The 107,500-nt window shown below is 39.1% G+C and overlaps 11 protein-coding genes across 12 annotated transcripts in view; 5 read left to right on the top strand and 6 right to left on the bottom strand.

Annotated features, from left to right (window-relative positions):
- Positions 1-17,608, top strand: part of LOC140938393 (uncharacterized) — a 23,920-nt gene extending 6,312 nt beyond the window's left edge. Inside the window, exons 3-5 of the mRNA XM_073387879.1 lie at positions 6,584-7,207; positions 8,480-8,569; positions 9,417-17,608. Coding sequence (XP_073243980.1) covers positions 6,584-7,207; positions 8,480-8,569; positions 9,417-15,511 — 6,809 coding nt within the window. The 3' untranslated portion in view covers positions 15,512-17,608. The remainder of the gene's footprint in view (positions 1-6,583; positions 7,208-8,479; positions 8,570-9,416) is intronic.
- Positions 17,609-27,790: 10,182 nt separating this feature from the next.
- On the top strand, positions 27,791-32,836 carry LOC140938952 (ubiquitin-related modifier 1-like). Of its 2 annotated transcripts, none has more exons than XM_073388487.1 (5): positions 27,791-28,198; positions 28,747-28,817; positions 30,924-31,005; positions 32,119-32,167; positions 32,269-32,836. In XM_073388487.1, the coding sequence occupies exons 1-5, from the start codon at positions 28,137-28,139 to the stop codon at positions 32,335-32,337; spliced, it is 333 nt and encodes a 110-aa protein (XP_073244588.1). In that variant the 5' UTR covers positions 27,791-28,136; the 3' UTR covers positions 32,338-32,836. The 2 variants fall into 2 exon arrangements, with proteins under 2 accessions (XP_073244588.1, XP_073244589.1); XM_073388488.1 differs by lacking the exon at positions 27,791-28,198 and adding an exon at positions 28,543-28,664 and having other exon boundaries at positions 32,269-32,827.
- Positions 32,837-35,421: 2,585 nt separating this feature from the next.
- On the bottom strand, positions 35,422-39,553 carry LOC140936951 (large ribosomal subunit protein uL29-like). Its single transcript, XM_073386460.1, has 3 exons — positions 39,494-39,553; positions 38,598-38,734; positions 35,422-35,688 (listed from the first exon to the last, which is right to left on the bottom strand). The coding sequence occupies exons 1-3, from the start codon at positions 39,494-39,496 to the stop codon at positions 35,457-35,459; spliced, it is 372 nt and encodes a 123-aa protein (XP_073242561.1). The 5' UTR covers positions 39,497-39,553; the 3' UTR covers positions 35,422-35,456.
- A 6,246-nt stretch (positions 39,554-45,799) lies between these two features.
- LOC140938392 (myosin heavy chain kinase C-like) lies at positions 45,800-46,480 on the top strand. Its single transcript, XM_073387878.1, has one exon. It carries the CDS (start codon positions 45,800-45,802, stop codon positions 46,478-46,480), a length of 681 nt encoding a protein of 226 aa, XP_073243979.1.
- Positions 46,036-50,221, bottom strand: LOC140937518 (uncharacterized). Its single transcript, XM_073387078.1, has 4 exons — positions 49,700-50,221; positions 49,322-49,431; positions 48,640-48,809; positions 46,036-48,012 (listed from the first exon to the last, which is right to left on the bottom strand). The coding sequence occupies exons 1-4, from the start codon at positions 50,111-50,113 to the stop codon at positions 47,813-47,815; spliced, it is 894 nt and encodes a 297-aa protein (XP_073243179.1). The 5' UTR covers positions 50,114-50,221; the 3' UTR covers positions 46,036-47,812.
- Positions 50,222-54,307: 4,086 nt separating this feature from the next.
- On the bottom strand, positions 54,308-60,874 carry LOC140937121 (uncharacterized). Its single transcript, XM_073386652.1, has 2 exons — positions 60,802-60,874; positions 54,308-57,448 (listed from the first exon to the last, which is right to left on the bottom strand). The coding sequence occupies exon 2, from the start codon at positions 57,417-57,419 to the stop codon at positions 54,339-54,341; it is 3,081 nt and encodes a 1,026-aa protein (XP_073242753.1). The 5' UTR covers positions 57,420-57,448; positions 60,802-60,874; the 3' UTR covers positions 54,308-54,338.
- Positions 60,875-62,606: 1,732 nt separating this feature from the next.
- LOC140938538 (uncharacterized) lies at positions 62,607-70,265 on the bottom strand. Its single transcript, XM_073388021.1, has 3 exons — positions 70,004-70,265; positions 65,313-66,433; positions 62,607-64,509 (listed from the first exon to the last, which is right to left on the bottom strand). The coding sequence occupies exons 2-3, from the start codon at positions 66,403-66,405 to the stop codon at positions 63,488-63,490; spliced, it is 2,115 nt and encodes a 704-aa protein (XP_073244122.1). The 5' UTR covers positions 66,406-66,433; positions 70,004-70,265; the 3' UTR covers positions 62,607-63,487.
- Positions 70,266-74,101: 3,836 nt separating this feature from the next.
- On the bottom strand, positions 74,102-83,608 carry LOC140937280 (transcriptional adapter 1-like). The gene is made up of 9 exons (XM_073386820.1): positions 83,528-83,608; positions 83,414-83,450; positions 80,477-80,531; positions 79,589-79,654; positions 78,697-78,797; positions 78,395-78,604; positions 76,584-76,732; positions 75,226-75,361; positions 74,102-74,791 (listed from the first exon to the last, which is right to left on the bottom strand). Exons 1-9 carry the CDS (start codon positions 83,602-83,604, stop codon positions 74,621-74,623), a joined length of 1,002 nt encoding a protein of 333 aa, XP_073242921.1. The 5' UTR covers positions 83,605-83,608; the 3' UTR covers positions 74,102-74,620.
- A 2,470-nt stretch (positions 83,609-86,078) lies between these two features.
- Positions 86,079-94,104, top strand: LOC140938391 (uncharacterized). Its single transcript, XM_073387877.1, has 7 exons — positions 86,079-86,215; positions 88,999-89,151; positions 89,668-89,753; positions 90,036-90,125; positions 90,564-90,658; positions 91,668-92,003; positions 92,691-94,104. The coding sequence occupies exons 1-7, from the start codon at positions 86,116-86,118 to the stop codon at positions 92,803-92,805; spliced, it is 975 nt and encodes a 324-aa protein (XP_073243978.1). The 5' UTR covers positions 86,079-86,115; the 3' UTR covers positions 92,806-94,104.
- Positions 94,105-95,977: 1,873 nt separating this feature from the next.
- On the bottom strand, positions 95,978-99,028 carry LOC140938663 (protein usf-like). The gene is made up of 2 exons (XM_073388159.1): positions 98,599-99,028; positions 95,978-97,356 (listed from the first exon to the last, which is right to left on the bottom strand). Exons 1-2 carry the CDS (start codon positions 98,933-98,935, stop codon positions 96,890-96,892), a joined length of 804 nt encoding a protein of 267 aa, XP_073244260.1. The 5' UTR covers positions 98,936-99,028; the 3' UTR covers positions 95,978-96,889.
- Positions 99,029-102,056: 3,028 nt separating this feature from the next.
- The window catches only part of LOC140938390 (MFS-type transporter SLC18B1-like), a 21,184-nt gene continuing 15,740 nt past the window's right edge, over positions 102,057-107,500 (top strand). The window contains exons 1-3 of the mRNA XM_073387876.1: positions 102,057-102,240; positions 104,820-104,915; positions 106,621-106,694. Of these exons, the coding sequence (XP_073243977.1) occupies positions 102,112-102,240; positions 104,820-104,915; positions 106,621-106,694 (299 nt within the window). The 5' untranslated portion in view covers positions 102,057-102,111. The remainder of the gene's footprint in view (positions 102,241-104,819; positions 104,916-106,620; positions 106,695-107,500) is intronic.

The raw sequence follows: 107,500 nt of genomic DNA, 5'->3' as shown, positions 1-107,500 counted from the left end.
GTTCCTATCACTTCCTTCAGCTCGGCTAGGTTATCTTTCGTGACTTTCAGTTGATTAAGAAGTAGATTATTCTCTTCCTGTAATTTGAAATTCAGATTTTCAGTTTCAGCAGCACCAGCGGAAGATATGTTAATTTTCCCGCCATCATTCAAAATATACGAGATATCATTTTTCATCCTCTTTATCTCCTCTTTCATTAGTTGTAAATCAGATTTTACCTCATCCTGACTTGTAGTAGTCAAAGTATCCGTAGGATCTAATTGTTCTATTGCATACATCTCAATATGTTCATCTGCTGCCGAAGCTTCGCTTTGCTGGCCGCCATTATTACTATTCATTGCTTCATCTCCGTTGTCTTTATCGTTTAAAAAGTCCGAGAATGCCTTTGTCAAACTTGCACTGCCAGAACCTTGAATAATGATCTTCTTTGTAGAAGTGTACAATTTAATTGTGCAGTCTGCGGCCTTGAACGAGAGCATTTTGTCTTCGTTCACCTCGGCTGAAGCAATCGCCGTGTTCTTCAAAATTTTCGACACCAAAATCTTGAGTGAGTAGATAGATAGATACACTTTATTTCAATAGGGTGCATAATTACAGTCGCACTGTAGTCTCCCTTATGGCACTGTGAAACTACTAAAATCCTAAAATCGGCCTTAAAAATTAAAATATCAAGGTAATAAATAATTTAAATCTTAAGTTTAAGAAAGCTAAAAAAATTTCGGTCAAATGTAAAAACTCTCAGGCGAGAATTTACTCGAAGATACATATGAGTAAAAACGTAAACAAGTACTTTAAGATAATAAATTATTAAAATATTAAGTGATTTAAAAAGCGAAAAAAATTATGTCAATTTTAAAACTGTGAGGCGTGAATTTACACATGACTGAATCAAAGTAATTTCTTTTGAACTTCTTTACATCAGAAGATCGGACTAAATTATTGTCGCTGATATAATTCCACATTTCAACTGCTTTGTAAAAGAACATTCGCTTCATGCTATTGGTACGTGGTAGGAAGGAAGCGATAATCCAGTGCGCGTCCATCCAGTATTTTTTGGAGCAGAAATAGTCTTCTTTCAATACCGATTGGATTGATGGGTAGCCACTCAAGTTCCATAAAGAGCGGCAGGGTTCTAGCCTGAAACGGAGCATCTAGTATAATACGCGCACATCTCCTTTGAACTTTATAAATCTCATCCAATGATTCTTCATTACAACTTACCCAAACGGAGACACAGTACTCAAGAATAGGTTTAATACTGGCATTAAATAAAATGATGCGATATCTAACTGGTAAGAATTTTTTTAATGCGAGCCACAGCAGCAACGCGCTTTCAGAGTTTTTTTCCCGAGATTAGCTACGTGGTATGACCAAGATAGGGAGGGGTCGATATCCAGTCCCAAGAGACGTTCCTCTTGAGTTTGCTCAAGCTGTCTATCATCCAAACACAGCGAGAGGGCACATTCTTCGCAGCGGGAAAGCATTTGACGAGTACCAGTTATCATGTCTTTTGTCTTTTGAGGATGGGTAGCCATGCCATGATCATTAGTCCATGTCGCCGTATTAGAAAGATCCCGCTGAAGTTGTACCTGAACATCAGTCAGAGTTGAGGCGCTAGCATAGAAAGTAGCATCATCAGCAAATAAGCCATTTCTATTCTTCCAGGTTAAGGGCAGGTCGATGATAAATAGGAGGAAGAGGATAGGGCCTAAAATCGAGCGCTGAGGAACTCCAGAACTCAAAACTTCAGTATCAGATAAGGTTCCTGGAATGTTAATACACTGTCGATGGTCTGACAGGTAGCTTTTGAACCACAGTACTGCTAACGAGGAGCAACCATACAATTGTAGTTTGTCTACTAACAGGTCATGATTTACACCATCAAAGGCCTTGCGTAAATTTGAAAATATCGCACCAGTGTGTAAACCTTGATCCATTGCCTCAGCCAGTCATCAGTCATTTTAATCAATATAGACTCAGTTGAGTGGTGAGGACAAAATCCAGATTGTGTTGAAACAATAAGATTAAACGAGCGAAGGTACAGCATTAAATGAGTACATATGTGTCTTTCAAGCAGCTTAGAAATAATTGGAAGAACAGAAATCGGACGAAAATTGTTCGGATCAGAAGCTCGTCCAGATTTATGAGCGAGCGTAACACGTGCTAGTTTGAGGGCGGAAGGGCAGATACCTGACTGAATGCTACAATTAAAAACCCTGGTGAGACTTTAGAGAATAACGTACGTACAGTGCTTTCTTTGCCTTGCTTTCAAGAATAGCCGGGGAGATGCAAGCCTTAGTAAAGGAGTACTTATTCCATCGAGTCCCGTAGCAACATTTGTAGGAAGTGATTTGATTAATTTATCCAAAGAATTGACATCGAGAGGTGGGATTTCAAAATTTGCAGTAGATGGTTTTCTGTCGTTTACAAAGCTCTCAATGTGTGATATGTCAGGATCGGAATAGCAGGTTGGTTATTGCCGACAAGAGATGACGCGATGGAGACGAAATGCTTGTTAAATTGATTTGCTTGATCCCGAGAAGCCATCAAGTCGTTTGGCATTGATTTTACGTTACTACTGGGACTAAGTTTTTTCAACGCTTTCCACAATTACAAGAAGCGAGAATTCTTCTTGTTTCCTTCGAGATCATTTTCGATCGCTACAGACTTGGCCTTACTCACCTGAACGGTCCTTTTCCCTTCTTACAATTTGTGTCCGTTATTGATAATCAATTATATTCATGTATATATTGTTCTGCAAAATCAATTGACTCCCAACATTTTTGCAAAACGTTGCGTAGAATAAACGGTCGCATCCAAGACAAGACAAGATATTTATTATCATAATATTGCAAGTAGAATTTTTTGGCACGCAGTTAGCAAGAAAACGCTAGTCGAGGCGTGCCAAATTAATTCTATTACAAATCAGATATTACAGATAATAAGTAAAAAGCAAAGAAAAAGAAAGGAAGAAATATATGTAATAAATTCAAAAGTAAGAAAGACAGATCTGTTTAATGCAACCTGTGAAAGAAGTTAAGGTTTAGGATTTCGCGATATTATTTCTCGTGTTATCATGGTTGTATCAAGGTAATCATCTTTGTCTTTTAATATTTCGAAGAGTACACTGATTAATTTTCGTTTGAACACTTTTTTTGACATATCTCTCATTCTACCTGGTATCTCATTCCATAATTTCGCGCCAAAAATTGGGATGGCTTGTCTTAGTTGTTCAAGATTAAATTTTTTGATGTATATATTATTTTTAGAGGATGATCTTGTGTTATATGCATGAATAGACGATGTCTACGAGAACAAATTAATGATTGTTGAGGGTGCAGAATTAGTATGGATATCATGCATTAGGTACGATACGGACTTAAAATAGAGAAAACTAATTGGCAGGATATTTGCATGAATAAAAAGAGGAATGGCATGAACATTCCTGTTGGCCAAAAATATGAAACGGAGAACTTTTTTCTGAAGCAAGAAGATTTTTGTTTAATGTGTTTTTGACTCCTGTCGCCAAACTATAAAACCATAGGATAAATAAGGCAAGATTAACGCACGGTAAATATTTAGCAAGGTATGTTGAGGAACAAAGTGCCTCAATTTAGCGATTAAACCAACCGTTTTACTTAATTTAGTAGCTACATTGTCAATGTGTATTTTCCACGAGAGATGTTTGTCAAACAAAATGCCCAAATATTTAACATAATGTTTCATTTCTAAACTAACGTATCGATTGGTATCAGCATCGAAGATCTTAAGTTGGGGAAGGTAGTCAACAGACTTCTGGTTAGGATGAAAAATAAAAAATTGTTTTTTTTTAGTATTAAGGGTTAAATTTTTTGAGACCAGCCAATGATACAACTTTTTAAGCTCAGAATTTACTGTTGTCTCAAGTGACCTTAGATTCTTGTTAGTATGCAGTATAGCTGTATGTTGGTATCATCAGCAAAGACGTAGAGATGAAAAGTACCAGAGTAAGTATGAATATGGTTAATATATAAGAGGAAAAGTAACGGACCTAGTACAGACCCCTGTGGAACACCATTAGATATCAGAGCTGTATCAGATATTTGGTTGTTAATTTCTAGTGTTTGCGACCTGTTGCACAAAAAGGATTCAAACCAGTTATTAATTATTCCACGAAAACCATAATGATATAACTTATTTGGAAGAATTTGGTGGTTAACTGTATCGAAGGCTTTCTTTAAGTCAATAAAAATTCCACAGGTAAATAAAAGTTTATCCATATTAGACCGAATTGCAGTAATAATGGATCAATAAATATTGAAATGAAAGCTAGAGGCGTTGGGACAGATTCAAATTCAAAACCAGGCAAGGAGAATTCGGCGCTTTCCGAGTTAGAATCTTTAATTTTAGTTTCTGTTATTCCTATGATATTGAAGTTAAAACTCAGTTCGTCTAAAATAGAACTTTGAAGGTTTTCAAAGTTCTTACTGAGACTAATCAGATTATTATGAAATATTGAAAAGGAGTCGTCATCGTTCTCAATCACATATTCTTTTTGCTCCTTGAAGCTATGTGGCGAAAAATAGCGGCTATGAATGTGCTGATTATATAAATTATCAGTTGTATTAACATCTCTGTCACATACGGTATTTAACTTAAATAAATCTAATTCATATAAGCTAGTTAGCTTATCAAGATATCTTTTTGAAAGTACATTGCTTTGGAGTAAGTTATTAAAACGTCCATGAAAGTCCGTTAAGTTTCCTTTACAATTAAAGTAAGGCAGTTCTTTCGAAAGGCTTCTCGGGGTCTTTTCATGTTGCTTATTTCTTTTTGTTTTTGTCATACGCAAATCAAGGCATAAATATAATTAACCATAGGAACAAACAACTATTGTAAGAGCTAAGATACTTAGCTGTTTAGATTGTTCTAGTCTACTCCTCACCGGTTTGCAAAGACTGAAGATCCTGAAAAGTGTTCAGTTTATGAATGCGCGAGGTATCTGTCATCCTGAGGAATTTTTGACCTTGCTTTGCCCACGAGAATTTAAAGCCCTTGGCTTGTTGAACCTTTTTTGTAAGTGATCGTAAATACCAAGCCGTGACAATGACACTTCAACGCCGTAACCCAACTGACTCGGGGCGACTTTGAAAACCTCTGCCGCCATCACTCTTTCTTTGACTTATCTCCTAACAAATTTGGAAATTATGGGGTTCGGTCGACTTGAAGCTTTACGAGCAGGAACGCGGTGGGCTATGTCCATATCTTGCATACAAACATCCTTCACTCCCATTGAGTGGAACAACTGTATACATAATTTAGCCGTCGACTCTGAGTTCTCTCGCTCCGCGAAAGTAGGTAAGGCAAAGATTTTGATGTTATACTGATAGCTGTAAGCCTGCATTTCATCAATAGCAAGACGTAATTAATTGCATCTGTGGTCTAAACCATTCAATTTGGCCTTGATTGACTGTAGCTGTTCCATGATTCCATCGTACTGACTCCTTATAAAGTCAACAGATATACTTTGCCCAGGTGAAAGAGGACACGATGAGGGGTCATCTTGCGATTTACCAGTTACAAGCTTCGAAAGCTTCTCAACCTCCTCTTTGGTCGCTTGTAAATCGGTTCTCAACTTTTCGTTTTCTTTTCCAAGTTTATCCATCGTTTTCTTCCGCTTTGCTTTAGGTTTTAGTAATAGAAATTTAACAGAGATTTACACCGAACTAGAGCTCAAAAATAGCGCGACCTACTCGCTCAAAGGCCATGCGCATTTCATTTTCATCCGGGAATTTAACAGACCAGAGCCGCGTTCGAGCCACGATTTGGTCTTTACAATATGGCGGAATAATAGGACTGAAGCGACATTGAGAGTTTTTGTCTCTGATTGTGAGTTACTCGTAACCAATTGATGAGGGCACCACCGGATTTAAATATCAAGAAACATTAAAACAACATTCTTACTTTCGATTAAAGCAACTTTAACGGATTTCGCTGGGTTTTTCGCGCTAAAAACCAACCAAAAACTCGCCATTTTTTATATTCACTTGTTGTTATTGCTGCAACCTTCAGTACTGTGGCTTTCTATTGTTACCTTTAACAATGATTCATAGCCACCGTCAAAGTGAATTTTGCGAGAATTTGATATATCACGAGTCCGACCCCGGCTAGAAGGGTTACCCCACCCGGAAACGTTTACATGGCAAAATTTGACTCCGCCTGAGAGGGTAACCCGGTCTGGCAGACCGGGCTACCCGCCTTGGCGAGTCACCCCACCTATCATGTAAACGTGATCAAATTAAAATGAGAGATTATATGGGCAGGCGGGTTACTCCACCTAAGCAGCGGTTTGCCCTATGAATTTATTCATACTTTAGATTGGTGGCTCCTGCGGCCTTAAGCCATTCATTTTATGGATGAACTATTCACTAAAATTGTGAGCAATACTAGCCAAACATTTGTTTACAATTGAAGAACGAAGTTTGGAAAAAAGAAAATTTCCAAAACAGTTTCCTACTTAGTCTGATCTGATTAAAAACGACACTGTAACTTTTCTCAAACAGGATTTTTTTCCTCATCAATTTTTGTTTTCATTGTTTTCAAGGAACTCACCTCTGCATGAACTCACCAGTAGATCAACATTTGCTTCAGCTGGTTCAACAAGACCTGAAATTACTGGAGGATGGTGTGGAAAAGTGCTGGAAGACTTTGGAGGACAAATTTAAGCAGATGGAAAACATTGGTGATGTTGAAAAAAGAGTCGATGATGTCGAAGACAGAGTTGAGGATGTTGTAAAACAAGTTGATGATGTTGAAAACAGAGTTGGTAGTGTTGAAAACAAAGTTGGTGGTGTTGAAAACAGAGTTGATGATGTTGAAAACAGAATTGATGATGCTGAAAATAAAGTTGATGAAGTTGAAAACAGAGTTTGTGGTGTTGAAAACAAAGTTCATGATGTTGAAAACAGAGTTGGTGGTGTTGAAAACACAGTTGGTGGTGTTGAAAACAGAGTTTGTGGTGTTGAAAACAAAGTTGATGATGTTGAAAACAGAGTTGATGGTGTTGAAAACAGACTTGATGATGTTGAAATCAGAGTTGGTGGTGTTGAAAACAAAGTTGATGGTGTTGAAAACAACGTTGCCGAAGTAACAAACAGGCTTGAGTTTGTTGACAATAAAGTCGATGATGTCCAAAATAGAATTGCTGGTTTGGAAAGCAAATATGAAGGTAGGTAGTTGGGCAGAAAGTCTTTAACGCTAGTTATTATTCATTCAAAATATTTCCCCGCTTCTGATTAGCTAAAAGCACACGCAGAATTCACCATAATCAGCTACTGATGACCAAATTTGGAAGAATTTTGCGATTAATCAACCGATGACGTCAAAAGTGCAGCTTCCTTGCAGGTCAATGCACCGTTAACCGAGACGACCTGGGGACGGGGTTGAGTTGTTTTGGTTGTGAAAACAAAAGTGGCGGACATTTCACTCGTTTCAAGAGTAAGAAGTAGGCGAAATAATAGCTAAAAGCATGGCAAGAACAGCAAGAAGACAACTCGAATGGTGACATCTGTTATTTGGAGAATATTTGCGGAGCTGAACAACTCTAAACGTGCACTATCGAAGATGAACTTAACATCGATGGAGGTAAGCATGTTTTAGCTATGTTTTTAACCTAGGAATTATTTTGAATGAGTAATAAAACAATTAATTGAATTCGGCTTTCGTATTATATGAAGAATTATGGAGATCTCGGAAGGTGTTATCCGCCTCGGCCGACGGCCTTGACGGATAACACCCTCCTCGATCAACATAATTCTTCATAACATACTCAGCCTCACTAATTAATATTTAAATAAAGCAATAATTTAATTTTCCCGTAGGTCTTGTGATATGATCCTGGTCTTAACGGTTCTATTCCCAAAAAGGACCTATAAGATTTTCCCTTGTCCCTCGCTTGTGACATGAAGATATGACATCTTTGACATCTGTTAAGCTTGGTTGATGGCTACGATCGCTAAAACAAGGACAGCGACCATAACGAGTGTTACAAACTTAAATAAGGAAAACCCGTCTCAAAAATCACCTGAAGTCTAAATCTGCAGTAGTTGTTGCAACAATCGCTGCTATCGAGCAAATCGACATTCGTGAAAGAGTTGTTTCCATAAAATCGCTTCGGTATCGTTTAACTTTTTCCCTCGATTGTAGCGATTACAACAAAACGTTTAACCAGGCTTAACTATAACTCCTTCCTTGAAGAGAGAGCCCTTCCCCTCGTGTACATGCGGTTAGGGGTTTTTTTTTTGGGGGGGGGGAGGGGGGCAGAACTTCCTCTCAGAACGCCCCCTCCCGGTCAAAACATATACTCAGGGCTAAGTATACCGCTTGAAATGAATTTGTTTCCCGCAGTGAATGCTTCAGATTGTGCCTAAATACCTCTGTGGGTTTCTCTATATAATCTTAATTTTCTTTCCTCGGGTTAACTTTTTTACCCTATCAACAGAATCACTTCAAGCAGCAAATGAGGAAAAAAGGAACCGCGAGGACGAGTTAGAGAGAAAGAGTGCGGACTTATTAAAGCGTACAAATCTAGGTAAGTCTCCCCTTGTCTTTATTTTTTTTTTACGTATCATACCACTTTGTGAAAAGTAATGTTTTACTACAAGAGAGTAAAAAGGGTACTAGGTGTTTCATGATGAAACTGACTTGTGGCGTCATTGGTCTGGGTAGGTGAGAAGAGATACAGCAGCGGAAAATTAAAGTTCCCCTTTACATGCGGACGTGTTATATCATCAGGGGCACCCAACGTCAATTTTTGGAGAATATCTGTGCAGAAGACGATTTGAGATCCCGTAGGATCCTTGGCTCTCCAGTTGTCCCCCGCAGAGGGTGGCCGTTTAATGAAGGTTCAACTGTATTAACAGTGAATACAGCCTTTGACTTTTTGTGAGACTTTTAGCTGTGTACAATTTCCACAGACTATCCTAAAAGAAAAGAAAGTCTATCCTAAAAGAAAGGAAAATAAAATATCCTAAAAAATTCCTAGCTAGGCCTCGCGAATAGGTTTACGATGACCGGGCACAAACCTCTATCCAACTTTAACTACCTTTAGCCGGCTTGATTTGTTCCGTTTCACAGAGCGTTGCATCCGATCGTGGGTTCAAATCTCTTTCCCCTGAAGGCCTTAATTTCTTCCGCGTTTCATTTTCTTCAACAGCGTCTGATAGTAGGATTCAATGGGGAATGAAAAATAACCTCATATTGAAAATATTTTTAGTTCCCAGGTCATATATGAATGTATGAATGTTTATTTCACTGGATTAACCTTGATCACTAATATCAAGGTCTCTAAAAAAAGTCATAAAAAGTACTAAAACACGGTTCTTATTTTTTAAACTTGTACCGGCTCCGCGCTAAATCAATATTTTGTTTTTCATAAGGTAAGCCTAAGCTACCTTCAACTGGTGAAAACTTTATTGGCCGACACCAAGAGATCGAGGAGATTGTAAGCCACTTGAAGTCTGGGTCAACTCGTATTGTCTCCGTGTATGGCCCACCAGGATCTGGCAAATCTGAAGTTTCAAAAGCAGTGGGGCAAACTCTCAAATCCCAAGAAAATGCGGCTTATTACATCGACCTTACCGACATTGACACAGAGGAAAACTTAATATCAGCGATTCGCCGCTTTTTTGTCGATCCGTTACCTAAACAATTAAACTGGACGTGGGATTTCCTTTTAAACCAGCTTAGTAAAATTGAAGAATCTGTGGCACCGTATTTTATTCTTGATAACGCCGATTGTTTATTACAGTCAGAGTTACGAGATCGTTTTATTTGCTTAATTGAACAAATTTTGAAAAGCTGTGAAACTCTTACAGTTCTTGTTACTACAAGGGAATGTTTGGAGTTTTCAAAGTTGAAATCGCTGGGCATAAAGGTGGTAAGTGTAGCATCATTAGATCACGAATCTTCTGAGACACTAGTGCGGAGATGGCTTTCTGTTGAAAACTGTTGTCCTTCTGATGAAGACTGTAGGAATATCGCACATTTTTGTGGACATATGCCTTTTGCCATTCGGTTATTTTGCAACAATATGCCCCAAAAGAAAAGGTTGCCCTTGAAACAAGCCATAGACAACTTTATCCGTTTGATTGAACTTGATGTTTCTAGAATGGATGATCGAGATGAGTTAAAACATGACAGACTGAATTTCATCTTGGAATCATCATACCAGACATTGTCACCGCAAAACCAAGAACACTACGTATCCTTGTCCGTTATTCCTGGCAATTTTCCTGTGGAAGTTGCTGCGGCTGTATGGGAAATATCAGTGGATGATGCTGAACCGATCCTGAAAAGTTTAATGAGAAAATCATACATAGATTCCTACTCGGAAACAGGATCCTTCAAGCTTCACAAAATTCTTTGCCTGTTTGCAAAGCAAAAGGGAGAACAGCAAATGAAGGATGTTCTTCATAGGTCAAAAACCCGCTTACTGGAATTCTACATTTCACTTTTTGGAAAGCTTAGCGAACGCTTTGTTTCAGGGCAGTCCATGTCAGCTTTCACGGATTTTCATCAAGACAAACAGAATATCATCTTAAGTCTAATTGACGGCTGCTCTGACAATTCAACGTGCGACAGTGTTTTTGAGGTCTTGATTCAGGGAATGTTGCTTATGGACACAGTTTTGTGGAGCGATCGAGTTCTCTTTGACAAAATCTATGATACAGCGTTAACTGAGGCAGCAAAGCATGATGATATGACCACCTACAATCACTTGTTGCTTGCGAAGGGATTCAGTGAAGTAACTTGGCGATCAGATGAAGGTGAAACATTGTGGCTGCTTTCTTCTAAAGCAAACGAAGTTCTGGCCTGCAGTTCAGGTGAACAGAAAGGAAAATTGTTTTGCTGTCTTGGGATCCACAAGCTCTCAAATGGACAGATGAATGATGGTGTGCAATATCTGAAAGAGTCTCTCGCGCATTTAATGGACGCAACTGACCCTACTCTGAAGATCTTAAAGATCATTATGTGTCAGATTGTTGCCACATATTTTGAATCAACAATCAATGAAATTGAGGCTACCAAATATTTCGAAAAGGCAATAGACGAATGTAGAGCTTGGAAGAACTGTGACCTTATTCTTAGCCCAGAAGAGAAAAGAATCACCGATCAACAAGATCTGCCGCTGGTGTTGGAGGTACATTTCCTTATTACTAAGGCAACCAAGCTTTTCTCGTCAGCTGAACGAATGAAATCCTTTAAAGAGGATGTTCTCCAGATGAAAGAAAATAGTGACGCAAACCTCCTTTCAAATACCAAAGATGGTTCATTTTATCTCCAGCGGTTTATCGCTGGTGTACTTGCGGAGATGACCAGTTACGAAGAAGCAATCAAATTAATCCAGAATTTAATCGGTGTTCGGGAAAGGGTGCTAAGCCGGCTTTTAGTCCGTGAAGTAAATTCCGTGGACCAAGAGAGTAGTAAGGATGACCACAAGAGAGCATTGGCGAGAAGCTACTCGTACCTCGCTGTTCTTCATCTACGAATGAAAGATTACAAAGCAAGCGTTAAGTCAGGGAGGCGCGCTCTGGACTATACAATAGACCTATGTGGCGAGGAACATTCAGACACAGCCGACAGTTATCATGAACTTGCGAACATCATGAGGTCCCTAGGAGATTGTAATTCAGCTTTGCTCTTTCACCAGCGTGCACTTGACATTCGGTTAATTCTTGTTGAAGAAAACCCCTTAAAAGTGGCTGCTAGCTATCATGAGTTAGGGTTTACACAATGGGAAATGAAAGACTATTCCTCAGCGTTGCAGTCTCATGAAAAGGCACTTCAAATCAGATTGGAGAAGTTGGGTGATAAGCACAGAGACACTGCAAAAAGTTTTCATGAGTTAGGAATTACGCAGTGGTTTTTGGAGAAATACGAGTGCGCACTTGACTCACACGGGAAAGCACTAACGATTATACAAGATGAGATAGGAGAAAATCCCAGTGCAACGGCAGACAGCCTCCATGAGATAGGAAAGACATACTTCTGTCTGGGAGACTACCAAACGGCTCTACAGTCACATCTGGATGCATTTAGTATCAGATTAGATGTCCTAGGTGAGCGTAACACTGACACTGCCAACAGTTGCTATGAAATTGGTGTCACGCAATTTGAAATGGGGTGGTATCCCTCTGCACTTGAGTATCTCACGCGAGCGCTGAAAATGAGGCAAGTACTGTATACAGACACACCGCATGCGGAGATCGCTCAAAGCTTCTACCAGTTAGGACGCACGCAATATCAGATGGGATACTTTGACCAAGCTGTTGAATCACTTAACTTTGCACTCTCCGTTAGAAGAGACCTACAGCAAGAACAACAAATTGAAAAAGCGGACATCTTTTATGAGCTGGGAAGAACCTTTTATCGCAAAGAAGACTACACGTCAGCTTTTGTAATGCACCGGTTTGCTACTGGAATCCGAACGCTTAAAATGGGTGAAGAGGACGCAACAGTTGGCGACAGTCTGTTTCAGCTCTGTCTGGTGCAGAGCAAACGTCGAAGATTTAAATTGTCTCTTCAGTTGCTTAAAAGAGCTGAAGACATCTGGATGAAATGCGTTAACACGGAGCACAATGAAAGTGACAGTTACCTCACTACAGACAGCGCCCTGATGAAATTTGACGAATTTTCGTCTGCTTTCAATTCAATTATGAATGCCTTTCAAATGAGAAAGGAGATGATGGCAAAAAAGGACCAAGAGTTGCTGGACGTTCCCTACGAAAGGCAATTAAAGTATTTACTATCGCAAAATTACAAATCGCCTCTTAAGCTTTACGATCATGTATCAGCCATTATTCATAAGTATTCTCCCAGTGTTGAGATACACACAAATTTAGTAAGTGAACCTCTAGGCAGCTTAAAAAAGCAACTTTTACAGAAAGCGACTTGGTATTATGACTTTGGGAACAAAGAGATCAATGCAGACCACTTTGTTACCGCTCTGCATTTGCATCAGCAAGCACTTAATTTAAGAAAGAAGCTGCTCAGTGAAGAGCACGAAGATCGTCAAGATCTAGCGTCCAGCTACTTTTCAGTGGGAAATGCACAGTATAAAATGATGGACTATACGTCAGCCCTTCAGTCACACCAGCGAGCACTTGAAATACGCTGTAAAACACTCGGGGAAAACCATCCAGACACAGCTGCCAGCTATAATAACATTGGGTGCACACAACAAGAATTAGGAGACTATACTTCAGCTCTTCAGTCACACCAACGAGCACTTGAAATACGCCGTAATTCACTTGGGGAAAACCATCCAGACCCAGCTGCCAGCTATAATAACATTGGGTGCACACAAAAAGCATTAGGAGACTATACTTCAGCTCTTCAGTCATTCCAGCGAGCACTTGAAATACGCCGTAAAACACTTGGGGAAAACCATCCGGACACAGCTGACAGCTATAATACCAGTGGGCGTACACTACAAAAATTAGGAGACTATACTTCAGCTCTTCAGTCACACCAGCGAGCACTTGAAATATGCCGTAAAACACGTGGGGAAAACCATCAAGGCACAGCTGTCAGCTATAATAACATTGGGTGTAGACAACAAGAATTGGGCGATTATACGTCAGCCTTTCAGTCACACCAGCGAGCACTTGAAATATGCCGTAAAACACTTGGGGAAAACCATCCAGACACAGCTGCCAGCTATTATAACGTTGGGTGTACACAACAAGCATTACGAGACTATACTTCAGCCCTTCAGTCATACCAGCGAGCAATTGAAATACGCCGTAAAACCCTTGGGGAAAACCATCCAGACGCAGCTGCCAGCTATAATAACATTGGGTGTATACAACAAGTATTAGGATACTATACTACAGCCCTTCAGTCATACCAGCGAGCACTTGAAATACGCCGTAAAACACTTGGGGAAAACGATACTGACACAGCTACCAATTACAATAACATCGGGTGTGCACAACAAGAATTAGGAGACTATACTTCAGCTCTTCAGTCTCACAAGCGAGCACTTGAAATATGCCGCAAAACACTTGGGGAAAACCACCCAGACACAGCTGTCAGCTATAATAACATTGGGTGTACCCAAACAGCATTAGGAGACTATACTTCAGCCCTTCAGTCAAACCAGCGAGCACTTGAAATATGCCGTAAAACACGTGGGGAAAACCATCCAGGCACAGCTGCCAGCTATAATACCATTGGGTGTACACACAAAGCATTAGGAGACTATATTTCAGCTCTTCAGTCACACCAGCGAGCACTTGAAATACACCGTAAAACACGTGGGGAAAACCATCCAGACACAGCTGCCACTTACAATAACATTGGATGTACACAACAAGAATTAGGAGACTATACTTCAGCTCTTCAGTCTCACAAGCGAGCAATTGAAATACGCCGTAAAACACTTGGGGAAAACCATCCAGACACAGCCGCCAGCTATAATAACATTGGGTGTACACAAAAAGCATTACGAGACTATACTTCAGCCCTTCAGTCACATCAGCGAGCACTTGAAATATGCCGTAAAACACGTGGGGAAAACCATCCAGGCACAGCTGCCACTTATTATAACATTGGGTGTATACAACTAGAATTTGGAGACCATGCGTCAGCTCTTCAGTTACACCATCGAGCACTTGAAATATGCCGTAAAACACTTGGGGAAAACCATCCAAACACAGCTGGCAGCTATAACAACATTGGGTGTACACAAAAAGCATTAGGAGACTTTACTTCAGCTCTTCATTTATTCCAGCGAGCTCTTGAAATACACCGTAGAACACGAGGGGAAACCCATCCAGACACAGCTAACGTGTGTCATAACATTGGGTGTACACAGCAAGAATTAGGAGACTATACTTCAGCTCTTCAGTCTCACAAGCGAGCATTAGAAATACGCCGTACAACACTTGGGGAAAACCATCCAGACACAGCTGCCAGCTATAATAACATTGGGTCTACACAAAAAGCATTACGAGACTATGCTTCAGCCCTTCAGTCACACCAGCGAGCACTTGAAATACGCCGTAAAACACGTGGGGAAAACCATCCAGGCACAGCTGCCACTTATCATAACATTGGGTGTACACAACGAGAATGTGGAGACTATACTTCAGCTCTTCAGTCACACCACCGAGCACTTGAAATATGCCGTAAAACACTTGGGGAAAACCATCCAGACACAGCTGCCAGTTATAATAACATTGGGTGTGCACAGAAAGCATTACGAGACTATCCTTCAGCCCTTCAGTCACATCAGCGAGCACTTGAAATACGCCGTAAAACACTTGGGGAAAACCATCCAGACACAGCTGCCAGCTATAATAACATTGGGTGTGCACAGAAAGCATTACGAGACTATCCTTCAGCCCTTCAGTCACATCAGCGAGCACTTGAAATACGCCGTAAAACACTTGGGGAAAACCATCCAGACACAGCTGCCAGCTATAAGAACATTGAGTGTACACAAAAAGCATTGGAAGACTATACTTAAGCCCTTCAGTCACACCAGCGAGCACTTGAAATATGCCGTAAAACACTTGGGGAAAACCATCAGGCAGAGCTGCCACTTTTAATAACATTCGGCGTATACAACAAGAATGAGGAGACTATACTTCAGCTCTTCAGTCACACTAGCGAGCGATTGAAATATGCCGTAAAACACTTGGGGAAAACCATCCAGACACAGCTGCCAGCTATAGTAACATTGGGTGTACACAAAAAGAATTAGGAGACTATACCTCAGCTCTTCAGTCACACCAGCGAGCACTTGAAATACGCCGTAAAACACTTTGAGAAAAGCATCCAAACACAGGTGCCAGCTATATTAACGTTGGGTGTAGACAACAAGAATTAGGAGACAATACCTCAGCTCGTCAGTCACGGCAGGTTTTTTTTTGCAGGTCACAGGTCAATTAGAGAGCTGAGGGGTCTAGTTTGTAAACAATCCATTGGAACGTACGTTTGAAAAACATATTATTAAGTCATAAAGAAAAAATGAATGTTTAATGAGTGTCTTTATATCTGATAAAGACACAGCTAAACTTTACGTCTAACTTAGACTAAAATAACCCCAGACCTTAATATTAGGGCAAGAATGAGTTGATCAATATGATAGATTTTGAATTAGATAAAAAAAATTCGCGGTCGCGTAATATCGGGTTAAAAAAATTTTGGCTTTGTCTCGAGTTTTTAAGCCTGATAATACACTCATGCTCGTTTTTTTAAACATTACTTAAAGATCCAGAGTCACTGTTTGAGGGTCATTATATTCAAACACATGACCACCGAATATATCGCTTGCGAGCCAGAAAGATGACTATTACTAATACACTAAGGTAACTTGTGAGTCCTTGAGCTCTTTATTCACCGGTCGCTGTGTTTCCAAGTAATGGCGCTCGAGAAACGGTGAGCGAAAGGCGCGATCGAAAGGAATGTTTAGGTGTGAACGGCCATCACAAATGACTTCACAATTATATACGGATAATTTAAGGGAGAAGAAACAGATAACGGCAAGCAAAAATGTTTATTGTCTCATTCTTCTCTGACGCTCTGCTCACAAACATGACTGCAATTGCTCAGTGGTCTCTTTTAGATGACGCTGGGTCTTTTTGAAAAAACCTTTAAACGGTTTGTTTACTGAGGTTTCTTGACGCAGATTTAGTATAATAAGTGATTTATTACATGACAAGTCAAAATTTTTGAGACTTGATGAATGAGCTATGACGCATATTTTTCTTTAAAAAACCTAACACTTTTATTCGAACAGTAACGTCTTAGTTAAATATATCATTAGAACGTAAACGAAAGGTTTCTTTCTAACAAACTTTAAGAATTAATTAACCTCAAAGTTAAGTACTTCGCTAGTAACAAGGATGCTATGTTATCGTGCAGTTAAAGAGTGATTTTCATTCCATCTGTCATACCCAGTAACTGCTTCGAGTGAATAAATTCTGGATCAGTTCGGAATGTTCCATCTTCTGCAACTCTGTGGCTGTAACATGACTTTTTCAGTTATGCTTGTGATCATTATCACTGAAGTATGTTAAGGCATGACACGTCCTGAAATCTCAGACCCCGTTCAAAGAAAACGATTTATCCTATCTAATAGTGGCAATATTCTTTCACTCTTCAAGTGAAGGATTACGTAGAGCATAAAACAGGTATCAGCACAAGCTCTTAATTCTTTAAGGTTAATAACATGTGGTCAGGTGTATGACGACGTCATAGTTGAAAAAAAGGAGACAAATATTAAATGGTTGAAGGATGGGTCAATTGTGAGTGCAAAACATCATGACGCAGCATTTATTGACTAACGCAAGTTAGGCTCTGGGTTATGCCTTAACATGGTAGAAAAGACGTTAACATTGGCAAAAAGAAAAGGATTGAGTCCTGTTAAGGTGAACTACTCTATATTATTAAACACTTCAAGTAACGCCCATATATGTTCAAACCTAGATATCATTTGCTCCACCTTTGTCATACTGTAATAAAATATTGGAAAGGACTTTAAAAGTTTTTATTTAATTACAAAAAATTTCTCGTTCTCCAGGATGCAAGAATATTCAAACTAACCCAACATTCCAGTTCAACACTTCATTCCAGCCTTTAGTAAAATATCGCTAGCAACGGTTGCAAAGAATATCATCGTGTTTTAGACATTTCATAGATTTCATATTCTTTTTCGGATTTTCCACGCAGAAATTCAGTGCTGATAGAATGACTGGCGCGTTAGCAATACTGTAGCTAGTGGGAAAACTCTAAAATACAATTCAGTCATACCTCAACTTGATAGCGCCAGCAAATAGCAGTGTGCTCTCTAAACGTGAAGACCAAACTCTCTCCAGATGAGTTCTTTATGTTTTTTACTTAAGTTACTTTTCGTCGACGCTTCAGCTCAAATCTCTTGCCTAATATTCTTTCCTGGGACACATGACTTCAACGGATGATAGTAGACATATTCTGGGTCTTTTGAAATGGACACTGCAGTGGAAGTACTGCCTCTTCTTCTAAACGCCCTGCATTCCTTGCTTCTTAAAAAAATATCATATGGTTCGCCAGGTACAAGATCAGAAGCCTTCTGCCAAATTCTGCATTTGCAACCATAGCAACCGAGCGCAGATGTTTCTTGGATAAAAACAACTTCATATCCCTCTGTCAGAGAGGTGTCATCGACAGTTACTTCTATCCTGTTATTAAAACCACTAACATGGCGGCTACCATACTGTTCATTTGATTTTCTCTTTCGGGCTCTTCTCTCGTTTTCCTTTTTGCCGACTCGGGCTGGAATCAAAGACTGGACCATAAAGGAAATACTTTGTTTTTAGTTTCTGCAAACATCATACAGAAGTCCACTCTCGAGCGCAACAGCGATAGTGTGGGCACATAATTTGTGCATCTTGTATTTGGAGCATTTCTCGTCACACTGGATGACGTGAGATCGAGAAGTGGACACTACGTGGCACGTATCCCCTTGAGAGAGCGAAATTACCTCTAGTTTTGATGGTAAGCCTGGAAACCTTCCCACTCCATTTTTATTTATTATGGTTTGTGCATTAGCCCAGGAGCCTTTCATGCAATCAGTAGGTCCCGAGTCTTCAAAGTTTCCTATAAAAGAGAAAAGTTCACTGCTCTCGTAAGTAGATGCCGTAGATACGGTTGACGATCAGGTACATGTCGCGGAAGATGGAGGTGTTAGATTACGGCTTGATCCTTGAGCCCCAGTTCCTGAAACTTGCTTTGCCTCTCTAATACTTGTCTCCATGGTCAAAACTTGCACATCTTGGTGGTCGATAAATCCCCCATCATTATTCGAATAGGAGATAAATATTTCATCATCCTTTTGGAAGGATTGAGGACATTCTTTTATTACGCCACTGGGCATGGGAAGGATGACCTCACTTGTGCAGATCTTGTCAAACCTCATAAATGGATCGAATTGCGCAAGGTGCTTTCTACGTTCCTCAGGTGTTATTGTCCTCCACCTTTCCTCACTGCATTCAAAGTGTGAAAACTCTGAAGCCAACTGGAAAGGACCTCTTCCGATTACTGCTCTTTGAATGTTGTTTGATGCCCCACGGTGGGACTTAAAAATAGGGTGCAAACGCAAATAAGCTGCAAATGCCAAACTTATGGGAAATCTCTAAAAAGCTGATGAAAAAGCTTAAAGCGCCCTACGAAAATCGTCGCCCATAGCCTCAAGTTATAATTATTACAAAAAAGAGATCATATCCATCTGATTAATATCAATGACAGAACTATAAACTAGGATTTTTTAAATAACACCTTTCTTATTTTCGAAGACGATTTAAAATATAGTGAATGATAAACAAACAACCAATGAGCTTATCATGGGTATTTTCGCATAACGATGTTAAACAAACGATGGAACCGTTTCGTTAGTGTATTAATGGTCCATTGATAATACAATACACGAAGTTTATATTTATGGCTTTCAAATGTGTCGCAAAGTTTTTCTATGCCTTTACGAAAAAAGAAAGTGCCTTTTCCTTTCAACTCTTTTTATTGTTTTTACTTCATGTGCGAACTGATCACGATGCGGGAAGCAATTTCCTAGACGGATGCAAAAAGTACTGTGGGAAAACCACACATACCTCTTTAAAGTATAATTATTCTAAAGCTATCTAAATGGACATATCTTTAAGTGAAATATTGAAAAAGGAACAACGTTAAGCGCTTCGAGAAGAATTGACAAATGCCCTACCCCCGGGCAGAAGTTTTGTGACAAATTTCCCACCGCCGGGAAACCGACAAGATGACAAATGCCCGACAAATGCCCGGATGGGGGGGATGGGCACGCTTGGAATCGTCTGAGCCACAAAAATTGCGTCAAACATTTTCCCGCAAAAGTTTACTGCAGAGTAAATATTCTATACAATTTGCCTCTTTCATTCAGAGACAAAACGGTGTACAATGAATTACTTGAAAATATATATTTATATTGCAAGTAGTTAACAAAAACGAAAACATTATCAACGCTGGGAACTGGGTACTTTCTGACTAACATCCCAGCAGGAAAACCAATCTGTCCTAATCGCAAAAAGTAGTTCCCGCAAAACACCAAAAATTGCCAATCCGCAAAATAAATTCCCGCAAATTTTTCTTGCCACGCGGTGGACGAATCTAGATCTAGGCGGTTGAAAATAAATTGGAAGTGAATACATAATCTTTTAAATAAATACAATAATCATGATTTATAAATAATTAAAGCACGGCTGTTTGGAGATTCCCCAAACACAAAACGCATATGACAAGAAATTTCGCAAAGACACCGTTGTTGAAACTTGTATTCCAGAGCGGATAAGTATAAGCTGTTCGTCAGTAATCTTAAAGCAGAGATCGAGTTTATTAAACTTCATAAGTCCTATCAGAGTATGCTTTTTTATTCCGTAAAGCAAAATAATGTTAAACTGTCTCTTATAATATCTTTGCTAGCCAGAAAAAAATCGGAATAGAGCACATTGAAGTGTCATTTCAATCAACAAGGGGACTTTCGAGCAAGGTGGATTGCAAACATTGCGTGCATTGCGCTTTTAAAATTCTGTACGATGAGAAAGTGTTGATCGATTTAACTAACTGGTAGCTAACGGCAACTAGCAATCTATCGAAATATGTAGTTAGACAACTGCCTAATGCGAAAATGGACAAACATTGAACTGTATATCTGGCTTACCTTTATAACTTCTGCCATCTTTAATAGCTTCGGAAACCGAGCACGTGGTTCACACGGGTTTTCCTCATTTAACAATATTTCGAGTGTCTCTTATTTTTCACTGACCTCAGCACCACAAGTGAGGTTAGGGGATACTTCTCCGCTTCTGTTTGTCGGAAAATAAATGGCACAGCCTTTGTGACTACATCTCCTATTTTACTTCCGAGTGTAAATAAATACCAATACAGATCAAGATGGTCTTAGAAATGCAAATGCCACAGTATTTTTAAAACACTATATTTCTAACTTGAGATATCGTCTCCGAACTTTATTTATGATCTGTGACCTGTAACCTGTGACCTGTGACCTGCAAAAAAAAACCTGCCGCTTCAGTCATGCCAGCGGTTATTTGACATTGTTAGTAAATAAAATACGTGTGAAAAACAATCTAGACACAGCTACGAGCTATACTAGCATTACAGGACCGCAAAACAAGCATTATGAGACTATGCTTGAGCTATACTTGAACTTCAAGGCGAAGTTGAATTTCAGTTTAGATCATATTTTTAACTATATAATGCCTCTATGGCAAAAAAAAAAATGGTAGTCTGCTTGTTCTCAGCGAATTCAGGTGTAAATTTTTAATTTGGTAAAGACAACGGAAAATTGCAGAAAATAATGAAGAACTGAAGCTTATTTCGAATTCTGTAGAAGAATCAGAAGAAGAAGCTCTTATACTGTTCCACCTTCGTTTCCCTGATCTCTTCAACCTGCACATAAATAAAGTAAACAGAATTCACATCTTTTCTACTTTTGTGGCGTAGATTTCGGCAGAAAGTTTGTAAACGAATCTGGGTTTCGAATTCTAGGTTGAGGAGGTACATACGTAAACAAAGGTAATTAATACCCGCGTTTCTACACAACGCCAAATCCTTTTGACTCACGACGCGTCGCGACGATGAGACCAGGGCAAAGCAGAGCCTAGGTGCCTTCAAGGAGGGGTTTAAAAAAGTGCAGATGTAATTATATTGTAAAAAGTAATTACATTATTGTAAATAGAAATGTAACAATTGAAACATTGTAAATAGAAAACTGTAGATAGAAACCTTTAAATAGTAAAATGTAAATAATATCGTGCAAAGTCAGCCAGGTAAATGTATTTAGTATCTTTCGATACTACTTTTTATTCAGTTTGAGTTATATTATATACGACCACACCAGCTCCGCTGAAAACTTAACGTGTTTAAAAGATGTTGTTCTTAGTGTTGTTGCGTCAAATTTGTACGAACGAGCATGCGCAGGAAGCCTTCTCTGTGAAAAATTAATCTCGGCCACGTCGCAGATTCGTCGCGTCCTCGATCTAAAGCGGCCCTTTTATAAACTCTCTACGCGACGGCCTGACGGCTTTCGCTTCGTGGGGAATCCAAACCATGGACTTTGGGTACCAAAGTAACTTGAAATTCTCATTATCCTCAACATTCTTGGGAATGTTTTTATACAGGGGCCCATACAGTAACCTGACCACATGGCTTAATGATTAAACTCTAATACTGAGCTTGGGCCACCTGTGTGTTAATATTTAACAAATATTCTTTGAATATTTTCGCGGCTTGGTAAATATTCCTAAAGCCACTATTCACCGATATAGAAAAGAATAATTGTTTTAGTATATACACACGAAGTGATCTCAACAAAATCAGAGACGAAACCATTAAAAAGTACGGATTTGATTGACAGATAAAATCACGCGAAACTTTAAAAATAGATCTTTGTAGAATTTTCAAGCATGGCAATTCACAAGCTGATATCACTTTACAAACAACAGCGTAATGACTTTAATGGAACCGTTTAAAGTTTGAATTGTTTCCTTACCTGAGAAGGAAAGAAGAGCTTTGTTGTTTTCTGTTGACTCGCTAAGTTTATTGCTGAAAAGGTTTGTTGTATCGTTCTTCACATGAAGGTCTGAAAAATTAAAATGGCAGCTAGGTTCCTCGAGGTAAGACGTCGTCTTCATGTAGCATTCTTTGTCCTATTTACTTGAAACGTAGAATTTCTGCAAACATTTGCTTTCAGATTTGTTTGTCATAAATAAACTCTGATTTCTGGGCCAAATTTTTCTTGTTAGGAAACGTTGAGTTCACGAAACGGCCTCTTCTACGCTAATAGACAGGAATTGTAAAAACAGTCCATCGACGACAAAACTCTGAATCGTTCAAAGTCTTTTCTTGCCTAAAAAAAAGTCAACCCTAAGATTTTGTCGACTTTTAAAAGATCGTTCTCTAAAATGGGAAAAAACCGAGCTCACAGGTTATCCACTCGCTAGGAGGTGAATCTTGTTGAATAGTCCGAGACAGCGAACCAATCAGATTGCTTAAATCATCAAGATCACTTAATGTGTATATACTAAAAACTCTTATTGGTTGTATCCTTCCCACGATGCACGGCAGGTCCAACATTGTTGGGAGTTGTTGCATCCGTTTGCACACCACTGCCAACACTGATGCAACAACTCCCAACACTGCTGGCTTTGCACGTTGCTTTATGGACACCCGCTTAATCCGGACAACCATTAATGCAGAGAGTGAATTGACTCTTGTTTCATGTCTTGCCCAGTCAACAGATCATGTAAAGTTAACCTAGCTAATGCGGACACTTCTTTATCTACCCTTTGTCTACTGTATCCTGTAATAAACCTTTCCCTTTTGAAGTTAAAAAAAACCTTCAATTGATAGTATGTCGCTGTTCCCAGAGCTACAGTAACCCGGTTAACACGTTAATGGTCCCCGTTTTGGCCTTAACGAGTTATGTAAAGACCTGTGTTTGCTTAAGTTAGACACAAATTGGCGACTTTAGTTTTGAATGTTTTCATAGACATGATCCTTGGAATGACGGCTTTGTGATGGTTAGAGTTGTTTAATTTCATTATTACTAATGTCCTGTTTTATTTCTTTAGTATTTTGTTCATTCATAAGGTATATTTTTGACTTACATAACATATGACCGGACACTTTGTATGACCCCTCGGTGTCCTTATTAACGCGAGTTTGGCAGTATTTAGTTCTAAGACCTCCTGAAGAATAAGGTAGGTCAAGCAGATCTTCGCAATTTCTGCCAGTCATTTGGTAGTCGTTACTTACATTTGTATCATTTAACTGAAACAGCATCTTAAACCTGAGCTGTAGTTGAAAATTCTTAGATGGTGAAGGAGGCCTTAATTTCGCTTCCCATTTTGCAAGACCTTCTCGGGATCAAACTTTAAATGGGGCGCTGGCACCATTCTTGGGAAGAAACATGTTCCCATAGAAAGACCAAATATATAGAAGTTTGCATTTTTGCTGTGACTTATATTTGTGAAATAGCTTCCTTCTTGTTGAAGTAAGACTTTCTTGAATACAGATCTTGTCTTCACCCGTCACTGCCCAGGCCGATGTCGCCCGAAATTTTATCGGGGGTACTACACTGAGAAACAAAGTGCAAATAGCTCTGGGAGGTTGTGTAATATATCTCGTTCTTTAAACCATCATGAGACAAATCAAGCAAGATAAATATGACATACATCTCGTTCTTTTACATGCCACGAAAACAAGTGGGATACCTCTTTAGGCGAAGATAAAACGAAACAAATGGGATGAAAAAGTAAGAAAAATATCTCCTTTTTGAGCTTCCATACGAAGAAACAAGCGCGATAAATGTGTGATAGAGATGTTAGGACGTTGTTGAGCATGATGATGCTCATATCTCGAGCTTGGGAAGAAAACCTTTGAATAGGCTCTCGTGCGAGGGATTGGGTGATGAGAAGGCGATAGAGCACGCGATCAGACAGAGAGCTAGGGAATATCCCTCATCACTACTCACCACTTGGTGAAATGGGAATATCATGAGCCCTTGACAAGCACGTTGATTCTCAGCAAGAGAGGATGGAGCCCCAAAGCCTTCAAACTAAGTCATCATGTCACCATACGTATCATTTATTCATTTTCTCTCAGCATCAGAGATTTTGAGCACGTTTGTAGGCAACTTAGAGGCCTCAGAGGCCTTTAGCACCGCACCCCACCACCACCCCCTCTAACCTACCAGCCTCTACGCACCTACCCCCTCCCTGTAGTATCTGTTCTGCTCTATTACAGTTCGCTTTTGCAAAGATCATTTGAGCACTACCATTTCAATCTCGATAGGTCCGTCGGTTTCGGTCATTAAGGCTCCTGGTTTGACTGATGTAAGTTTGATTTTAAGCTGTGAGTTACTGTAATCCGGTGGAGGATTATCGTCCAAATCTTCCTCGTCACTTATAAACCCCGAGGATTCTGGTCCCCGACTTCCCTGGCTATTGACACTGAAGATCTTTTCCATGCTGCTCTGAAACCGCTTCAGTTTTCTCTCGGAATCTCGTGACCTACTTAGGCGAGCAAAAATTCGTCTCAGTCCACGTCGAATCCTTGAAGGGAGACTACGAATCCTACAGTGACGTAAACAAGGTTATTAGTCTGGACTCTCTAACAACAGTGATAGAGTAGGAAAGCAAACAGCAGACAATCAGGTTCCTCGACATTTTTTTGCCATAGACTTTCATCTTTTCTCAGTGACCACTTCGTTATTCATAGAGAGCCGGAAGTTAGTAGAATGGGTAGAATGGAACATACACTACATCACCGTGACGTATATAGAGCCACATATATATTTCCCATTCTAATTTAAGCACTGAAGCACACGTACCAACTCCGCGGTATGGCCAGTACCTTACGAATGCGCACAACCATATCAACCCCGGCAGTAGTAGCCATGGACAGCTGTTTCGTCTTCATTAGGACTCATCAGCATGGCATAGCCACCGGCGAGATGTCTCACATACGATCATCGACCCCGCAGGTTATCACCGAGGCGAGTGCAAAAGCATTCCACCCAGCCACCACCTCCCCCCGCCCCCCCACCTCCAAAGTAATTTTCGAAACCGTATCGAAAAAAGTTTTTTTTTCAGTTTTTCTTTTCTGTCTTTATTGTTGTAAAGTAATCAAAAGCAAAAAGGAAGATTACGTCAGTTATTGGCAAATGTGAAGTTTTATATAAACGTCGCCTTCAGAAAATGCAGTATTGTCAAGTCGAATTTAATGTGCGCTGTAGCGTTTTTCGACTGAATACGGTAGTCCTCATCCGAATAACTATATTGCCAACGTCTTTCTACAACAGACAAACCAACGGAAAAATACGTTTCAACAAGGTGAAGCACATTTTCTATGGTTATGGTACGGCCATATGAATGTCATAAATGGCTTCAGCCGAGATTGAGTCAGATAGTCTGTTGCAACCCGTCGAATAAAGGAACTTTCAACACAGCACACTAGATATTAGGAGTCAGAAGTTTTCATGTTCCCAGTCAAAGTCAGAAATTGTCATATTCCCAGCTTTGAACTCACCCTAATAGAGATTTTTCTTTCGAGGGTGTAGAAGAACATGATCGAGACATTAAATAAAAATAAACAAAAATAGCGCGCACGAAACAAATCGTATCGTGGAAGAGGGCGACCTCTACTATTTACCTTCTTTATTGGTAAGCAAATCTTTTCGTATAAGTAGCGACACATTAGGCGACTTCTCGTCAATTTAACAAATAAAAACTGTCCAAATAACTCCTTGTGGATATAACTCCCACAAAACTACTTTTGTGTCCGCCCATATAATGAATAGTATTTTACAACAAGTGAAGGGAGACTTGATCACGGGGTTCATTAATTTTAGCCTGATCCAAGCTCTCATATAGTGGAGATGAGGCGTAAGTAAAAGGCACGCGAAAATATGAGCGCGTGATTTGGGTTTTATTTTCGTATTGGTGCTTTAGTTCTCAATTTCGTGGACCCAACTATCTCGGAGCATGGAACAGGATGTTAGGTACATTTTCACGTTCGCCATTTGAAGTGAACGTGATTCAAAATTTATCTCTACTTATCTCCGCAGAAAGCCTTTCCTTTTCTTTCCTTTATTTTTGGCCTGTTCCAGGCTTTCAGAGATGGGGACGGCCGGCTCAAAGAGATGTAATGACCTTTTAAAAACAAATCTCACAGGCGTTCCTTCCTCCTCCTTCTCCCTGGGCGCTTTCCATTTAGTCAAATTTCCGGAATTTCCGGTTCGGCTGTAAATGGAACACGTTTCGTCTGTTCGTCCCACTGGAAAATTCCCAGAAAAAGTGGAAAATCTAAAAAGCTAGGTGAGCCCATTTTCCCGGTTGGAATTTCCGAACGGAATTTCCTGTTCCATTTACACGTTTCTCGTGGTTTGTACCAGTCCCAGGTCCACGGCAAGAAAATCTGTCGGGCACTGCGACGTACCGGGGTTTATGACCAAATGGAACAACTTTTTACCAATCGGAAATTCCACTTTTGCTCCCACCGAAATTTCCAGTTTTTTTTTTCCTAAATGAAAAGCGCTCCCTGTCTCCTTATTGTTTCCCGCTGCTCCCTAACTTCTCGCCGCACTCTACTATCTCAAAGACCGGAACAGGCTAATTTTTAGAGCGGGTAAATCCTATTTTATCCTACTTAACTGTTTTCCTATACTGCGCAGATTCCGCTGCAATCGTGGAAGAAAAATGTCCATCTTGACAAGAACAGCTGATTCTCAACTAAAATAAACATTAAAACCGGTCCAAAGCTAAAATTCTAGTCAATGAATTATTTCCAAACTCCAGTAAAACATTCTTTAAAAGTGAGAAGACTTACCTTGCAAATGGCTTTTTCTTTAACTGTGGTTTTTACTGAAAAAGTCATACTTGACCTTTATAAAGGTCCACTGAAATAAGATGTCATTTCTCTGCGTAGTATGGACAGTTTAGAACGAACAAATTGAAATGACGTCACAATAGCAATGTCACGCGAAAGCTACAGGTCATGCCACGAAGGAATGCTAGAATTGGCGTAGCAAATTTCGTCGCCAGAGCCTTTAGTACTCTTTTCCAGCGAAACAAGCATCCCTGTTGCTGATCGCAGGATCGCAACCTCGGGGAAAGAGATTGGGGTGTGTTTGCGCACTTGTAAAACTTTAACTAAAAATATATAGAAAAATCTCCCCATGTGAGGAAATGCGGGAAATTTTTGCTTGTGAAATTTGGAATCTGGAATACAGCTGTAGAAATCCGGAATCCGGAATCCAAGATCCACTAAGTAAAGATGGAGAATCCAGTAATTTGAATCCGGAATCCACGGCGCGGAATCCAAAATCCAAGACTGTCTTGGATTTCCTTACATGGGGCGAGAAAAAAGCACGAAACAAAAGATAATTTGTGTTTATTTGCGTTTGCAAGTAATTTTTTCAAACAAAATGCAGTATTTTTGCCTCATTTCACCACACAAAATCGTAGGAAGGTCCGTGGTCACCGTTGCCTTAAGAACACAGTCAAACGTCCAAGATGTTTTCCACAGACTGATAAGGAGCAAAGTTGGAAAGCTGTGCGTACCACATGGAAATTGCTGGATACGACCCTGGCAAGAACGCTTATAATTACCTTAGATGGTTTTTCTTGTGAGTTAAAAATCAGTTAATACTAAATGCGTTTGTTCTGGCCTGTCTAGAAAGCGTTTCCACGCTCGAGTTCGTTAAGAAAGTTGGAGCGAGAAGGGAAAAGAGGAATAAATAGGAGGTTGGAGGGAAAAGGGAAAGCGCTTCCTCTTCTCCTTTGCCCTTCATGCTCTTTCATTTCTTTTATGACTTTACTATATTCCTTTTTTGCTCGCTTTCTCTCCAGCTGAAACTCTTGCTACGCAACATACAGGTTACATTTTTTGGATACAACAGACCTGAAATTCTTTCTTCCTTCCTTCCTTTCTATCGCGCGCAAACTGATCAAAGAGAAATAAGCCATATACAAGACCAAAAAGAGCGGCAAAATGGTATCCCCGCGAAATTTTGCCCAGCGGATTAATTCACTTCAAATGTGCCCATGAGCTTGAGAAATGGCGGACGGACTTAAAATTTCCGTGCAATTTAGGTGAGATTTCCTCTAAGAATTTGATCACAAGAAACGTTATAAAAGCCGAGAACTTTTCATGACAGTTTTCTCTCTGGTTTAGTGGTGGAGCCGAGCTTTTATTCAACAAAGCGAAGGAACACGAGGTGCTTTTACCGAAGGACGAGAATCCATGTGAGTAAGATTTCCCATTTCAATGGCAGATGATTTACACCACGACTATATGTCCAGTAGCGGGATACGATTTTAAAATACTAATAGTATAAGTATTAATTTCTACTTGCAGTTATCGCATAAGAAGTCAAAGAATAGTCAGATCAGGAAATTTGAATGGGGCAGTGTAAAATGCAGACTGTAAACTGACTGCGGACTATTGTTTTTAGGGTTAGAGCACAATGGGACTATTGTTGTCACGTTCTAATTCGCATGGTGAAAACAATAGTGTGCAGTCTGCATTTTACACCAACCGGAATTTGAATTGTCAGACTGTTAGTGTAAAATGTAGCCTGCGTAGCAAGCGTTTCCTCACGAGTTTGTCGAGAAAGTTGGAACAAGAGCAAAAAAAGGAAAGACGGGGGAGGGGGAGGGGAATGAAGGAACCGCTTGCCCGCAAACCCCACGATTTTGATAAACTGCGTTCGCCCACGAACGCAGCTTTTGATTGGCGCGGTGCTGGTAGTGTTGATTACTTAGCACTTGAAACATCAATCAAACCAGGTATGCTTTGTTTACGTGCATCACAGATCTGGTTTCATCTGATTGGTGGTCACAGATTACAAATGCTTTGGACTGATGTTTATTTGAATTGTGTTTGTGTGAAGGTTTATAAGATCAAAGTCTTCAAAGTATAATTGGAGATCTAGCAGTGGAGACTAGGGAAGGCCAATTTATTGGGAATGACGGCGTGCAGATCTGACTGGAAAAAATGGACTGTTTGTTGGAGATAACATCAACGTAAATCAGAACATCGGTACTCGACACTAGCTAGAGCCACCTTGGACAAGCGATTTATCAGCTTTTTGAAATGAAAAGATTATTTTTGTTTATTGGAAATTTAGCGGCATGTATTGTAGAGAACGTTTCGACACGGGCTGAAGAGCAGCAGCTCTGCAAACCTTATAGCCGGCGGAGTGAATTGTTCTTGACGTTTCAACAAGGCTTCAGACGAGATAAAGCCACACAATAAAAAACAAGAAATTCCAGAGCAATTGCTCAGAGTTTTAACCTTCTTTTATCGTAAACCTTTTTTATTACAGTTTTTGCAATTGCCTGGAACGTGTTTTATTAGAGATCAAAGTAATTTTACAAATCTGGTAATCCAGGGGTAATACTTCTATTTTGACGAGCTGTCAATTTACAAATCAACCAAACCGTGAAATATCAAGGGGCGTTTTCCAGAATCATGGGGTTTGCGGGCAAGCGTTTCCTCTTCTCCCCTCCCCTCCCCCTTCCACGTTTTGTTTTTTTTTTTTGCGCCCGCTCTAACTTTCGCGCAGTAACTTGATTGGAAACGCTTGCTACGCAGGCTATGTAAAATGCAGACTGCAGACTATTGTTTTCACCATGCGAATTAGAACGTGACAACAAAAGTCCCATTGTGTTCTAACCCCAAAAACAATAGTCCGCAGTTAGTCCGCAGTCTACATTTTATACAGCCCCATTGTCAGGTAGGGCATTCCATTTTGTATCCTCTCCTGCCCATCCCCCTCCCCCCACCCCACCTCCCCAAAGATGGCTGGCATCCAAACCCTCAATTTTTTGTTGACATCCGTTGAAAAATTAACTTCCAAGAGTTCGGGTTTTGTTGGCACTTTTGAAACTATGTCCAAAGGGTTCTGTCAAGAGAATATTGAAAACCCCTTTTCAAAATCCTGCCATCCTCAGGGGTGAGGCAGGGTGTGGATAAAATGTCCAAGCTCTAGTGAGTGACTGTAAAAAATCTCAAACAAAGGTTCTTTTAGACTTTTGAAAGAGTCCTTTAAGGCTGCTTTGCATCCTATAAAGTGTGCTAATTTACAGCTTTTTTGCTGTTAAAATTGTAAAGTGCACTTGTGGTTTAGTCTGAACCCTACATCCCCAATCTTAGTTCACTTTATCTACCTATAGAAGTAAATATGAAGATGAGACAAATGCAGATCAGACTAGCAGTCATTTAGTGACATGAAAACCAGGATCTGCCACAGGGTCAGTTAGTTTCTGCCTTTGTGCATGATTTTATTATGAGCATACTATTATAAAGTTCCATGTTAAACCATGTTCTTTTCTTTATTGATTTTACAGGGAATATTAGGAGATTGTTGATATGGATTAAAGATAATTTGCTTAAAGAAAGACCAGAATTGTTTCTTCAAGGAGATTCAGTGTAAGAGCCTTAAAAAATTTTCATTCTTTAGAAGTGAAAGGAGCTTGATCTTCTTCCGAACTTGATCTTCTTCTGTAGCTTTGAACCTCTTTTCCACCCCAGTGTATATTTAAATCTGGATGATGTCATATAAAAACCAGTAATATACTCTTAGAGACACTTTAGTCAGTTCCTGTAGTTTTATTATTGTATCTCCCTTGGAGAGCCTCTTTCAATGTGTAGACACAATAATCTGAAAACCATTACTTTATCCATTTTTTGTCATTACGATATTATTGTACATTTAAAAATGTACAATGTAAATATGTCATGTTACTCCTGTAATGCGCATCTTTTCTAAGGAAATTCTCCTCAAACCTTGCTTTTATGGACTGTTGCTACTACAGGCACCAACTTGTGGTCCCAGTAGTGTACTCTGCAATAACAGGAGTTGATATTATTTTGGTCATCCTGGCAGTCTCTCTACCTAGCACATGAAATGATCAGATGTAATTTCCTTACATGTAGTAGACAATGACCACTGTAACTGGTCTAACTGATTGAACAGGCTTTTTCACTTCTACATGATTTCTACTTCCAAGAATTGCAGTATACCATGAGCAAACCCCAGAGAGGGGAACACTAAGTCTTTTATTTGGCCTAGACAGGTATATAAAATGTATGTGCCGCTGAACAGGGTATGGTTTGTAGGTTCTTGAGTCTTAAACATGGTATACAATTTCACTATTTATTTTTTTAGCATTTTGAACAGGGTGTGTTTTTGGACCAGAAGCATTAAAAAGAGTGTGAAGGCTGCCGTTGAGCGCTCTTCTTAACTGGCACCACAATGTTTTTTTCAAAAAAGTTAGTTTAAAAAAATACTGTGTGCAAAACAAAGTGAATCAGGGTCATGAACATAGGACACTTGTCTTAGATAGGGTTTGAAAGCCTCAGCGGCAAACCTTTACCCAAACTTCCCTTGAGTGTTCTCCTGGGCGAACAAACTCACCCAATTATTTGTTGTTTTAGTGTGTTAAAAGATTTCTGGCTTGTAACTTCGAAAGGTACTGTCAGTATTTAATAATTTTCATAAAATTTCACTTTTTTCTTATTTATCTCTTTACTTTTTTGTAGACGACCTGGCATATTGGTGCTAATTAATGAGACTGATTGGGAACTGTTGGTATGGCCATAAACTGAGAGATAACTGTTGATATTGCTGTTCTTTACTTTTTCTTTTTTGAATATTAATATCTACCAGCCCACTTTTTCTGTTGGTTATAGGGAGAGTTGGATTATGAGTTGCAAGAAAATGACAGCATTGTGTTTATATCCACTCTTCATGGAGGGTAGAATTGAGAATCCAAGAGAAAAGCAAGACAGACTGGAGACTGGAAAGACAGTTTCATGGGACCGGTCAAAAAGAACAGCACTGCAGTCTTTCCTTGTAACTGCACCTCGAAACAGTCTAGCTCCTGAAGTAAGCTTAGGAGTTTTGGAAAAAGCAAGTTACTTGTGTTAACCCATGTGATACAAGTCATGTCACCCATTTCTTCAATATGTATAAAAAAGAAAGATACATTTGTTCAAGTATTATTTTGATAAATCCAGTAATGACAGATTACTCAAAAATGAACATTCTTAAGTAGGAAGAAACTGTTAATTTTTATAAAATTTAGGTGCTAGTAGTGCAGCCAGTTAGTGTTATTGGCTCAAGATTTATATTGCGGGATTTAAACTCAAAAGTAACAATATAACGAACTATCCTATAGTTTCCTGTAAAGGAGAAAACTGAGGTCAGCTGTCTTCTGTGGCAAATTGATCAAGTTTGGCATTAAAAGTATCATTATAAATAATAAATAAACAATGAGTGACTGACCTGCTTACTGTAGGTTGAAGAAAAATATGGCTGAGGAAAGTGAATTATCATGTAACAAGTCTGTGAGTGAGGCTGTTGCCAAAGTTTGACTGTGGGCTGGATTCATGAGCCCATCCTAAGCCAATAGTACAGTAAAATGGGCAACTTGTTTTGGAACATTACCATTGTTGGACACGATGTTGTATTTTTTACTACCCAATTCAAACCTATCTAGCAACAAATAAGGTTGTTGCAAGTTGCATGAATATTGACAACTGATTGGACAAAATTACGTGGGAGTCATGCCATACATGGGACTTGAACAAACTTACTGCAAAACAAGTTTGCCTTGGCTGGTAAAATGTGCAACATGTACAGATTTTGTTGCAAAAAGAAGAACTTCTCTACTTTCTGCAAAAACTTTTTGCAACCTTCAACAACCTAATGGTTGCAAGACAGGCAGGTTTGATTCATAAGTGATAAAACGCACTTCGCTTTTCAACCCATTTTGCAGCAAAACAAGTTGTACATTTTTGTTGCCCGTTCTCAAGTACCTTAAGAGAACGATAGGCCATATTTGAGAGAAAAAAATATCTAGATGAAGTAGGGCTGTCACAGGGGGGCCGGGAATGTTCCGCAGCTACTACTGGCAATTTGATCCCTGGCTACTTTCATAGGAAACAATAGGAAAATAGAACCAAAAGAACTTCCTAGCTGCTCAATTTTCTGACTACCAATTGCATATACCCAGCAATTTGTAATCTTGGCTACAGCCCTGCCTTGGACAAACCATAACTTGGGAAATTTTGGAGACTCTGACCCTGAAGTGTTATCATGTGAAATAGGGCATGGCATGAGTTATGGAGGGTGTACACACAGGAAGAAAAGTTAGAGCTTTAAGATGCTCCAAACTTGGGGGGTCCACCACCATTTGTTTTCAAATTTTTGTCTGGTTTGTCCCTAGTACTAGGATCTTCCTACCTCTCAGCTATGAAGATCCAGTACATTCCTTTGCATGTAAACTGAAAACATATGGTGCTAGGATGATCCTCTAGGATCTTCCTGGTGATAGGATCTTCCTCCCTCCATGTAAACATCCCTAAAATTAGGTTTATGAGAGGGGGGTGCACAAACCTGCCCCCCATTACCTGTAACACTGTAGTGTTAGTTTTCAACTTATTACAGCTTACCAATATTGAGGCACTCCTTCTAGCAGAATCCACATATTTGTGCTAACTGTCATATGTCCAAAATTCAAAAGAAACACTAGTCAATCGGCTCAATGCGAATAAAATGAAAACGTTCACAGTTGGTGACCCTGCTTCTCTTCTCATCCTTCAGGCACTTGTTACCTTCCCCCCCATAGCCATCCTATAACCCTCCATATTCCTCACACTGTAGAGTTGACTGTATAATAGGTCAACTTGAAAGAAAGTACAATACAGTGTTCCAGAATGACATGGTGTCAGGAATTTTCTTTGCTAGAGATCTAGGGAGACCAGTGTACAACTCTTCTTCCAAGCAACCCTCTCTTTGCTCATAAAACAAAGGGAAAATTGTACATGAAATCACCTCCAATTACAGAACCAAATGAAGAGGTAATGAACAAAAAGCCCTTTGTTAGCAGGGACAAGTACAAATTTGCAGCGCCACGATTGGTTTTCCACCAAATAAGGTCTGAGAAACAAGCACTGAAATTCCACACTGATGATGCATCACAACCTAGATCTGGGTAGTGCATCTGATTGGTTGAGGAAAAAATTTGCCATGTGTCACAACCAATCTGATGCACTACCCAGATCTGGGTACCCTTCAGTGGAGAGAAGCGACAACCACAAAGACCTAGGTAGTGACATGTCATCAGCAATGAATTTCTGCCCATTTCCCAGACGTCATATTCATGGAGAAAACCAGTGGCAGCATCATGAAATGTCAGCTGTTTTCTTAGGCTAGCATGAAATCTGTTAGAGGCGTTGGTCTGACTGAATATTATCTGATAAAAATTTAAATTTAGGGAATGAAAGACTTCAACTACAGGGGTAAGTAAAGGGTTAAAAAAAAAGGTCTGCCTGGTCAACCAGAACAAGTAGGGCTAGTAACTTTTTCAATCTCACTAGCCCAATGGACAAGAGTTGAAACAAGTCATCTGGCACATTTTGTAAATATATTAGGGACCTTAAGCAAAGATGTTTTTGAACAATGCACAACGACCTGAAGTGGACCTTATTTATAAGCCTGCAATGCAGACATATTTTGGGCAGGCGAAAGCTTGTAGCCGCCATCTTTAATTTTATAACAGAGGAATAATAATTGGCAAAATCGTCTCTACAAGAATAAAGACACTAATACAAATTTGGTAGCATCAACGCATATTATAAGGGAAACCTCCTCACTTCCAGTTGACGTCCTTCGCTCTAAAACACCTTTGCTTGAGCTCCTTATTACTAACCAAGACAAGCAAACAATGGCCCCCTGAGGTGAGCACAATGCAAGAGGTGCTTGTTCAAAGAACAACCTGGAATTCAAGTTTTTTTTAAGTCCTGTAACGCACAAAAAAGGAAAAGAAACACAGACAAGAATATCTACACAACATTTTTATTGAGAGGCAGCTGATTTACTCCTTCACAGCATATTTCCTAAGTGAGAAGTGTGTTAGCTTCTTCTGCTGTTTCAGGGTCTTGAGAGAGGCTTCATGCTTGGTGAGGGCGCGCCTCATAGCACGGGTCTTCTTGGGCCTGAGGTCAAGAGGTTTGAATTTCTTGGTTTTGTAGAACTTTCGCAGGTTCTCACGCTGAGAATGGCTGATGACAGTCAAAACACGAGCAATGGATTTTCGTACAAGTTTTCTGCAACAAAAGTAATTCTATCAGTAACAACATACTCAAGTAAGCTAACTAAACAATAATTATGAGAGTGTCAGTGATGTTCAACTGCCAAATAAGTGATAAACAGGACTGGCACAAAGTTTGTCCTGTATGAAATTGAAAAAATTTTATCCCATTCACTGTTTAAGTTGATTTGGTGGTAAAAGTCAAGTTACTGTACTCTTCATTAACAAGCAGCCACCACCGAGGAAAGAAGATCTGACAAAATACTGTCATCAGAAGTAATCAGAAACGAAACTGTTTGGATTTTGTAAAACCTAAAAATGCCAGGTGTATTACTTTTATAACCTTCTCACATGAAACACAGCTAAATGCTTCTTTTAGTTTATGTAGTGAGGTGAATTATTCAAAAACCTTGTGAACTTCCAAAAAAACTGGAGGTATAATATTAAACTCCAACAATAGATCACAAAAAGAAGTAACAAAAAAAGTATCATTTTTATCACACTCTACTAACAACAGTTTGGGAAAAATCATTTTTAGCCAAAACCAGGATGAGCTGTGGCACCAAATACAAAGAAAAAGTAAAAATCTGCCTTGCCAGTGTTTACTGGTGGGTAGAGAACTATTTCCTAACTGAATTTGCATCAATTTGTGAAAATGCACTAAACATATTCCTGAAAAACTTTTAACAAAAATACTTTATCATTTTTATTCAACAAATTTGTTAAACACTAAAACAACTATGCCTGTCAGGGCTGGTGCAAAGTGCGCCCTGGTAATTATCCACCACTATTCACTTCCCCATTGGAGAAGAGTTGTATAAAATGTGACCTCTCACGCAAGACCCTTCCTCACCTTAGTTTCCTCCCATTTTATTTTTGTGTTGCGCTTTCTCAATTTCACAGATGCAGTGATCCATCTACCTGCACTTCCTGCGTCTCAGACTCATAAATTTCAGAACAGATGCAAAATTTGGTCCCACATGCGTCCCTTTGGACACAAAAAATTATAATTTCTCTATTAAGATCATGGCTGGATGTCTTTTCCTCTCTATCAACAAAAAACTTTGCAATATTAAGCCAAGTAAGTAGCGTGTGATCATTCAGCGAACTCCATCACAGGCCCACTGTTCATAGTCAGCGGTTACAGAAGTGATCTTCAACTTGTCACAGTGTTTTCTATCTTGTCCTGCTGCTTGCACACGAGTTATTCAAATTTACTGCATTAAAATTTAATTTTTCTTTGGTGGAATCAGAAGAAAAAAGTTATGTGCCTGGTAGAGCAACCACAGCTCTCATTTGAGATTCAATGTCGAGAAAAAGTAGGACAAGAACCAGCAACTACAATTGAAAAAGATGATGCAACAATGACAGCACAAGCGAAATCCAAGGAAAGAAAATTATTCGAGCCCTGGCTGAAAAAGTAAGTGGATGGATGGTTTACGAAAAAATGGTAATTACATGTACTGCCGGGTCTGCACGGAGACAAGGAAATCTCATGGAATGAGCAAGGAAGCCCAGTGCCAAAATTTTTGAAACACCATACTCACTCTGCATGTTGGTCTCCTAAGTTCTTGAACACAAAATGGCCCTCCACGCAGGGCTGTCATCCCCTTAAGTCTTCAAATATTGAAAAATGGTAGATGATGTCATAATGCACTGGCCATGATGTCATTTCGCCGAAAAACGCGCAAAAAAAGATGTTGTTGGAATTGTAACATTTGACCTGATTGGTTTACTTGCCACCAATCACGTTAATAGCTTAAACTTCAATGGCATACCGGAGTTAAAAAGAAAATGTTCAATGTTAATAAAACAGCTCAAACAACCCAAAATATTTGAAATTTCATTGTCAGAGTCGAGTCTACAAGAAATGGAAAACTTTGGTGATTATTCGGTGGATTTCAGACTCTAATCTGGAGACCGAAAGATACGGTTCAAAATCTGGAGTCTCCTGCATTATCCACGAGAGTTGACAGCACCGTCCATGGTCCTGAGATTAGAAAGTCATTCAAGGAAGCCTAAAGAAAAGGCGAAACAAAGCAGAATAAAGCCGTACTGGTGCTTTTTAAGTGTGTACAGTGGCTGTGTATGGCAAGCATCCCGCTAGTAAAATTCATTTTGCTACTGGCACTTCTTCATGATTTGGGGCTTGACAACATAGCTAATCAGAGTAAAACTTGGTCCTGAAAGAGCTGAATTCAATTTTGATCGTGCACTGGAAAATGGCACAAAGGGAAGGACAGGCGGATCTATGAGCTCAAATTTAAGAAATAGATTTTGAGATTGCTCCCTGAAGAAAGTTATTCATGAGTTCATTAATATGTCAAAGACTGAAAGTAACTATATGGCAATAAAAACCTCTTTTGATATGTAAGTGTTCCTCATAGGTACAACTCATACACTGATGGATGTAGGACCATGTGGGACCATGTGGGACTCAAACTCCTGAGTGTGGGACTCACACGTATGTCTAAGGGACTCACAGGTTTTTGGCTGTGCGAGTCTCTGGACTCGCTGCTACCTGTTTGTAGATGGATCACTGCAGATGCCACTATCTTGGAGCCTGGAACAGGCTAGGACAAATGATCATCTTGGCCAGACATTGTCCATTGACTAGATGTTATTTTAAGCCCTGAACAGGTAATGTTACTTTAGGTAAATAAGGACGATAGACAGAGATATTAGCAGATGGCAGTTGTCCACAGTTACTCTTTCTGTCAGCAATGCACTGAGTGCTGATTACTGAAACTCCAGTAACAGCTTTACAAGATTATTGCCACACAGCTGTAGCAGAGAGGTTGTCATTACAGGAGATTTGGATGAGAGGCTTCAAGTCAATGGAATAAAGTATGGCTAGAGATGGACATAGCTCATAAGGAGAGGCCACATGAAAACTTAAACAGCGTGATTTTAAAATGAACTTACATTTTAGAGAGTTTGGAAGCAGCTCCTCCTGTCACCTTAGCAACTTCCAGTTGTGACAACTCAGTCTTGAGTTCATCAAGCTGCTTCAGAAGCTCTTCCTTTTTCTTCCCGCGAAGCTCGTGAGCTTTTACCTTCACCTGAAGTACAACAAAACATCCTCCAGGTAAACAATTACTATTTTATCACGTTTATTTAAACCAGCCCGGACAATCTAACGACCTCGATGTTGCCAAAAAGTCCGTGTTAAATACTTCTCGACCGTAATTCTTTTTCTGTTAAAGCTTTTTTGTACGCTGAAGTATGAACAATTTAGCAATCAAGAACGAACTCAAGGGAACACGGCCAAACAACGGAAGATAAAAGCTAATCACAAACATTCTACAAATCCTAGCTGAAGGCTCGTACGTCGGTTTTAAAACTTATCACTGGTTACCGTTTGCACCGATGGATTAATTCTTCCAGACGATCTATTCAAGGGCTATTCAACGACAACTGCAAAACTAGTGAACTCACAAATTTAAAACTAGCTAGAGATGAAAGTCCTAAAGATAAGAATTATTTATCATTTTCATAGGAAAACCTCGCATCAACTATTAAACTCATTTGTGTGCTATTGACCACTCAAAAATTCCCGATGTTGAGAACAAACTCTCAATAACAGCACAGCCACTAAAATGTTTTCGATGTCTACTCAGCAATGTGTACAACAGGCGATCACGAGCACTATTTTGTTCGCTGCCCTATTCGACTGTCGCAGAAGTTGCAAACGGAAATAATACGACGAAAACGAAGAATGGTCATCAGTAGGTTTTCTTATAGGGATTATAATGATAAAACGAGCAATACCAATACGATGAAAAGCGATGTTTATAGCTTATACTTTCTTTAAAACCCACCATTTTTGATGTCGCTTTGGAGAGGGAGACAGAGGTAGTCTCGCAACGCCTTGTGGGAAATAAACCGCATCGCCCACCTGGAGATCGCGGGCTCGAAACTAAACGAGAACTGCAGCATGCAGCAGCAGCATGCAGACTTCGCAGACTGATTAGTTCATTCACAGGTAGCCCAAGCTCGAAATATGAGCATCGGCGGCCGCATCGGCGAGCATCGGCATTGTTGCGTAACATTCAAGACATAAGGATTTGTATGGGGAAAAAACCTATCGTTTCTGTAACCTACGAAAATGAAAGAATTTCAATAAAAAAAACAGCTTACCTTACTTAAAATGTGTGTTACGTCTCTCCTGTGTGGTCCACGGGCCGATTTATGGCCTTTTATGGGTTTTTATGTAAACGGTTTTCTCTCTATATAAAGGTTTACCCATAAAAGGCCATAAATCGGCCCGTGGACCACACAGGAGAGACGTAACACACATTTTAAGTAAGGTAAGCTGTTTTTTATTGAAATTCTTTCATTTTCGTAGGTTACAGAAACGATAGGTTTTTTTCCCATACAAATCCTTATATTTTGAATGTTACGCTACAATGCCGATGCTCACCGATGCTCATATTTCGAGCTTGGGCTACCTGTGGTTCATTTAAAAATTTAGCATGGTTTTAGAGTAAAAAGGTCAAAAGTTAAAATATCAGGAACAAGGTTGTCATTTGTTTGTATTTTCTGTCTAGTGATAAGTAACGCACTGAAGATTCCACTGAAATTTAAATGTAATTTAAACATAATTCAGTATAGTATTATTTAACAGTTAATGAATGAGGCTGAGTATCTTATGAAGAATTGTGGAGATCGAGGAGGGTGTTATCTGTCGAGGCCGTAGGCCGAGGCGGATAACACCCTCCGAGATCTCCATAATTCTTCATATGATACGAAAACCGAATTCAATAACTGTTTTATTATTCATTCAAAATAATTCCTAGTTTAAAAACATAGCTAAAACAAACTTACCTCCATCGATCCATCGATGTTCAGTTCATCTTCGATAGTGTACGTTTAGGTTTGTCTAGCCCCCGCAAATATTCTCCAAACAGCAGATGTCGCCCTTCGAGTTGTCTTCTTGCTGTTCTTGCCATGTTTTTAGCTGTTTTTTCGCCTAGTTCTGACTCTTGAAACGAGTGAAATGTCCGCCATTTTTTCAAGTTCACAACCAAAACAACTCATCCTCGTCCCCAGGTCTTCTCGGTTAACGGTGCCTTAACCTGCGAAAACGCTGCATTTTTGACGTCATTTCCTCGTTAAAGTCAAAATTCTTCCAAATTTGGTCATCAGTAACTGGTTATGGTGAATTAAACGTGTGCTTTTAGCCAATCAGAATCGGGGAAATATTTTGAATGAACAATAATCTAACTTATATTACTATTGTATTTTATCGCGTATCTTTTAATATATTTTCACTGTAACTTAGGATATGTATTTTTATCCTTTGATTGAATAAAGACTATTATTATTATTATTATTATTATTATGATACCTTGCAAAGGTCATTTTGGGAAATTTGATAAACGTGTGCACAGTCGCCCCCTTCCCAGAAAAAAAATCAATTGTTTTTCAAAGGAAGGAGGCGTCTTTACGCAGGCTAAATTTGATTAGCGGTATGCGCTTAATAACGACGATGGGGTCCCCCCCTTAAGTTTCAAAATGCTCTGTCACTAAAATTTCCCCCGCATCTGGAGTAAGACACATTAGAAACGAATTAAAATTGATGACGTAATCGGAAAAATTGACTAAATGAGTCGTAATTTGATAATTGAACAGGCGGACCTGAAATATGCTCCGCAGAAAGTGGAACTTACTCACAAGTGTCAGATGTCAACAGCACTAATATACGTCGTTATATTTTATTCGTTTTCACCCCTTCGCTCTACAATGTCTCAGGACTGTAATAGGAGCTGACGCACAGGTAAATCTTTTAGTGAACGCGCGCGCGGTAAGCCAATCTGATTCGAACCACAGTTCCTTAAAACGAAAATGATAATATCATTGGGTGCATTTGCTCCGTTTATTTCCTAAACTGGCTAAATTCGTCTTCTTTTTGTAGTTGAAGTTAAAGTAGGAAATGTTATTGTATAATTTGGAAGTTTTCGACAATACTTGATTTTTAATCAATCAATCATGATCATTCGATTCAAGTTTCATCCCGCTTCAAACTAGCCTCTCCTCTGAGTACCTATCCTATTTCTCAAGAACAGTTATTCAGTGAAACAATTTGCCTGCTTCTGTCTTTTGAGAAAACTGCTCTTTATATACTTTCTAAGCCCCTGTAAGCTGCCTAAATCTTACCTTTGTTAGCCTATTAATTTACCTTTTTTTCTGCTGACCAACCCAACCAATAATCCTCAAATTTGAGGGATAGGCTGTACACGGTAAATGTTAATGTACATTTTTTAGCGTGTCAAAAGAAATCTACTGGCACACCGCCAAGTGGTGAGTTAAACGGGTACACAAGCTTACTTCATTTCTAAACTCTTACCAAGCAGTAGAGAACAAAATTGCATCCCATTATGGTTCATTATGGCTTTTGACTCCATATTTTCCGTCACCTATGTTCAACGATACTCACCTTTGAAAGTGATTAAACTATTCAAGGAATTGTTTTACTTTCACAGATATATTGACACGATGATTGAAAGCGACATTCTCTTTCCATGGCTGGATCCCAACCTCCACGCCATGATGGATCAGCTCAAAGACATGAAAAACAGCGAAGCGATGTGCAAAGTGCGAAAATTCAAGCAAATTATTCAGAGACACCCAGCTGCTTCAGTATTTCTTAGTACTTTCGTGATAACGGGGTTTCTTCCCTTCTTTTTGTTCCTTGCCTTCGTCGCGGGATCTTCAATATTCGTTCTGTTTTCGCTTCTCCTTTTTCAAGGCGGGGTTCTTGCACTGGGTTTGCTATCTCTGCTTGGAGTGTTTGTACCAATCGTTTTATTTGGAACTAAAATCGCAGCCATCGTGTACGTGATATACATCATCACTGCTACAGTTCTTCGCGTCGCACACATTTTAACAAAAACTATAATATGGCTCCCGAGTGTGATTCTGGCCGTTATGACTAAAAAATTTCACGATGTTTTTTCGCTTCTTGGTGAAGCAGTTAGAGTGGAAATACAACGTCGTCGGTCCAGCGCTTTTTTGTCATGACATTCAGAAGATGGCTGTATATATATTGATAACAAGCGGATGAATGGAGAGCAATGTACAGAGGCCGTTCTACCAAGCTAATCCGAAGGCCGTATAAAGAGAAATATAGCCATTCACGTGGATGGCAAAGAGTTGGCTTCAAGACCAAGGTGATTTTTCTGAGATCAAATAAAAAAGCCATTTCTCATGTACAAGGTTTAGTCCGATTTGTTCACGTTACTCAGTGGATTCCTAAGGGTTCATTTCCAGTGTGGCGTAATTTTTACGTGCGTACGGACGTAAAATTCACGTTCACGAATAAAATAGAGGCAATGCATGAATGGTGGCTCATAAACATAAAAGTTGAACCTCGCTTAACTTCTCGTTTAAGCTCAGCACTTTTTATCTTACCTCTATTTTATTTACGTGAGTTAACGTGCGTACCCAAAAACGCGTCAGTGGAAATCAACCTTAAATAGGTGTTTTAAAATGGGGTGTGTTAAAGTGCGTACTTTCGGTTACTTGTTTATGCGGTTGGTAGTCGAGCCTACTCCAACGCACATATATCCCTTATTAAGAAACTGGATGTACACCACATTTTATGAGCTTTCGGGAGAAGCGCTATTTCACTTTCATTACAACAACTGAGTATGGCTCAAGAATATGCTCCTCAGAAAGTTGTTATGTCTGAAGCTGTGTTAATCCATATTTATCTAAAATATTCAGTGGAAAACGCTCATTGAAGCCACTCAGAGATTACGTTGAATAGACCAGAGATTATCTTTATTTATTTAAACAGGGTTAAAATTCATCAAGCATATAAAAAGAAATTGTATGAAGGAAATGTCACAAGTGCTGTTACGTAAACCTGTTTTCCATGACTGTCGTGTCTCTATTAATTTTTAAAAAAATAGGATTAAGTGATTTATTTCAACTTAGACCAGGAATAAACAAGCACGCTCTTTAAAAACGAGGTAAGTCTCGCTTGCTTGGGGGATTAGATAAGAAATGAGGAGGCGATTAACTCTTCACGAAACAGAATTTCCTCGCTTAAAGTTTTTTACTTCTTACTTTATCGACAGTCGAGTATTCTTCAGGATATTTACTTTTTACATCGTATTCGATGATGATTGAGTACGCGTGTATAATACACGAAAATCAATTCAAGAGAAATTACATTATTGCTAGCCTGCGGGCAAAGACGTATTTCCGGTCGTCGCTTCTCTCCACCCGAAAAATAATTAGCTGGGGAGAAGCGACGACCAGAAATACGTCTGTCCCCAGGCTACATCATTGCCAGAGACCAAAGACGTGATGAACAGCGCGTCATTTCAATCATCGCCGAAAATAAACTGCATGTTCATCTCAAGACTCATTTGCATACAATGAAAGTTTTCAACACCCGATCGACCAACACCCCACGATCGAGGTTTCCACTGAAGTTAGTATTTACTTGTTCCAAAGAAATCAACGCTTTCAAGCGATAGAATTCGTGGAAAAGTTCGTCATCTTTCGCATCACTCCTTCCTAAGCTTTCTTCGCAAAAGGAAGCATGGCGCTATGACACGTCGCGATTCTTATCCCCAGTTTCTACAATCTCCGCTAGGAACGCCTGGGACCATGATCTCCCTTCATGCGCGCACACGCAAAAAAGGCAAAGCGAGACTAGTAAATAAATGTAAAGTTTTCTTCCGCTTCTTCTTCTTTTTTCTTTTTTTTGCAGCTTCAAGAAAAAGACTAGTGCTGAGTATCTTTGGTGATACATCTAGGGGTAAATTCATTCTTAATGACAGATTGATTGATTTACTTAGGAAATCACTACCGTGAAGAGTTTGGCTACGAGATCCTAATTACCATAAAATTTTAAGATCTTGCGCCATGAATATATCTTGAGGATATTATCAATCATTTCATTGCATTTAATTTCAACCCACATCGCCGTGAATGACGCATGCTGGAAGAAACTCTTTGTCTGACTTTACAACATGAAATGATAATAAATAGGCAAACTAAGGGATCGGATTGAATCCCCAATGCTACATTCACACCTCTCAGGACGATTTTTCGACCAGTTGAAAATTCTTGCGCTTAGGTTTGCCTTTCACATGTATGGTGGCCCATAGCTATCACTCGAAATTTGCCAAAGATTTTGCAAAAAACCCCCTAAATAAACAGATATTTTAATGAAAACGTAAAACAAAAGATAAGTAATACTTAAATCAAACGTTTATTCATTGAAAATCAAAAATCAAATAAAAATAAAAATAAATAATAATTAAAATAAAATGAAATAAAAGTAAACTTAAATTGGAAATCAAAAATAACATAAACATAAAATGAAATAAAAACAAACTGAAATGAAAGTGAAATGAAAACAGCACCCAAAAGCAAAGAAAAACGCAATGAAAACAAAAACAAAAGTAAAATTAAATTTTGCATGAGCCTAGCGCTATCATAGTATACCAGGATGCTTTGCACGATAAGAACTCCACGTGCAGAGCAATCAGCAAAATGGCTGCCGAGTGGAGAAATTTCAAGGCGAAAATGAAAGCGAAAAGAATCGACAAGGGTAAGGGAAAGAAGAAGGACACCATTAGTGCTTTTAACGACGAAAATGATACTTTAGTCGTGCAGCGATTAAGCGCTGAGGTCTCCGGTAAAGCCCAAAAATATTCAAGAATTGGTGCGAGGGAGTTCGTGTCCTATGAGTACGAAGAGTTTACGATTGAAAACATTCGGAGAGCATGCGAAAAACACTTCGCAGTCGACAAGTCAATGAGCTGTGACATTCTGGCTGGAGAACAAGGGCCGTCCTGCAATACGGTGAAGCAGATCCCAGATTCGCGAGTGATCCATGTACGTTTTGTAGAACGAGTTCCCGTTGTTGAACTCGATGAAGGTACTGAACTAGGCACCCGAGAACGTGGGCCTAGCTTGAAGTCGCTGCCAGCGAAACGGAAATTTTCTGACGCGGAGACAAAAACCCGATCAGTGCCCACGAAATCTGCCCCAAGTCCGAGCAAGTTTGTTCCAAGGAGTCTTTCAGTGGTTGAAATGCTTAAACTTGGTAAAGTGATCACGCAGTCGACAACTTCAGTTAACTTTATGCGTTTAATTTCAACGAGATGTCGTGGTCGAAGACACCATCTACAGTTGATTTCTCTATCGACAAAGAACCCTTTGGGAAAGGTGGTTTCAGGCAAGCTTTTAAAGCTATAAGCAATGACGAGGAATTTCAAGGTACCTGGGTAATCAAAAAGTATCTTCCAAAATCAATAAGTGATATCGAGTCCACAGGTCAATCAATAGAACAACACACCAAGAAAGTGGTACAAATGCACTATCTTGCCAGAAACTTCGCTGCACGATTAAGTCAAGAATTGCAAGCTAGTGATGATCATATACTGTTTGGAGAAACGCTGAAATACAACAAAATCTTTTTGGGTAAGCTTGACTCTGATGAGTATGTTACAGTTGAGGAATTGGTAGAAGGGTCCTTTGTCAAGCATATCAATAATAATGGGCACATTTGTGGTGACACTAATAACCCTGTTTGTAATAAGGCTGAATGCCTAGCTCATTATTCCTTTGAACGGTCAAACAAAGAAGTAATGGTTGTTGATATCCAAGGTTGTGATTACTTACTTTTTGACCCTGAAGTAGCTTCCAAAGAACTCAAATCAAATGAAGAATTTTTTTTCTGTACTGGTAATTTGTCAATCAGCGCTATAAATAATTTTATTGAAAGCCACAAATGCAACTGGTATTGTGAACTACTCAAGTTGCCTGAACTTACAAACTTGTAAAATGAAAATAACATTACCATTTCTCTTGTGAAGGAGTCGGAAGGCACTGAATGGCGAAATGGTCATTGTTGCCCATGAATAATGGGCTTCTGCTGTCATATTTACAGAGATACTTTTCTAGTAATAAAGGGACCCTGCACCACAGTTATTGATATTGAATTGGGTGACAGTTTCACTTCAGTTAGTTTCAAGTGGCTGTTCATGTTGAGGTTAAATCGTGGAGGGAGGGGGGAGCTCTGACCAGTCTAGTTCTGGTGTGTGTTGTAGAGTTTTTGAGATCAGACACTGTTTAACGGTTTAAATACCAGCACCTTAACACCTTAAATCAACAGCTTAAATATGGCAGACTCCATCCTCCTATTGTTCAAAATTTGTGGAGGAGTTAAATCCTCAGTAAAAGAAAACAGAGTTGTAAGTGTTGAAGGATCTCTGTTGTTGAATGTTCTGTTCTTAGTTTATGCTCATGTGTTCTAGAACAACATGTGCCAGTTGTAGTTGTCACTGTGAAATTCAGAAAACTGTCAGCCCTCAAAATATTTCTTGAAAGTAATAATACATAGACCACTTTCGTATTCTTGGTAATGAACTGGAACTAGCTTGAAGGCAAGTCTAAAGCTGAGAAATATCATTTAAAATATTTACATGAGAAGAAATTGACCTACAGCAGCCTTGATTCCTACCTACCAGTAGTTCCAGTTCATTACCAAGAATATGAAAATGGTCTTTAAAGTTCTAAGGAAAAAGCCAAACATCAGTGAAAAAACGTAACCCCCAGTAACAATGGTAACATTATTGTAGTTTTGTTGCCTGCCGCTGTCTCCTGATCTTTTCTTTGATTGGTCACTACACAATCAACATTACAGAGATATTTCACAGGTGTTTACAGACTTCTGAGTTTGATTTTAAAGAGAGTTCTGTGCCACTACACTACTGGTCAGGTGTGCAGGTAGGACAGGAACACTCAATCAAGATGAGCTTCATATTGTAGTTTTGTTAAAGTTAAAAATAGCTCCCAGTGTTGTTTACATCCAGTAGAAAAATAAAGTTGTTGTTACTGTTGTGCATTCTGAGTGGACTTATTTCACATAATACATTTCACACTGTTGGCCTCTGTAGGTTAAAAGGAGCCTTTTGCTAAAACAGATAGTGTGTAAAGGTTGATAAACATTATGATTTGTGATCAGTTTTACCAAAAGATTATTTTGCGGATTAAAATTCCACTAAAACCAAGAAAGAAATAAACAAAAGCAGTCTTAAATGGAATGTTGAAAATCTCTAACTGAGAAACTGGTGAGCTGTTAAGTAAACAACTTTGTGTGCCAGTTATGCAATTTACACAGATACTTGTAAGCTAAAATGTGTCTTAAGAAACAGGAATGCTGTTACACAGTCTTCAGGTTCTATTTTCTCAGTGTTGGGAATCAAGCGTTCACATTCTCCTCTGAATCTTGCATCAAGGAAATCATCTTCCACTTCAAGTACCCCAGCATAATTTGCTACCTCTCTAAGGTGCTCCTCTGTGACAGGCCAACCTAAAGATAAATTTGCCACTCACTACTCTTGTAACAAATCCTCTCTATGTGAGTATGAGAATGTGAACTCCATGTACATGAGTAATGATAATGAATGGGAAAAAACCTGTTGCAGGAAGGCACAGTCTTGAGGATAATTGGTTTCATATGGACTTTGTTTTACAATCAATTGGGATTGGAGGACAAGTTAAATAAAATTGTTATAAATAAATAGACATTTCAAATGGTCCCCAGTTATATAGCACTGTTGCAATTCATTGACTGGGATGGTTGCTAATAGTAATAATAATGTATACTGAATTCATAACCAGAAAGAGTCACCAACAAATAATTTTAAGGTTCAAAGCAACAGTGCTCAACTGTGGTATCCATTACATGATTTAAATAAGGGACTGGAGTTCAGTTTCAGTGCAGTTCAGTTTATTGTTTTGCCATAAGTTGTTTAAAATCAAGAAAAAAAATTGAATTAATGGCGTAGTACTGGCTTCTCCTCTTGAACTAACAAAGGGGCTAGTCCATCTGATAGGTTACTCTGATCACTTCCACTTTAGAAACCCTTCAAATGTAATAAACGATGTTTAAGATGTATTGGAAGAAATACAGGAAACAACAACTTTTGAAGCCTACCACTTTCTTCCAGGCCATATTCGGACGGAAAATTGTAAATGTGCTCAGGAATACCGTGGGGCAACACCGTATCTTTCTGTTGTCGAATCCTGTGAGTGTTCCAAACTGTATCTTTAAATGTGTCCAGCTCCTTTTGCAATAGAGGAATCATAACAAATGCCAAGAGCATCCTAATAGAGGAGAACATTTTCATATCTTTCATCAGATTATATCTGCCTTTTGTCTATTTTTTGGTACCATCACAAGTATTTCAGACAAGAATATTATACAAAAAACATTAATAAAGAGTAAAGATTTCTCTTAAGAGGCACAATTTTCCTGAAAACTAGTACCAAACAGCTTAGTGGACAACCCCACTTCATAAAACAAAAGAATTTCATGTTCTAAAGATTTCAAAATAGATTTAACTGTTTTGTACAGCTGATCATATCCGAATCATAAGCATGTTCTCTGTCACCAGAGTGTTTTCCTCTGTATTTTGATTAGGGAAAATGGCTGTTGAAGCAATGATTTGGAAAGAAAGTCTTGACTTCTTAAATCTAAATGTGCTTTTGAACAGTATGTTTTCAGCTCTTTTCAACTCAACAAAGTTAGGCAAATGTAGGCAGTAGCAAAAGGTAAAACAGTTTTAGGACACCTTTTCATAAAAAAATGTCAACAGAAACAACCCATTTTCACATACCGATCTTTTGCATCATGTGGATTGTAGTGGTGCTCATTTTTAAGCCAGGTAAGTTTATCTTTAAAGTACTTTTCAAGTCTTTCATGTAACTCCTTCCACCATCTTTCAATCTGGAAGTCAAGTGTTAAAGATAGTAGGTCAATCAATTCTCCAACTTGCTTGCCTCCCTTCCCCCCACCCACACACAAGGGGCATTTTTTGTCTGAAGTCTGCGTGGGGATGGGCAATTTGTTCTCCTTTGTTTGTATTCTGGGGAGTGTTTTTGTTTTTTGAGCCTGCTAGGACGTTTTAAGATATAGCTGCATGTCACCAGGTTCTATTTTTAAGGACAGAACGTAGGAAATTGTACAGTACACCGCCACAGACAAAAACACTTACTTGGTTAGCAGTTGATGGCCCATAAATCATTGTTTCTGTTGGATCTATATCGCCATGATGTTGTCTGAGGAATGCATGCATGGTTGCCATTACACCAGTCTCTGTACCTCGGTCCATCCTCAAGTACGAGGGAATAACTTTGTTCTCATATAGATACTCGAGATACCAACGGCCTATCAGTCTTGGCTCTCTATTGTTGGTCCAGACACGAAGCCAAAGTAACTTCCTGCTTGCTGTGTCAATACTGCCATATATCGCTAATGGGAAGGTATCATTCTGAAAGCCCATCAGCTTATTATGCCCATCAACAGAATGTACCCAGTTTGGGCCTCTAGTTCTGAAAGGCTGCTTCTTCTTCTTGTTTTTGACGCCGACTGCACGACTTTCAAGTCCTTCAGGATCCATTTGCTGCATTACCGCATATACCAGATCTCGCGGCACATTTAACAGGTGTTCTTGCCGGATTTTTTGATGCAGTGCTCGGTAACCGAGAAGTTTGCCAGGTCCTTCAAGTTCCTTGCCAACAGCCTCCTTAAGGTGGCTCGACTGGATTTTTTGGGGTTGATACCTCCCAACTTTGAGCATTAACTACATCGGCATGAGTAAAGATATGGAAAAATTGTTACCACAACTGTATTATATAAAGATGAAAATTTCTTATGATCCGGGTTTTATTGCAATCGGAGTCGCCATGGCAACGTAATGACGCCATTACGTTTTTCATTTATCTTTGTGTTTCTCTGTTCCAGGAGTTTTTTGAAGAAATCGCTTTAGGGAGTATGTACCTGCTATAATTGCCTCCATTATGGCGTAGTTTGAACAAATTCTATGAGAGCGTTTTCGAAATATTTTGAAATGTAGTTTTAAGGATAATAAAAACAGTGAAATAGCATGCTACCTACACAATTCGCTAATATTTTAAGAAAATGATAAGCTTTGGAAACGAGGCTTCATCTCGTAGTGGTTTGATTCCATTGAAAACTGCATACGACAAAAGAGGGGAATTGCTCTGGGCGATCGCGAGTAAGAAGAATTTTATTAACTTGCGTTCAGCTGCTTTTGATACAGTTTTTGGACGTAATTTGATCCATGCCTAAAAATTTCGCATTTTTCCAAAAACCGCTCGATAAATTTTTCTATAAATTCGACAATCCCGAGATCAATTGTCAAGAAATATTCCCTGCAAGTTTCAAGAACATTGAAAATAGGGAAGGCTTTTAAATAGGGCCTCAAATATAACCAATATTCCCCCCAGATCTTGTGTTTACAAGTGAGCGCCCTCATTATTCACTGGCATTGTTTTCAAGTTTCATATGCACGTGCACAACTAGCAAAAGTTATAAATTTGCATCAAAAAGAACCCTCGATTACTTTCCGAAGAAATATCTGGAGTATACTAATAATTGGCTTGTCGTCACAGACAGCAGTGAGAGCCGAAACGGTGAACGTCACGGCTCATCGTGTAGGATGGAATTCTTAATTATCTTACTCGGGTTATAACATCACAGAAACTCTCACAAAGAGTTGCTCTGATGTTATAATATATCATTAGTCTCTTTACGCGGTAATTAGCATATCCCGAAGATTTAACCGGGGGTCCTTTTTGATGCAAATTCTATCTTTTTGCTAAATGTGCACGTGTATATGAAACTTGAAAACAATGCCAGTGAATAATGAGGACGCTCACTTGTAAACACAAAATCTGGGGGGAAAATTGGCTATATTTGAGGCCCTATTTAAAAGCCTTCCCTGTTTTCAATGTTCTTGAAACTTGCAGGGAATATTCCTTGACAATTGATCTCGGGATTGTCGAATTTATTTAAAAATTTATCGAGCGGTTTTTGGAAAAATGCGAAATTTTTAGGCATGGACCAAATTACGTCCAAAAACTGTATCAAAAGCAGGTGAATGCAAGTTAATAAAATTCTTCTTACTCGCGATCGCCCAGAGCAATTCCCCTCTTTTGTCGTATGCAGTTTTCAGTGGAATCAAACCGCTATGAGATGAAGCCTCGTTTCCAAAGCTTATCATTTTCTTAAAATATTAGCGAATTGTGTAGGTAGCATGCTATTTCACTGTTTTTATTATCCTTAAAACTACATTTCAAAATATTTCGAAAACGCTCTCATAGAATTTGTTCAAACTACGCCATAATGGAGGCAATTATAGCAGGTACATACTCCCTAAAGCGATTTCTTCAAAAAAACTCCTGGAACAGAGAAACACAAAGATAAATGAAAAACGTAATGGCGTCAATAACGTTGCCATGGCGACTCCGATTGCAATAAAACCCGGATCATAAGAAATTTTCATCTTTATATAATACAGTTGTGGTAACAATTTTTCCATATCTTTACTCATGCCGATGTAGTTAATGCTCAAAGTTGGGAGGTATCAACCCCAAAAAATCCAGTCGAGCCACCCTAACTTCGTCCAGAGTGACATTTGTATCCGTGTAGAAAATGTTGAAGTATCGAAGACGTCTATCCAATGTGGGTATACTCCAAGCATAAGTGGGAAAATCTCTTTTTAAAAAATCTAACATCTCCTTTCGCTTCATGCCCTGCCTCACGTAGTTTCTCAAATCTTCCTGCAGGCGCACGTCTTCACACCAAGAACCATCTCTGGTCGCCATCTTGTTTTCTTGCCCGCCTCGTCCCCAGGCGCCCTCCTTACTACCAACTCATCGTGCAAAGCATCCTGGTATACTATGATAGCGCTAGGCTCATGCAAAATTTAATTTTACTTTTGTTTTTGTTTTCATTGCGTTTTTCTTTGCTTTTGGGTGCTGTTTTCATTTCACTTTCATTTCAGTTTGTTTTTATTTCATTTTATTTTCATTTAATTTTTGATTTTCAATTTAAGTATATTTTTATTTCATTTTATTTTTATGTTATTTTTGATTTCCAATTTAAGTTTACTTTTATTTCATTTTATTTAATTTGATTTTTGATTTTCAATGAATAAACGTTTGATTTAAGTATTACTTATCTTTTGTTTTACGTTTTCATTAAAATATCTGTTTATTTTGGAGGGTTTTTGCAAAATCTTTGGCAAATTTCGAGTGATAGCTATGGGCCACCATACACATGGAACCATGCTAACCGTGCGAAATTCAGTTACCTAGCACGTATCAAAACTTCGAACGCCAAAATCGATGTCACATTTTTAGCAGGTAAAGTCGAAAATTTGACCGGCACGGTGTGAAAACAATGACCATCTAAATATTTGTACTGCAAAGAGGTAGTTACAGGGCGCGGTATCTAACTTGGGAGTAGCCTGCGTAGCTGGCGGGATTAACAGGCGAGTGCTGTAGTGTTTTGGCGCGAGGCGGCTTCCCCGCCAAGAAAGTAACCCTGCGCAAAACAATCCCGTCAGCTACGCAGGCTAACCTTCGGGAAATTCTTTTATCTGGTACTGAATTGCCTCCATGGTGAGGTCTGGGCCATTTCCTAGTTACGATGCCCTAAGCCTATGTTCATATCAATACTTAAACATGATTTTTAAACACAAGAGAGTTCTAGAAAATAATGTTTTTACATGAATATTTTATGAAGGAAAAATAAGGGAAATCACTGCGGAGAAAAGTTTGGATGGCGGATCGAAACGGCCTGAAAATTTTGCGAACTTTCTTCAAGAATTATTGAACATTTTATAAGCTTCATGAAACACTCGACACAGTAATTTATAAGATAACCAGGCAAGTGCGAAGTTGGCCTAAAACAGCGACTGGCAGCCTAGTTTTTTCAAGCCTTTTTCCCCTTCCTCTGTAATAACTAATGGAACACTGCGTCTCGGTATGTGAAATGAAAGCAAAGAAAATTAGACGAAATGAAGGGATCGAAATGAAACCCTACTTTTTAGGCCGATAAACAGCGCTCAAACTATTGTTTTGTAGTTTTGTTTTCGAAAACTGGACCACTGTAATCGTTGATTTTATATTGGCCACCTATTTTGCGGGCAAACATTTACTTACAAAAATATAAATGTAAATAAATAGATATCAGAATACTTGAGTACTTAAGAATCTTTCAGAAACTGAAAATTTTCAGGATTCAAGGTGATTAAAATACAAAGAGGTCATTCTCATCAGCTTCTCTCCAAATAATTGTTTGCCAACTTCGCACGCAATCTCAGTGACTCTTGCCATATCTTGAAGTGCTGTTGGAAACAGGGTGTGATGTATATTATCAACTACGAAGGCACACTTACTGATTGGGCTTAAACGTTACATTTCTGTTGAAACAGGATTTTGAAAGTTTTTGTGGTCATTCTACAAAGCCCTGAGTATTGACTAGCTCTTAGCAGTAAGTCTATAGGACAGATGAAAAGACAGCCAAATTCCTTCATTACAAGGATTTCAGAGCTGCAGTTTTGTCGTTTCATTGATAGCATTGACAACAAAATAGTGCTTTGATTACGTCGATAGTAAAGACGAACAGCTACACTGTTTTTTGCAGGCAAAGCATCAAGTTCTTCAATAACTCAGATCACTCCTTCTAATCTGGGCATTTAAATGCTAGCTTACTAACTTAACTTTCCTAAAAGCTCGCCCAGCGACTGTCACTGCGTCACTGAGCTCAACAGCTCTGTAGCACAAAGCCATCGGAAAAATGTGGACAAAAGTTAAGCTTCAATTTCATAAAAGTTGACATCTCAAGTAGGCAATCCAGTCACTGAAAGTAGAAGCAGGTACTTTGCATTTTATGGGAAATCTTTCAGGAGGAAGCGGGTCGTCAAGAACAGTGCGGTGTCCTGCTTGTGCAACGGCCTGTACATAACGAGCGAGCTTTTTCATGCAAGATTTAAAGTGTTCACTTGGTTCACCATTTGGAATAAATCCACTGCAAAGCAATCTGTGTTCTTTGAAAATAAATTGGCCCAGAATCTTCTGAGCACGATCACAGAGGTCTTCACCCTCCTTCACTTCACCCAACTGCAACCAAAGCTCACTGAAATTAATCAACACTGCTGCTACCGATGTATGCTCTTTCCCTGAGATTTTTTCCCTGATACGCAATGCCTCTTCAAAGCATTCCTTTGCTTGCTCAAGTTGACCATTGTATTGGTAAGCAAGTGCAAGGTTATTATATGAATCGGCTATCACAGTATGATCATGAAAGAAAAGTTCCTTCCTCATTTCCAATGCCTTCTCGTGGTACTGAACTGCCTCCACGGTAAGGTCCATTTCGCTGTTCAAGATTCCAATGTTGTTCAAAGAATCTGCAACACATGGGTGTTTTTCACCATATATTTTTTTTCTAAGAGCATGTGACCGTTGGAAAGAGTCTTTTGCAGTTTCTAGATCACCCATCATACTGTGGATAGAACCAACATTAGAAAGTGAAGATGCAACTTCAGGATGCTCAAGACCATAGAGCTGTTTCCTCATGTCAAGGGATTGCTGAAAGTAATCTTTTGCTTTTGCCATACAGGAGTTGTCATTGCAGTAACGTGTAACTAATTTAGACGGCCGGAGACCGTATTGTATCTTCCTAAGCAAACAAATGAAGAAGAGTGTTCCCAATTTGTTCAGTGAGTCTGCAATTTCTGGCAGACTTGTGTTTGGTGGGTGTAGTGCCCTAAGAATTTCTAGAGCACGGGTGTAATACAGTTCAGCCATTTTAAACTGGTCAGTTTCCTGAAAAATCAGACCTAGGTTGTTTAATATAGTGGCAGTAAAACTGATTTTGTTATGATCTTCGCAATCATAGTCATCTTTAGCAATTTGTAAGGCATAATCGAAGTAATCCCTAGCCTCAAACAGGAAAGCATGTTTCCTACAAATGTCCCCAAAGTTGAAAAGAGTTCTTTGCAGTGCACCCTTTTCGCTGGTGTTTGCCAAGACTAGGTTCCAACGGCCTGTGAGCCAATCAGAGAGTGATTTCACATGAGGTGCCATCATTTTTGAGGTCATATGGAAGTTCAGGTCAAAATGAAATGGGTCATGTTGGACAGAGGTTGACAGTGTTTCAATGTAAAGTAGAATGAATCCTGCAATCTGCTCCTTGCTATACTTATCAAGAAGGTACCTCTTAAATACCTCACGAACAACTTGGTGCATCTTCACTTGTACATGTATGTCTAAACCGTCATCTGGCGAATGTCGCAGAAGTAGAGCGCATTTCACGATTTCACTAGTCGCAAAGTCTTCATCGCAATCTGGATCTTGCTTTGCAAGATAATGAACAATTAAATCAACATTTACCGGTGTTGAGGCACCCAAGGCGAGAAATGGAATCACATGTTCAAAAGTTGGCTCCTGAACCATTTTTTCCAATGCCAACGTGACAGAAGCAGTCATTGAAGATTGATATGACCTGTTTGTCTGTTCGTAAGCTCTCTCTGTAAGAGCTCGCTTTTCTAGTGTTTCCAATTTCTTCAGGTATTTTTTCCAAGTGTCGCTAGAGCTTGTCCTCTGGCTCACTCCAATGAACTGAATATAAACTGCAGCACAAGCAATGGCCAAAGGCTGATAGTCCAAAGCGTTCAGGACCAAGGACTCATCTTCACTATCACTTGAAAACCCGCAAATCTTTCGAAGTAGAATCCTGGCATCTTCAGACTGCATTCCCTTACTAAGAGAAACACTTGCACAAAGAGGATCAGCTTCTGGTATGTGAATACCGTCCTGGGTAGTTACAAGAACATGTCCACAACCTCCCCAATGTTCATTAGGCAAGTAATCTCTAATGCTGCTCAGTTTATTGACATTGTCATATACAAGTAACCAACTGCAATAGTTTTCCATTTTGGAGGAAACAAGAGTTTTAAGATGAGAGATCTTTTCATAGGGCAACAAAACTGAGTCCCCTCCTGTGATACTGTTAAGGGAATATTCGGTGACACCTACTTTGCGGGCAAACGTGTAGTAAGAATCTAGCACGGACTGTTCACTTTCAGCATTCAAGGTCATTACAAGCGCACAACTATCATGGTCATTCTTAGCGGCTTCTCTTGCAAAGAACTGTCTTCCAACTTGTCGAGCAACTTGACTTTTGCCACATCCTGGATTACCAGAGATATAAATTGTAACGATAGAATCAGCTTCATTGATCTTCTCGAGATCTCTGAATTTCTGCAAGATGTTTTCAACTTCCACTTTCCTTTCGACAACCGCATGAGAAGGCGCCTGTGGAAGAATCTCGAAAGATTTAGGTTTACCTTGTATCTCATCCTCCAAGACCGTAACCTGCTCTTGAAGCTTCTGAAGTTCCTCAGTAGGGAAACTTCTTTGGTTGATTATTCTCTGCAGCTCTACAGTCGTAAGATGAAGAGACGCGAGTGCATTTGACACTTTGGATACACATCTCTGAAACTCTGCTTCAGGAAAACAAGCTTTAGAACGATGTGCAAATACTTCATTACGGAACATTCGCAAATCGTCTACATCTTTAGCGATTGTGGGGCTTATTACAGACCCCAGGGTGTTAGAATAGAGAATTGCAAAGAAAAAACATGTACAATCCCATTCTTCTGTGTTTCCATTTTGAATGATAGACAAGAGTCTCGAATTTTTTGAACGACTCTTTTCTGATTCCATTCTAAAGAAATCCTGCCCATTTCTTGCAGTATCTTGCCATAAACCAAACCTGGGACTGTGGTGTCGGTCCCATTCGCTTTTAAACAGTTCTTTCAGACCTTCCCTGATGATGTGGGTGGTGATATAACAAACACGAAAATAATTGAGCTCCTCTTCGGTGTATTCTTTGTTGGCCATTCTTTAAATCCAAAGCCCAAGGACTGTTTCTAAAAAACAAAACAGGTTTAAATAATTAAAATTATTTCTCCACAAATGATCTTCACGTTGTCGTCAAGTAAATATAAATTTAGCAGCACGTTTTCAAGTTCGTGGAAATAAGTACGCTTTAGGCCTAAGGATGTCGAAATAAGTTTCGACGGATAGACTTCTAACTGGAATGATCTTAACATCAGCGGAGCATGCATCAGGGCTCAAAATAACTGCCCGTGAACGGAAAATGTCCGGTCAAGATAACCATTTGTCTGGACAAACCTTTTTGCCTTCGAAAGTAAGAGTTCCACGCAAGAAACAGATAATTTCATTCCTATTATAGTACTTAAGTGACAAGAAAGAATATATAATAATATATAGGAAAAATATTATTCTGTTCTAGACCTGAGAGGTAACGACAATATTGTTTCATATGGTGAGAAATGACCACACTAGTCAGGCAATTACAACAAATGAATTATATGATTTATAATCATACATATGTTATGGTCCAATTTTATCCTTGGTTTTAAATTATTTTCCTTTGTTTCAAACTCATTATCATACTGATTATCATACCCAAAACAAAGGAAAATAAAAATTGAAACCAAGGATAAAATTGAACTCCAAATATGCATACAAATTTCAAAACTCGTAGCAACAATTTGTATGCTAAATTTGTATGCTAAATGTCTTCGCTAAAGCAGATAAAAAACCTTTTTTGGTGAGAAAAATATATGTCTTACAATATAACGTATCAACAGGACAACAATCGTTTTTCACTTTCACTGTTGAGCTTAAGTTATTTTTAATTTAACCTAAAATTACTAAGGTTGGGCAACATGACTGGAAACAGTCCCAAAATATTTTGCCCCCTGTTTATCACACAAAGCAATCTCAACAGTTGTGACCTACATAGTGAACAAAGTTATACCTTAGTGGTCATAGTGTGGAGGAAGGAAAAAAGCACTAAGAGATAGGGGGTCCTGACCCCACCAGCCCTCCCCCTGGATTACCACTAGTTCCAAGTACAGCACCTCTTACCCAAGGAAGCATTATTTTTCCATTTTGGGTACGCTTGAAAGTGACCAAGCCTTTATTTTCAAAACCCTAATTGCTAGTTCAGTCAAAAATCAAACCTGGAGCTTGTCACTCCGAAGGATGGTAACCAAGCAACTGAGCTAGTCAGCAGGGTTGAATTGATTGAATTGACTAATACGAGTGAATAACAAATACAAAGAATAACTGCCCTTGACCTAAGGTGATAAAATAGTAGTCCTGAAATTATTGTTTAATGGTAATGAAAGAAAAAATATGAAGAAAGAATATGTTGGCACTACTCTACAGGAAATCATCCAGATTCGAAAAAGCGTTGAGCGCTTAGTCATATATCAGGTATTTTTTCATCAAGGCCACCACGTTTTGCAACCACTAGGTTGTTTTGCTTTGCTCTTGAAGAATTTGCAAAGGATAGATAATTCATTATTTCAGTTGATTTCTTTGAATAATGTGAGGTCACTTGACAGTACCAGATAGAACTGTTTCGAACAGAACTTGTTTTGTCAAACACATATCAGCTACAGGGTTGACAGACTCCATCCACATATCTGCTCGATGCAATCAGACCAGAAATTAAGTACAGCAAAAAAAATTAAAACAAAGTAACTAGTCAAAAGCTTAGCATGTTTTTAACAAACTTATAACCAATATCTTTCATTTATCTGAAAAACTGAGTTAAATTTACTTTCACCTTACTTTAAGGATTTCAAAAACTTAACAATTGTTCGCCGGATCACTGCAGCTCATCGATCACTCACTCATCGGAGCTCATCACGCAGCTCATCGATCACTCACTCATCACTCACTCATTGATCACTCACTCAGCTCATCAGATCTCTCACTGCAGCTCATCCATCAGCACTGAACCTCATGGCTGCCAAAATTACCCAAGACCATCTGAAAACCTCTTCTTTCGTTAAAGTCTCTGTTATTACACTATTACCATCAAAAATTGTCATAAAAAATTTTAAAAAAAACAACAGTTATTTAAATTGTTAATATTACAATAATAAAATCATTATCAATAATAATATTATTAACATTAATATTAAATCATTATTAAAATTTAAGAATGGGCCCTTTTGAAATGATCGATAAGACTCAAACCATTTGCAAAGAAATTTTCATCACAAATCTGCTTTGTGCTTTTAAATTTAATGTTATAATGGCCAGTTTGGTTAGAATTTATCAGGCAAATCTTGAAGGCCAAAGTCAGGCTGATTGTTGTGTTTGATCATGTGCCTGTGGGCTGTGATGAAGTTATTTTCAATTAGCATTGTATAGTTTGTCCCACATAATTTTCCACCACTCTGTTTACATTAAGCCTTCCTACAGACTAACACACACTCATGTTTGACCTGAGCACGGGCAGACCACCCTCTGTTTGTGCGGCCATTGTTGTTGGTGAAATCTGAGCATCGGTCTTTGCAGTCAATAGAGACAATAGAACATTATGGTGGCTACAATTTACTCCATATACAAATACAGATTTGAACCTAAATGATCAAGCAAAGCTCAAGCTAAATGTTAACTTAGTCAACTGTGATGTTTCTTTGCCATCCCAAGCTGTTTACTGAGTTATTTTGATAGACGATTACTTGAATTTGAAGACTACGTTTAATATTCTGAGGCTTTCATGGGTTTTAGTTTATTTGTGATTATGGGAGACGTGGGGTGGTGTTGATGTGGGAAGGGACAGACTGTCACCAGATTTTAAATCTCCGAGGGCTGGCATCTGGGACACTGAATTTTTAGCCTGCGAGCAAGCTCTCCTATTTGGGCGAGTGAAGCGAGTCTCGCGAGAACGCGCGAGCGAGCGGTCCCCTCGCTCGCGCGTTCTCGCGAGGCTCACTTCGCTTACCCAAATAGGAGAGCTTGCTCGCAGGCTACTGACTTTTTTATTTTACTTCATTCCAAACGAAAATGTTTGGCAATTTCAAGGTTTTTGATTCAGCATAGGATTTGCAGGCTAGTTCGAGATACGGTAAGCAAGAAAGTTCTGAAAAGCTTATTATCTGTTATTGCGACTTGCGTTCAAACGTTTGATTACGAACCGGTACCGGTACCTTGTTGGTTCACTGATTTGCCACGAGCTTTAGAATGATAAAGTCCCATAAGTGCTGTAGTGTTTAAAAACAAAAAAGTTAATCAGGTTCACCACGCGGTCAGACACGCGGTCTTTGTTTAAGGTTATATTATCCATGCAAAGGCGACGATGCATGTTAAAGCAAGTATTCCACTCAAACCTAGAGAATTCATGTAAGACTTATTTATGACTCACTTATGGACAAAGAAAGTATATTTAACTCACCGAGAATTTTATTCTTTGCTCGATATTCCTTCTTTAACGTAAGTAAAATCTCAAACGAGCAGTCTTCTTCTTCTTCCTCCAACGACTCTTTGTTTTTCGCTTTCGGTAAATTCGTCCCAGGCTGTTCAAAGTCGGCAAATCTCCGAAGGCAAAAGAAACGCATTGGCTGGTTACCACACCAGGGATTGATAAAAGCGCTTATGATTTACATAAGAATGAAAAAGTTTCTTGTTCGGCTCTAAGGTGAAACTACTTGAGCTATGATCAGTGTGGTGATCAGGTGATAGTAGGTCGAATATTGGCCAGTGCATCATCACCCACAATGCATTTCGATTGTCCCCATCCCCCGCCAAACAAATTTCGGCTATTTTCGGTTAGCCTCCCACGCAGGCGTTTTTAGGGGAGCTCGTATTTCTTCCCTCCCCGCAACTAGGGACGAAATACGACCTCCCCTAAAAACGCCCGCGTGGGAGGCTACATTAATACGGCTATAAACAGTTAACTTTTTTTTTTTTCCGCTAACGGATATTTTTTTTCAATTTTTACGCCTAACGGCTAGATTTTTGGCCGTTTTAGTGCTAACCTGAGATCAGGCTCTATTTTCGTTTCGCTTTGAAAATTACATTCCGGCGTTAGCCGTTAGAGAGAATGTATGAGAACCGCTGAAATTGGGCCTGATCTCAGGTTATTTTACTGCTAACGGTAACCCTCATTCAGATCCTCTGATTTCTCCCTGGTGTAACGGACTTAACGAGAGAAACTAAAAACAAAGCTTGTGCAGTTTTCATTCTTTTATTTTTTCTTTCTTTCTTTTGGGCTAGTGGAGGGGCGGGGGGGAAGGGTTGACGGCAGGAAGACAAGCAAGGTGTATTATGGGAGATCTGCCGACAGGGAATAACGTATCATGCACAGGAAAGCGCGCTAAAAGTGTTTGAATTAGAACCCAGCTAAAAATAAGCACTTCGTTAGGCTCAAGATACAAAATAATCCATAAACACCCTAGCCTGCGTCGTACACATAATTCAACCAGAGTTTAGTTTCGTCTGTGGTGCAGGTTATAAGCGTCTTAAGCCCACATTTCGTCCCTTACTGACGCTATCGGAAAACTATGTGTACCTCTCGAAAATTCCTGGCACGTTCATATCGCTGAACAGACGATATAAGTACATACAGCTCTTCAGAGAACACAACATTTACACCTCATTGCGGCAATTATACCTTCAACATTTATAAGGATAATACGAGTATCCTCTCTTGGGGTCAATGTATCATGAAGGCAAGAGAATAACTAGATTAGTCACTAGTTTGGACGGATTACTTGAGAGTGGCCCATATGGGGACATCACATTGACACGGCCCATGGGTTACTTCCCTATGACGGGGGGACTCTTCGTACATTTTAGGGGCCAGTGATTGTGGATAAGTATCGGCATAGGCGCGTTTACCTGTCACTGTTCCGAAAAAAGAAGCCCGCACTCTTCCTCCCCTCTTCGGGGAGGTGGGGGGAATCAAAGACCGACCAGGGAAACTGCAGAAATCGAGTATATAATGGAGATGAGTCAAGGGATTTGGCCTTTCCACCAGCAAAACGTACTCCCGCACTAAGAATTCGGGTCGATCAGTTATCATCAAAAGCTCCTACATATTTCTCCGGCCTCTAGGTAATTTTGACGAGGTACAACTTGTTGCAATCAGGGTGTAACCACCTAGAGAAATCTTCCCTTACGTGTGCCCGACAAAGTATGATTTTTACTTCGGCAAATTTCACATTGACAAGCAATGACGCGCGCTACAATTTAGTAACATTAAAACGTTCAAGGTCACTTAGTGACACTTTAATAAATACTAGTGATAAATCTTATTTACAAGCTCTTTTTACAGGACGAACACTGTACAACTGATTAATTTACTGTCTAAACAACCTTCGATGGTGAACGTAAACAAAGTAAATAAAAAAACTGTTGAGTTACTAGTCTGCATGACGCTAACCGGCGTCACGCTAGTCTGCATCACGCTAGCCTGCGAATAAAATCGCCTCTCATCGCTCCCGCCACTAAGGACGTTTCACAAGCCCCATCGATGAGAGGCGGCTGTATCGTTGTACCATCAAATAAAGATCCTGCGACAAAGGCTGTAAGTTCCAAATCCATTGTAACTTAAGTGGCCAGCGATCCAAGGAAAAGAAGAAAAAAGACCGGCGCAAGAATTTTTCTCCTTTTGGGTAAAGCAGGATCTACATTGGAAAGCATGTGCGAATCGCACTCTTAAAAAGTCTATGACCATACATCAACAAACTCAATCGTGGAAATAGACCTCTTTAGCTTGTACGTTTGGTTTTTCCAATGTAGGTCATTTATATTACTCTCATTGTGTACCCATAATTTATAATAAGAGAAAGGGGTAAATCCCCATGAGACTTCATTGAGAAAACAAACATACAAGCTTAAAAGGTCTATTCTATTCAACATAAATTGGATCAATTACGGCTCACATGGGGACTGGACTTCGGCGTTCGTCAGTCAATCAAAAACGACAATACATAGTAACTTGTCGAAGCAAACGACCGGAGCCAATTATATCACCACCATCATCAGTCACAATTCAATAACATTAACCGACTGTGCTATTATCTTTTGCCATACTGCATTAGTTTACTTTAGTGCAAAATAAACTAAACCGAAGAGCATCAGTCGATTACGACCGAATCAATAGCTGGTCGCTTTGACGGTACCGAACAAGGCGAGGAGAGCGTATCATGCTTTCGTTTGCCACTCAGTGGCTGCTGTGTTTCTACCTGCTCTCCTGTGTTTTTAGAGTGAATTTCGTTCAACATGTGTTGTGGTACCAGCACAGGGGTGTGGCCATCCGACGGCCCCCCTGAAGAAGCGATCAGTCGCTTAGCGTCCTCAATTGTGGGTACAAGCACTACAAGTCCTTGCGGTATGTTCTGTTCGCTGCTTCGAGAGGAACGTCGTGACAAAATGATCGGTTTCTTAGTTGTGGGCGTCGTCTGTTTTTGAGCTGAATTCGCTGAGTTATCATTCGGCAACGAAATGACAGCCATAGCTGGCGCCTGCGAATCAGTCACGTGACAAGCCGTTGATAAAACAGGAGTTTTTCCCTGGACATGCTCGAGATGAGATACAGCAGCTGATAATGAAACAGTCTCAGCTGAATCACTCCCCTTAGTCGCGACAAGTTCACGTCTACTATGAGTAGAACAATGAGACCTTGAATTTGGCATCTTCGAATTGTACGAAGTGCCGATGTCCGAGTTAAGCGGGCTTGTCCCGGTAAATATTTTTCTCGGAGGACTTAAAGACACAGAAACACCGTTAACATCAGCTGTTACATCAGAATGATGCTTCTTAACAAATGAAGGTGAAATGGCAGGCTGTGATTTGTCTTTAGTACAACACCCATCATTTCTACATTCCTTTCCATCACCAGCATCGGAATCGTTTGAAGTATGTGTGACACTAGGACAAGAGGTAGTGACAGAAGAGGATGACGTCACACTTTTCTTAACCAATAAAATTTCACAACTTTTCGTCTCCTCCTTGCCACCGTCGTCACTTGCCGAGGTCGGAGGACTCTCATAAGAGAAACTGCTGGTCGGTACGACCAGGAACTCAGGCTCAAGACTGGATGCCAAAACTGGAGCTGGAACTCGCATTAATTCTGGATGATCTCTACACACCGTTCTCACTAGAAAAGGAAACATTCATTTGATGTTCAGTACATTTTTTCAGGTAAAAAAGTGTTGCATGCATGGCTACGGCAATGGCCAATACACGAAAAAAATAATTTATGCCTCTCTTTTTTATCAATAGACAGAACTTTGGAGTTTGCAACTTATTTGCATTTGAACGCACCTTTTCGGACCGATATCACCAATGACAGAATTTTTGCTAAGTGACATGTGAAAAGTGAAGTATTCCCAATAGTTTTACTTCTTGTTCTAGGTTTAATTTACATAGTTATTTCTGCTGCTGTTGTTGTTCTTCTTTACAAACAAAAAGGAACTTTTTACCAGTTCACCTTTTGTTGCACAAGCGCTTTTTGAACTGAAGTAAACTGTTATATTGAAACAAATTTCAAGATCTGAAAAAGTAAGACTAAGTTTGTCTTTGAGAATAGTGAGTTGGCAGTATCTGTTAAAATATGCCTTGATGAATTTTCCTTGTGTACGCTTTTGTTCCAACAACAAACATTGAGGGTGTACACTATTGTTTACTTCACATCAAAGTTATGTTGACAAATCATGATTAACTGTACAGTGCATGATGATAATGAATGAATACCTTTATTTAAGTGTCAACTGACTAATGTAGCAGTAGAAGAACCACTACATTAACAAGGGGACACTAAGTAAGAAGACTGAATGCTCTCCACGTTGGAAGTAATTGGATTCAAAATCCTCGCCATGATTTTCATCCAATTATTTCCAAACTGGACAGCATGTAGCCGCATTTCATAATTTTTCAATTTCAATATAAAACAGCATTTACCTGAGGACTGCTTGTCAGGAGATACCAGTGAATGTGACAAAGCTATTTTTAAAGGACTCACATTCTGTTTGCGATTGCGACGTGACACCCTCTGCCAGGAGAATGCACCATGTCCATATGGGGAAGTCTGAGGAATACTGACACCATGTAACAATGATGCGAGAGATGTCTTTGTAGACCTAATAGCACTGCCGCCATCATCATCATCTTCAGTTTGCAAAACATCAATCACTTGTAGAAGCTGGTGTGCCATGGGCGATGTCGTTACTGATTCTTTTTTGGTACAGCTTTTATCATCTCCTGGACTGTTCTTGTCATGTTCATGACTTGATGCACTTTTTGAAGGACTTAAATGAAGCATCTTTGCTTGGTTATTAGACGCATCCGTTGTCACTTCTTGACTGGACACTGCACTGACAGTTTGAGGTGCTGGTGGCATTTCTGGGCTAACTTGCACTACTGGTGTACCTGTGGTGGTACTGTGAGGAGAAGGATGGCAAGGCTGTGGCACACGGTGAACGCTTGTGTGAGAAAGGCAAGCTGGACAGTGACAATGTACTGGCACTTGATGAACAACACATGGTACCTGTCCATGATCATGTGACACAGAGCATTCTGACACAGCTGGATTTCCCAACGAGATGCTTGATTTGCTCAATGTATAGACTTTTGGTCCTTCACAGTCATGAACAAACACCCGTTGCTCATCCGATTCACCAGATTGGGGATTAATCCAAGAAGGATGAGATCTGCTGGCTGTTGACAATGCTGGGGCCACAGTTGCTTGTGGATTTTGAATTGTTAGCCCAGCTGCAGTTCCTAGACTCAAAGAGTTTACTGTTTTCTGAGCTAACTCAACTTGATCCTGAAGAATGGCTAGAGTGTCTGAGGCATGTTTCATCTGATTATGAAGCAGGCTCAGGCACTGATCTGCAAAGGAGACCTGGTTCTTAAGAACAGAGATACTTTCCTTAGCATCTTGAACTTGTCGTAACAAGGTACCTTCAGGTGCCTTCGGCTCCTTTACATTGCTTTCTGTTTTTGCATCAGTTGTTGCAGAATAAGTGTAATCTGTTGAAGTGCCTGATTCCATGTTGTTATCAAGTCAGCTTTCTATGACACTGGAAGGGAAGAACAAATTTCTTTTTACTTTAAAATATCATGACAGTTCATGAAAGTTAAAAACTAAAATTACTGGTAATAACAAGAGGAATGACAGGGGCATAGCTAGGGGGGTCCTGGGGTGCCCGCGACCCCCCCACCCTTTGGTAGGCCTTCTTTTGAGCAAACAACCTACAATATTCAGGTGGCGAAAACGCCATGACAATATCTTGGCGGTAAAAGCCATTGTTGAAAAGCCCACTTTTTTTAAATTTGTTTTTTTGTAAAGTATTTTCGTCAACGGCTTTTGTCTATAGTTAATATGGGCCTTCATGCCACGATAATACAAGACTGAGCCCGCTGATACAAGAGGGAGAGCAGCAGTGAGTAGCCTCTGTGACCCCCCCTTTGAAAAATCCTAACTACGCCCCTGAATGATATTGCAACAAAATTATTAAACTGAGTAGCAAGCATTAACGCATGTGTTTCAAAGAGAAAGTTGATACAAGAGCGAGAAAAACCTTTACTTCCCCTCTAAGGAATTTGGACTCAATCTGAGCAGAAGATATATAAGCATTTCTTCTTTGCTGATCATTTAATTAATTCTCTTGATCCCCTCTCTTGATTCTGTATTGATATTCATTAGGGAGGATTAATATTTTTATCGATGTTGGTCTCTTGGGACTTAAAGGGGTAAATCTTCATAACCAGCTTTAATAAAGAGTTGATCAAATTTGGAATAAGTTTGCAGATATCATTAGAACTGACGTCATTTTTTTAGTGTACGGATATCAACATAAAAGAGGCAACAGAAGGCACTGTAGCTCAGATATTTTGGCAGATCTGGAGAAAATGGCAGAAGATCTCAAAAAAACATGGCAAGAATAGCAAAAATACCACTCAAGAGGTGACAACCACTATTTCAAGAACCTCCGCTAGAATAAGCATCCCTTTACAACCTGAAACTGCCAAAGACTAACCAAACGGTAATATAAAGGTGAAAACTTTACATACAGCCTGAAGATCGAGATAGGCACGTTTTGCTGAAGATGGAAATATGATGAATGAATAATAAAACAATAACAATAAATAACTGTTTTATTTTTTCATTCAAATATATATTATTGACTTTGGCTTTTGCATGATATAAAGAATTATGTAGGAGTTATTTTTCTTGGCCAATACCACCCTCCTTGATCTGCATAATTCTTCATAGCATACACAGCCTCAACCAATATTATTGCTAATTAGATGTGACAAGCACTGGCATGCATACTGCTAAGGGATCAAAAATGTCCAGTGCACACTATTTGGTGATATAAATAATGAAAAATGGTAACATTTTTTAAAATGAAATTAGTAAATGAAATATTCACCATGAGTGAGGAGGGAGACTGGAATGATCTACAGTGGAACCTCAATTTAACGAACCTCTATATAACGAAGTCCTCAGTATTACAAACAGTTTTCTTCAGCCTGGCCAAAACTACAGTAAATGTATGGAACAGAACCTGGATATAACAAACCTCAATTTAACGAAATCCTCATTATAACGAACACAATCAACAAGCACAAACATAAATTTACCTTAATATAGTGAATAAAAAATGGTGTGATAAAAGATGAATGCCAAATGCTGGACCAACAAGGATAAAATTTATGTGTACAGTACTTTAAAGCAGTTTTGTTTGCCTGTTCTTGAGTTTCTAACAACCTGGTGCCATAGCTATGTAAAGCTTGGTACTGAAATGTTATTACAGTAATTTTTCTTGAAATGCTGGATTTTGTAAATTAATTATTAACTATACCTCAATATAACGAACATTTTGATAGTTTTCCCGGAAACTGGTTAAATAGAGGTGTTCAAAATAACAAACCCTGAATTTAAAAAACAAATTTCCCCTGCAGTCCCCTTGGCACTTCGTTAAATCGAGGTTCCACTGTAATTAGTTCCAGAGGGGGCTGAATAGGGGTATGCAAATCCACTGATCCGTTATGATTTATTAACCAAATCTGCCATGAAAATTTTGCCTGAATCGGAAATTCAGGCAAAAATATTTTAATTATACCCAAAGTCCAATATCCAGGCCCAAAAAATGGATGAATCTGCAATCCGCTGCAATTGCAGGATCCAGAAATCCGTTAAAATCTCACTTTGAATCCGAAATCTGGGGAAAAATATTTCAAAATCCGCTGATCCATTTCCCTATTCACCCCCCTTGTTCCAGATAGCCTACAATCCCCTTGTTCGTCAAATTACAGTTGTATTGAGTTCAAATAAAATGTTATCACTGTTTCATAATCTGCTGACATCAGATTGATGTCACCTGTTTTTGATTACACACCAAATAGATGCCTAGGCAAGGAATCCATACTTACTTAACAGACCTACCCCAATAGTCCATGGCCATGGGCAGGGGAATGTGCACCCATCCCCCTCCCCCTGCCTACCCCAAATTCAGATTCAGTTTGGCAGGAATTTTAGTATTACAAGATCCACTGACTATGCATAAAAACTTTGATATCTGATTTAAATATTGAAAGGTGCCACATTTACCATGCCTTAAATTTTGCAGATTAACCAAGATTTGGGGTAGATGTCAATATAATGTCTGAGAAATAGCCATTTAAAAATTAAAGCAACTCTCTAACTTGACCTGCAAATTACAACCTGATGGTAGACTTTTGAGAGAGTTATCATTGTTGAGTAAAGATTTAATTGGTTGCTTAGAATACAACAAAGTGATGAAATATAAGAAATGTCTTTTAAGACTCTTACAGAAGCATGCACCCCTTAAAACGGAAGTTAACATTTGTACACGTATAATTAATGAAAGAAGTTACCTAGTTAACTAGACATGGGACAGCGAACAGAAAATAATAAAAAATAGGTAGTTATCTCGACAGCAAAGGAAAATGATTTTAATGAATACAGACACCGTATTAAGCTTATAACGACGATAAATGAATTTGCATTCACCTCAAAATTCATCTCAGATATTTCTAACAAAATGAACCGCTCGGTTTTTGCCCGTCACGAATTTCAATGACAGAAAAGAAAACATTTCGATCAACGCACGCGGCAGTGATGGTGCACATATTGCGCTGAATTTTAACTATCAGGCGAACACATGAAATTACAGAATTTTTCTTTAACATTTGCAAAAGGGCACTCTAATAATTAGTCACGCCGCCTAGAGACAATCGTGGACCTTTGATAAAAATTCGAACTCCAATGTCGCGAGTATTACAAAAGTACAGTGTACGAATATTTTCACAGATTTTAACACCTGTTGAACGAGTGCTTCGATTATCTGAAGTCATTTCGATTGAACAACTTCGAAGCAAGGCGAACGTGCACGTAAGATATCTTCCAACGAATAATTCGATCTCAAATTTCCCGGGAATAACATCCGTTCAATCGAATGAAAGGCAATGTTAGTTCAGAAGCGTTCATGCGGGAAGTGTTGTTTGAGAAAAGCGACATGAAGCAAGGCAACAAAGCTTTTCAATCTGACTGAATTCAAAAGACACGCGAAGTGCCAAACACGCAGTCTTTCAGCTTGTAGTCATCGGAAATTATAACTAACCTTCACGCGATCTTGTTCCTTCCGCTCCTTCAAATTCGATTCTCTTTCGCGCCTGTCGGCATACAGTTTAACAGAAGAAGACATCTACACCACAAACACGACAACAAATCAGGTAAATTTGGCATTCCAAAGATAAAATCCTCCTATGAAAAGTTGCCTTCGACGGGTCTTCGTTACTTCGAGTACAATTGGAATATAAAAGACGACATATTAGCCGCGGATTTCATTTTGCAATTAGGTGCTATTGTCTGTCAGCCAATAAGAAGACAAAACCGGACAACTGGTAGACTCGTTTATTCCTTCCACCAACCGCTCTTCGACTTTCGCCAATCACGAGCGGGAGTTGAACAATAAATGCCAATCAAGTCGTTTTAATCACGGTAAGATAATGAGATACCGAACCAATCATGGAGCCGGCACATCATTAGCTCGCTGAGGCTTCGGAGTCACTTCAGGAAAAAAAGCAACAAACAGTTTGAATATATGTTCAGCTAATTTATAATCGAAAAAGAAAATTATTCGGAGCGGTGCTGATATGAGCGATATCTTTTCGTTTATTAAAATCACATCTTGAGAGCGCTGTATATGGATAAATTTGTAATTAAATTCTTTTATTGTTTCAATCTACTTTGCAGGAGGTGAAATGTATTTTTGAAAAAAACATCTGCTCCCTTTGATCAGTTTGATTGATTAAAAAAGGAAATTATCGATTGCGCAAAAACCGCTGGTCGGTGCTCAGTTCATTAAAGTAGTTCTCCAGCAAAACCAAGGGTGGAATCCACTTGTTTTATTGTTTCAGAAACAGTGCAATATGAATTATCAAAAAAATATACCAATACAGGCCCTGACTACATAAAAAACAGTTCAATCATCGGTCTACATGATATCGTGCTTGCCTTTGTTTCCATGAAACCGATGAACCGGTCCTTGCTTAACTGACAGAGAGACAATCGCAGATCCCTGCAGATCCGTCTGGACGCCCAGGGGCTACTCCATAAATTTCGGATGGCAGGAGCGTAGTTATCAGCTTTGCAGTAGCATAGTCTTTGTACTTCTCATTTTTTATTCTTATTTTATTCGTTTTTTTTATTTTTACTACAACTAAATTTTTATTTTTTTGTATACCTGATTTTAAATCCCTATATTTTCCTAGGGTAGGCACCCCGGATGGGTCTGAGTATCCCGACCGTGCCCATCCCTCTTTACGTTTGTATATTTTCATTTTTTTTTTTTTCGATTTCAACTTGCCCAATAAAGTTTGACATAATAATAATAATATTTTAGCTGATTAGATATCTTTTCTAGATATCCAACGGTTGACAACCAGCAGGATCTTCGTCCACGGTTTTTGCAGTTAATTTCTTTCTAAAAGTTCCATCCTGACCGCCCTTTTCCCACTCAGTTCCTAGACAAAAGTTTGTCAAATCCCTTTCCGCCCTATCGCAAAATTATGACTAGTCTACTAACAGGGGATTTGACAGGGGCACCCAACGTCAATTTTCGGAAAATATCTGTTCGGAAGACGATTTGAGATCTAGAATTTTCGGAACATTTTTTGCAAAATTTCTTGCTTGCCTACCTCTCCTAGGATTTTCGAACATCTAAAAATTGGTGTAATTGCCCATTTTTAACGGATTTTTACCCTAAAAAGCTCACCTACAATTTTCGGGAGCCTTTTTACTGGCTGAAATTTTCGAAAAGGTAAGTTTTGATCCCTATGATTTTCGGATCTCGAGACCTAGGAAATCCGAACAGATGAAAAATTTTTAGGGGATAAAAATATGCCTATATCTACCGTTTAAATACTAAAATACGTTTAACAGTGCTATGTTTAAGTGGTTTTGAACTATATTCTCTTTGGGTGCCCCTGATTTGACTGCTACCCAGGAAGCAAGATTTGGCTAAGGAGGGATTGGGCTGATTCCGAAAGAAAATGATATTCTGAAGTTGAGAGCGCGGGAATCTCGTAAAAATGGAGCATGCGCACGTCATGTATATGTGGGATCAGTAACCTCCTTTCCAGACACCGTACGTACCACCGATGCCCGGTCATGACTTTTTTGGAATCCGTTCAGGAGAGATACCACTACACGTTATTTGAACAACTGCGAGGGCTGGTTTGCTCATGGGGTGGAAGCATGTGTACGCAAGGACCGCTATACCATACTTTATAAATGTTAACTAGCGCTGACAAAAAGAGCATTTAATGAGCTCTACTTCAGCAATACTAGCCGGGCCTCAAAACTCTAACACTTTGCGATAGATTCATCTTCCCACAGTTTAAAAACACTTTTTCTCGCTTATTTCTTAGGTAAACACCGCAAAGACATAGACTGTTTCTGTATTCTTGGGATGAACTGAAGGCACTAACTCCTGGCTTGGGATGACAAGGAACAGTGATTTGTCGGGTTTGCACACAAGCCTCCATCTCATTTCATTGGGCGCGTTCTGACTGGAGGGTAATGTGGAAAAAGTCTATACAATAGGCAAATTCACCTCTTTATGGCACTGTACTCTTTAATATGCCATTTCCAGTAAGTTTGGACAGAAAAAAATATCGAATTGCAATTTTAATATATACTTTCAGTACTTTATAAAAACATCCCGACAGAGACCACATTTTAGAGAAAGGTTTGCTTTAGACCTTCCTCACTACCGATTACTCCTCATTACTTGAAATTAACGCTGGTTGAGTTATTTGAAATTACTGACAGCTTAAATAAACGCAAATTAAGGTAAAATTACTTCCTAATGAAGGAGATTAACGCGAAAGAGGGAGTAAAATTTTTAAATGAGGTAAATTAACGCGAAAAACAAAAGAAACGCAACTTGTGAAAAAAGTAGGAACAGATTGGTTTTAATGCTAAATTTAAAACCATAAACATTAAGCCATGAGGCCACACTCTAAATCAGAAAAATCTGTTTTACCCCTAAAAATAGGGCCCTTTCGGTGAGTAAAATACAGTCCTATTTTTGAGTCTAATTTGGCTCCCTTAAATCAGGGCCAATACAGTCCAATTAACTAGGGCTGATTTGGTCGCAGGGCTGAAATGGGCCCTACCGTGGGCTGGAATAGCCTTTTGATTGAGCTTTTGTGGCCTAAATTGTGCTCAAATGGCTCCAGGAAGGGCTGACTTTGGCCTGCAGGGCTGAATCGACACTTTGGGGCTGAAACAGATCTTTTCAATTTTCAGTGCAGGTAGACTGTACTTACCATAAAGGGCACCATACTCACAGAATTGCCTTTTTTCGCATCGAGGTTAAAGATTCCTAGGGGTCAAGCGACCACGAGCATTTTTCGGGATCCGTAAAACTTGTGTTTTAAAATATAAAGTAAGGGCGGCAAAATTAAGGCTCCATCTAATAATTGACACTGAAATAATCATTCTCAAGAAATACCAAGGTCTTAATTTTCGCGTTTATTTCATTACGTGTTATAATTTACAAGTACGCATGCGTTATTTGTTTCAGTCTTGCAGCGGGAAATGGATCTCACATAGTAACGAGTCTTATATCTAACGGACAAACGGACACTAACTGGCAACCTCGTTCTAAGGTCTTCCCCTGGGAACGGGGTTCTAATGTAAGCGGACAGCTCAACGTGCAGGCGCCGCCTTCAGAACCTATTTGAACTCTCCGCTTATAAAAATCATTCTCCTAAGCGACTAGCTCCTATTGCGGACAATTTGTTCTTTCTTTTTTTCAGAAGGAGCATCGACTGGATTGTGGTACAGCCATATACGAGTTGACCTAACCTGCGGTTAGGCGATCCTTCCTCCCTTTTTCTTTGGGAGGCAGGAGGAATGGCCCCTTGTTACTGAGCCGGACTCGTATAGTATTGATTACAGAATACAAGAATACAGAACCAAAAGGAGGCCCTGATATGATCTCGGTAGAGTCTACATCCTGTCGGTCACAAGGAGATCGGATACCCCACGAACCCTACACTCTGAAGAAATCTTATCTTACCTAAATATTTACGTTTTCAAGAAAAAAGAGAAAAACCAAAGTAAAGAGAGTCGTAGAACTTTAAACCCTGTTTACAACATTTTTCTCTCACCTCAATAACTTTCACGCCCATTGCCTACACGAACACGAACGACCAAGTAAGAAATGACGTTGCCTGTGCCAGGCTCTCAAGACAGAAGGGACGTTGCGAAAACAAAACGAGCCAAGCGATAATAAGACGCGCGATCTGGGAAAAGAGCGGTGCCCTCTCTCTCTCCGCAGCCCCTGCGCGTTTTTTGCATCACTTAATACTTCCTACAATCAACTTCTATCTTGAAGCCTGGGACAGGCTAAAAAAGACGCAACGTGAATATCCGATTAATGTTGAAGAGTATAGTAATAGACATTATGATTCTCCAGCCCTCATCATCAACGAAGCACTGTCAACTGTTGTCGCGATCCAACTTGTTCCAGTCAGTCAGTCACTTAGATGGCCATCAGAATAAAATTTTGTCTGGGTGGAATTTTCCGTCCTATAATTCCGACTCTTTTGAATTTCAGGAAATATGGTTCTCAGAAAGAGTATTCTCTGACAAGATCAGAGATTTCAGGTACCACAGATTCAACTGTAACCGTTTTCTTCTGAATACATTGACATATCTGTTTTATTTACAATCGTAAGCTCCGTTGTTGCTTCAGTCTTTCGTATCTTCGCCTTGCCTCCAGTTTATGGAGCTGATTTTGTTCGAGTTCATCGTTACTTGGATGACACATATTCGTTAGTGTTCTTTCAATGTTAGCCGAATAAACAGTATGTGAAGGAATTACTCTCCGATGAACCTGAAATAAGAAACGAAATGGATGAATCAGATAGAGTCCCACTTAAAAAGTCACGATTTCTTTAAGCCAAGCCTTCTTTGACAAGTACAGTACGGACCATGGGAATAAGCCATTTCCCAGTTTCAAACACTTTCACTCTCAAAACGAGGCAAAGTGCGAAGCGTTTCTCGTGAAAATGAGTTTTATTTGTATGAAAATAAAAAATAATTTTCGGAATATATGGCTTCGCACTATGCTTTGGTTTAAAGCAGACGCTCGGCGGGAGACTCGAAAATGCCCTATTGAAAATCCGTCATATTGCAAGCAATTTACGCGACTAAACGACTAAAAATCAACTAGGTCACAACACTCTTACAATAAAACAGTCATAACACCATCTAGTCAAATGTGTCTTTAAATTAAAACCTTGGGTATCCTAAAGTTTTGTAGCTCACCTGTAAAGCGTCTCTAAGATCCATCAGTGATATAGGGGGATTAGAAACAACTCTGCTATCACTAGAGGCAATAGTTACTGCTGCTTCCGCTTCAGCTTGTTCTAACGTTCTGCCGTTATTGCTATTGCCAACAGACCTAATCACAAATCACACAAAATCGGTAAACTATGGTCAGCTGGTCTAATTAAGATATCTCTCGTGGCTACCTCAACCAATGTGTTGCTTCACTCTAACTTCGGAATACCCGCGTCATCTACCATCCCTAGCCTGAGAAAAAAGCCGACATCTCGCGACGCCACTACTAGTTTTTTAATCTCTTTTCGATGTGAAAGCGTTAAAGAGTATATCAGTAGAAGTAGCACTAGTTTTCCCGCGAAAATGACATCTGATGTGGTGTCACTACCTAGATCTGGGCCCTGAGTGCTTCTGATTGGTTGAAAATTTGCTTCATCCAATCAGAAGTAATCATAAGCGCTACCCAGATTTTGGTAGTGACGCGTCATCAGTATGGAGTTTCTGCGCTTGTTTCTCAGACGTCATTTGGCGGGGAAACCAGTGGTAGCGTCGCCAAATGTCGGCTGTTTTCTCGGGCTACTATTATCCCCAGCCGGTCGAATCCCGGACAAATAAAAATTTTTTCTGGACAGAGAGAGGGACGTTTCAAAAATTACCAACACGGAAAGGGGGAAATGCAAACCATTTGTTTTTTCCTGTCTTATTCACAGCACGTTGGGAAGCAACGGCCAGTTTAAATTTTAGAATTTTCAAACAAACATTTTCTGTTGACACATTTTTTTTTGCTTCACTTTAGAATAGGACTAAGATTAAAGCTACATAAATAGCTTTCCACTACACAGAAAGGCAAACTGATGAATTGTTCCGAATAAAGTCTGCAAATACTACGAAAAGAAAAAACACAAATGATGCCTGGATTGCCACCGAAAGGTTCAGAACGTAGTTATGATCTATAAATCACACAACGGTCTTGCCCCAGATTATCTCCGTTCTAAATTTGTAGTCTATCAACCCATTCATTAAAAGACTCCGACTGCAAACTTTCCCTTCCGCTTCCTCGTACTGAATTCCGAAAGAGGAGTTTCACCTATGCCGGGGCAGTGCTCCGGAATAGTCTTCCAATAAAGTTGCGGCAAGCTCAAACCCTTCAGAGTTTTCAGACACTGCACACGTTACTACCTTCAACGCACGGCACCCTTGAAAAGCAGGTTTTGTTTTTTTAGAATACGTATTTTCTTGTATAAATATTGATGGTTATACTGTAATTTTTTTCTATTTTATTATTTATGTAATCCTGATGAGTTTTAACCGAATCGAAATAAAGATTACTACTAATGCCTCACCTTTCAGAATTTGGAGGCCAGGGACTTGTACTGTTTCTGAGATGTAGCCTAGGATAGGTGCTACCGATGGCGTAGCGAAAATGTCCCTCTTTAAGTCTGAAAGAACTTCTCGTTGAACAACAAACTGTTAAGATATCTTTTACAAGGTGCTGCAATCAAAAACAATAAATTCCACTAAGTTAAATTCTTGACCTTACCACAGGGGTATGTCCACATAATATGCAAACGTTAGTGCCTTTAATAAGAAATGCGACTGATTAATTTAGGTCGAATTTCTTGTTGTGTTGGTAAGCCTGATAGTGATATATATGCTAGATGGCACTGGTGACCCCTTAGTACATCTCACTACACCTATTTACACTAACGCTGTCATAGGAAAATTAAAAAAAGGGAATTGAAAGAAGTTAAACAGGAAGAAAGAATCAAACTCAAAATGCTTAATTAGTGTGGCCAATTTACTTCTCTCAACCTTACGGATGTCAAATTGAAGTAACAGTCTTTCAGGATTAATAAAATATCAAAAAGTAATTTGCATGGCTATTATTAATACCTTTCTTTGTTTTGTTTGCTTTTGTTTTTACAGTGAAACCTCTCCTTTGGGACACCTCTAATTCAAGGGTCACCTTCATTCAGGGGACACAAAATTTGGTCCCGGGAAAAAGTTCACAGAATCTTTGTATTTGTTGCCTCTATTGAAGGGACACCTCTATTCAGGGGAAAGGGACAAATTGTCAGGGTCCCCAAGCCTGGATTTAATCCATTTAGGGAACACCTTAAAGATCAAAAAGTGACTGACCACAAAAATTATCGATAAGTTAAAGTGTTCACTAGTCACAATGGCAGCCACTTTCAAACATGAATTGACTCACTAAAATCGATGTACTGCACTTGTGGGAATTCGACACACAGCATCGCAGAGATAAGTTAATAATGATTTTCTACACATTATCTACATGTAGCTGCTTGAAATAATGACAGCAGCAGATTCCATAGCCTGCAACATCAGATGCCTTCTTCGGTTATAATCAAAATATTTCATAGAATGATGTGAACTTCAGAAATACAGATTTAATGAAGATAATTATGATCGTTGCAATGGTAATTGCAATATTTATTACAATTACTACTGTGCCTACATAGCCACCATTAAAACAGAATACAAGACTAGTAGTCCTTCACTTTCCTCAAGGATTGTTAAGCAAGCAAAATATGTTAGTGCACGTGAAAGTTTGTCACCCGTGGGGAGAGGTGAGACATGGAAGAAGGAGAGAAATTTCCCTCTGCTTGTCCCCCTCCTTACAAATGGCAATTTCATGCTTGTTCGCACTTAAGCTCGCTCTAGTATCTCTATACAAAATGAGGGACTACTCATTGTCTACTACTCTAATCACAGGCAACACAGGCTTACTAATACTGCCTAAATCTATGAGACCCAAATAAAGAAACACTACCACCATTTCAGGTGGGTATGTTCCAGGTCAAATTTGCTTGCAGGTGTAATTTTGATTTAACCTATATGTAGGTTGATTTTTTATTCCCCTTGTCTCAAAAAAGTATATGTAGAGGGCTAGAAAACATAAGTGCCATTTCAGGTGGGTATGTTCCACGTTAAATTTCAGTTATTTTGATTTAACCTACATGTAGGTTGATTTTTTATCCCCTTTGTCTCAAAAAATAACTAGAGGGCTAGAAAACAGAGGAAACCTCTACTCCAACTAGGTTGAATTCTGGTTTTACATGACAGAAGATTTTAGCTACATCAGCTATGTTTCTTTAACTGTGTTTGTTAGAGTTAAGCAATGCTGTATTACCTCAGTAGCATGAAGCATGAGGCTAACAGTATCATCAGCCACATTATCCAATCCTGCATCCCAAGCACCAAGAAACAATCGACCATAAATGGTAGCAGTGTCTGGTAACATCATATCATAGGTACAAAGTCCAATTTCACTTTCTTCTGATAATTCTTTAAGGGAGAGTTCAGGAGCTCCTTGAAGAGGATCGCATGGAGTGAACCTTTGCTATAAAACGAACACAGTCAGTCAGTAAGATTAGAATGGCTCAAACTCACGCAAGACATTTGTTTTAATGGGTTACATTTATTCATCTTTACCTCAAAATTTGCCTTTAATACTTTTTTGGGTTTCTTGATTTTTCCTTTCTTGATCAGCTGTGGTTTAGGAGCCAGCTTTTGTGGTGTTCTGGGATGTGATGCTGTAGAAATGAAAAGGAAATTCATTCAACAGAACTAAACAGTAGATACTATTCTCATCTTTTAATAATAACCATACAAGTGTAATGCTACAATCATGACAAAATTAGTTGAGACACCTTCTGATGTTTTGCCAACTTTAAACAAGAAAAATGTAGCTTATCCTCCCCAACCCCCTCCATGCAATGTTGTGCCACTGTTGCTGCCTGTAGAAAACAACAAAACTTCCGTGTGTGACAAACATGACAGGGGTATAACTTGAGTGATTGTTGTGATCCTCAATTGACATTACTGTGTTCTGGTCCTTTACGAAAATATCTGTTCAAAGGAAGGTGAAGTTTGGCAGAAAATGTTTTCTAACAAAATTTTTCTCATGCTTGTCACACAAGGTTTGCCGTCCTTCTTTGCTCTACCATCCTGTTGCATATTAAAAAGTTCCCTATTGTCTGATACTATACAGAATATACATCCAAATATGCAGTTAAGGTTTTGGGTCACCAAAAGTCAAGAAACACAGTCGTCTCCACATGCTACTCATTGCTCATGGAGAGAGACTGTTCAGAAATGACAAACATGTTTCTTCCAGCTTCAAAGTACAAGGCAAGACAAGGTCCCTAATGTTAGATAACATGGATCATTATACATTTCTGGAAAACTGACTACCTACCCCACCCTTAAATCAACATTTTGACCTAAGTGAGAAATAAGTGTTAATGCTGGCTTAGGGGAGGGGTAGCTGAGCAGTTTCCCAGAAACGTATAATCATCCTATAACATTAACTAAGATAACACACCTGGGGTAGCCCCAAGGGCTTGACATTTGGCTAAAATGGCCAGTAAGAAATCGTTGTGAAAATGAACTGAAAAAAAGTCAAATAGAACAAATTGTATGATAATGTTGTGGTTTAATTTCATCCTTGGTTTATGCAGTACAATTTCCCTGTGTTTCAAAGTCATTATCATAAACTGGCAGACTAAAACACAAGAGAAAACTAAATTTCAACCAAGGATAAAATTATTGAACCACAACATTTATACAGAGTAAAACAAGAACAGGTTCTAGAGCACATTTGTTAAGCCTGTTTTTGTCCCAGTACTGCGTGTTCAACAATCTAACCAATCAAAATGCACAGATTGATCACACTTTACCGCATTTAATGCTGCAGATATCTAAGATAACCTAATGTAAAGTTCCCATAGTAGCAACCCTCGTCACTTTCAGCTCATTACTTTTGGGGTGTCGTTACTCTTGGTGGGTCGTTAATTTCCAGCATCAACATCGATGGTCTACCAGACTAACGGACTAGGTGATGTAGAGGAAATCGAATTCTTTTCTGACTCAGGGGAGGAAAGCTAAACTCATTTCTTTTGGTCCATGACAAACAAATGTGTTTTATAGTGCAGTATACTGAAGTTTCAGTTATGTTCCTGTTGTTGATACAAACTTTATATCATTTACGGTAGTTTTTACATTGTTCAATATGTGAACTGACGTCAACGACAAATGATAGTTTCAGGCATGCCATGTTTCCCTTGTTGTAAAACCTAGTTGATTCTAAAGGTTACATTACACTGACTGCAAGTTTAACATTATGTTATGACAAAAATTAATAAAGCAACAACAAACTGACACAAAGTTTTATCACAGCTCTAATCATACAAAAAAACTATTGTAAACTTACTGTTGTCATTGCCAAGGCATTTCTTCGCCTGCGTGTCAAACTCCTCTTTGGAAATCTGCATTATGACATTTATAAGACATCAACTGCATTACACAATTTAATATGTATAATAAAGAAAAATCATCAAAAGCATTAGCACAAGATTGTAAGAAAATATACAAATGGTTTGTGTATGTTTGTAGGGATCATGGATTAGAATACCTGCCAGCAAAGCAACTTAAACTGCAGAAGTTACATTTAAATTTGTAATCAAAACAGGGTTGATTCATAAGATGAAATTTTTTCTCCGTAATTCTCAGACCTTGGAAGAGCTTTCTGTTATGCAGATATGGTGTAAATCCAATTTGACTTCACTAGGAAGGTCCAACAGATTTTTACAGTGTTGGGACATAGATTTCTGATCTTTGAAGTATGCCACTATGTATCTTGGTCTTATTTATTCCATTGAATGAAAGGTCACTGTTCTTGAGGTGGCCCAAACCTATTTACATGTTTGTTTTGGTCGCATTTTTCCAGCAGGAACGATTTAACCAATTTCTATGATTTTTGGCATCCTTAATAAAGAATAGTGGAACTTTAAGAAAATGTTACTTATTTTCTTGTAGTTATAAAAACACTTGAGATATCAGCATATATTTAAAACCACATTTTATGAAAAATGTAGAGAACTTCAAAATCCTGCAACAGATTTTTCCCCAACATCACCACATAAGCCTTAGAACTCTCATTTTTATCTGCAAGTTTGAAGTCAATGGGGACCATAAGACTTGCTGCACAGAATGCTGGTCAAATTTAATTTTAAAATGCTATGCTAACATATTTGTGAAAGTTGACGCACAAACAGAGAAAGAGTGCCGACAGACTATCTTCTATCTGAAAGGGTATTCTTACCCAAAGCTTTATTGCAAGAAACTGAATAATCAGAAACCTGTGGTGAGTACAGTTGGCATTACAAGAAGAACAACTTCACGCTGAGTGCACAATGAGATTAAAAAACTTCTATTTATCAAAGTTACTGTGTATTTGATCTTTTCTTTTCAAAAAAAAATCTCATAAAAAGCAGAATATGGCATCTACAGAGATCTCCCACCAGTTTTTAGCATCAAAGGTTCCCATTTTGGGGCAAAATAAAGCCACCAACTCCAGTAATTCTAACCATCCTTTTTTCAGCTGCAGTGAAAACCCTTGTACTTGGTAATTCAGTCGAGTTTCTTAGACTAATTGCCATCACATTCACAAGGGCAGTTTGCCATTAGGGATAATGAGAAGAATAAGAAGACTGTCATATTTTTCTTCATCTTTATCCCCAAGTGGCAAACTTCCTGCGTGAATGTAACAGCAAGTCTAAAAATCTTGAATAAATTAGCAAATACAAGGTTTTCATTGTAAAAATGGATGGTTAGAAGTACTGGAGTTAGTGGCTTTATTTCTCCTCATGATGGGAACCTGCAACTCTAAGAACTCTTGAGAGTTTTTCGTAGATACTATATTTTGCTTAGTTAAAAATTGTTTCAAAAAGAGAGGGACAAATACAAAGTAAGTTTGATGAATGGAAGGTCTTCAATTTCACTGCACACTCAGCATAAAGTTGTTCTTCTTGTAGTGCTAACTGTATTTGCCATAGGTTCTGATTACTCAGTTTCTTGCAATAAAGCTAGGGTAAGAATTACCCTTTCAAATAGGAGATAGTCTGTTGGCACTCTTCCTCTGTTTGTGCGTCAACTTTCACAAATGTCTTTGCGTAGCAGTTTAAGGTTAAATTTGACCAACCCTTTTGTGCAGCAAGTTGTATGGTCACGATTGAATAATCGACTGTTTGCACGATTCAAAAACATAACCAACACGCATATAAATAGGTTGGGCCACCTTAAATTTTTTACAATTTTAGGCAAACACATCAAGTGTTAATAATATTTTATTGGTGTGCACCATTAGGAAGGTGTTAGAATGGTAATAAGAAACATAATATTAATATCAATATTAATATAATAACAATATAATATGCCACTTGCGAGTTCCAGAAGCCTCACTTTCAAAATGAGACCAAGTGCACAACTTTTCTTGTGAAAATGAGTTTTATTTGCATGAGAATAAAAAGTCATTTCCCTAGGAACTCGGAAATGGCCTAATAGTAGTATTAGTACCGTAAAATTCCGAAAATAAGCCCCGGGGCTTATATTTTTCAAAGGCCCCTTTTGAGGGGCTTAATTTTGGAGGGGCTTATTTTCAGGGGGGGGCTTATCTACGCAGGGAATCTTGCGTTTCAAAATTGATTGGGCTAGCCTTATAGTTGAAAGGAAATTTACCGTTTTGGCTTTGCTTTACTTTGTATTTGAGGGCAATTTCCAAGTACAAGCCCCTGGGGGCGGGGGCTACATTTGAAGGGGCGATTTAACAGAGGGTTTTTTGCATTACGAGTTTGGGGGGGGCCTTATATTTGAAAAGGGCTTATACATGGAGGGGCTTATTTGTGCAATTTTACAGTATATTATTACGTTTATTATAAATTATTATTATTATTAAACACCCATCCCATCTTTTGCACTTTGTATATTACCATGATATCTATGAGTATCTTTGAATCCACTTTTAAAGTTTTTAAACTGTTTAGACGACCCTGTATGTGTTACTCACATATTGATAATAATCTGTACAGTAAAAAGGTTTGTGATGGATAAGGGTACACCGCACTCCACCCCAGCACGTGCCCACAAAGTCCCTCCGACAAGACAGTATATCAAGCTCATGTTTCCGCTTAATACTGCTTAGTTAATACTGACACAAAAATTAAAATTTTACTCTTACAGCTACAATTTAACATTATTTTAAACAAGGTAAAAGATTCCTCTGAAAAGCTGAAACAATATTTTCTTTAAGAGTAGCGGTAATTTAAAGTGTGACAGATAGATAATATACAGTGTTTATAATCGATATTACCTTTTGTTTGTACCACAGCTTCATGTTGTTCCAGTACCTTAAAATGAGAACAAAGAATATAAAATAACATTCGATCAAAGTTTCCTTAAACAAAGAAAAAACAAGAGATCATACGTTTGAGAGAAGTCCCCAAGGGCCTCTCCAAGTTGTCGGCGTGCGACAGTCAAATCGACCGCCATCTTTGTTCTCATCGAAGTACTTTCACGCTGGAAACCGCTGAATAAGTGTGTCCTTCTCTTGCGGAGCGGAGGCGCGCAGCCTGGTTCAGGGGGTGGGAGTCGGATGGGAGACCAAATGGCACCTGGGCACAGCTCATTACCACTAGTATTTTTCCGCAAAAGTGGGGAGTACATTCCGACGTATTACCATTTCTAATTTTTCCCGGAATAGCCGAAACATAGCTAACCTGAAGAAGGCTGGTATGGCCAGCCGAAATATTGTTATCAAAAAACAATACACGTTGTTTTAAATCAGCTTTGCAGTAGTCTTTGGACTTCTCGTTCTTGTTCTAAGCCCAATTTGCCCCTAGCCTGAAAACACAGCCGACATTTCGCGACGCTACCACTGTCCTGAACTTAGCAGCTACAAAACGTATCCTTCAGGCATAGTCTTAGACTTTCTCAAAGCTCGTTTTCGGATTCTGCTGTTCCGTCGCTCGTTTTCTCCCGCTTCAACTCTCTGGCAGTGGACTTTTGCCCAATTTAGCATAGCCTGGTCCCTTCAATCTTTCCTGGATTAGGTTTATCAAGAAAGATTGAAGCACCTCTGCTAACAGGGTAAGGAAAAAAAAGCGTTGAGCTCTTTCACTTAAGCTGTTACATTTGAATTTGTCTCATTTGCCCAACTTTGGTTTGTCTTAAGCAACTGGAAACATAGTAGGCAGGAAAATAAACTGCTTTGTATTCGCGTTCTGTATAAAAACCTTTAAAATTAACTATAATATAGCGTGCGCTAAGCCCTAACTACTTTTCTTTATTGAGAAGATTGAAAAAAAATCTTTTTTTAGCACACATTTGACAGCGACTAGTCTTAACTGAGTGATTGTTCAACCCAATACAACAGCAGTTTGTCATTTGCTGAAGGCTGATTGTCGGGGTATTTTCTTATTGTTTGTATTTTCCAGGTGCGAGGACGGCGCCACTTGTTCTTGATCGACTGCGCTAGGAAAGGAGGATATTACCATCTTCCCAAGGTTCTTCGAAATTATGGGGGGGGGGGGGGGGACTTGAGGGTGATGGGGGAGCGAAACCGGGTGCTTTCTTCCTGCACCTTCAATGTTGAGGAGCCGATTTTGTTGGCTCCTGCCCTTGCTCATTCGACAAGAACAAGAATTATTCCCGGTTAGAGTACAGGCAACTCAAGCTTGTCTTAGGAGATTAGAATGAAGCGTGAAGATCTCCGACACCTCTGAGGTTCGAGGTCAGGGTTTCGTAAAACAGAGCTTTGTTTCTGAGAAGGTCATTGAAAAATTATGTCGAATTCGAAGTCGAAACTGAAAACAAAGTTAATGAGCCGCTCGGCTCCGTCCTCAGCACATTTACGGTACTACATTAAATACTACGTACAAGTAATGCCTTGAAGTTGACGTGCGAGGAGGGTTTTTCTGGTGTAACCTGAAGTGCAGGCGTTTTCTTCGGGCGCGCGAATTTTTTTCTTTCGCTTAGGGTCACTATTTTTACTCTCCCTAATCTTCCTCCGTCATAACGAAGATGGCGGTTACAACAGTACGAACATAAACAAGCAGCTTTCGCCGGCCCAAAATACGCCTGCACTAGCACTGCAGGCTATATCTGGTGCACCTGGATTTCCTTGAGGGATGAAATGCCCCGGGGGTGGTACTTTAGGAATGTTTGGATGGTGATGTGCTGCTGGGACCCTGGAACCCTGAAAAAATCTTGAAAAAAGTTAGGCCCCCCTCTAGCTATAGCGCCAATCTGAAATAGCCTTGACCACCCTTCTCCCCACCCCCCGCCCCCCTCCCTCTACATAAATAATGACCAGTCCCCCATTCCCTTCTAAACCTCAGTTGTGAAATCCAAGTACGGTAAAGATTCGATAAAATCCTGGCTGGAAATCACTCTAGCTCTACCTCTAGCTGGCTTTTGGAAGCGGATATAATTTGGTAATAATGTGGTAAGCGATTTATTAGTTTACCGCAGAAGTGCCACATCCGTTACGGTTTGAATCCAAAAAAGAGGCGAATTTGTGTAGCGTGAGTCTGCAACCGAGAAGGAACCGAGAAATTGGTAAATGGTAAGCAACATTCCGTTTGGTTCGTACCAACCGGAATGAAAGGACTACCTCAAAACGTACTCCTTGGTTTTCGGTTGAAATTTCCGAAAAGTGACCTTACCCCTGATTTACTTTCCATCCGGAATTTCCGAAATTTTCTTTCAGATGGTAAGCACCCCCGGGTGAGACAGGGAATTTTTTTGTAACATTTTCGTTATTATGTTTTGTGTTTTCAAGGCCCGGCCTGCTCGTCGAGATCTCGACCCTAGCAAACAGGTGAACAGGAACTCGGCAAGCTCTTACATAAAAGATGCATGACGATGACCTGAGCCGGCCCGTAATATATACTTATAATGTTACTTTATTTGTCGGTGATTGTTACAGTGGTTGCGTCACTATAGACGACAGTAAACAAGTCACGCATTATCGGACCGACGGATTCGCCCGTTTAGTTGGGTTTGAATGCAGCAATGTATTCTTTAAACTGGACCATGTGGACGCTTCTTTCTTTCCATTTTTTTTTAATTTCTTTCCACTTACAAACAGGCAGCGCCACATCTGTCACTCCAGGTGAGATTAAACCTAAATCATCAGGCTTTGACAATTTGAAAATATATCTTTCGAATTGTTTCCTTGTGGTATGTAGATCGTGTACATGGAACTTGCATACAAATTTGTGACAAATTGAAAGTTACTCGTTGGAAATATCTAAGTTAATCAAGCTGTAACCTTTTTAAAATTCCGATAGTTTGTTGTCGCCTATGGGACTGTGGCCTCAATTATGCACTGTGTAAAACCCAAAACAGGAATATGACCGCCACAGATAGATTAAGTATTAGATAGGTATTATTTGTGGTATACAATCAGAATTTCTGTTTTACGACTTATTTTTAGTAGCTCAAACACTTGAATACCGTCACATATGTACTGGTACCCTTAGGTAGTTCGGTCAGTTCGTACAAGAATTGACAGTACTATAAATTGCAAGTATAAAATTTTAATACTTAATTTAATATTTAGTCATTTCTCTCCCCCGTTTCACAACTTTACAGACTTCATTCTTAATACCGAGTGAATGGGATCATAAGACTCTACTAATTTCGCAAGCAATGGGGGATTTTTTTTACTAAGACCTGTTTTATAATTTGAAGCGGCGTCGTCCGGCCAACAGAGACCGTCTAGTCAACTGAGTCAGTTGTTTTAAACAAACACAAGAACAAAACATTGCCGATATCATCACTATTTTATGAATTTGTAATTACTTCTGCTCGCATTTTCCTTAGCGTTGGAGCAGTGTGGAGTGGACATCAGTGATAGAGCCAGGAGCGGTTTCGCCGAGTCCTCCTCTATTCTTCAGGGGCACCCAACGACTGTTTTCTGTAAAATATCTGTTCGGAAAAGCAAACATGGCCTAGAATTTTCTATTGGTTTAGGACGGCTAAAAATTTCTAGATGCCCATTCCATCCATGTGCAATTTTCGAAGCTTGTCTAATTATAAATTTCCTACATTTTTCTGAACTTTATTTTATTTCGGATTCAAAAATGTAACGGAGAGAGGAAAACGGAAAAATTCTCTCTTTCGTAAAATGTTAAATTTCATCTAAAATTTTCGGGAAAATAATACATGAAGCCCTTGTAATTTCGAAAAGACTACAGTTCCCCTACGATGACCGAACAGATACAAATTTTTTAGCGCCCCTTAGAATGCATTTCTAGATATCTAAAAGTACTCAGGATAGCCTAAAAAGTGTTTTCAATGTATTTATTGGAAAATCGTCGTTGGTTGTCCTTGTATTCTTTTCCAAGGCGTAGTGGACCAATATCGCAAAGTCATCTCCAAGTCATGTGTGCATAATATAGTCCACTTATATATTCATTTTAAAGCAATCAAAACACATATAGGGCATGACCTTCCATTTTAAATACTATAAAAAATGAGTCGGTTGCCTTCAATATCATTAAGCATGAGGCTGTGCCGCTCAGTTTCGAAGTTTAAACGGAATTTACTATTTAGGAATGGGGAAGTCGGTTAGACCTGCCCTCCGGCCATGGATACTTACATAGTTTATGCGGTTGTGTATGACAGGTGACCAAGCCTAGCAATTAAACTAACAGAACTCGGAGAGAAATTCATGAAGCAGACAGAATATAAACAAAACTGTAAATATCTTCCAGTTTTGGAAATTTAAAATCAAGAAGTATATCTTGAATTTTCTTGGCATGACAGCAAAGTAGTAGCAATTTCGCGTTATGTGATTAACCTTTCCAGATGCGCACATTGAGTAATTCACTTCTCGACAAATATTAAGCTAAATTCTTTAACAATCAAATTCAGTGTGTGCATGCTGAGCAAAACCCTCTAGTTTTGCCACTATTTATGTAGCATTAGGCCTCCCCGAGACGAAAAGCGTATATATTTTCCCTAAAATTAGACCGCAACTTTGATTCCTAACATTTCTCACTCTTGACAATGATGTTCGAATCATCGAACCGTCGAGTATAACGTTTTTAAGTTTAATTTTTCTTGTTTATACAGACAACCAGTTAATACGGACAATATGGAATGTCCCTTTGGTGTCCTCAGTCCGTAATAACTGGGTTCCACTGTCAGATTGACCACCGTCAAAATTAACTGAACTTGATGACCGTAATATTAGAGATCAGAGAGTAAAACTATTGTAACAAAAATCTAGTTAGAAAACTTGAGTACTGACAGTATTGTTTCCGTGGTCCACTAATGAATTTCACAGATAGCTCAACAAATCTGTTTCATGGGGAAGGCACGACTGTATTGAGAACGCCGAATGACTCTGATAGAAAAGGTTAGGAAACTGAGTGACTCAATTTTCAGGTGAGTTTGCTTCAGTAGTATAATGACCCTAAATGGAGCCTGTGTCACTCAAGTTTCCTAACCCTAATCACTAAACTTCAGAGTAATTATGTGTTCGGCGGCCGTTAGGTGTTCTCGACAATACCCCTGCCGCTATGCCTACTGGAGTCTTACATAATAGGGCCATTTATACGAGGAAAAATAAGACGCGTCTTACATAAGACGCGGACTTTCCGTATAAATAGCACATTTCGTAAAAAAATAAGACGCGGCTTAGCTAAGACGCGTCTTATTAGATAAGACATGCTCGTATAAATGGTACCGTTCGCGTCTTATTTAAGACGCGTCTTATGTAAGACGCGTCTTATTTTTCCTCGTATAAATGGCCCTACTGTTACCACTACGTCACTAAAGTAATCCAATAAGCTCTTTAATATACATGTCTACATCACGAAACAGGACTACATCTTCTTAGTACAGGCTGCGGGTCTCATCGTTCTGCGGAAATTTTCTGTTTTGCAGTGGTATCCACTTCGTCATTCGTAGCCTCTAACTCATCCGTTGATGGGTCGAGTTCTACTGAGGTAGTTGTCATGACAACTGCAACTTTAAACACAAGCACTATCCAGCCTTCAGAAATTTCGTCAACGGTAGTTTCTGTACCTTCCTCATCAGGTAAGCGATCGTTGTAAGCTGTTGAATAATCTCATTCCCTGAGTCCTCGTTACCCTTGTCCAGTGGAACGGGCGACGCGGACCTCGGGGATAATCCATTCTCCCGTGACAGGATTCTTGGTCTCGTCTCATCTGCACCAGCGAGAAAAGAAAATACTTATAGTGTCTATTTAAAAAGTCATGCGCAATGCTGGTCACTGGACCATCTGCCTCGCTCTCAGGCAGTCAAGCACCGTCATGGCGTGGAAGATAGACTGGAGACGCGCGCAGCGTGAGCGTTATTAAAAGAGACCGACGCTCGGGAAAAGTGGCTTAAGGTTATGGTTATGTCAGAGTTTGCAATTCTTGACAGGTATTTGATCACTGAATAAAATAACCGTAACCATCAAAAAAGCACATCAGACTTACTTCATGAAAGAAGATCTTAATCCTTTAAGAAAATGTCCCAATGCGTGATGAGCAAATTCGAATATATCCTGAGATTGTGAATTAATAAGTGCTTTGTCTTTCGTGATAGTTCTTTCCCCCTCTACATCATCCCCGCCTTCCGAAGGGGAACAACAGGCAGTGTTAATGACAGTAGCCGGAATGACTATCGCAGATGTAAGTAACTGACGCTATTTTTTTGAATTCCTACCTAAAGTGAGTTGAACGAATTTGTCTTTAAAGGGCAACTCTCGGGAAAATAACCCCTACTTTTTTTTGTTTGTTTTCTGTTTTACCTTTTCTATGGTTTCCTTATAGTACGTAATATCTTAATTTGATGAAATTACAGTTATATCTGCGAAACGTATTTTTGTACGATTTTCATAAAACTCGCTTTTTGCCGCCATTGTGATCATTGTGAAAACATATGGATTTCGGTCACGTGATTTTACGTCACAGGTGTGGAACACGGATTCTCAAGTGAAGATTATAAGAGAAAAACGAACTAAACTTCTCTTGATGACCACCCCTCGTCCGCGGTACAGGGAAGTGTGAGACGTTATCGATACCAGCTCGTCAGAAAAGGTTCTAACCTTCTCTTATAGACACTCTGAACAATAAATATGTACATGGTACATAGTACAAGGGAGTGCTACGTATACCGCGAAAATTTAATGGATATCAATGACACCAACATCTTGATTAGTATTGTAGAACCGTTTAGCGATACTACGTAGCTTGTCAGAAAAGACTCTACCCTTCCACAGACGCCAATAAAAAATATCAGATTTCTGATTCATTCTCACAGACTTCCACAACAAGTGAAGACGTTCACAGTGAAGGCCGGGAAAATAGTCAGACTCGCAAAAAAAAAATTTTGAATTCTTCAATGAAAACGCCCTATTTGGTTTATTTTTTTCACTTTTGCTTGTTTTAATTTTAGGAATAGTTTACTGGAAATGAATTATTCTTCCTCCTTTTTTTCAGTTCGAAGTGAAAAAAACCAGTTTTATCACCGCTTTGGAGACAGCTGTGGAGATGTACTGCTCAAACCGCAGTTGTGAAGAAACAAATCGGAAGAGGTACAATAATAATAAACAGCAAAAACAAATATCAACTCTCCGCGCCGAGTCACACTTGTAGTATCAAAGTGTAAATAGGAAATATCGCGCGTTGAGTGGCCTGTTTGCTAAGGCGTGGAAAGTTGGTGTCAGTGAATTTCAGGTTACAAATTGAGTCTTTCTAAGAGCCCGACCTCGGAAACCGATATTCTATTTTTTTTGGCAGAAACAATTTACATTTTAGGCTTCTTATCTACCTGTTGTTCTGTTATACGCGCTTATTAATTCCTCTAGCTAACTACCAGCATATGGGGTTTGTAGAGGAGGGATCAGTAGATTATTTTAAGCAAAAATTTGTTCGTAAGGTTTTCTACAAGTTAGTATCATCGAATTTGCCTTTAAAAGTGGCTATTGCAATATGGAAGCTGTTCTTTAGGTGGTAACTTTACGGCCAGTACATGGAAAAGCTAGTTCCATGTGTTACGATAGCTTCTGGAAATTTTCGCTGGTTTACGACAATTACAAGTACTTTTAATTGCGGTTTTCTAAATGTGCCCTTCGACCCTCTTCAAATTTGTTTTTCGGAGAATCGTTGACTTATTTTCAAAGCTCACGCGAGTACTAATGACACTAATATTATATGAAAAACTGATCGTTAACGGATCGTTAAGTCCCTACATTCTGGGCGATACGCAATTTGTTTTTTCTCTTTCTTGCGTTATTTCTGTAAGAGTACAATCCATGGAAAAGATGGAAAATGGTTGTTGATTTGTTGAATAAGCCGCGGAAAACTGTTCCGAATTTGTTAAGGGGAAGAGGTTGTACTGTGTATATGGACTAAGATTCCGTTGTAGCAGTGACTGTATGAGCCAGGCTATCCAGTAATTCTAGGGTTAAAAACCTTATATGACTGGAATTATTTTGTTTTGTTGCAAGATAGAGATATGATCAACAATATCATTCCACCAGCTGAATAAAATTCCCAAAACAACAAGCAATTGAAATTGTTTTATACCGTTCCTACTTCCAGGCGCGCAACGAGTGTTGAGCAAGTATACATAGTATCCGGGTATCCGCAAGAAAGCACCTTTTCCCCAGGCGAACTGCTGGTAGCCGTGTTTGTATCTACAGGCGGAGGCAAATTCCTATCAAAAGACGCTCTTTTTGCTGTTGTTGAAGAGTTTCGCGCAAACCTTAGCGCTGCGTTGGGCAGAGAGATTACAGGTTTGGGTCGACTTCATCCAGATTTCGTCCAGGCAACAGAATCCTCAGGGAGTTCAGGAAAAAGCAACATCTTGTACTACTTCTTTGCGGCATTTGGCGGCGCGTTGCTGCTTTTGGTAGTTTGTATATTTGTTACTTGCTGGTAAGTACAAGGATACTTTAATTTAATTTAATTCAATTCAATCCAATCGCAATGCCTACATATTTATGAAATTTTTCTAAAACGAAGCCAATAAATGCAGTGGGGTAGTACTAAAAAGAATTTGCGCGGGAAAGATACTTGCTAGAGTTTTTCCTAGTTCAAACTCGCCACTCCCAGCTCCCCTCCCCCCCCCCCCCCCCCCACCCCCTCAGATGGTGGGGAGCAAGTTAAATCGTACGGAGGGTAAACGAGGGGGAAAACTAGGGGAGACTCCCCTTATTTTGAACAGGCTACATATTTCCCGGGAGCCCCGAAATCGGCCCTGACGGTGAGGCAATAGTGAACTTACGCAACAGGACGGGAGAGAAAGAAAGACGGCAAAGCTTGTGGTACAAGAGTGGCAATAATTTTGTTTGAAAAAAACTTGTCTCAAACCTCATCTTCCTTTAAACCGTCCTTTTTGTAAAAGACCAAAAAACATTGATATTTAGTTAAGATCACTACAGAACATGCAAGTAATAGCCCGGTCACGTTTGTCACACAAGTGTTTTGCCGTCCTCCTGTTTCTGTCGTCCTGTTGCGTAAACTCACTACTCATACAGAAAAACAGGAGACTGTGACCAGCCTGGGGCAATTGATGTGTTTTAACCTTCTTAACATTTTACCGTGTTTTTGTTTGCTTTATAGGATTGGCCGTAAAGAAAATTCAAACGGCAATGAGGTGAGACCGCTAACCACGAGTAACTTACAACTCGTTGAAAACCAAGTGGACAAAAAACCTAACAACGCAACTAGACGCTGACTATAATGCTACAATGCCGTGATGCTTGGAACTGCCGTTTGTACATATGCTCTGTTGTGTAATTCAGACATAAAATATTCTTATACACAGTAGAACCCCGATAACTCGAACTCGGATAACTCAGATAACATTAACTTCGAATTCATTAGAGTCTTTTAAATCTAATTTATCTTAAGTAATAGTTTCATAGTTATTTTTATTTAGTTTTATTTCATTGTTTTATATTATTTTACGGTTGCTGTGATGTCTTAGCGATCTTTACCGACGCAATATATGTATATGTAGATGATGTAGATGCAACTCCCCGCTATCTCGAACTAAGTCCAATTTCCCTTGGATTTCACCCTTATTTCCAGTCATTTTTACTTGGTTAACTCGAACTCTAATAACTCCAATTCCCGCTAACTCGAACTAACTTTCCTTTCTCTTGATCAAAAAGTCGCTGAAATTTACCCCGATAACTCGAATTCTAGTTCTTGGAACTAAACTCGTATGCCATTCCATTATCCCTTCATGTTGTAAAAAGGTAAAAACACTAAACTAACACTGCTCAACAAAAAAAAAACAATTTGATTTTACTTGGTGAAACGAACAGATCACGTTTTATCATTAAAAACGCCTAATCATGTTGCCGCTTCTGATGAAATAAGTTAAATTTCCATTGCACCATACGCGGAAGTGCTGAAAAATCAGTAACTATCAATTTTTAACATGGCAAATTGAATTTTGCAATCTACCCTGATAACTCGAACTGTTTTTCGTTTCCCCTCAGAGTTCGAGTACCGGGGTTCTACTGTAACTAATTCAGCTGTTAAAAAGGTTCAGGTCAGCTTAAAGAAAATAAGCATATATTTATATCGAAAGGCGTTTTCGAAGTAGATCGTAATTGCACCACTGCCAGGGTTATATATACATATCAGCTAATTCCCTATTTTTGCTAGTCTTGTTCCAAAAGAAACTTCCTAGCTATCACGAATCATTGTAATTTGTATCATTTTGATGGCCTGGTACTTCAGGATCAGAACGCGTGACTTGCTAATACCACCAAGAAAAACATCGAGCTATTACAAACAGTGCAAAATTTTGCAGCCCGGATAGTTTTTGGAACGAGGAAATTTGATCATGTTACACCTATTCTTAAGCAGTTATGGCTGCCAATCATTAAACAACTTGCAGTTAGGGATGCTACCATGGTATTTAAATGTTTAAATGGACTTGCACCTTCATATCTTTGTCAGAAGTTTAAAAACCATATCGGAAGTGCACAACTGCAACACTAGGAATAGGGACCGCCTACGTATACCACTCTGTAGGACGGCAGCAGGTCAGCGCACGTTTACCTTTTGAGAGGCCAAAACCTGTGGAATAGTCTCCCAGACGAATTTCAGTCTATCACTTATTTAGATGTATTTAAAGTAAAAATAAAACAGCATTTTTGAAGGGTATTTTTGGAAAACTAAGTTTTAAATATTTGACATAGCAAATTAAGCTGAAAAGCCTTTTTGAGGAGATTAATAAAGTAGTTATTATTATTATTATTATTATTATTATTATTATTATTGTTATTATTATTATTATTATTTATTATTATTATGACTTGCTCATGGACCATTACATTAGCGTTGGGTCTGTCCTATAGGGAGTAGCAGAAAATGACTGAACAACAGTAGTAATCTCGTACTAAGAGCCATTATGGCTCTCGCTAGTACCCAGGTCTCTTTTCGGCGAAGCCGAATGCGAGATGAGATCTGGTCAAATCCTATTTTTGCATCGCCTGTCATAGGAATGTAACAGGCGATGAAAGAGCGCACGCTTGAAATAAATCCTCAAAATGGTGGCGGTATTAAACGACGAATATAATAGAGCGGTATGTTTTCTCTGACAAAACGTTGTTATCCGCACAGCTTAAGTTTGAACCAACTAATTTGTTGTTGTTGTTTTTTGTAACATCAAATTAAACACGGCTGCTAGTTTAATTTTATTGCAATAGCGAGCGCTCAAAGCATAAAACAGTACAAGTCAACTTTTACGGGACAAAATTTTTACCATACCCTTTTGAAAAGTCTTTATCCTTATACCAAGAGAAATTTTTGAAAAGTTGTCAAGGTAAGATAAAGAGAGTTTGACAAGCTATATTGATACGAAAAGCTACTTATAATTATTTCGCGAAAATACTGTTTTGAACAGAACTGAAGACTTTGCAAAGAATGAATTGTACACGTCATAGCGCGTAAAGCGCACGCAGATTACAACACTCACGTCTCTTCTCCACAATCTAGCCAATCATAAAAAGTGAACTTTCTTACTTGACCAGATCTCTCTGATTTGCATTTTCAAGCCGTTTGTCAATTTTTTTGTGAATATTTAATTATCTTAGCGCAACGCGACAAAAATAGATCAGGTGACTAATTATTTAAAAAGCTAGAAGTTCGTTACGCAACTTACATTTCAAAAGTGTCACCACAGATCGCACATCGAAGCTTACTAGCTGCATATGGAACACAAATTGTAAGTATAATATTTGCCCGTCGCTTCAACCGAAATCGACATAAGTAATAACCTTCTTTGTCATATTAATTTGATTTTTCAGTTGACTATACTACTACAAGTGCAAATAAATTCCATGTACGGTCATGTACGCGAAAATCAGTTAGTGGTGAAATCTTCAAAATAAAGTAGCCCTTCAATCACAGGAGCGAATCACTCTCCTTCGGCTTTGTCGATAAGAGATCTGGGTATGAGCTCGAGATCTCAACAGCAGGGACCAGCTCTAGCTGTCCGTTTTCGGATGGTGTACGTCTTAAGGAGGAGGACTCCTGAGGGGAATTAAGTCTGATGTACAGTCGACTCTCTCTTAACGGACACCTCTGTAAAACGGACACCTAGTGTTGGTCCCTTCCTTTCTTTCCTCCCTCTATTTGACTCTCTATAAGACGGACATCTCTCTAAGACGGACAGTTAGTGCCGGTCCCGAAGGTGTCCGTCTTAGAGAGAGTTGACTATATTGACCAATATAGTTTGAAAGGTACCACTTTTTACTACTCATTGGTGAAAATTTTTAGTGATAGCTAATGGCAAGTCTTCAGCAATGGGGTACGGATTTAAAACACGAGAATCCATTTCCACGGCCATAAGTTGATTGACGCGTTTTGTTGTTCGGCTCAGCTCAAAGTTGTTGTTGTTAAATGGTTTTATTTTTCCTTATTTTTGGACCAAATTTGCTATGATTTGTATTCAACAACTAAAATTTCAAGCAAGCGTGTTGTTTAAACGTAAAGGTATATATTAAAAGGATAGATGCAATAGAATTCATACGACTGTAAATAAACGACTTAAAAATCAAAAATACCATTGTGCTCTTCTATGTGGAGTAGACTTAGATCTAACACAAGCAACATGAAATAAACGATTGTAACTAAAGACCGTTTTGTGAAAACATGAGCGAAATGTTTTTCAAAAACACGAAGATTGTGCGAAGAGCAGTGAACAGGTGAAGTTTCCGTGATAATATTTTGACCTACAAGACATCCCGAACCCTAGCTTTTCAAGGTAGAACTATACTCTACTACGACCAAACGTTATACAGTGGAACCTCGATATAACGAAGGTATAACGAAGATTTTCCTCACTCCAGTAAAAGTAAAAAACCGTAAAATTCCGAAAATAAGCCCTGGGGCTTATATTTTTCAAAGGCCCTTTTTGAGGGGCTTATGTTTGGAGGGGCTTATTTACGAAGGGAAATTTGCGTTTCTAAATTGATTGGGCTAGCCTTATAGTTGGAAGTAAATTTACCGTTTTTGCTTTGTTTTACTTTGTAATTGAGGGTAATTTTCCAAGTACAAGCCCCCGGGGGGCTTATATTTGGAGGGGCGATTTAACGGAGGGTTTTTTGCGTTACCCGTTTGGGGGGCTTATATTTGGAGGGGCTTATTTTCGGAATTTTACGGTATATGAAAAAAATCGATATAACGAGACCTCGTTATAGCGAACGTTTTTTGCCACTTGGGCCTTCGTTTTATCGAGGTTTCACAGTATTTGCCTCGGTTAATAAACGGTTTATGTCCGTCCGCGGTTTATGGTAGGCCTAGGTTCCTGGTTGGTCACTCTCGACTGAAAGCTTTTCCTCTTCTCCAACCGCTAAATGCTTGTTCATGAATTCGATCATTCTTCCCACAGACAACTCGGCTATCGTCTTGTTATAATTTCTACTTTGTGGATTTGTGAAAGCGTGGCCTGCATCGTACTCGTAAAATTCATAATCCACCCCTCCTGCTTTTAATTTCTGCTCAAGTTTCATGTACTCTACGGGATTAGCTGTGTTAGACGAGTCGTTTTTACCAAAGTGGCACTGAACAGGAATCTTGATTGTAGACACGTTAGCTAACGATATATCGGGGATGCCATAAAACGGGGCGGCAGCCGAGATTTCTGGAACAAGGGCAGCCGCTGCCAAAGACAGGGCACCTCCCATGCAGAAACCTGTGACGCCAACTTTCTTGCAGCCTGATTTGAGAAGAAACTGCGCTGCTGCCTTGATATCTTGGATTGCTCCTGCGAAAAAACAAAAATGAACCACGTGTATACAGTTCGCAATACAAACTGAGGAAAGGGGTCGTAACCTACGAATACAACCGTCTCTTGTCACTTCTCGGCCGCTAGGGCAATTCGCGGGAAAAAATGGTCGTCTCTCTCGTGAAACGTCCGTAGCGCTGAGGAGCACGAAAAGAAAGCTGTATACGCAGGCTAAAGCTATGCTGTACGCTACAACCTTTGCTAACCTGCGATCAAGAGGCCTCTTGTCATCGTCAAAGTTGCAGGCAAAATCAACTTGCACATTAAATCGCTGTTTCATAGAATGCAAGACAGCCGCTTTTTCCTCAACAGCAATTTTTTACTAAAGGCAACCGATGAGATTTTCGCGCAAAGTCTTACACTTCGTTTTCACCCTCGCTCCAGGACTTTGTTTGACCGCTCCCGAGTTCTTGACCTTCGCCAAAATACGAGCTGTTTTGATCCCATATTTGTGATTTAACAGGGAAATCTAGAAATTTATATTGACACGCCTTATTCTACCATATGCCCGGGGTTTATGACGTAACACACGTAGGAGCATCTCGCGTGACTTGTCAGTTTCGACATAACGACTCAAAAATCAAAGCAGTAGAGCAACATGAAGTAAACGAGTAATAAAAAGTTGAATGAGTTGGAAAGGTTTAGTTTCTAATGAAACTGAACTGTTCAGCCGTTGGTGGGGAAATGAATTAAAACAAAGATTTTGTTTCATTGAGTTGTTACCATAAACCGACAAAACAACAATGCAAGCTATCGAAAGCTAATTACATGTACAAGTGAGCAACACACACGGGGAAGAGACACGCGTGACAATTTCCACGCGCGTTCGAGAGACTGCTCGTAGTGTAGTTATGTAATAGCATTCAAGAAACGACCTAACAGCGAACAAAACTGCCAACCCTGTTGAATCTCTTGCTGGTTGACAAAGTATGCAGCCTACTCAGATAAGAAATTAGACAAACTGGAGACAAAGAGTAGTGGTAGCAGATAGAACACTGGCAAACGCTAGAAGAATCATGCTGCTTTAATCAAGATTTAAAAAACATTCAAAATATCTATTATACTGACTAGGAGCCCGTAACCCTCGAAGGCTCCTGACTAAACTAAAAACTCCTAAAGTATCATTAAGAACAAATTCTATATCGCTGGTTGTCCAGGATAACTTTGAATGTTTTTTACACCATACACAGAAACTTTAAGTTGCTGTTAGTAGAAACTCACCTGGATAATCCAGGCCACGAGTGATATGCAAAGCTTCTGTAAAGTTTCTGGCAACCCTTCCTCTGTACAAATCAGGAACCATGGTTACAAAATTGCCCAGTTCGCCTATATGCCTCGCTTGTTCCTTGATTTGTTCATTCATACCCCACCATTCCTGAACAACAACAAGGCATTTGCTTGGAGCCCTCATGCCTCCGTTAAGTGATCCGGGGCAGTCGCCAAGCGGATTCAGTGAACTGAAGTTCACTGCTTCTTTTTGTACATAAACCGAGTCAAAATTCACGTGCAGGTTAAGTATAACGGAGAGGAATCCCGGCAGCTCTTCAAAAAGCAACATTTTGCTAGTCTGAACTAATGCGACCTAACTTGCATGCGAAGTGTATTTCTAGAATGCACTGTGACTCAGCACTAAATTAGAATGCATTGTCACGCTAGTCTATTTTGTATATTTGCCATGGGTCATAAATATTGATTCTTTTGTTTTACTCTGCTAACAAAGGCCCTAAAGTTGTCAACTAGTCAAAGTGAGACATGAATCTCTAGACAAACTCAGCCATGTAAATCAGAGGGAACAAGAACAAGAATATACTTCCTTCTAAATAGAAGAAAAAGAACATTTTTATAGCGCGTATCTAGTAATGATCTAGGCGTTTAACAAAGTAAAAAAAATTAGAATTAAAATAAATTTAAATTTGAATAGTATACATGCAAGTTAGGTTTTAAGTTTGTACTTAAAAAGACTTCGATTCTCGCCTGAGCGTATGTCGTCAGGTAGTTTGTTCCAAAGCTCGGGGGCTGAGACAGCGAATGCTCTAGATCCATATATAGGTCTTAAATCCCCCCGGCCGTAGCCCCTTTTCCCCTTATGAAATTTACGCAAGGTAGAATTTTTTTCTGCTTTTATATCACACTTTGATGATATTTCAAGCTGGAAATGTCCATGAAAGTGCAAGTCTCTTCAATCTGAAAGAAAAAAATATGAGCGGTAGGTTTTGAACCTACGACCTAGAAAACTTTACATACCACGCTAACCACCAGACCACTGCGGATAGAGGGAAAATAATTTAAGTACATAGAGCATCAACGCTAAACCCGAAAAAGAACCTAGTAACCAGTTTCGAAACAGTGCTTAACCCTAATCAGTAAAGTGCAAATCCTAATCTGTATAAGGCATAGTCTCCTTCGCAGCCGTTATTAGGGTCGTCACTCGTCAGGCAACGCTCCTCCCCACTAAGTGGGGAGGAGCATTGCGTGACGAGTGACGACCCTAATAACGGCTGCGAAGGAGACTATATAAGGCAGTGCTTAACCCTAATACATAACGAACTACGTTGTGTAAATTCCATTAGGTGTCCGAAAGGGCTACGGTCGATGGGATCTAATGATACCCTGCGACAGAAAGGGTCGTAAACACAATACAAAAGCTATGTAATGTACGCAATGCATGCTGGTAGTGGCAGCTCTCGGCTAGGCTAGGTTATTTGATTTTAATTTTGATTTCATTTTACTTTACTTTGGTTTCATTTCGTTTTATTTTGATTTCACTTGATTTTACTTTCACTTTTCTTTTGAATTAAAATAAAATTAAAAACAAAGTGGACAATAATTACACGGAAAATAATGAATAATGAATAATTCCTTCAAAATGCGGATTTTTCGATTGGCAGTTCTCGACCACCAGAGAGTAGATTTTGGCTTTTATAATCTTTATTCTTTGCTTTTCTATTCCCACAATTTCATCAATCGGTTTTTGTTTTTGCTGTTTATGCCCATTAAACTCTTTTTTCAATTTAGTGTTTTTTATTAAAATGCTTAGATTATTTTTTAAATTTCAATTTTATTCTTTCTACCTCAACTTAAAATCTTCTTATCTAAACTACAAACGCTAATTTTAACATCTGCTTTTAATTTCCATTAGTCAACGAATCATAATTTGGCAAATGCGACTGATAATAGCAGGCTATTCAGTTTTAAAGTATGCAAATCATTGCGCTTGAGGTTCACTAATTTCCATTTTAACTGCTGAATCATCTTTTGTATCTTCTTGCAATTCTTCTTGCAAATCATCTTGCAAATCCTCTTGCGAATCGTCTTGAGAGTCTTGTCTACCAATTCGTAAAGCTTCAACTTGTTTGTCAGTTTGTTTCTTTTTCTTTTCTCGCTGTTTCTGCTTCCTTTTGAATTCAGCCACAATTTCCTTCTCCATGTCGTCAATTTTTTGTTGTAAATTTCTCCTTTTCATTTCTTGGTCTGTTGCTTGTGTCAATAAGGGAAAAATCTTCATCGCATAAGCTGAAAAATGTTTCAGTTTTGTCACCCTTTCATCTGGCATTTTTGTCAACTCCCGGATGATTTCAGCTAGGTTAAATGAATATGTACGATTGATGTCAAAATTATACTGGCTTGAAACGTCTTGTATTTCTCCTCTTCGCGTCTTGATTTTTTCCACATAGTTTTCCAGTCGGTCTTGAAGCTGTTTCAAGCTTTCAGGCATCATAAAATCCAAGTCTTTACCAGACAGAGTGCTTCACTGATTCACTAAATTTCTCACTGAAATTTTCAGACTGCTAGCGTTTCACTAAATTTTTCACTTTTGTAAAAAAATATGTGTAATCACCTGATTGGTTAAAAAATGGGAAAACCCCCTTCTAGAATATTCTGTAAATCATTAAATATTAAACCAGTGGCGGATCCAGAGCCTTAAGATTAAGGGGGAGCCCGCTCATCCAGACCCTGAGATAAGGGGGGGAGATCTCTCAAAAAAAAGTTTTTTCGGCCCCTCGGGCCTCAGATTGGTCTAAAAATAAGGGGGGGGGGCCGGGCCCCTCCCCTGGATCCGTCAGGGGATTGCCTCTGCCTCTGCCTGTTTTTCTATGGCATTTTCCTTGTTTTTATTCTTGATAGGTCCCACTCAATCCGGAGTCTGTGAATGCTCCTAACACGATCTTTCTCGGACGTCTCTGCAATGTACAATTTTATTTTGCTATTTTTTGGCAAATGACAGAGTAATTTAGACATGTCCTCATTCATAACAAAAACTTAAACGCCGTCGTAGCTTTGAAACAAGCGGCATGTTAGAGTGTCGTTGCTACTGGCAAAACAGAGGTATCTTTTTGGGGAAAAGCTTAAAAAATTATAACGAAGAGTGTCGTATCTCTCGCCACCAATAGACACAGCACTGTTGAAAAAGCAGTGATTAAATTCTCATCAGAAGTTCACCTTACATATGATCAAGCTTTTTGGGGAAACTTAAATTGACTGATATGAATATATAAAGCTAAATTTACAATTTCGAATCTTTATCGTTGCCTGTCCTGGCGCCTGTGCAGAACATTTCGCGCATGCTTATTACATTTTTCCGCTCTCAACGTAAGTAGGCAGTAGTAAAAATGCTAAATGTCAAGATTGTTGAACTACAATGTTGACTTTTTTCTATATGAATCATTAGTTGCCTACTTAAAATCGCCCTGTAATCAGACCCAAGCGCTGGCTTGAACTAAATGACTGAAAAGCATGGAAACCGTACCAGAACGTCCCTGGTCTGATCAAGCTCAGAACATAGTTATTTTATCCACATTATTCCTCGTCATCTTCATAGACGCCTTAGCATATTCATTGTATGCACCATTTTTCCCAAGCGAGGTGAGATGTTTTTTAATTCTTTGTATTGAAGGCATTATTTACAATATTTTCAATGTCTCACTGTATTTTCCAAATGAATTTTCGAATGTAGTGCCTTTATAGAATAAGTTGTACCTAGTAGTGTCCACTGATGACGGATCTGAAAATGCAAATTTTCTCTCAGTTAAATGCTCTTCTGCGTGTGCACCTACTGAGCTGATTAATTAAAGTATAAAAGCAGAGCTCATTTTATTTCAGTCATTATCTGTACAGCATGGTGTATATAGTTCCAGAAAATATCCGTGCACCTCCCCCCCAACGGAATGCATTTTTGTTTTAGACCCTTACCCTCCTGGAATTTCCATTACAAGAAGTGCTTGTCATACCCCTCTTCCCCCTGAAATTTCCGTGATTTTTCCATTTTGGCTGGGTATCCTTCGAAAGACTATATAGCCGTCAAAAATGTAGTTACACCGCCGTACTATTATGCGAAATGTAATTGTTTTTCCGATAAAGTGCGAAAAAAATCTCTTTATCCATTTTAATACATAGTCTAGTAAACTTAATTTTGCCTTGTAGAGGTCTTTTCTAGCTAATGATTAACGGTAGGCCACTGCCGGAGGACCGTGGAGGCGAATACCTTCTTACACTACAACACTACACGAGAGATACCAACTATAAAAGAATTAGTTCTACATTCAAACTAAACACCAAGTGAACTTCTTTTAGTTAAAACATGATATAAAAGAAGGAAGCTTAGAACAGCACCACATTACGATGAATACCACAATCGTGAAATCAAGCAACAGATAGATAAGCGGAAGTTTATTCATGAGCCGATGACAACTGTATTAAAAAAAAAACGATCGCGTAAGCCGTGAAAAAAGCATTCAGCAGACTGTAATTAGATGATCATCAATGAAAACAATAATTCTTGTTTTGAAACACTGGAAGAAACACTCGGAAAGGCCACTCCCCTTCCCCATCGGAAATTACCTCCTTTGGACTGACCCCCCTCCCCTCAGAATTTCTTTTGCCCTCCATAGGGAGAGTATGGATGTTTTCTGGAACTACAAATTCCATAAAAAAAATTACCACTTTGCTGTAAGTAACTAATTATAATTCCATTGGGTTATAGGTTAGTTTACAAGTTAACACAAGCATAAGCATAAGTAGGGAGTGGTGGCGCGCCCTTCGACCTTCCTCATAAATCTTCTCCTCACAGGGTAAAGCAAAGGCAAACAGAGCATGAAAATTTATTCACAACTTTATTTTCATTTCTTTCGTCTGATATTATAAGCTTAGATAAGTCGTTTCCACAAGTATAATTAAAAAGGACTGAAATTAACGAGTCAGCCGATAAGACCCTGCAAGCATAAGCAAAAGAATAAACCATCCAAGTTACAAATCATAAAAAAAAACTCTAGATGCCGCGCTAGTTTTGTTCAATTCTGCCGCTAAACTTTAGAATGATTTACCCCCGCAAGACACAAGATTGGTAAAAACTTTGGAACTCACGATGAAATAGCCCCTTCTATCCTAAGGAAATGTTTGTAAACTTTCTTCACAATTCATAGTATTACTCAACCCTATCGTAATAGGAAATAATGTTATAGAGCAAGTTAAATGTTATTAGATCTTAGGCGTCAATTTGAGCAATGACCTCAAAAATGGAATAACCATGAGGATTACATTGTTAAGAAAGCCTGTGAGAAATTATATTCCCCAAGGGGTACTGCTTAGAGCGGGTGTTAGTAAATTTAGCATTCTGAAATTAAAGTACATCTTACTACGATAAGACCAGTTTTAGAATGCGCTGTGCCCGTGTGGCAATCCTATCCCAGACTACTTGGCTGGCGGATGTAATAGAGTCAGTGCAAAAGAGGGCACTTAAGATAGTTTTCGCTGTGGAGAAATCCTGTACGGAGGCCCTGTGTCAAGCAAACTTGCCAACACTGCAAGAGAGAAAAGTCATTTTCTAGTTATATTGTTACCTACGCCTGTTGCAGGTACTTGTAATTACAAGCTCAGAAAGAACTCCGAGAAATTCCTTCCATTTAATGGTGTAATTACTTGTAGAACCAAGAGGGCAGATTCATTTTTTACGCTTAGATATTCTAAGTAAACTTTTACAAGTAATATTATAATCATTATTCATATTTGTAAATATCTAGGTAAATTAGTAGTATTTTTACGGTTTATTTTTAAATTAGTCTTGTAAATTTTTTGCTCACCAATTCAGTATTGATTTTGCAGCAATGAGTAATAAACTTTCCTATTAAGAGCAGTGTAGTATTCACTTGCCATTTTATTGCATTTTTGTTTTAAACATCCATGCCACACTCATGGGCATTTATCTCTAGTTGCTATTTATTAGTTCTTTTAGACGCGTGCTTATTTTTACTTCAAATCTAGCCTTTAATTTGATCATGATTTATTTAACTGGTGGAAAAAGCATGCAGTAATTATTACGTTACCTTTTAGGCCTTATTATCACAAACCTTATCGGGTAAGCCTTCTCGACCGAACTTCTTCTTTTTCTTCTTCTTTGCATAACAATAAAGTGATATTTTTTTCTTTTTACTAAATTTTTTTATTAGGCAGAAGACAAGGGAGTATCCACCACTGTTGTAGGATTAATCTTTGGAACTTATCCATTGGGAATGTTCATCTTTTCTTTAGCGTGCGGATTTCTTGTAAGTGGTTTCCGATATTAATTCACGGTACAATAAAGGACAGATCAATTGTAAAATTACTTTACCTGTTAGCTCTAATTAAATTTCTTCTCGATTTACATGGCTTTTAAATAAAATAGAATGCATTCAATTAATTCCCTTATACTGTCTATACTGTCTACTACATGAGAAATTTCTGCAATTTGAATGGCTTAGAGCAGTGGTATTTCAGCTTAATTTGAAATACCTACATGTGAAAGTTACAAACCTTTTACGGGTAGTAGCGGAAACAAATACAGTAATAGCATGATTTGTACGTGATATTTGGCATAAATACCACTCGTGATATTTCAAAATTGTCTCAAATTTGGATGAGGTTTTTGTGATATCCAGAATAATCAAGGTCGAGGCTGAGGCTGAGGCTGATAACCCTTACCGAGACCTTAATTATTCTGAATATCACGAAACCCGAATCTAATAATTGTTTCATTATACATTGAACGAATCCTTTCTTTCTCGCTTCGACATAAAATGTTTTTAAAGTTTGTGCCAACTCTTTCTTTTCCTCAGGTTCTCTCTGTTTTTTCTCTTTTTTACGTAATCAGCAAACAGCTCCTTTGCCTCCTTCGTCGACCTTTTTGTGTTGCGCGAACTTGACATGATTACCCTTAGAAATCATGCACCCCAGTCATACATGACATGATTACCCGTGACCTTGAGTGTCCTTGACATGATTATTGTATAATCTGCAGCTAGATGATGTCCCAGGCGCTGATTTCAAAAATTCACTGTACGCTCTCGGCCAATCAGAAAAGAGTTATTGAGTTAAATGTATAATCACACTACAAATCATACTATTACCTATACAAAAATAGTAGATTCAAGATGTCGAATGGTTACAGTTCCTTATTCAATAATAAATGACGCCATCACAACATCACTTCCACTGTTAAGATCATTAATGAGCTTTAATGGTTGTCTTTACACTAGGCCGTTAAGTAAGACTTAAGAGCTGCTAAGTTTTACTTAACCAAAGATACGTGTGTGAAAGGCCTGATTTAAATCTCAGGTTATTTTACTTTGCATCTCATTAAAGTCGGAAAGTTGATACGATTCAAGAAAGTTTCAAGAGACTTGAAAACCATCCTTAAAACCGACTCAGCGAACGTACGGTTTCTTGAGTTTTGAGAAAGGCGAAGCATGTCAATCAATCATTAATTATGTTGCGTGGAAATAGCATTAAATTATCCTGAAGTAAAAAAGACAGGTTGTGTGTGTACCTTCCTTTTACCTGAAGAATTTAAAATTTACTTGTCTTGAAATATTTCTTAGCTTATTTAGGCTCTAGTGTAAAGACTACCAATGTTAGCCAACTTTACGATTTCATCGATATCAGACACCTTACTATTAGGTTTTTTCGGAAAATTGGTGAAATCTGGACTCTACCAATAAGTCAAACAATATGACGAATGAAGTCAAATTATGTCATTTTGTCAGTCAAGTCTTAACTAGTTGTTGGAAATGATGAGTACATTTATATTATTCTGTGTAACTTTTGTGACAGCATCTTGAGTTGTTGCTAAGTTAAAGCGAGGGGGCCTTCGAATCCCCGCGGAATCACAAAAGGTCCGGTCTAAATAGGGCAAATAATGAATTCAAAGAGATATTTAAGATGACAGACACTTAAAATTTTTTTACTAAATAAATTTTAAACTCAATCTTTCAGATAACAAAGTTTGGAGCTTTCTTCATGCTTTTATCAGGATGTTTTGTTTTCGGAGGATCCTTTATTATGTTTGGGTAGGCTTTCTCTCTTTCTTTCTTTCATTCCTTGCGGATTAAAAAATACCCGGATACATGTGGACGAGGCCTGAACGGGGCATAGAGACCTTTATAACATAGCTAGAAAATTCGCCTTATCAAATTCAATAGCGTGAGCGTGCTTCATATTCCTATCGAGCACGCTGATGACGTCTATAAACTATTCTTAATTCCTCGAGTTGTTGTGAGCTTGGCAATCCTGAGTCTCCTGAGTGTATCCATAACTCAGCAGTGCACGATAAGCGTTTACCATGTATTTTATATGGAATTGAAATTTAAGAGGAAACGTTTGAATTTGTTAACCGATAGTAAGGGAAAGAGGTGAGTGTTATTTTTGTTGTTGTCATCGTTGCGTGAGATCATTCTTTGCAAAGTTGTTTTCTCTCAATAACAATTTTTCCGTAAATTAATTTTTTTTCGGCACCTAAATATGGATTTTACAATCATTTTAGAGTACACTTTCTCTCAGTTTCGGGATAAAAACATAAGATTAACTGTGAGGAAAAAAATATATTCAGGTAAACATTGACGCGTACTGCTTTGAGCGCGCCCTACAATATTAAAATTTTCAGTTAACTGCTGCATTGATCGCTTTGATACTGTTATAAAACAATTAGTTCATGCTGCAGCTGTGGGTATGTCGAGATATTGAGCACTCGGGAAGTTTGGAGAGCACTCAAGAAGCTAGAGTTGGTTTGGAGAGCACTCAAGAGGCTAGAGTTGCACTCGGCTGCGCCTTGTGCAATTCTTACGTCTCTTTCGTGCTCTCCAAACTTCCCGCGTGC

Source organism: Porites lutea, chromosome 5, assembly GCF_958299795.1.
Source record: "Porites lutea chromosome 5, jaPorLute2.1, whole genome shotgun sequence".
Classification (NCBI taxonomy): Eukaryota; Metazoa; Cnidaria; class Anthozoa; order Scleractinia; family Poritidae; genus Porites; species Porites lutea.
The sequence above is the reverse complement of the archived record's forward strand: the minus strand, read 5'-3'. Positions and strand labels throughout refer to the sequence as shown.

Excerpts from the sequence above, each read along its gene's own strand:
- LOC140938952 (XM_073388487.1), top strand. The coding sequence starts at position 28,137 with ATGGAAATTGCTGGATACGACCCTGGCAAGAACGCTTATAATTACCTT. Across the intron at positions 28,199-28,746 it reads TACCTTAGATGGTTTTTCTT|TGGTGGAGCCGAGCTTTTAT; the intron begins GTGAGTTAAAAA and ends TCTCTGGTTTAG. Across the intron at positions 32,168-32,268 it reads AGACTGATTGGGAACTGTTG|GGAGAGTTGGATTATGAGTT; the intron begins GTATGGCCATAA and ends TGTTGGTTATAG.
- LOC140936951 (XM_073386460.1), bottom strand. Across the intron at positions 35,689-38,597 it reads GCTTCCAAACTCTCTAAAAT|AAAACTTGTACGAAAATCCA; the intron begins GTAAGTTCATTT and ends CTTTTGTTGCAG.
- LOC140938392 (XM_073387878.1), top strand. The coding sequence starts at position 45,800 with ATGTCGTGGTCGAAGACACCATCTACAGTTGATTTCTCTATCGACAAA.
- LOC140937518 (XM_073387078.1), bottom strand. The coding sequence starts at position 50,113 with ATGCAGCAAATGGATCCTGAAGGACTTGAAAGTCGTGCAGTCGGCGTC. Across the intron at positions 49,432-49,699 it reads GGCCATCAACTGCTAACCAA|ATTGAAAGATGGTGGAAGGA; the intron begins GTAAGTGTTTTT and ends CTTGACTTCCAG. Across the intron at positions 48,013-48,639 it reads ATATGGCCTGGAAGAAAGTG|GTTGGCCTGTCACAGAGGAG; the intron begins GTAGGCTTCAAA and ends ATTTATCTTTAG.
- LOC140937121 (XM_073386652.1), bottom strand. The coding sequence starts at position 57,419 with ATGGCCAACAAAGAATACACCGAAGAGGAGCTCAATTATTTTCGTGTT.
- LOC140938538 (XM_073388021.1), bottom strand. The coding sequence starts at position 66,405 with ATGGAATCAGGCACTTCAACAGATTACACTTATTCTGCAACAACTGAT. Across the intron at positions 64,510-65,312 it reads TCCTGACAAGCAGTCCTCAG|TGAGAACGGTGTGTAGAGAT; the intron begins GTAAATGCTGTT and ends TTCCTTTTCTAG.
- LOC140937280 (XM_073386820.1), bottom strand. The coding sequence starts at position 83,604 with ATGAGAACAAAGATGGCGGTCGATTTGACTGTCGCACGCCGACAACTT. Across the intron at positions 80,532-83,413 it reads AGCTGTGGTACAAACAAAAG|ATTTCCAAAGAGGAGTTTGA; the intron begins GTAATATCGATT and ends GTCATAATGCAG. Across the intron at positions 78,605-78,696 it reads TATTAAAGGCAAATTTTGAG|CAAAGGTTCACTCCATGCGA; the intron begins GTAAAGATGAAT and ends TTCGTTTTATAG.
- LOC140938391 (XM_073387877.1), top strand. The coding sequence starts at position 86,116 with ATGTATTCTTTAAACTGGACCATGTGGACGCTTCTTTCTTTCCATTTT. Across the intron at positions 89,152-89,667 it reads TTCTGTACCTTCCTCATCAG|TTCTTTCCCCCTCTACATCA; the intron begins GTAAGCGATCGT and ends CTTTCGTGATAG. Across the intron at positions 89,754-90,035 it reads CCGGAATGACTATCGCAGAT|GTGTGGAACACGGATTCTCA; the intron begins GTAAGTAACTGA and ends TTTACGTCACAG.
- LOC140938663 (XM_073388159.1), bottom strand. The coding sequence starts at position 98,935 with ATGTTGCTTTTTGAAGAGCTGCCGGGATTCCTCTCCGTTATACTTAAC. Across the intron at positions 97,357-98,598 it reads TCGTGGCCTGGATTATCCAG|GAGCAATCCAAGATATCAAG; the intron begins GTGAGTTTCTAC and ends GTTTTTTCGCAG.